Source organism: Myiozetetes cayanensis, unplaced genomic scaffold (genome assembly GCF_022539395.1).
Source record: "Myiozetetes cayanensis isolate MyiCay16 unplaced genomic scaffold, myiCay2020 scf19, whole genome shotgun sequence".
NCBI lineage: Eukaryota > Metazoa > Chordata > Aves > Passeriformes > Tyrannidae > Myiozetetes > Myiozetetes cayanensis.
Window position 1 is genome coordinate 2,612,656 of NW_026087400.1, and position 129,851 is coordinate 2,742,506.

Here is a 129,851-nt window from a genome sequence, read left to right on the forward strand (position 1 = left end):
TCCTGCAGGCACAAGCGCTGTGTTGTCTCCTCAGCCCGTTCCCAGAAGGCCCTTTAACCTGCTGCTCCCCCCGCTAAGGTATTTGGATGCGCATCCAACGCGTGGTTTTGGATTCTCTTAAGCCTCTTGCTGAGATTTCTTTTGTGTTTTCTTTGGCTCTGAAGTGGTTTCAGGCTCGGGGCTGCAGCAGCAGAGCATTATCAGTGAGGAGCTGTGCTCTGCCTGCCCTGGAAATCCCCCGCTCACCCGGCCCGGGGGCACACGGCGTTTTTAAAAATAGCAGGTTACCCATCGCAGCAAAGCTCTGCTGGGACAATGCTCCGAGACAGAGGACGTGGGGCACCTCTGAAGGGCAACAGGGAAGCTCGACGCAGCTTTCCATGGGCCGAGCCAGCACCGGGAGGGCCCCTGAGGCCCCCCGGAGCTCGGGCTGCTTTGCCCCGGAGCCACCACCCGTTGGGAAAACCCTTCACTTGTCTCACAGGGCAGTGACTGAAGGCTGGAAGAGGGAAATCAGCTGGGCTGACACAAATCCATCCCGTTCCCTCTACCTGGGAGGCAGCCTGTGCCAGGGGTTCCTCCGACACCACTCCCTGTCCCCGACAGACACAGAGAGCTCCCCCTGAAGGGGAGCACAGGGACACCCCCAGCTCCAGGCCACGGCTGCTCACAGGCACTGTCGGGCTGTGCCAGTGTGAGCCACGAGACTACGGAGGGGGGACATCAGGCCCTGGAGCCCTCCACGTCCTCCCTGGCTCCGCTTCCCCCACAGGGCTGCTTTAAAGAGCAGTAATGGAGAAAAAAAAAACCACAACCACCCCTCAGCTGTCTCTCTCGGGCTTCTGGCGTGTTGGTGACGGCAGCAGCACGCAGGGACTCAGCCCCAGGGCAGCGGGAGCGCTCACCGCTGCTGTCTGCGCTGATGGATGAGGGCATAAACCTTTCAAGGATGCATTTAATTAGCTAGAAAAGGAGCCGGGAGGCAGGGCAGCTCCTCCGCCGGGCACACGGAGCCTCCGGGGCAGCACTCGAGGGACTCGCAGAGCCCCCCGCAGAGGAACCCAGGGCTTGGGGGGCTGGACTCTGCCTGCCCCATCCGGGGACAGAGCACCAGGGCCGAATGCTGCAGAGCGCTGACCCAGTGCTGATCCTGAGGGCTGATCAAGCCCAACAGCCCCCGGATCGGATTTCTGGCGGGCGACGCCAGCACTCGCAGATGAGACACCGTCTGTCCTGCTGCGGCTGGCACCGCCTCAGCACCGGCCGGCCTGGCCAGCGACACGGTGGCACTGCCCACCCCGACCTGCACTGCCCACCCCGACCTGCACTGCCCACCCCGACCTGCACTGCCCACCCCGACCTGCACTGCGGGCTGGCTCTGTCCGGGCAGCTCTGAACTCCCCTCGCCCGGGGGACCCCGCTCAGCAGCCAGGCTCAGCCCAGCAAAGTGCAGGCATAACACAGCTTCCTTTCTTTTTTTTTTTTTTTTTTAAATAATCGGGATAGAGTCGTTCTCAGAATAGCACTGCAACACGAGAAACATTAAACACCGGGGTTGGGTAAAAACATCAGCACGGAGCAGGGCTTCACCCAGAGGCCGAGCCCAGGCCAGGCACAGCTGAGCTCAGCTGGGCGATCTGGCACAGCACCGCGCTCAGCTCCGAGCTCATCCCTGCGGGAATGCCGCGGCACCAGGAGCTGGCCCTGGACAGCCCGGAGCAGCCCCCCCACCGGTGCCCCCCGAACACGGGCAGACAGGGCAGAGCAACCGGGCGTCCTCTGCCACCTGGGCGGGGGGAACCGCCGGGGGAACGGGGGGAGCGAGAGCCCAGCGGAGGCCCCGGGCGAGGGTCGGCTCGGGAATGGGCGGCGCCCACCCAAGAGGCGCGCCGGTCCCAGCGCCCACGGCGGGCTACGGGACGGGAAGCGGAGCGGCGGGGCCCGCCCGGGGTGCGGGCTGTGCAGGGCGGGCGGAGCCCCCGCCGGGCCGGGCGGGAGCGGAGCGGGCGGACCGAGCCCCGGCCCCGCCGCCGCTTCCGCCTCCCTGTCACGTGACCAGCGCAACCCGGCGCGACGCCGACGCTCAGGGCCCGGGCGCCGCTTCCTGACGCAATGACGCACGATCACAGCGCCGCCGAGAGCCCTCCGCGGAAAAAGTAGTCCCCGGCGGGGAGCTGGGCTCTCCTCCCGCGGGAGGCGGGAGGCGCCGTTCGCCGCCGGAAGGCGACGGCGGCGGCGGCCGGGGTGAGGAGGGCGCCCCGGAGGCGGCGAGCGCCGCGGGCGGGGCGGGGGCCGGGCGGCGGTAAGTAGTCCCGGCGCGGGGGCCCGCGCGGCCGTATCGCTGCGCGGCGCGAGGGCGGGGGCCATGGCGGCCGCCGTGGTGCCGGCTCCGGCGGGGGCGCGGTGGGGCCGCGGCGAGCCGGGTGAGGGCGCGGGTCGGCGGGCGGGCGGCGGCGGCGGGGCTCCTCTCCCGGCGCGGCGGCGGCTCCCCGCCCCGGCGGCACCGGGGCCGCCCTGCCGTGTGCGCGCGGAGGCGGCGGGGGACCCTGCGGCAAAGATGGCGGGCGAGGGCCCGGCGGGGCCGCGGGGCATGACGGGACCGGGCACCGGCGGCGCCGGCACCCCCGGGATGGGCCCGCGGCCGCTCCGGGACCCCCGCGGGGGGTGCGGCCCGCCGGGAGCGAAAGGCGGGCGGCGGCGGCGGCGGCCCTGATGGCGGCGGTCCCCCCGCAGGTCGAGCGTAGCGGGCCCCGGCAGGGCGGGCATGGAGGAGAATGCGGTGGAGAGCAGCAGCGACGCGGCCCCGCAGGCGGCGCGGGAGGAGCCCACCGAGAGCGGGCTGGGCGTCGGCAGCTCGGACGCCGTGTCGGCGGACAGCAGCGACGCCGCCGCGGGGCCCGGACGCCTGTCCCGCGGCGATGACTCCGGCGTGGGGCAGAGCTCCGACAGCAGCGCGACCTCCTTGGTAAGCGCCGGGGGAGCGGCCGCGGTTCTGGTTCCTGGGGGTTTCTCGGGGCGTTTCTGACAGACTGAGCTCTGCGGCCTCGGCAGGCGCTGTTAGGCCTCTGGTGCCGTGTGTGCTTGCCGGTCTGAGCAGCAGGACTCCCCCTGGTAGCAAGGACAGCCCTGGATGTCCAGGTCCTTGTCGGTACCAAAGGATTTGCTCTCGTGCTTTTCCTGGCAGTTCTGCACTAATACACCTGGTCATTTGCATATGTTGGCTGCCCCAGGGGCTTGGTCTGGCAAAAGTGTCTCAACTGAGCTGATCTGAGCTGGACTCTTTTTCTTCTGCTAGGAAGAGGTCTCGGAGAGTAGCTCCAGCACAGAAGTCGTTCCCCGGGTTTACCTGCCAGACTCATCCTCCATCGCCCAATCCACCCTGGTCTCCAGTGTCTCCACCGTGAGCCAGTCCATCATGGTGTCACAGTCCCCACAAGTCCTCGTCCACTCCAGTGTGGTCACTGATGGAGCCACAGTCGTGTCAGACTCCACTGCATCCACTTCCTCAGACCTGGGCTCTGCCATTGACAAAATCATCGAGTCCACGATCGGACCAGACATCATCCAGAGTGAGTGTGTGCTCCCAGCTGGAGGTGGCCTGGGGGGCTGGGAGGGAGCTGCTGCTGTGCCAGAACTCGGGAGGTGGAGGGAAATATGGACATGGAATTATTAGGGTTGGAAAAAACATCTTAAGATCATCGAGTCCAGCAGCTCAGCAGGGTTTTCTCTTCTTGCCATGCTGGAGCGTAGCTGGAGGGTTTGATAAGGAGCTCATGCTGCTGGACAGCTGCTCCTTCAGCCCAGACAGGCTCCATTCAGGGAGCCAGGCCCTCCTCACACTTTCCTGCTTGTGTCTGAGCTGGGAGAGCCCCAGTGAGCCCCAGTGGCCCTGGGGCCTGGCAGTCACCTCTGTGCTCTCCCTGCCAGGCTGCATCGCCGTGACCAGCGCGGAGGATGGAGGAGCAGAGACCACACAGTACCTCATCCTGCAAGGCCCTGATGATGGTGAGGGAGTACCCTGGGCTGTCCATGTGGAGCCACCCCTGAGCTCGTGTTCAGCCCTGAGCCCCCAGTGCAGCCTTGGGTGCAGGGGAGGGTCTGCCCCTGGGCTGAGTGGGTTTTGGTGTTTCAGGTGCTCCCATGGTGTCCCAGATGGCCACGTCTGCTCTGGCCAATAGTTTGGTGATAGAAGCTGTTGCTGATGGACCTACCTCCACGTGCCTTGAGCAGCCTGGCCCTTCAGACCCTTCCAAAGAGCTGGAAGTGCTGGAGCTGCCCGTAAAGCGAGAGCAGGCTCAAGAGGCGGATGGCGGGGAGGAGCTGGACCAGCCGGACATGGAGACCCTGGAGGAGATGATGGAGGTGGTGGTGGTGCAGCAGTTCAAGTGCAAGATGTGTCAGTACAAGAGCGTCTCCAAGAAAACGCTGATTAACCACATGAAAGAGCGTCACTTCCAGCCTGGTGAGTGCCAAGGGCACCTCACTGCAGATGGGCTCTGCTCTCTGGGGAGGAAACGAGGGAGGAGTTGGAGCATAAGGGTCTGTTCTGGCACAGAGTCTGGTAAAGAGCTATCACCCTGTTCTCTGTGGCAGTGGGTTCAGCTCTGGCTTTGAAGAAAGGGCGACCACGAAAGGGGGGAGCTGCTCAGAAGGCAGAGGAGGAGGAGGCCCCAGAAGAAGAAGATGATGATATCATGGATGCTGGTGCTATTGATGACCCTGAAGGTAGGACTTGTTCTCCCCACATCTTAAGTAGCTTAGTCTCTTGTCGGTCTGACATTTTGGGGTGCTTGCCCTCAGAGGACAGCGACTACAACCCAGCTGAGGATGAGCCCCGGGGGCGACAGCCCAAGTACGGCCGCATTGTCCCCACGTCCAGCGAGGAGAGGCCGCGCCGGCGCCCGGGGAGACCCCGCAAGCTCCCTCGTCTGGAGAACGCGTCTCAGGATGTGCCAGAAGGTGAGGGAGGTGGGAGGCAACAGCAGTACTGGGGCAGGGAGGGGTGCACAAGGTCCCGGAGCCCACAGCGGGGGTGTGACAGAGCTGTGCTGTGCTCTGTGGAGCAGGAGGGGAGGTGGAGCCCCTGGTGACATCCCAGAGCACACCGAGCCGTGAGCTGCAGAACTCGGAGGCAGCCAGTTCCTCTGGCCTGGAGAATGGGACCGGCGAGAGCCTGGTGGAGCCGAGCATCAGCCAGTCCGACTCCGAGAACAAGGACCCTTCCTCCAACACGGGTGCTGAGGAGGCAGACGCCGTCCCCCGGCGGCGCGGGCGGCCCTCCCGCCGCTTCCTGGGCAAGAAATACCGCAAGTACATGGGGCACAGGTGAGGGGGGTGTGCTGGGCCCTCTGGCCTCTGCCCAGGGCCGGTCCAGCCCGTTGGCCACCGCAGCTCTGAGTCCTGCTGCCGTTCCTGCAGGTACTACTACAAGTCCCCCAAGCCCCTGATGCGGCCGTACCTGTGCCGGATCTGCGGCTCACGGTTCCTCACGCACGACGATCTGCGCTTCCACGTCAACTCGCACGAGGCCAACGACCCGCAGCTCTTCAAGTGTCTGCAGTGCAGCTACCGCTCCCGGCGCTGGTCCTCCCTCAAGGTGAGCTCTGTCTGCCCTGCCCCCGACCCACGAGGGTGCCCGGCAGCCCCAGGCCTCACGGCCCTGCTCTGCTTCTCCCAGGAGCACATGTTCAATCATGTGGGCAGCAAGCCCTACAAGTGTGAGGAGTGCAATTACACCAGCGTGTACAAGAAGGATGTCATCCGGCACTCCACGGTGCACAACCGGGACAGGTGAGGGAAGCGCAGTCCTGGGGACTGAATGGCACTGACGCTGTTCCTCCTGCCCTGAGAGGGCAGCTGTGGCTGCCCCTTCCCCTGACCTCTGACCTTTTTCAAATAGGGGAGTTTTGGTGTCTGGATACAAGACGGCTCAGACTTGGGGTGTGGCTCACACAAGGGGCTTTTCTTCTTTTTTTTTTTAGGAAGAAGAGGGCTGATCCGGTGAGTTTGAGTACTCTGTTGGCTTGTTTCTCAGCACTGTTATGTGGGAAGAGGCACATCTGGGTCTTCCACAAATTCTCGATGCCTTGTTGAGGGCATTGTTTCTGGATCTCTTGAGGAAAGGCAGCCCAGGTCCTGCAAGTGGGGGAGAGGGTAAGGAAACTGGTGAGCCTGTCCAGGTGAGCTCAATTTAATGCTCTCCATCCAGCCACCAAAGCTGAACTCCTTCCCGTGCCCTGTCTGCAACCGTGTCTACCCCATGCAGAAGAGGCTTACGCAGCACATGAAGACACACAGCACGGAGAAGCCTCACATGTGTGACAAGGTGAGGGAGACACGGCCTGGGGAGGGGCTGGCAGCGGGTAGGGCTGGGCAGGAGGTGAACACTGCTCCGCTTTGCCCCACCACAGTGCGGGAAGTCCTTTAAGAAGCGCTACACCTTCAAGATGCACCTGCTGACACACATCCAGGCCATCGCCAACCGCAGGTGGGAGCCCGGTACAGCCCACGGCGTGCCCTGGCAGAGCCCGTGTCCCACTCCCCCTCAGCCTCTGTGACAGGCAGCTTGGTCCTGGCAGGTTCAAGTGTGAGTTCTGTGACTACGTCTGCGAGGACAAGAAGGTCCTGCTGAACCACCAGCTGTCACACATGAACGACAAGCCCTACAAGTGCAGCGTCTGCAAGTATTCCACCTTCCGGGAGGACTTCCTGGTCTCACACATGGCAGTCAAGCACACAGGTGAGAGGGGCCCAATGTCCTGCACCCCCTGTTTCTCCCAGAGAAGGTCAGAGCCTGCCTGCTCTCCCTGCCATCCCTCGAGAACCCTGTGCCTGACTCCCCCTCCCTGGCCCCGCAGGAGGGAAGCCGTTTGCTTGCGAGTTCTGTCACTTCACCACCAAGCACAAGAAGAACCTGCGCCTGCACGTGCAGTGCCGCCACGCCGACTCCTTCGAGGAGTGGGCACAGCGGCACCCCGAGGAGCCGCCCTGCCGCCGCCGCCCCTTCTTCACCCTGCAGCAGATCGAGGAGCTGAAGCAGCAGCACAGCCAGGTGCAGGCGCCGGCTGAGCCGGAGGCCAGCCCAGCGGTGAGTGCCGTGCCCGGCCCCGGCTCGTCCCGGTGCTCGCTGCCTGCCTTGCTGTCAGCTCCCTCTCTCATGCAGGCACCTCTTGTCCCCATCACCTGCCACGCGGTGCAGGCTGTCGCCGGAGCAGAAACTCCTGTCCTCTCACAGAGTTCCCTGGAAGGGGCCACCATCATCTACGAACAAGGTCAGTGAGCTCCCGGGAAGGGGTTGGAATGGGGAGGAGGTGGGCGAGCACCTGCCTGACCCTCCCCATCCATCCCCCCCAGATGTGGCTGGATCAGCAGAGCTGGCCACACAGACAGCCCTGGATCTGCTGCTGAACATGAGCGCCCAGCGAGAGCTGGCCACAGGCTCGCTGCAGGTGAGCGGGGCCAAGGGGGGCCAGACCTACTGGGGGTGGCAAAGGGAGGCTTCCCAACCCTGTTCCTCTGCAGGGTTGTCTTGCAGAGCCTTGCTCCCCTCAGCTGAGCCGCTGTCTCACACAGGTGACAGTGGTGAAGCCAGATGACCCAGGAGAGACACCAGGCCCCTGTGAGCCACAGACACAGGAGGAGGAGGCAAAGGTGGAATCAAAGGAGCAGCAGCAGAAATTGGTGATGCTGCACGTGGCAGAGCCCGGGCAGGCGCTGGTGCAGGAGGCGTACAGGGAGGCAAGCCTGGGTGGCTCGGAGCTGCAGCAGATCACCATCCCCTTTGGAGGGACAGCGGAGTACAGCATCATTGCACCCATCAGCGAGGAGATCCAGGCCCCTGGAACACTGTACAGGTCAGCTGTAGGGGAGGAGCAGGGAGGTGGAGGCGCTTCTGCTCTCCAGTGAGGAGGAAGAGGCAGGGCCTCTCTGACCCTGTCCTCTCTGGCAGTGAGGAGGAGAGCCCTGTGGAGACCTCCCACGCAGTTGTGGTGAGCGGGGCTGTGATGACAGAGGAGGCTCTGAAGGACCATAACAATCATTACATCATGTCATCCAGTGTCCCAGGGAGCCAGTTCCAGACCGTGGAGGTAAGGAGCTGAGCCTGCTCCCCGTCCTGGGCAGCAGTGTGAGCAGGTGTGACTGGTGTTTCTCCCGCAGCCCCTCAGCGGGGATGCTGCAGTTCCTTCGCCTGTGGAGGGCCAGGAGGCTCAGCCCGCCGGCATCAAGTGGCCCCTGGTGCAGTGTGTCACCAGGCAGCTCCAGAAGGACTCGTCTTTATCCCCAGCCTCCGAGGGGCAGGAAGTCTCATCCCCAAAGATGAAGTGGCCTGCACTCCAAGGCATGGCCAAGAAGCTCTCGTGCAAGGTTTCCCCAGCCAAGAAGCTCTCGTGCAAGATTTCCACAGCCAAAAAGTTTTCATGCAGGATTTGCACAGCCATGTTCACAGGGAGGGCAGAGATGGAGAGTCACAAGAGAGCCCACATTGGGCCCAGCACCTTCAAGTGTCCCGACTGTACCTTCACTGCCACTCTCTGGCCGGAGGTCCGGGTAGGTTCCCTGACACAGAGCATCCCTGGCAACAAAGGGCTTGGAGAAACAGGTTTTCTGACCTGGCTCTTGTCCTCCTGTCCCAGAGCCACATGGTCCAGCACGCCAGTCTTCGGCCACACAAGTGCCCCCACTGCAGCTTTGCCTCCAAGAACAAGAAGGACCTGCGCAGGCACATGCTGACCCACACCAACGAGAAGCCCTTCGCCTGCCAGGTCTGTGGGCAGAGGTGAGTGATGCAGCAGGGCTGTTACTGCTTTGGGAGATCCCACAGAGCTCTGCAAGCTTCAAGAGGAGAGACAGGATCTTGCAGAGCTCACTGTGCCAGCCCTTCCCCAGCAGCAGCCCCTGTTAGAGGGGACTCTGCCCTTGGGAACAATTCCTGCTGCAGGTGGGCCCAGCTTCATCCCCAAGGAAGCTCTGCATGGTGAGGTTCAGTACCTGGGCACTGATGGGAACATGCTAGGAACTGGGATGGGCCATGCTGTAGGGATGTGCCTGTGGTGCCTGTGGGCTGTGTCTGAGACAGCACAGGGTCCCATGGCAAACTCCACCTTGCTCTGCTCCTCCTGTAGGTTCAACCGTAAAGGGCACCTCAAGTTCCACATGCAGCGTTTGCACAGCTCTGAGGGGAAGGGGCCGGGACCTGCTGCTGCCCAGCAGACCATCATCCTCAACAGTGACGAGGACACCCTGGCCACCCTGCACAGTAAGATGTGTCCCTGTGACCAGGGCTGACCTGCAGGTGTCCTGCAGCCAGCACCTTGTGCAGGATTCACCCAGCCCATGGGCCAGGCAGGGCTCAGTGGGGTCAGGGTCAGGAGCAGCCTCTGGGGAGCAGGGCCATGGGCAGCCCCTGCAGTGTCCCCACTGGTGTCCCCAGCAGCTCTCTCTGCATTGCAGCAGCTCTGCAGGCCGGGCAGGCCGTGCTGGCTCCTGAGAGGCTGCAGCAGGCTCTGGGGCAGGAGCACATCCTTGTCACGCAGGAGCAGAGCGTCACCAGCCAGGTGAGTCAGGCCCCTCAGCCTCAACCTCCCTCCCAGGGGACCATACCACTCCCCTGACCACACAGGGCACTTCCTTGCAGGAGGAGGCAGCCTACATCCAGGAGATCACGACTGCAGACGGACAGACAGTACAGCACTTAGTGACTGCTGACAACCAGGTGAGGGGACACGGCCCAGCGATGGTGACTCTGCCCAGCGGGACTGGGAGAGCTGGTGGCAGTGGGGACAGCAGGGGTCAGCAGGGAGAGCTGGAGGCACTGGGGTGGTGAAAACAGACATAGGAGACAGACAGATCTCTCTGTGGTGGGAGTGGGGTGGACAGTGGTGATCTTTGCTGGGTCTGAATTCTTGTGTTTGCAGGTTCAGTACATTATTGCCCAGGAAGGCGTCCCTCACTTGCTTCCCCAGGAATATGTTGTTGTCCCAGAGGGACATCACATCCAGGTGAGCTTCACAGGGTGGGTGGGGCTCACAGGGTGCCACATGTGTGGGGCTGAGCCCCCTTGGGCCCCCTCCAGCTTACTCACTTCAGGTCACAGCTTTGCTGGGGGCCTGGACACCCACAGTCCCTAACACACTGCTTGTCCCCAGGTACAGGACGGTCAGATCACCCACATCCAGTACGAGCAGGGCAGCCAGTTCCTCCCAGAGTCGCAGGTAAGGGGCCTGGGAGGGGCTGCTGTGAGGTGATCCCTGAGCCTGCCTGGAGAGGGCAATGTGAAACAGGGTGCTTATGGGCTGGAATCTCAATGCGGTGACTGTGGGAAGAGCAGCTCCAGAAGGGCCCCTTTCCTCAGGCCTCCCCTGTTCTCTCCTGTGCAGATCCAGTACATGCCTGTGTCATCTGAGCAGCAGCTCGTCACCCAGGCACAGCTGGAAGCAGCAGCACACTCAGCTGTCTCAGGTAGGAGCAGAGCCCTGGGCCGAAGGGGACAGTCCTTCCAGGGTTTGGAGTGCTGGATTTGCCAGCAGTGGTGGTTGGGGCTGGCAGGGAGCTGTGCAGCTCCCTGGGCAGGAAGGGCTGGGAAGGCGAGCCTGGATTGCTGTTGTGTTGCCAAACCGTGGTGTCTGAGGGCGGATCTTTCCTGATCCCAGCCTGTCAGTTCCGGAACAGGGTTAACCAGAGCTGGGCTCCCTGCTCCACAGAGCGTGAGCCCCACAGGAGCGAGGTGGCCATGTGTCCCTCCCCTGGGAGCAGGTGGGGAACACGGAGCGGGGACCCTGCAAGGCGGTGCTGACCCCCCTTTCCCTGCAGCAGTGGCAGATGCAGCGATGGCCCAGGCCCAGGGCGTCTTCAGCACTGAGGCAGCGGCGGAGCAGATCCATCAGCTGCAGCCGGGCATCCACTACGACGTGATCGCGCTGGCGGAGTAGCACCGGGCAGGGCTGGGCACCGCGCTGGGCAGGCCACGCCAGCAGCGGCCCCAGCCAGCAGTTGCCTTATTGAGTCAGGGCTGCGAGGGACACACCTGAGCTGGAGCGACACGGACACGCTGCCGCTCAGCCCCATGCCCGTGGGGGCCTGTGCATCCCCCAGAGACTGCTCAGCAGCTGCAGGGGCAGCCCGTGTGTGGACGGTCTCTTTGCCTGTTGCACTTGATGGTCTGAAACCCCTTCTCCTGAACTGTCTGTGTGAGCAGACACGGATCGGTGTCTGCCCAGCACATGAGGGTCCTGGGGGAACCATGGGGCCAGGCACAGCTGTGTGGTGTGATGTGAGAGGTGTGTGCAGCCACAGCCACGTGCTCCCTGCAGCCATAGGGCCTGTGGTCCTGCTGTGCCAGCATCCGGCCCTCCCATGGCATCTCCGGCCTGCAGGCAGGCAGCAGCAGGGCTCTGGACTGGAGAAACCTGAGGAGGAGGAGGCAGAGGTGGAAGATGCTCTATTTTTCTTCTGAAGAGGGGATGGACTCTGGCGTTGGTCCGTCGGTGGTTGTGGGAGAGGTTCAGCTGTGACATTCTCAAGCTTTGACTATGCTTATGAATAAAAAGGGATAGAGACCTGGGTGTGTGCCTGCCTGGGAGTCCAGGCTCCAGCCAGCAGGGACAGGACAGCCCAGCATCCCCAGCACATCCCCTGGGGCTGCAGCACAGGGGTCCCAGAGCCCAGCGCTGCGCCGGGCCCGTCACTGCTGGCAGACGCTCCGGGCTATCAGCTGCCTCCCGCCCGAGTGACCTTGACTCCAGGGAAGTGAGCCGGGCAGCTGGGACAGCGGTGAGCTTGGGGCTGGAGTCATGAAATTAATCGAGTGGTAAACAGCCTAAATCCCGTGTAACTCTGTCCCGAGCCCCACACCGCCCTCCTGAGCGGCTTGTCTGGGCGTATTTACATGTGATTATAACAGCTAATCGCGGAGTTTTAGTTCTCTGCTCCTGCATTAAACTGATTATCCACAGAGGGGGAAAAAGGCCGGGAACCACCCAGCCTTGGGGAGAGCCTCTGTGAGGCCCAAGCCCCACAGCTCTGGGACCAGGGCAGTGCAATCCCCAGGCACTGTGGTGGGCTCTCCCTGTCCTGCTCAGGAAGGGGTGGGGGCTGTGGGCCGGAACCCCTGATCACCAGGGCAATGAGGTGTGTGTGGCCCCCTGTGGTGACCAGCCCTGGCTGTGGCTCTGTCCCAGCTGTGGCTCCATCCCAACTGTGGCTCCGTCCCGCTGTCTTCACACCAGCCTTGTCCATGCCCAGTGGTGCTGGTGCGTGGCTGTGCCTGCCCAGCTGTGGCTCGGTCAGTGTCCAGCTGTGTGTGCCGGCGACTGGCTGTGGCCCTCCCTCTCCAGCTGTGCTGAGCAGGGTTCAGGGTGTGCCTCAGCAATCCACAGGCGCTTTCCTAGATTACAGCCCCATTATCTAATCAAGTGGAGCTGCAGCACTGATTAGGGCTGGAGGAGTCCCATGGGGACAAGGTTATAGGGCCACTGCAAGGCCGTGGCCAGGGCAGGTCCCAGCCAGCCACCAGTGTTCAGTTGTCCTGTGGCTTCCACACCTGGGGCTGCTCAAGGGCACAAGACCAGGCACGGTGGGATGGATGGGACCAGAGCTCCAGCTGATGCATGTTGGGAGCTCCAGGTGCTGCTGGGGCTCTGGCCATGGGGACGCTGCAGGGGCCTGGGACCCCTTGGCACTGGCCCCTCAGCCCCGGGAGCTTCTGCTGTTGCTGGGGCCTGCAGGGAGCCGGGGACGTGTCCAGGCTCATTAGCACCGGTGACCTTCGCCTTCCCGTCCTGGCCAGCGCTAAGCGGGTTTGTTACATATTTAATATCCTGAGAGCGTTATTAGTCGGTATTTAATGACGGATACAACCTGTGGGATAATCCCAGTCTTAGCGGGGAGGCGCGGCGGCAGGAGCGGGCGGCTCGGGGGGTCGTGGGCTCTGGGGGCCCCTCTCACAGCTGCCCACCACTGCCCTGCCCACCCGCTGCCCCCACTGCACCAGCCACACGAGCCCCCCCCCAGTGCCTGCAGGGACCCCCAGCTGTCCCTGGGGCTGCAAGACCCTTCCCCTTCACTGCTCTGCTGCCAGGAATCCAGTGGCAGGCGTGGCAGTGCTGGGGTTTGGGTGAGGACCTGGCCAAGCCACAGGAGGAGCAGGACAGGGCAACATGGGAGGTTGTTCTGCCAGGCATGAGTCCACCTGGCCCTTCAACCCAGCCCACCACAGCATGGGGGTCTCTGCCGACCCCCGCCCCAGGATCAGGTCAGGGCTGGGGTCATGGGCGGGGCTGATGCTCTTGGCACTGCAGTAAAGCCCCAGGTGTGTTGTGTCCCTGTGGCTGTGGAGCTCATGTGGATCCCGAGCACCAGCCCCTGGGTGCCACTGCACCCCATCCATGGGGGCCGTGTAGGCTGTGCAGAATTGGGGGGCTGGGGACAGGGTCCTGGCCAGGGGCAGGCAGGCGAGGAGGGCAGTCCCTGCCAGTCCCTGCCCAACAGTAGCAGGGGGGGTACTGGGTGCCCCAGATCCTGCTGCTGCTCTCATGGGTGCTAATACCCCCTAATCAGCTGTCAGTCACTGCAGACCCCAGCAGCTATAAAACACCCAGGAGCAGCTCCCCAGCTCCTCTCCTGCAGCATGGCAGCACCTCGGAGCAAGAGGAGCCCAGGACAAGAGCTGGGGAGCTGCGGGGGGCCTTGGGGGACCCTGCAGGGACCCCCTCAAGCCCTACTGCCCTGCCCCTACCCCTACCCTTGCCCCATGCTGGCTGGGTACAGCCTCCTGCCACCCCCTGTGAGCCTCCTGACACCCCTGGTAAGTACAGGGCTGCAGATCTGGGGGAATGGGACATGGGACCCTCCCAGGACCAGGAATGGGGCTGTGTGGGGTGGTTGGGGTGGTGGCTGGGGACCTGCTGTCCCGAGTCCCCTGCACCTCCCCAGCATTCCCCTGCCCCCCCCCCGCACCCCGGCACTTCGGGATCCTCATGGGAAAGGGCGAGGACAGGAGGGATACAGCTCTGCTCCCTCCCACAGTGATGTAGGAACCCCTACATCCCTCACCCTCTCTCCTCTGGCCCTGTTACCCCCCCACCCCATCCCACCCTGACACCCCTCTGCCCCTCCAGGTCTCCCCACCCTACGAGGTGCCGCTGGGGCTCCCCGCGGAGCCAGGCCGGGCGAAGGCGGCGGCAGCGCGGGAGAGCACCGGGGCACTGAAGGCCTGGCTGGCTCGGCACCCCAGGAACCCCTACCCCAGCAAGGGGGAGAAGGTGATGCTGGCCGTGGTCAGCCGGATGAGCCTCACCCAGGTCTCCACCTGGTTCGCCAACGCCCGCCGGCGCCTCAAGAAGGAGAACAAGGCGGGCTGGGCTGTGCGCGGCGCCTCGGACGGCGAGGACAGCGAGGGCGAGGGGGGCCCACCAGCTACCGAACCCATTCCCAGCTCCAGCCCCCTGCAGGATGGGTGTGGGGGCAGCCCCGAAGTAGGGCCAAGCCCTGGGCAGGGCAAGCAGCCCCAGAAACCCAAGATCTGGAGTGTGGAGGCGATGCTGGCATCTCCCCCCGACAAGGACGGGTGCCCGCCGGGGGTGCCAGTGGTGCTGGAGCAGGTGTAGGGCTGGGGTGGTCGTGTCCTGTCCCCAAGGACATGGCAGGATAGATGGACATGGGATCTGGCAGCTGCCCAGCCAAGAAGAGTGAGAGATGTTTGCAGGGAGGGACACACAGTGGTAATAAACGTGGCTGTCTTGGGCCTCCTGGTGTTGCCTGTCTGTTGTGGGAGCTGTTGGGGGTACTGGGAGGGATGAGGGGTGTTGGTGGGGATGCTGGTAGAGATGCAGATGTACCAGCAGGGATGTGGTGAAATTCAGTGCCAGTGGTGCTGCGAGCACTCCCTGGGGGGCAGGGCAGATCCAAGGCAGAGAACAAAAATAGACTTTTTTCTTCTCAATAAAGTAATAAAATGGTTAGCAGTGTTAAATTAATCCTTACAAAACAAAACCCAAGGAGGTTAAATAAAGCCCAGAGGCTCTGCATAAAAACCACAATGACTACAAAACAGCTGCAAAGATGTCTTTACACACCAAAGAAACTCCTCTCCTCTGCTCCTTCCCTCTCCAGGACACAGTGTCGGCAAACACGGGACTCACACATGGGAAAAAAACACGGATGCGATGGGAGCAGCCCCGCCAGGAGCGTGGGCGCCACGGACAGAACTATTTACACTATGGACACGGAGCCGTGCTGGGGCCGGTACAGCTGCAGGAGCCCCTGGGCTCTGCCCGTCCCTGGCACTCAGCCCCCAGCACTCACCCTGCCTCAGCTGGGATCAGTCTCTCGGCTGCTGCTCTGCTCTCAGCCCAGCTCCTGCTCTTTGTCTGCTGTGGAGGAGGAGGATGAGGAGCTGAGGGTCCAGCTCAGCCGCTTGTAGGCTGCAATGAGCTCCTGCAGCCACTCAGGTGTGGGTTCCCACATGGAAATTCCAGTGCTGTTCTGCACAGGAAGGCACCAGGCACTGAGCTTCTCCTCGCAGTCCAGGCAGAGCATGCTGTGGATCAGGGAACACCTGTACCCCAAGGGAAGACACTCCAAGGAACCCAAACCCTCCTCAACGCAGGCACAGGGGTTGGCCTGGCAGGGTCAGGAGTGGGGGAACCCAAAGACCTCCAGGCACAGGCACTGGCAGAGGCTGTAGACAATGCAGAGGAGGAGGGTGGAGGGCACAAGGCTGACCAGGATGATGCCCAGGCTGTGGTGCTCAATGAGCAGGAGGTAGATGCCGAAGGGCAGGGAGCTGAAGTAAAGGAGGCAGAGGACAGCCAGGATGAAGCGGGGGACGGCTCGCCACCCCCAGGAGCGGCACTTCTGCCCAGGGCTGTGGCAGGGCAGCGCACCCAGGCTGGTGGGGCGGTACAGCCGCACCACCTCCAGCCTGCCCAGGCTCTCCGGTGGGGCCACATCCTCCGGCACCTCCAGGATGGTGACAACCAGGCAGTCGGGGCTGGGGGTGGGTTCCAGCACGCCAGGGCAAAGGAGGACCTCGGGAGATCGGTGGGGACCTCGCTTCTTGGCCCGTTCGCGGCCTGTCAGCAGCGCCAAGGCCTCACCATCATCCTGCAGCTGCTGCACGTCCCCGCCGGGCACCGGGCTGTGCTGGCGGCAGAAGGGGCAGCGGAGCTGGGGGGTTGATGCATCCCCTGGAGACACCATCCTGCGCAGGCAGCGGGTGCAGAGGCGATGGCCACAGTGGAGCAGTTTGGGCCTGCGGGCGCGGGCGTCGAAGCGGCTGTAGCAGATCTGGCACTCCAGCTCGGGGGACACGGGTGCCACAGGCGAGGACCCCGGCTCGCTGCCCGGCTGGGTCATGGCTCCTGGAGGGGTGCTGGGGGCTGCCCGGGCTGCGGGAAGATGCTGTCAGCCAGGGCTGGAGGCAGGTCCTGGGCCTGATGGCTCCCACGGGTGGGTTCCCAGCCCTGCTGCACCCCACGGTCAGTGTCCCGGTGGGCCCCATGGGCTCGGTGGGGGAGCAGGGCCAGGGGAGAGGGGTCCTCCCCAGGCCAGACTCCAACCCCCAGTCAATGCCACCGGTGCTGGCACTCGCCCTCATCCCGGTCCCCGTTTCTGGGGGGTACATCACTCCCAGGGGAGGGCACCGGCATGGGGGGGTAGCTCCCGAGTGCATCCGTGGCCCTCACGGTGCATGCCAGTTCCCTGGCTCCCCGGGGCAAGGACGGCTCCGGACGCCCGATCTGCCGGTGGCGAGGACATCCCCATTCCTCATCCCCCTCCCTCTCCCGGGGAGAGCAGCTCCCGGTCCGCACTCCCCGCCCCCGCTCCCGGCCCGCACCGCATCCCCTTCCCGTACCTGCGCTCCGCGCCGCGGCTCCCGGTGGGGACACAGCGGAGGGTCGGTCCCCAGCGCCGGTCCCGGCGGGCTCGGTGGTGCCGGTGGGCTCCGCGGCGGCGGGCTCGGGCCCGGCAGCCCCATGGGGGGAGGCGCGGGGCGCTGCCCGCCGCGTTGCGGGGGCGAGCGCGGCGCAGGGGCCGCCGGCAGCGCCGCGGCGTTGGCCCGGTAACGGGGAGCGGCGAACGGGGGGGGATCGGATGGGCCGGGCCGGGGCCCCGCGGAGCCGCCTCGGGCAGAACCGGGCCCCGCCGGGCCGCGGGAAGACAATGCAGGGGTCTATGCAGTGCTCGGTGCGGGATAGGTGCAGCTCCCTGCATGCCGCGGTCCCCTCCTGATCAGCCCTGAGGATGCTCCTTCCCGGCCTGAGGACTGCGGCAGCGGCCCCTGGGGTCCGGCACTCCCTGGCAGTCCAGTCGGGGGCACTCGGGGGACGCAGCACTTGACAGGGTCGTGCTGGGCACGGCCGAGCCCCAGGCACATCCCGCTCTGCAGGTTGTGTCTCCCCAGCCCGGTCAGATCCGCCCCCAGGCTCCTGTGCTGCCCTCACAGGAGGTTTCCAGCAGCCCCGGGGACAGCAGCACTCAGGGACCCCCCACACCTCCATCCCTCCCGCCAGGCAGGACAGCAGCAGCACCAACCACCACGGGGGCAGCGTTAATGAGGGCCTTTCACTTCAAGCATCCAGGTTTGGCACAGTCCAAGAACTTTTAGGCCAGGGGTAGAGCTCCTGGTGTGCCTTGTTCCCCCAGCCCTGCCCATACCCCCCACCACTCCCAACTGCCCACCTCAGCTGCCCCTTGGACAGCTTAACACACTTACTTGCCCTTGAAACTCCCAGTGTCAACCTGACACACCCTTCTGTCTGTCTCCTGCTCTGTTTGGATTAAGGACACGTTCTAGAAGCAGCCATGCCACCGGGCTGCTGACCACTGACGCCACTTACACCTCCCCTGTGAGACCACGGCCACTGGATCCTTAACCAGGTAACAGTCCCTCATGTGAGGGAGCAGCAAAGGCCTCCATGTGGACTGACTGACCAAGGGGTGGGTTAGGGACACTCCCAGAATCAGCACGTCTCTGCTCACCTGCACCTCGGGAACATCCAGTCTTGGCTCAAAACAATGAATGAAAGGGAAAAAAAGGCTTTACAAACTGCCACTTTGCAGCCAGCGTTCCCAACTGTCTTGAGAGTCCTTTAAGTACAACAAAGCTCTCCTCACCTCTGCTGAAAGAATCTTTGGAGAGCTGCAGAGCCCCTGGGAGCAGGCAGTGTGTGGGCAACTCCTGCCCCTCCAGAGAGGCACTGGCACTGCTCCAGCACCAGCGCTGCTGTGGCACCAGCACTGCTGTGGCACCCCACAAGAGAGGTTGGCTGTGCTGCCCTGAGGGGTCCAAGGGCAGTCCAGTTGTCTGCGCTTCTTGAGGGGAGAGCACCAAAACCACACCAGAGCGGCCAAGAGCAGGATGGTCAAGCTGCTTCAGGTGTTCAAACTGGTCTTCAGGAAACAAAACTCACCAGATCACGGCTATACAGAACAGGGCAGATGCCAGATCATCCTGAGAAAAACAAAACCCAATGTTTTTCTACCTTCCACCCAGGCAGAGGCTGGACAGGGGGTGAACACAGACCCTCGGTGCCAAAGAAAAGGGATGGACACAGGCGGAGCTGTATGCTGGTTTTAATGTTCCTAAGAACTAGGAAACAGAAATCAAAAATAGACTTTGCTCTTCTTGATAAAAGTAATAAAATGGTTAGCGGTGTTAAATTAATCCTTACAAAACAAAACCCAAGGAGGTTAAATAAAGCCCAGAGGCTCCGCATAAAAACCACAATGACTACAAAACAGCTGCAAAGACGTCTTTACACACCAAAGAAACTCCTCTCCTCTGCTCCTTCCCTCTCCAGGACACAGTGTCGGCAAACACGGGACTCACACATGGGAAAAAAACACGGATGCGATGGGAGCAGCCCCGCCAGGAGCGTGGGCGCCACGGACAGAACTATTTACACTATGGACACGGAGCCGTGCTGGGGCCGGTCCGGCCGCAGGAGCCCCCGGGCTCTGCCCGTCCCTCTCCTGCCGGGGCCCCTCCGGCCGCGGCGCTCAGCGCCCAGCACTCGCGCTTGCCATCCGTCCCTCCATCTGTCCCGCCGTCCTTCCGCCCAGCTCTGGCTGCCCCTTCCCTCGGCGCTCTGGCGTCGCGGGGCTGCCGGTTCCTCCTGCCGCGCCGCACTGGGCTCCCCTGCCCCCGGCGAGGGCTGTGGCGGAGCCTCCTCTCCGACGGGCGGCCGGGCGCTCCCGGCTCCTGGGGGCCGGCGTGCAGTTCGCAGAGGGGAGCAGGCGCCGTGGAGCTGCTGCGCAGGAGTCCCGGGCCGGTGCTGCACACTCAGCAGTCTCTGCTGCCCCGGCCAGCCCCGGGGCCGCCGGCACCTCCCCTGCTGCCTCGCACCTCTCCTTAGTTGGGATTAGTCTCTCGGCTGCTGCTCTGCTCTCGGCCCAGCTCCCGCTCTTTGTCCGCTGTGGAGGAGGACGAGGAGGAGGAGGATGAGGAGGAGGAAGACGAGGAGCTGAGGGTCCGGCCCGAATGCTTGTAGGCTGCAACGAGCTCCTGCAGCCGCTCTGGCGTGGGCTCCCACTTGGCAAAGCCGGCGCTGTTCTGCAGGAAGAGGACGGCTGTGTTGTGCACAGCCTTGTAGTACATCTCCTCTCTGCAAGGGAAGAGCACAGGCATCAGCACCTCCCCTGGCCCCCAGCACTTGGCACCTGCTCCTTCTCTTCCTGCCCACCATCCTTAAGACAAGTATTTGCCCCTGTCCTTCTTTTCATTATTCTGAGAAAAAGTGGAGGCATAGTGCAGCCTGGGGCAGTTCTCACTCAGTATGGCAGAGGCTCCTGAGCTTTCAGAGGGAAGCACTCGTGCTGCAGAGACCCACTGCTCTCTGCCAGCATGTGCTGGGACCTCACTGTCCCTGCCGAAGGGACTCAGCACAGTGAGTCATCAGTCCTAACCAGGTAAGGAGAACTTCAGTTTTCATGCACTTGTTGCTTAAACAAGCTGTTGCTCAAACCTGTTGCCTCAGCAGCAAAGCAGGGGTCAGCCTGCCCCACTGGGGACTGATCCCCCACTGCCCCTTGCCTCTGCTTCCCCCAGTGACACCCAGCTGCTGTGGCTCAGCAGCTCACGGGTCCAAGGGCTGGCAGAGGAGCACAGATCAGCACCACAGGTGTGAACTGCTCCGGCTGTACTCGTGCCCAAGGCACGCATCTCTCACAAGCTCTGCTAGCAGTCATTAAGCAGACACGGAATTCACAACGCTGTCTGCTCATCCTGAACACCCAGGGTGATGATGCGCTGCGTTTGTCCTTGCCTGCTCCCTGCTTCCCACTGATCTCAGCCTGGGAGAGGATATTTCTGTCACACGGCTTCAGAGCCGCGTTCCCAGAAGGATCTGAGAACAAAGCCTACTTTTTGCAGACGTGCTGGGACCCGCTGCGATACTCGTGATCGAAGGCCGGCAGGATGAGCTGGTGCCGCTTGAACTTGCTCTGCTCCATGCGGGTCAGGGCCGGCGTGGGGGGGTCCCGCCACTCAGGGATGAAGACAATGAAGGAGAGTGGCTCACTGGAGCTCTCCAGCAGTTTCTAGTGCAACAAGGAAAGGAACAATCTCAGCACTGGTTAAGCAATGACGTGTCTAATGAGCCCTATGGAAAGGAAACGCTTCTGCTTCCCGAGTGGTGCTGCAGCCGTCACCGTCCTCTGCCCCTGCCCTCAGCGCTGCCATGGGGAGCACAGGACGGATGGCACAGCTCCATCCCACACCACCCCACCAGTGAGCAGATGTACCTCAAAGTGAGAGACCATGGCATCCATCAGCTCCTCACAGAACGGCGGATTTGCCTCGAAAGAGCCACTTATAGGGAAGAAATCCAGGCACGGGCTGGAGAAAGAGGCAAAAGATCTCTCTCAGTTTGACCTGAGTCATCCATGGGCACTCACTCACACAGACACAGAGGAAGAGAATGTGAGACTCACCCCCTGGATCCAAAATACCCGTCTGTGTCCAAGAAGGCCGAACAGTACTGTTTAAAATAGCAATTCAGGGGCGAGGCAAAGCATTCAAAACTCACTCCAAAGAGCTTGTGGAGGGCTTCGAAGATGTGCACGGGAAGTGCCCCTTGCAGACCAGTCCCTTCATACAGCCCCACACCGAACATCATCTGAGGAGAGCAAACCCCGGTGAGCTGTGCCTGGGCTCGCTGTTCCTGCTGCTCCCCTCACTGACCACGAACCCAGAGCCACACATCCATGCACCCCCTCCTCTAGGTACGCAGGGCCCCCTCGTCCTTCCTCAAATTCGTGGAGGTCCCTCCATGTACCAAGAATGCTCTTCAGAGATTTCCTCCAACTCTGGCCCCACAAACCCATCATTTTTCTTTTGTACCCCCATGAGCCTTCAGCTGCCCCTCAGAGTCAAGAGCTATTGAAGGTTTCCTTCACAAAAATCTTTACCCTCGTGTTAAGACTACAACCACTCCCCAGACCACACTGTTACCTCAGCATACTGGAAGCAGACAACAGACCCAGTTTAAACCCTGTGTTGCTCCGGGCTCCCAGAGCCATGTCCCTTCCCCAGAGCAGGACAAGTTCAGTTCCCAGTGCTGCCAAGGCTTTCTGATGTACAGCTGTGGTGAGACTTTACCTGATATCGACGGAGAAGGCACCAAACCCTGGGCAGGAACTTTTCAAAGCCCGAGTCGTCGATGCAGCTGTACCGATAGAGAAGCCACTGGAAGAGAAAGCCCAGCCACTGAACACACCAGGAACAGCCAAGGAACGGGATACACACACGTTGTGACAGGGAGAGGGATGCTGAGGAGCAGGTGGGCTCCGCAGGGAGGTGTGTCAGACATCTGCTGTCACTGTGTGAGCCACCAGCTCGTCACCAGCATGAATGAACCCCCACACCAGCACATGTCTCTCGGCAAGGGCTGCCTTGCTCTGAGTACACAACATTCTGGCTGCACAGCACGTATCCAGAGCACACACCCCACCCCTGGGAAACGCTCCCAGCAGGAGCCTGACCCCGACTAAGGTGAGAGCAGCTGCCCCCTTCCCTGCAGCAGCGTCTGACAGCTCTGTGGGGTCAGCTGGCCATCCTCTGCCCCGCCCTGCCCTTGGAGGTGAGGCTGCCCCAGGTGGTGGGTGCAGTGCCCAGCCCTTACCAGCTTGCTGAAGTAGTTGCGGCTCACTTTGACCATCTCCCCCTTGTACCGCACACACGCCACGTTGTTCTCCATGTGCATCTCCACGCTGGGGAGCGGCGGGGAGGGGATGGCCAGTCTCACGGGGTAACAGTACACCAGCCTGTCCTGGACCTCGGGAGCTTCTACCTCAGCTACGGAGAGCAAAGAGAAAGGCAGCCCGTGAGAAGCCAAGGGCATTCGGGACCAATCTGCCTTCCACCTCAAAACACACAGTGACCTCAATCAGGCTAAAGAGCAGGGTGGTCCTCCCAAAAAACACTGTGGTGGTCCCTCACTGATCTCGTAGGCAGCTACCTAGGTTCAGTGCTGATTCCCCAAATTAATTCCACCTCCCACTGCCAGAGCACAGAGAAGACCCGCTTCACAGCATTTCTGCATCTCTAACCCAGCAGAGCTGCAGACAGCACACAGCCACCCCAGCGTCCTGAGGCACGTTCCAGACACACAAACACTCTCTCTGTTGCTACTGTTTCTATTTCAGTTTGCCCCAAATTCATCCAACCCACAGCAAAAATTCTGAGGCTGCCAAATGCAGAAGGCAAAGTAATCTCCCTGCACCTTGTGGTTACCCATCGCCTCGGCTTCAGGGAGAGCTCACAGGAAAGGTCAGCTGGAAGGAATCCCTGACTCAGTGGGGTTAGAAGATAAGCAGCAAAAACAATGGCAAAAGGCAGACACTGGGACCTGAAGGGAGTCTGATGAGGGCCAAGACCCAAAAGGGAAAAGGTCTACAAACAGTGGTGATGAAAGAAGTGGGGCCCATGGAGGAAGGAAATACAGACATGAATGAGCAAGGAAGAGCCAAGAAAAGATCAAGGAACATGAACTCCCTGCAAGGAAAGGGTGCACAGTGACATGCTGGGAGGTACAGGGGAGCACACAGTGCTCAGAACACTAGAAATGTGGCAAATGAGAATACAGAGAGAACACTCAGTCTTAGGAAGGGGATGTCAGCTGTCCCCAGGAATTCATGGAGCAGAAGAGCAAAAAGTAATGGCCCAGGGAAATGAACAAATCCCCTGCTCAGTGTCACAAGCTCCTAACGAGCTACTTCATCCTGGCAAATCACACATTTATGGTATTTGATGTCACAGGCAGTCACAGCAACTGAGGGAAGACAGTCTGTCACTGCACAGGCACTGTGTGACTGACAGCTGAAGCCTATGCTGGACAGGCTGTTTCTGACTTTGAAATCCCACCCCGTGGATGCAGAGCTGCCCTCCCAGCAGGTGACGCTCTGAACGAGGACAGACCACAGCAGGAGGCCTTTAGCTGCAGTGCTGTACCCCTACAGATCTCCAGAGCTGGCCGCGTACCAGAGATATTGTTCTCTTTGAGTATGGCAAGATGCTTCTCCCGGATCCGCTTGACGTATTCCAGGGATATGTAGTAAATCTTACTGCAGATGCCTTCGACGGAGTCCTTGGCTGCAGCAGACACGTGGGGCCCGCACTGTTTGCGTAAGTGCTCCAGGCGGTCCTGCGGAACCAGAGAAGCAGAGTCCCTCACACAGCCACCACCGGCTCCCCGGGGGCACTCAGCGACTCCAGGCTGCCCTCCCACAGCACACAGCGAGGGGAAGCAATGGCAGCTGTCTCCAGAAGGACCTGCACCTGTTCCCTTGTGCCCCCCATCCCCGGCTCCCTGCTCCCAGCAGGATACTGACCATGTAGTCCTCCTTGGAGGCGGAATGGTCCCGTCGCAGCCAGCTGAAGGTGTCCTCCACGTTCCACTTCACCACCTTCCTGCTGTCTGGGGAAGCACTCCTGCAAAAACAGAGGCAAAATGTAACCCAGGGCTGCACAACAAGGGATTCCACCCCGCTACAACGTTCTCTGCCAGTGGGGAATGTGGCCACTGACACTTGATCAAGGCCCTGCCCTGTCACCCCCTTGCCCCAGTTCTCCTTTAGAAAGTGCTTCCAGATGTTTACATGACTAGAGACTGCCATGCTTTCTCCAAAAGTCAGTGTAGCTGGCTGCTGTCCTCTCTGCAACAGGAGAGGCCCACAGAACTTCCATCTGTCATGGCAATGGTCCATTTTGATATTGCCTTTAATTTTCAAATATTGCTAGGAGTTTGTGACTCTAAGAAAACTACCCTGTTAACAAGGTTTTTCTTTTGCCCCATAAAGATTCTCCCCACAATCTTCCTCAGTTCTGTCCTGTGGCAGAACTGGCCACAAAACCCCCCCCTGGTATACAAAATGTCATTCTAAGCTTGTTGCTCTGTAATAGCAGTGAGTGCTCAAGCGCTCCTGCTTTTATCTCAGGGATGACAGATAACTTCACTGACCCTCACTTGTCTCCACGCACACTCCAGCTTCCCAGCATTACATTTTACAGTAATGTCACTACCAAAATATGCCTCCAACATTACTGCTTTTCTTCTCTATGTTCCTAACATTGCTTTTCCCCAACAAGATTATGACTAGCACTGCATAAGGCAGGATGAGCAGCCCCTATAATCCTTTTCTCTTTTCTGAACGTGACAAGCACCGCAAGAGGAGCTCCCACCTGGATTCAATCAGGCGTTTCGCAGCCTCGGCATACTTGAAGAGCAGTCTCTTGGCTTCCTCACGGAACTTGATTCTGGATAACCTGAGGTAAATTAAATTCATATGCATCAGTCTCACAAAGGCATGGAGGCCAGGTCCAGTTCCCCTGCTTTCCATCACCAGCATTCCACCACTTCATCAGACAAAGGGAAGCACCACAGCACAGAACCATGGCAGGTAAATCACCAGACCAGACCAACACAGAATGATCCCAGTAAGGTGCCCTGTCTGTGAATGGTACCTGATGGGAATGTCATTCATGATCTCTCTGAACATGGAAGGAGACACTACTGGCTCGCAGTCACTCGGTAAAAGAGGATCTGTCCCTTTATCAACCACCTTCCTCTCCAACATCCAGCGATTAAAGGACTCCCTTGGGGGGTCAATCCCTGGAGACACACAGAAAAACAGTTTAATCAACACAATACAGAGATGCCCTGAAGCTCTGATAAGGATCATCCCACGGAGTTCAGCCTAATCAGTTCACAATCATCACGAAAAGAGACCACAGGGACAAGACAGGCGTAAGCCAAAAGGAAGATCACAGCACAGCAGGAGTGAGAAGGAAATCAGGGAACCCAACAGGAACTCACCTTCTCTCTGCTGGCAGAGCTCACGGTAATGCTGTCGCAGCTTGAGAATAAGCTGGGACCGAAGCAGCTCCACCTCGGGGTGCGGAGAAAGCACTTCTGACGGTGCCCTCTGCTTAATCACTGCGTTTGTCTGAATGTCCAGGTCCCAATATACTCTGTGGCAGAAGCAAATGTCATCAGGATGGCTAGATCATTGTATGACTATCAGACATTACTCCTAAAGATGCTTCCTTGGACTTTTTCACCAGCCAGGAAAACAAACTACCAAGACTCCTGGCAAAGATACAGGGGGGTGTTATATACCCCAGGTTCTTCTCCAAAGATGTCTGTAACCCTCCACTGGGAAAGAAACAGAAGACAAGTGGAGACAACTCACTCAGTTGGTCGTAGAAGAGCTGCCTGCTGTTTGTCTTCAGGTGAAACACACCATGCCTTCAAAACAGAGGTTCCTGGAATACTGGGAGAGCTGGGGACTGGCTGAGCAGCTTGGTTCCCAGGGACATCGGTCTGTGTGTGGGAAAGATGAATTATTCCACCACAGACACAGGTAAAGGGGAAGCAGACTGGTAAACCAAAACACCATGCAGGAGACCAGTGTGAACTCTCCAGTCCCCTTCGGTTTTGGGTTGCACACATTTGTTTCACAGCACCAGACGCACCTTAGGCTTTTTCACACTGTTGCCACTTGGTGGAACCTCCTCCGAGAACCTCCTCTTCCTCTGCTTGCTCTCCACAGAGGTATCTGCCACCCCACCTTCCAGTGGCATTGGAGCCGCGTTCAATCCCAGAGGATCTGACTGTGAGAGTCCAAACAACAGCAGCACACGTCAGCCCACCCGCTGCCACCACGGCGTCCCAAACAAAGGCAGCAAGCTCTGAACTTCCCATTGCACTGCTCCTGGCTCCCACGTGGATGGAAATAAGGGCACCGCTATTCACACCAGCACAAAGCTAAAAGGTTCTCCTCTAGACCTGTGTCTGCACTCTTTTTTTAAAAAGACTTGGATGAGAAAAGCACATCACAACTCCCCCACCTGAGCGTTCTCTCAGCAGTGCACGCCTGGAACAGCACCACCTGAGGGTGCACCTGAAGGAGGAACATTTTGCCAACACCATGCTTCAGAGTGAGGAGCTCTGAGCACAAAGGGCCCTCCCACCTGTAATCTGAAGTCCAGAGACCATGGCCCCTGCTCCTGCAGAACACACCAGTGCTGGCACAGCCCCCCGAGGTGAGTGTGTACTTACGATGACATCGTGCTGTCCCAGCACAGGCATTTCCCACAGAGACTGGTTCGTGAAGCGATTGAAGTAGTAGGGGCGGTTCTCCCGCTTGCTCCAGCACTTCTCCCAGCCAGCCTGCACCAGCTCATCTGAGAGGACAGTGGGAGTCAGGAGAGGAGCATCCTGCACGACAGCCCTGCCCCGCAGGTCCCCGCTCTGTCCCAGCACACACACGACACACATCGTTCCCAGCCTCCCTTGGCGGCCCCGCTCCACCCCTCTCCCTGCTCCCAGGGCCCTGCAGAATTCCTGAGGGCAGTCGGTACCTGGCAGGTCCTGTACCAGGCGCATGGGTTTGGGGGAGCTGGGCTGGTTCTGGTTGGAGGTGCCAGGTGAGTGACTCATGAGAGACGCTTCCTCCGCAGGGCTTCTGTGATTCTCATTGGCCATTTCTCAGCAACCACTCTAGAAAAAACGGACATAACACCCAGAATTATAGAAGGAATGATCCCAGATCCACTCGACTGCAGCACTACAAGTTCATTCTGACAATAAAACAGGGATTGAGCCAGTACACACAAACAGCACCTGAGCCCTGAAAAGCACCTGTTACCCTGGACACAACCAGTTATGAGGAATGCTGAGTGTTAAACGGGGCCAGCCAGGGTGTTCTTCAGGCCAGCATTCAAAATATTCACTTTTCATCTAGGTCCTCCTAAGAGTGGAGCATCAGGACTGAGAGTTTAAAAAAATAACACACACTCCTCTGTGATTATGAGCCACCTTCTGCCATGCCAATACCACCGGCCATGTCTGATCTGTTACCCTCAGAGACAGTTTAAATCAACACTCACCCACACATAACTGCACATCATTTAAACAAAAGGCTTTAATTAAAAAAAAGTTCTGCTACATAAAATAGCCCTGGAGCTTCACTAACAACTTCTGTGGTTCAGAGAACCGCAGGCTGGGCGTTGGGACCTCCCAAATTATTTTCCTCCATATGTCCCAGGCCCACAGTAACTGCTCGGCCTCAGCCAGACTGTTTTGGCCCTTGGTGCTTTTTCATCTGCATGACAACAGTTATGCAAAAGAAGGTCTGTTGGAACAATAAAGCTCCTCTTAATCATAATCTAATGTTGCCAGCTGGAGAGAAACAGCCAGGCTTTTCCTCTCTTAGTCACCACTCTTCCCCCGGGGAAGTTTCTGAAACAGCTCCGCAGATTGCTCCTCTCTGGCATCCCGAACACACTGGCAATGAACTAGGGGGGAAACAAGGCATTTTACGTAATTCCCAGCTACCTCGGATACCAAACTGTATTCAGGCCTTGGAGACACCCGACAGGACACACCAGTACAGTCAGGGTAGCAGTAAAACAGTGCTGTGCACAGCGGGCTCTTCACCGGAGCACGGCAGTAGCCGGCACCAGGAGCCGCTTATGGCATCTCTTCAGTAAAAGCTCTGGATTTTTGTGGGCTAAATCACTCGGATTTAATCACCTTTGCTGCCTTTCCTGTGCATAAAGCCCACAAGCTACTTCAGCAGAGCAGAATGGCAGCAGGCAGCAGCTATCGTAGCTCCACTGCCCACGGCACTGGCTGTGGAATCAGAGTTGAGGAACTCAACCCTTTCAGCCCCTCAGATGCTTCTTTTCCATCCTTCCAGGCAGGGGATGCAAGGAAAGGTGTGGGACACTGCAGAGCCTGGCTCTCTGCTGAGGAGCGGGCAGGTGACAGTCCCTGTGCCTTCTGCAGAGCACACGATGCAATCACCAGGCCTTTAACGGCCTCAGCAGGTGAACGTTGCACAATTTCACACTGAACTCCAACCCCGCTGTGCCCTCACAGTCACTTCACAAAGGTGCCAAGGTGAGCCAGGCCAGTGGCAGAGCAGTCAGGGTGGCAGTGCAGTCAGGGTGGCAGCCTGACTCCTGTCAAGGTAACAGGACCTACAGGGACCCCAAGCTGGAGGCACCACAAGGCAGGAGCCTCACCCAAACCCCTGAAGGATGTTTAGCCCCTCCTTCTCCTACTCAAACTAAAACCACACGTGCACAGGCACCTGCTGCTGTGTCCTGCACGTCTCACAGAGCACAAACCGCAGTGAACTGGTCTGTACTGGGGGCACCAGGGCTCCCAGAGTGATGGAGATCAATACACAGACGGCGCTGGGCACCGAGCCCTGCCCAGCCCGGATGGCACACGCCAGCTCCAGGGACCTGCCAGTGTTTTTCACCACCCATCGCTCAAAAGAGCTGTCAAATAGGGTCACTGGCTCTGCCTTCTCCCATTTATGGATAAACTGGAATGGTGGAAGTAGCCAAGAAGCTTTATCACTTGATCAGTGTTGACGAGTATTAAATCCAAGTACCCTCAAGGTCTGGGAAAAGGAAACAGCCAAACTAACAGGAATCCTGGCAGAAACAACTCTACTTTTATGTAACTACACTGGGACTTAAGACAGTGACAGGGATCCAGAGGAAGCATTTTGTGGTGATTACGGAATGTTTTTATACACCATGGCAATGCATACAGTGCTTCACAGACACGGTACAACGCTGTCCCTGCCCAGAGAGCTTACAACCTAGAGCAGCAGCACAACCAGAGACCACAGCGAGGGGGAAGGAGACACAGAGTAAAGAAGTACAGCAAACAGGACCGGTATTTGTTTCCATTTCACCGAGGTAGGATTTTGTACAAGGCAACAGCAAATGCAGACAAAGGAGAGCAGCGACAGCCCCTCGGGACACCCCCGCTTCTCCCTCATCCCAGAACCGCGGCTGCTCCAGGAGGCTGGGAGCCAGGCCACCGCCTCCCCCGCCGGTACCATCCCCTTCCCGAGAGCGGGACCGGGGCGCCGGGGACCGGGGCACCGTGTCTGCGCGGGGGAAGCTGCCGGGCAGCTCCCGCGGGCTGCCCTGCCGGCGGCGGAGACGGCACGGAGCTCCTCGGCGCGGCGGGCCGGGACCGGCGGGCGGCCACGGGCGCCCAGCGAGTGCGGAGCGGAGGCGGCGGCGGCGACAACTCTGCAGGCTGGCCGGGAGCGGTCCGGGGGCGCGGCCTAAGCGGGGCGGCGGCCGGCCGGGCGGGTACTTACGGTGGCGGGCTGCCTGGCGGGACGCGTGGCCGTCGCTCCGTGCTCGCCGCTGGCGCGCCGGGGCCGCATCCTCATAGCGGGGCGTCCCGCGCCTGGCCCGCGGGGGCGGCTGCGGAGACAGGAGCCCGTTACGGCGCCGCGGGGAGGGGCCGCGGGGCGCGCAGGCGCGGCGGGGGCGCGGCGGGGGAGAGCGGCGGGAGCCGGCGGCGGCGGCGGCGGCGGCCGCGCTCTAAGATGGCGGCCGCGGGCCTGCGCCGCCTCCCCTCCGCCGCTCGCCCGCCCGCCGCCGCCCGCCCCCGCCGCCTCCTCCTGCACGGCGGGCCGCGGCCTCGCGGTCGCGCCGCTTACCTGGGCGTGAGGCCGGGGGCTGCAGGCACCGGGCACCGCTGCGTCCGCCGCCGCCGCCGCCCCACCTCCGCCTCGCCCGCCCCGCCGCCGCCATCTTGCGCCGGGGCCGCGGGCCGCGGGCGCGGGGAGCATGCGTGGAGCGGAGCCCGCGCTCGGGGGAGCCGCGCGGCGCATGCGCTTCGGGGGAGCGCGGTCGCCCCGCCCGGCCCGCGCCATGTTGGTGGCGGCACCGCCCCGCGGGGGGCGCGGCCGGGCCCGGGCCGGGGCTGGGCTGGGCTGTCCCGGGGCCCCCCGGCCCCGACCGGCCCCTCCCGCCCGCCGCGGGTGCTTCCTGGCACCCACAGGGCGCGGCCGCGGCGGTCGCCACCAAAGGGTCTTTGAAGCGCAGCGGCGCCGGGGCGGGGCCGCGGCCGGGCCGGGGGGGCCGCATTGATGTGCGGGCGCGGCGCTTCCGCCACCCGCCGGGCACAGCGGCCGCTCCTCGGCCCGGGCCGGCCCCGCCACCGCTGCTGGGTCCTGAAGGTCCCGGCGGTCCCTCATGATCCTGGCAGTCCCTCGGGTGCGGCGCTCACGCGTCCCTCCCCACGCCGCTGCCGTGGCCGTTCCCCGTCCCGCAGATCCCGGTGCAGCGCTCGCCGGTGTCGCTGCCTCGCCCCGTGGCCGGTGGCTGATGCTGCTGCGCAGCTTGTGCTGGAGGGTGACACGGGACGGATGAGGGGGACGCGGCTGCCGGGCTGTCCCTGGAGGGCTGCGGGAGCCGAGCCCCCGGTGCACCCACCCTGCAGAGTGTCCGTGCTGCCGATGGCTGGTGCTGGCCCACGGCCCCCGTGGAGAGGGGCAGGAGCAGCTGCGGGGCCATCACCCCCAGCCACAGTCCCTCTTCTGCACTTTCCCTCGGGGGTATCCCCGCTGCCCGGCTTTCCAAGGGGTTTCCCATCTCCCCATCCTACTCGCTCTCCGCGGAGTCCTGCCCTCTGCTCCGGGAGCACCGGGGTCAGTTTAATGAGATAACGCTGGTGCAGCAGTTCTGGAGGGGATAAGTGCTGTGTAAGCACTGAGGCTCCTGCGCTGGGCTCCCTGCAGCCCGGTTCTGCTGCCCAGAGCACCGATAACTGCTCGGGGCGCTAAGGGCCGGCTCAGACCGACCCCCGGGGGCAGAGGGGACTCTGTGGAGGGACAGTGTCCTCGGAGCGAGGCGGCTCAAGTGGCCGAGGGGGTGGTGAGGGCAGGGGCAGCCCCTGGGCATGGCTTGCCCAGGCAAGATTTTTGGGAAGAAGCCCCAGGCTGAGGACAGGCTCGTCCTCCCCGTGACGGGGGTGGAGCAGGACAGTGACAAGACCAGCCAGGGGCACGTCCTGCAAAGCCAGAGCTCTGCCCGGGTGGTCGCAGGAGCCTGGGCAGTGGCTGTGGGGGCAGCACTGAGGGTCCACAGCCTCAGTGAGCAGCTTCTCTGCTCAGGCTCATGTCACACGTGTGCACAAACCAGACCCCGGCAGCACCCCCGGCCTGGGGCCACAGAACCTGTGCTGGAGCTGGGGGACCTCAGCACCGGCAGGGGTTTTATAACCACAGACCCTCCGGGTTCCCGTTTGCACGCGTGCCCCTCGCAGGGGTCACCCCCCTGGGCAGGCCTAGGGCTGTGGCTGCGTGTGCGGGAGATGCGAGGAGCGGTGGTTTTTTGGGGGGAAGGAGGCTGCGTGGCCAGCCTGGAGCCGGGTGACCGAGCGAGCCGCTGTCCTGCCGGTGCTGGCAGCGAGCCGGGCTCGGCGGGACACGGACCTGCATCCTCCCCGTCCGTCTGTCCCGCTGTCTCCTCCCAGCTGTGGGCCAGCAAGGAGTGGCAACTGGGGGATATATAAAGGCAGGAGAACCTCAGCCAGCTCAAAAGAAACTCCTGGAGCTAGTGGTGTTCTCCCCCCTCCTGCCTTCACGTGATTCAGCTTCCCCACGCCGGGAAGCCGAAGAAATCCTCGCTGTAAGTACCCAAACTGAGCCGGCATTGTGCGGGGGAACCCCCCAGCCTCGGGGCAGGACGGTGGCTCCGGGCCCCGGGGACGGGGGTTCAACATCCTCTCCCTTTACAGAACTGGGGAAAACGCTGTGGGGCAGCCCCGTCCGACCCCACAGCCCCGGGGAGAGGGGTCCCCCATCCTCTCCTTTCACAGAACTGGTGGAGAATGCAGTGGGGGAGCCCCGTCCCATCCCACAGCCTTGCAGGGAGCTGTGCCTGTTGCTGTGGGATGGACAGGCTCCAGCTCCCGTCCCAGCCCAGCCTGGAGACAGGCGGCACATCTCGGGAGGGCAGTGAGGACCGTGGGGCGGCCCCGCGGGCGAGGGGTCTCTCCTCCGTGGGGTGCTGGGGCTCCCCGCTGCAGCGGCACGCACGGGGCTGGCGCCCGGCCCAGCGGTTTGAGGAGCGGGCTGTGTTCAGGGCGGGGAGACTGCTGGAGTGGGTGTGCCCAGGGGATGTGGGACCCCCGGGCCCCGCAGGGCCACTGCTGGGGCTTGTGCGCAGCACCCTGAGAAGGGGGCTGTGTCCCTCGTGGGCTCCTAGACTGGGGGGTTCAGGCAAAGGGGACCTGGGCAGTATTGGGTTTTGGGGGAACAGCAGAGCTGTGGGGTGTTCCTTGCAGCCATCCCCTGCTCCGGGCAGGTTGGGCAGCAGCCACCTCCCTCCCAGGGTGACCGGGAGCGCCCTGTGTGGCCCGCGGGCCAGCCCGTGCTGACCCCTGCGCACCCTGCCAGGCCAGCCCGTGCTGACCCTGCTCTCTGCCTCCAGGTGCGAGATGGCTGCCGGCAGCTGCCTCCTCCTCCTCCTCCTGCCCTGGCTGGTCACAGCCTCGCACAGCCCCCCCGGCTGCAAGATCCGGATTACTTCCAAGGGGCTGGACTTGGGTAAGGGGCCGGCCGTGATCCCGGGGCCTGGGAAAGAGGGAAGTTGGACACCTGGCTCCTGGGGTCTGCACTTGTGTTAGGGCTCTGCCTGCACTGCCCACCCGTGGGGTGGCCAGGGAGGAGCAGGGGGCTGGCGGGGGCGATGCTGCCGGGAGGGCAGCGCAGCCCGGCTGTCCCAGCCCAGGCTCGCTCTGCCTTGCAGTGAAGCAGGAGGGGCTGCGCTTCGTGGAGCAGGAGCTGCAGAACATCACGATTTCAGACCTACACGGGAAAGAGGGGCAGTTCCACTACAACATCAGCCAGTGAGTGCTGCCCGTGCCCACGACTCCCTGGGTCCATCTGTCTGTCTGACTGTCCCTGTCCCCTCCCTGCAGGGTCAGGGTGACGGATCTGCATCTGGCGTCTTCAGACCTGAACTTCCAGCCCCAGCAGCACCTCGTCTTCAACATCAACAATGCTTCCATCAGCCTGCGCTTCCGCAGGCAGCTGCTCTACTGGTTCTTGTGAGCTGCCTCCCCTCCTGCTGCCCGGGCACCAGCCCACCCCACAGCTGTGCCCGCTGGGTGCCACGGGTGCCTCGCTGCCCTGCAGGTGGCAGGAGCTGTGTGCTTCTCTCATCCGCTTCCCTGGCTTCCAGCTACGACATCGGGTCCATCAACGCCTCTGCGGACGGTGTCCACATCTACACGGTGCTGCGGCTGGCCAAGGACGAGGCTGGGCGCCCCAAGATCTCCAACATCACCTGCAACGCCTCCATTGCCAGAATGCACGCCGGCTTCTCCGGCACACTCAGGTACACCCGACCCCTGTGCCCGGCTCCCTGACCTCCTTCCTGGGGTGCTTCCCCAGCCCAGCTGTGTTCTGGAATGGGGACGGAGCCGCAGGGAGGGCAGGCAGTGCAGAGCTGCTCTCGTGTCCTGCAGGAAGGTCTATGAGTTCCTGAGCACCTTCATCATCACAGGGATGCGCTACCTCCTCAGCCAGCAGGTAGGGCTGAGCGCAGACAGGTGATGGAGCCTGGGGGAGCCAGGCCTTGCCCTGCCTGTGTAGCTTCTCATCCAGTCCTGGGAGCGATTCCCCTCAGCCCAGCTCCTTGCTTTGCAGATCTGCCCGTCCCTGGAGCACGCCAGCCTGGTGCTGCTGAACTCCTTGCTGGACACGGTGCCCGGTGAGTGTTGCCCTGGGACAGGGACTGGATCCTGCTCGCCCTGGGGCAGGCAGGGTTGGGCATCGGGCTGCTGGGCAGCTCTAGGCTTGGTCACGCCAGCACATCTTCCCTGGCAGTGAGGAACTATGTGGACGAGCACATCGGGATTGACTACTCCCTCCTGCGGGATCCATCCATCTCCAGTGACAACCTTGACCTCGACTTCAAGGTGAACACTGGATCCTGCCCTGCTGATCTTTCCCATCTCTGTGGGAGTGGGCTGGGCACGATGGGCTCCACGGAGCAAGCGGGGTGTGCTTCCCCATGGTTGTGGGAACCTCTCCTGCTCTTGGCCCAGGGCATGTTCTTCCCCCGGGTGAGAGAGGACCAGGAGCTGGAGAACCACGCAGTGGAGCCGGTGATCAAGGAGACTGAACGCATGGTCTACGTTGCCTTCTCCGAGTACTTCTTCGACTCGGCCATGCTCTCGTACTTCCAGGCGGGAGTGCTGAACATCGAGCTCCAGGGGGAGAAGGTAAGGAGCGCCAGACACTTGGCCATGCACAGGCAGGAGGGAGGGCTGGGCTGTGCCACGGAGCAGAAGAGGTGCAGTTCAGGGAGCGGCTCTGCTGGGACCCACAGCAGCACCTCGCTTCCCCCATGGTGGTCTGTTCTCCCCACAGGTGCCCAAGGACCTGGAGGTTTTGCTGAGAGCCACCTTCTTCGGGACCATCTTCATGCTGGTGAGGAGCCCCCGGATGGGGTGGGAGGCACAGGAGAGCCTGGGGGCAGAGCACAGCCCTGCCCTGCTCCCTGCCTCCAGCTCACCTGCCCTCCCCAGAGCCCCTCCGTGGATGCTCCGCTGCAGCTGGTGCTGCAGGTCTCGGCTCCTCCCCGCTGCATCATCAAACCCTCGGGCACCTCCGTCTCTGTCTCTGCCTTCCTGAACATCTCACTGGTGCCCCCGGACCGCCCGCCCGTCCAGCTCTCCAGCATGGCCATGGTGAGGGGGAGGCCAGGGCTCTTTGTGAGGCCACTGTGCTGCACACAGGAGCATCTGGCCATCCTGTGTGGGAAGGCACCGGTGTCCTAGAGAGGGACACTGGGCCAGTGGGGTGAGAGGAGCTGCTGGCCTGGCCTGGCTGTCCCTCTGCCTGCTGCGAGTCAGCCCTCTTTCTCCCCAGGAAACCAAGCTGAGTGCCAAGGTGTTTCTGCAAGGGAAGGCACTGCGCGTGCAGCTGGACCTGCGACGGTACGTCTGGGGTCCCGTGGGGGCACGGGGAGAGTCCTATCTGCACCCCACTCACGGCTGCTTCCTCCCCTCCAGGTTTCGCATCTACTCCAAGCAGTCAGCGCTGGAGTCGCTGGCGGTGAGCGCATGGTGATGGCCTGGGGACCCTTCCACCCAGCCACAGAGTAGGGTGGGCTGGGGAGGTGCTGCCCACCCAGGACTCCCACTTGCAGTCCTCCCCGCCCTGGCTGGCAGCTCTGCCTCTGCACTGACCCCAGCTCTTCTCCCACAGCTGTTCTCCCTGCAGGCCCCGCTGAAGACCCTCCTGCAGCTGACCATCATGCCCATCATCAACGGTAGGCACCTCTGCTCCTGTGCAGCTTGGGTTGGGCAGGGGCTCAGCAGGGCTCAGTCTCACTCATCCTATGTCTCCCTCCCTGTAGAGAGGACAAAGAAGGGAGTGCAGATTCCCCTGCCCGAAGGCATGGACTTCACCAGGGAGGTGGTCACCAACCACGCGGTACGTGGCGGGATGAGACAGTCCAGGCCCCCACACTCTGCTGGGCAAGGCACCATCACCTCCATCTTCACACTGACCCTCTTCCCCCCGCAGGGATTCCTCACAGTGGGAGCTGATCTCCACTTCTCCAAGGGGCTGCGTGAGGTGATTGACAAATACCGCCCTGTGCCCACTGCCGCTGCCTATCCCAGCTCCCAGCCCGCAGAGCCCACAGAGCCCAGCCTGGACCCCAGCTCACTGTAGCTCTTCTCCCCGGACCAAGGGCAGATCCTGGGCTGGACCCATAGACTGTAGGTAGGAAGCAGCTTCCCTGGTTACCACTGGCACGTCCTCAGGGTGCCCATGCCCTGGAGGGGTGCAGCAAGGTGGAGAGGGACGCTCTGGGAAACCCTGCTGCACCCATTCTTGTTACACTAATAAACCACTCGCCTCCAAATGTACGGCCCTGTTGTCTGGAGGATGTGCCTATGCGGGGCGCACGGCACGGAGGTGGGAAGGAGGCAGCCAGCACTGCTGCCCAGCTCTGGTCCTTGGGAGAAAACAGAGCTGAGAGTAGTGCCAGAGGGCTCAGAGTGACTGTACTGCTGCTGCTCAGGCAGGTCACTTGTTTCCAGGCTGCAGGGACCCTGCCGAGGGGGCAACGCCCAGAGCTCCCTGGCACAGGGCATTGGCACTCACTGGTGCTCCTCAGCAGAGGAAAGCAAAGCAGGGGCTGGCACAGGGGTGCGAGGAGGAGCAGAACCACCTTGGTCAGAGAGTTTATTGCAAGTTCCTGCACTGTGTGCCCTGGCAGTGGGATTATCGTGGTGGTGGTTAAGCCTCCTTCAGTGGGAGCAGGGTGGAAGGAGCAGGGCCCCTGCTGCTGCTCCTCAGAGCCCGCCCAAGCCCCGTGTGTGCAGGGCCCAGGGGAAGTGCCAGGACTGCTCCCTGCCTGCGAGGGTAGCAGCTGCTGCTACAGACAGGGAGGAGGCAAGACAGAAAGCCACAAGCGAGGCGGCGGCTGCAGCAGGTACATGACTCCTCTCCCATCGAGGACAGAGCCCTCAGGACTCAATCCCATGCCCCCCACCCACAGCAGGCAGCCCTGTCTGGCTGGGAGGAAGGCTGCAGGTGTGACAGGTGTGTGGTGTAGCCGAGCAGCAGCGAGGACTGGGCTGTGCGAGGTGCCGGCAGTGAGGGCAGTGGGGTGGGCAGGGCAGTCCCCACAGTTCCTAGTAAGGCTGGTTCTTAATGAAGCGGCAGAACATGGTGAAGGCAGCGAGCGGCCGGTCCGTGGGCACCATGTGGCCAGCTCCCTGCAGGAAAAGGGCAGCAGTGGTCAGCATGGCCGTGGTGCTGCCACAGCCTAGCCAGCACCACCCCACCCTGACCACAGCCTTGGTGGCCGGCACACCCACCTGCAGCCCTGTCCCTGGCCCCCAGAATCCTCAGCCCTACCTTGACAGTGAGGAAGGCGATGTTGGCGAATTCCTTCACAAAGCCCCCGATCTGGTTCTCACCATTTTCAGTGTAGAGCCAGGGCCGTCGAGCCACCTGCACCTGGGAGCGATGGCAACGCCCTCAGTGCCTGGGGCCGGCCCTGCCCACGCTCCCACCGCAGCCAGCCCCAGCACACAGCCTGGAGCCAGGGCCTGGCCTGGCCTGTGCCCAGCCCAGTTACCTTCTGGCACAGGGAGTCCACAAACCACTCATCCCCGAGGAAGTTGCAGGCCATGTCCACGTCCCCGTTGTACACCAGGATCCGGTATTTCTGCAGAGCAGACAGAGGGGGTGAGCCCTCAGCCAGGACACCAACCCCAGCCGGGCAGGAGGCTGGGCTGGCAGAGCCACTCCCAGGGTCCGTAGGCTCCCCCGCACGCACCGTGGTCCCGAGCAGCTTCAGGTACTGCTCGTTCATCTGCATGTACAGGCGCTTGTAGTTGCGGTTCACGTCGAAGCTGCGGAGGAAGTGTCGGCATCATGCAGCTGCTCCTGCTCGGGGTGCTCCCTGCCCGCCCACAGCTCTCTCACCTGCACACCTCCCACTCCGGGGCCTCGGGGGAGATATGCAGAGCCTTCCGCACCTCCGGGGAGTTCAGATACATGCTGGGGGCTGTGGAGTTGGTGCAGGGCGGGTCCATACGGACCTTCTTCCGGGCGACTGGCATTCGGAACAGGTTCTGGGAGAGGCAGGAGAGTCATTGTCACAGCAGCACCACTGAGCAGGCACGGGCTGCTCTCAGCCCGGCAGCACAGGCACCTCGGCTCACCTGCCGCCAGGAGAACCTCAGTGGCATCCGGATGAAGGAGTTGCCCAGGTCGTGCGTGATGAGATAATCACCCTCGTACCTGTAGCCAGGATGAGCACGAGGACAGGCTGAAAGCCCTGGGGAAACAAGGGCTCAGGGCCCTCCTTGAGGAAGTCCTTGGCAGAAGCCAGACACCATCCACCTGTCCCAGAAGGACCCCTTGCCCAGCCCACCACGTCCTTCTGCCAGCGGGACCAAAGTGAGCCGGTGCCTGTAGGCCCATTTTCCCTGGGGCTGCTCTCACCTCATGCTCCCAGGGACGCCTCCATCACACGGGGCATAGAGGTTGTAGATATTGAGGCCAGACTCCTCTACAATCTGAATCATCTCCCCCATCTGCAAGGAGCCACAAGAAGGGCTTGGGACTCAGCAAGACCCTCTTGGGATCGTGGGCCCACCCAGAGCCAGGTGGGTGCTGCTCACAGACACTGACACTGGGCACGTGTACAGGGGCTCCGCCTCCCCTCACCTTGAGCGTGCAGTTCAGGTTGGAGTTGTCATGGAAGTTGCACTTCCCCTCGGAGCAGCAGAAGGCCTGGAGGTCCTTCCACAGCCTGTGGGGAGAGACCAGGGCTTGGACTGCACTGCCCAGGCAGCAACACCACCAGCCCGAGCCCTGACCATGCCCCACTCCTGCTCGCACAGGGATGGCACACCGAGCACTCCCCCTGCTCTTACTCGGTCCCCAGCAGCCCGTGGTAATAGGCAAAGTAAACCAGGGAGTTGTCATTGATCTCATAAGATGAGAGGCCGTTTCCCACAGCGATTCCCTGCGGGGCAAGAAGAAAACAACCCTGTTGTGTTCCAGCTCCCCTGCGGGGCGGCTGCAGCACAGCGGCCCCAGGCAGGAAGCAGATGTGGCACTGTTTACTCTGCAGAGGGAACAGGGAGGGTCGGGGGTGCCTGAGGACGCTTCCCCGGCAGCAGGGATGGACACGTCCACCGGCAGCCGCTGCCAGCACCCCAGGAGGAGATGAAAGGCTGCAGGGCCAGGCCCGCCCTATGTCCTGGAGGGGGCCCTGCACGCTGAATGCACGGCCAGTCCCCACCCTGGCACTGGCTCAAGGGCCCCAGCGAGGCTGGGCCGAGCCCTCTGCTCCCCAGCAGAGCCCAGCACCCACCTTCAAGTTGAGACTGGGGTCCTGCATCACCCACTCTGCCAGTGTGGGGATGTAGACCCCCCCATAGCTCTCCCCTGTGAGGAAGAGATCATTCTTGGAGTACTCAGGGAACAGGCGGAGGAAATCCTTCAGCGCCAGGTAGTTGTTGTGAGCAACCTGCGGGGAGGAGGTGGCAGGGTCAGGTGGTGAGGCTGGACCCCAGCCAGGGGGCAGATGGGGTCAGGGCCTTCCCAGCACGCTGGTCACTCGCCTCTGTGTCGTTTGTGCCGTACTTCTTGTCATCGGAGTACGAGAAGCCGACGCCAGCGGGAGACTCCAGGTAGAGGATGTTGGCAATCTGCGAGGACAGCAGAGGAGCCGGCGATCAGGGGACACCCTCCTCTGGCTCAGCGAGGCCGAGGGCTGCTGGCCTCGCCCACGGCAGCACCCACGGGTGCCCGGCCCGCCCCAGGGCTGTGCTGGGGTGGCCACATTCCTGTGCTGCTCAGCAGACTGGAGAAGAGGGTGTGTTGGGCGGGGGGGAGCGGCAGGAGGTTTGGCTCCGTGGAGAGGGCAGGAGGAACTGGCTCAGGGCCACCCCATCCGGCAGCCACAGAGGGCGGCAGTGCCTGCGCCCGTACCTTGTTCCAGGCGTACTCGTTGTACTTCAGCGTGACCCCATCGGGCTGGATCTGGGGAAGCAGAAGGCGGTGACCGACGGGCTGAGCCGGGCTGGGGACAGCACGATGGCTCATGCCACACAGCTGGTCATTCCCTGCACCCCCCAGCCACAGGATGGCAGTGACTACTAACCAGGAAGGGGCCATGCTCCTTGAGGAAGCCTTCCATGGAACTGCAGCCGGGACCCCCATTCAGCCACAGCACCAGGGGGCTGCCCTGGGGGTTGCTCTGGGCCTCCACGAACCTGCGGACGCACAGCACGTCAGTGCCCGGTGCCAGCCGATGCCCTCCCAGCGCCAGGCGCAGCCCCACGTACCAGTAGTGCAGGTGCTTGCCCGGCCCGGCGCACAGGTAGCCCGAGAAGTGGCGGAAGGAGGGCTGCTTGTGCAGCCCGGGCAGGTACGTCACCTCGTGTCCCGGCGGGGCGGCCCGGCCCAGCCCCAGCAGCAGCAGCATCAGCGACGACGACAGCAGCAGCGGCCCCATCTGCGCCGGGCGGGAGGCACGGTCAGGGCGCTGCCGGCCGCGAACGGCCGCGCCCCGCGAGCGCCCCGGCACGGCTGCCCCGGCCCTGACCCCCGTGCGGGGCTGCCCCCCGTGCCCGGCCCGCTCCCCCGGCGCCGGGGCCGTGTCCCCGCTCCCCCCGTGCCCGCTCCGCCGTGCCCGCTGACCGCGGCCGCTCCCGGCGCAGGTTCCGCTCCCGCCGGGCACATGACACGCGCCCATATGACCTGCGCTGCTCACGTGCGCGGGGCGGGGCCCGCCCGCGGCCAATCAGCGCCCCGGGGGGCGGGCGGCCCGGCCCCGCCCCCGCCCGCGCACGTGGGACCGGGACCGGGACCGGGACCGGGGGACAGCGGGGTAATTGGGGTGGGACTCCCGCACTACACAGCCGGGCACCACCGGTTGCAGCCGGGTGTCACCCAGTACTGCTGGGTACCGGGCATTGCTGGGTACGGCCGGTACCGCTGGGTACCACCGGACACAGCTGGGCGCCACCGGGCATCACCAGGCACCGCCAGGCATCTCCGTGTACAGGCAGCACCACCGAGCACTGCTGGGTATAACTGGTACCGCTGGGCACCACCAGACACTACTGGGTACAGCTGGGCACCACCAGGCACTGCCAGGCATCACTGGGTACAGCCATGTACAGCCAGCACCACCAGTCCCTGCCGGGCATCACAGGCACAGCCAGTCATCTCCATGTACAGGCAGCACCAGGCAGGCACTGTGTGAAGTCTCTGTGTGTCCGGATTGGGCCCAGTTGTGCCCCAGCAGCAGCAGGGTCCCCCCACTGCCTCCCCTGTGGCATTAGGATCCCTCTGAGCCCTCTGGTTGTCCCTTCCAGACAGGCTGTCACCACCTCACAGCAGCTGTGACAGGGACAGCTAAAAATAGCATCGGCAGCGATGGCTGCCCGGTGCCGGCTCGCCGCACGCTTCCACCACGTCCACGGCACCAACGTCCGCCTGGACGCCTCGCGCACGCTGGCCACGCGGGTGGAGAGCTTCGCCAATGGGCTCTGCTTCAGCCAGGAGCCGCTGGCGCCAGGGCAGATCTTCCTGGTGGAGATCGAGGAGAAGGAGCTGGGCTGGTGCGGGCACCTGCGCGTGGGGCTGACAGCCCTCGACCCCCAGAGCCTGGAGGTGGTGCCTGAGTACTCTCTGCCGGACCTGGTCAATATGGGGGACACCTGGGTGTTCGCCATCACCCGGAGCCACAACCGCGTGCTGGTGGACGGGGAGGAGGTGCGGGCGCGGAGCCCGCCCTGGGAGCCCTTCCTGCTGATCGAGCGGGTGCGGATCCCCCGCGACACGCTGGTGGGGCGCAGCCGGCCCGGCCGCTACAGCCACATCCTGGACGACCTGTACAGGACGAACGTGCTGCCCGCGACCGCCCGGCGCAGCCGCATCGGGGTGCTGTACGCGCCGCAGCCCGACGGCACCGCCGACATGCACATCGTCATCAACGGCGAGGACATGGGCCCGAGCGCCAGGGGCCTGCCCACCGCCCGCCCGCTCTACGCCGTCGTTGATGTCTTCGCCTCCACCAAGAGCGTCCGGGTGATCCCAGTGGATTATGGCTGTAGGTACCTGCCCCCGTCCCTGCAGCACGTGCAGCATGGGCCAGGAGCAGGGGGACTCTGGCAGGGTCACCCTGTGGTCCCCAACAGTGGGAATATCAGAGCGTGACTCTGGGCAGAGGGACATGGGATACAGGGCACAGGAGAGCCCGTGGCTCCTGTAGACCCACAGTGCCGCTGATGGGCAGTGTCTGCTGAAATCTCTGCTGTGGGGGCTGTGCTGGGCCCAGGGGGAGAGCCCCCCCTGCAGCAGACCCGCTGGGCAGCCTTCCTGAGCCGGGCGACGAGGGTGGGTGTTTGGGGCTGCCCCAGGGCTGTGAGGATTCGCCGTGCCCAGCCTCACCCACACCATGCGGCAGCCGGAGCCACCCGACGTCCTGCCCATCACCAAAACACCCACCTACGCCCACCGCCCACCCTGGTACAGCACGCTGCACCCCCGCGCCTGCCACGTGCCCAGGACACGGCGTTCCCTGGGCAGACATCCCATGATGCCAGCAGAGCCTGGGCATTATCCTGTGTCCCTTGGCTGGATGGGAGGGGCCAGGCTAACGAGGGCTAATTAGCGCTGGAAAAATCAGCAGATGCTGAGGATGAGGTGAGACTGAGCAAGAAGGAGAGCGAGCATCAGGGTACCAGCTCCCACCACAGGGAGCCACTGCTTCACTCACTGGTGCCAAGGGCAGCTGCTTCTGTCCCAAGGCTGGGATTCTCCATGGTTTAACACCTGAGGAAAGCGTTGGCCACAGCACCTGTGCTGCGGAGCCACCTGAGGCTCTGGGAGGAGGAATCCCACAGGGTGTTGTGTCACAGGAGCAGAGCCAGGCAGAGCCTGGGCAGGCACCCAGGGGAATGGCTGATGGTGGTCTGTCCCAAAAGCACAGTGGGCACTGTCTGTGCAGGCAGCGCAGCCCTGGCCGGTGGGTATCCACCCGCCAGCCTGGTGCTGGTGCCAGTGGAAGCAGATCAAGGGAGTGGGATGTAAGGGAAGCACACTGTGGGCACATGAGACCCTGGGGAGCTGCTCAAGAGGCGCCAGAGAAAGAAATGCAAACAAGCCCCGGTCATGCATAGCTTGGGCGCATAACTGTTTCTCAGCCTTCCTCCTATTAATGGATAGAGCTTTGCTGCCTGGGGCCCTTAAGCTCCCAGCCCTGGGGCAGCAGCCTGGCACCAGGTCCTGCACAGCCAGCTCGAGCCTGGGGCAGGATGATGCTGCAAAACAAAGTCACCCTATCACTGCCCTTAAACCCAGTGCCTCTGAGGAGCCCCAGGCAAGCTCCTACACCCCTCTGTGCTCAGCCTCACCACTGGCTCGCCCAGCTCAGTTGCTCTCTCCGTTCTCTTCCAGTTCCCTCCCTGCAGACGCTGTGCCGGGTGGTCATCCAGAAGCACATCGTGCACCGCCTGGCCATTGAGGGCCTGGACCTGCCCCCACTGCTCAAGAACTTCTGCCAACGTGAGTGAGGTGTTGAGGGCACTGCTGGGCTGCCCCCACTGCCAACAGCACCCCGGTGTTGGCTGCCTGGTAGGATCCATGCCCCTTGTGGCCCCCTCGCCCCGGTACGTGCTGCCAAAGGGCCAACCTGAGAACAGGCAGCGTGGTGTTGGGATTTTCCACACAGGGACAGTGCTGCAGGGCCAGAGTGTGAACAGGGAGCTGATGTGGTTCAGAGAGAGCAATAAAACACTTCCAGACAAGAGTCTGTCAAAGGAGGTTGGGGGGCTGAGACCTCCCATGGTTCAGCAGCCACTCGTGGGAGCAGTTCCCCGGCAGCAAGGAAAGAAGCACGGGCCACACACAGCCCTGTGGGGCTCAGGAATGATGCTGGGATTGCCTGGGTGGATCAGAGCGAGTGCTGGGGTGGGTGGAGCGTGGGAGGGCATTCACGTGGAGGTAAATTACAGCCAGACGCTCGTCCTGGCCGGGCAGTTTCACTCTTGGGAAATATGTTTACACGGAGAGCGATGAGTTATTTCCTGTGTGCTCAGCTGGGAGGGGGACGGGGGCGGACGTCGGAGCACCCAGAGAGCAGCGCTGGCAGCAGCCCTTGCTTGGGCACGTGCCTGTGGCCACAGAGCCAGACACGGTGACCCTGTGCAGGGCCCAGCCATCCTGCCTGGGGAGGGGAGCCCAGCACTCCTCTGTGCCCTCAGCCAAACCCTTCATCCCCTGGCCGGTGGGGATGGCAACCAGGATCCAGCAGCACCCGTGCTGGGCTGGAGAGGGGAGGCAGGGCAGGTAAGAGTTGTGCAGAGCAACAGGGTGGGGAAGAGCCTTCCAAAAACCAGAGGGGTACCCACAGGTGCCAGAGAGACGGTGAGGGGGCTGGTGGAGCCTTCCAGGCCTCTTCCACAACACGGCCAAGGGGGGCAACAAGCAGCTCCCAGCTTACAAGAAAGGTGTTTTAGGAAACACGATGCTATATTTAGTTAGAGACTCGATAGTATCAGATCATGTTACAAAACTCTGGCTCAAAGGAAATCCCCAGCCTGCAGTGACTGCCGACTCCATCAACACCAAAGTGTTAATGAAGGGAGTGCTGATAGGGGAAAAATGGATTGTGGCCAAACCATAGCAATGGGAGTGAGGTCTCTGACATTCCCTGCCATGTCCCACCAGCAGGCTGGGAGCTGCTGGAGCTGCCCTGGCTGTAAGGGGGCCGGGGAGCTCACCCACCCCAGAGCAGCACCCGTGGGCCAGGCGTTTTCTCTCCGGGCTGTTTTCCCTCCCCCTCCCGTGTGTGAAGCCTTTGCTCCCCCACCTCCCCCCGGCGTAATCTGCCCGATAGTGACCCCTGCACACGAGGGTGGGTTCCTCTTTCTTGAGGAATTGAGAGCAGCTGCTGAAAACAGATAAACCACTCCCCTTCTGTGAAGTGGGGCTGCAGCGCAGTGGGGCTGTCACCCTCAGGAGCTGCCACCTCCCACCACCTGGGGCACTCTGGTGGCACAGGACCACCAAGCAGCACTGCCCAAAACCCTGCCCGACCCCCAGCACTCCATCCTCTGGGCAGGGAGGGGCATCTGCAGCTGGTGCAGGGACAGAGGCAGCTCCCAAGCAGCACAAGGCTGATTTATTGGCTCTGTTGCACAACACCCCGCAGCTGGATGGTGCAAGGACCTGTGGGCGCTGGCCACAGATGAAATAATTTTGTCACATGTTGTTATGGGGCCAGATGGGATTCATCTGAGAATCCTCAAAGAACTAGCTGATGTCATTGCAAAGCCTCTCTCGATGGTTTCTGAGCAGTCCTGGAAATCTGGAGAGGTCTCAGCTGACTGGAAGCTGGCGAACGTTATCCCGATTTTTAAGAAGGGCAAAAAGGAGGACCCCAGAAGCTACAGGCCTGTCAGGCTCACTTCAGTACCTGGTAAAATCATAGAAAAGATTATTTTGGGAGGTCCTAAAAAACACCTGGTGTTTTTGACATTGTTGTTGACATTGGCTACAGCCAGCATGGCTTCGGAGGGGGAAGTCCTGCTTGTTGAACCTGATTCCCTTCAACAACAGGGTAACTCACCTAGTTCACCTAGGAAAGCCAGTAGATATAGTCTTTTTGGACTTCAGCAAAGCTTTTGATACTGTCTCTCACAGGATACTTCTGGACAAAATGTCCAGCCCACAGCTGGATAACCGTATTATGGGATGGGTGAGCAACTTGTTCACAGGTCAGGCACAAACGGTTGTAGTGATTGACATCAGATTGCTATCTGGTCACTAGTTCTGCAGGGTTCCATCCTTGGCCCAGTTCTCTTCAACATCTCCATTAATGCCTTGGACATGGGACTGGAAGGAATACTAAGTAAATTTGCCGATGACACCAAATTGGGAGGAGCTGTTTACTCCTTCCAGGGCAGGGAGGCCCTGCAGAGAGACCTCGACAAATCAGAGATGGGCAATCACCAGCTAAATGAAGTTTAACAAGGGCAAGCGCCAGATTCTGCACCTGAGATGGGGCAACCCTGGCTGTGTGTATAGAGTGGGAAACAAGAGGCTGGAGAACAGCGCTCTGGGAAGGGACCTGGGGGTCCTGCTCGATGGCAAGTTGAATATGAGTCAACAGTGCCCTGGCAGACAGGAGGGCCAATTCTGTCCTGGGGTGCATAAGGCAAAGCACTGGCAGCCACTCAAAGGAGGTGACTGTCCTGCTCTGCTTGTCCTGCTCTAATCTGCACTGGTGCAGCCTCACCTTGAGTCCTGTGTGCAGTTTTGGGCACCACAATATAAAAAAGAGACTAAGCTACTAGAGAGCATCCAAAGGAGGGCCATGAGGATGGCAAAGGGTCTGGAGGGGGAAGCCTTATGAGGAGTGGCTGAGGGAACTTGGTTTGTTCAACCTGGAGAAATGGAGGTTAAGGGGAGACCTCACTGTGGTCCTCAATATCCTCACGAGGGGAAGCAGAGAGGCAAGTACCGATCTCTTCACTCTCGTGACCAGTGACAGGGCTCAAGGAAAACAACATGGAGCTGAGTCAGGGGAGGTTGAGGTTGGATATCGGCAAAAGGCTTTTCACCCAGAGGGTTGTTGAGCACTGGAACAGGCTCCCTAGGGAAGTGGTCACAGTACCAAGCCTGAGTTCAGGAAGCATTTGGACAACGCTCTCAGACACACGGTGTGACTCTTGGGGTGTTCTGCGCAGGACCAGGAGTTGGACTCAACGATCCTGATGAGTCCCTTCCAACTCAGCATATTCTATGGTTCTATTATACCAGTACCTCCCACGCCACACCACCCACAGCTGGCTCCTGGCCACAGCTGTTAGCCAGGTCAGCAGCTGTCACCCTTCCCACGGGATCAGGAGCTCCCAATCCAGTCCCTCTACTGCCCTGTGAAAGAGGTGATGCCCACTCAGCAGATCAAGGACCCAAACTGCCCCTTCCATGCCAAGGAAGTGGCAGCCTGAGGGGAATGAAGGTGAAAGCCAGGACATGAGGGGAGCACCCAGCTCAGCTCCCGCTCGGTGCTAGAGCTTCACCTCTGATCTCCACCATAAGGAGGGACACCACCTGGGATTTATCCAAAGATTTGTTCCAGGAGCTCTTCAGGACCTCCAGGAGGTCATCAGCACTGTCTCACCCGACCTGATGGGCATCACATCCCCTCTCCCACAGTCTACTGAGCATCTCTTGCTGCGAGGGCTTCCTGTTTGAATGCAGCACAGCCAAGATGTGCTGGCAGGGCAGCTGGAAGGCCTGGCTGAAGTGGCAAGTGCAGCTGCTCAGGCCTTTCAGGTCCACCCTGTGGGCATCCTCCAGGATCTGTATGCTGAGCAATGGCGCGTCCTTCCTGGTGCCAATGAGCTGCGTGGACTTCTGAACCGTGGCCAGCTCACTCAGGCACAGCCTGGCAGAAGGATCTGTGCAAATGTCACTCAGAGACTGTTTGATGCCTTCTTCAGTCCTTCAGTTAACCTCCTCCCTGCTGTCATCCTCTGGGGTCTCTGTGGCCCCCAGTTTTACTGTAGGAGACGAGGGATATAACAGGGAGTGAGGGGTCATGGGTTCACCCTGGAGGAGAGACTGGGAGGTTTCAGGCTGACACTGAAGAGCCTCAAGGAGCTGGGGAAGTGCTAGTAGACTCTGGAGAACAATCACAGGACTCCTGGCAGCTGCAAAAGAGGCTGACAAGAGCTGCTGCTGAGCTGCTGTCACAGTAGAGGAAGCCTGGCTGGAGCTCTGGGATGTGTTACCCTGGCACACCAGAGAGTGCAAGGGGCAAGCTTTGGGGAGTTCCTGAACAGCACAGTGATCAAGTGGGCCAAGGTGGTGATGCATCTCTCCAGAGGGAACCCACCACTGAAAACCTGGCTTAACCCCTGCATGACAACCTCCATCTCCATGAAGTAGCCGCTGCTCTCCCCTCAGGTGCCCTCCCTGCGCGCAGCCCAGATCCCGTCATCGAGCAGCCGGTGGAGGTGGAGCTGAGGCAGCAAGTCCGGCGTGATGAGGTCCCTTGGGAAGGAGAATAGCTCCAGGCGGTCGCTGTGGTGCTCCAGGTCCAGCTGCTGCAGCCACTTGCAGAGGTGGAACAGGGATGCGCCATCACCAGTCCCTGTCCCGGTCCGTGTCCCGCTCCGCCAGGAGCATCATCGCCGCCGTAGGGCTCGACCCCGCCCGCCGCGGCGGGACCGGAGCGCTCGGGCGCCGCCCGGAGCGGCCGCCGCGCATCGCACCGGGAGCGCACCGCGCATCGCACCGGGAGCGCACCGCTCCTCGGTGTGTCCGGCCCTCCGGCACCGGCTCCTGCCGGGCTGCCTCCCCCGGTGACCGAGCCCAGGTGGCCGCCAGCGCGGAGCTGCGCTCCTTCAGCTGCTCCCCGTCGCTCTCGGGCCCGCTGCCCGCCGAGCCCCCAGCACGGCCCGGGAAGCTGCCCCCAGGGTGATGAGGGGTGCCGGTATCGCCGCTGCCAGCACGGCTCCCTCCGCACGCCCCCCGTGCTCCGGCAGCACGGCCAGGATGTGCCGGTAGGGCAGCTGGGAGCGGCGGGGGCAGTAGCAGGTGCAGCTCCGGCAGTCCTGGCTCACCCAGCGCACATCCTCCGGCTTGCGGGCCCGGCAGCGCTCCCCGAAGTCCTGGAAGCTGCGGGACCGGGCGCTCGGTTCCCCGGCGCGACCCCCGGGACCGCCGTTAACACCGGAGCTCCGCCCACACCCTGATCCTGGCCAATCAGCGCCGTTTTCTCCGGATTGACAGGAGACAATCCAACCAGCACAGAGAACCGTGCAACCGTCCAGGTGACTGACAGCTCTGCTACCCAATCATCTGGCGGTGCGCGCCCCGTGGGCGGGCGGTGCGGCCCGCTCAGCGCGGCGGGCGGAAGTGTCGGCCGTCAGGGCCGCCGGTCGCGGGGGCGATGGAGGCTCCGGGCGGCACCGGCGGGGCCGGCGCGGGGCCGGGGCGGCCGCCGCCGCCTCCCGGGGATCTGCGCAGCGTGCTGATCACCAGCGTGCTGAACCTGGAGCGCCTGGAGCTCGACCTCTTCAGGTGCGCTGCGCGGGGGGCGCCGGGCCGGCGGGACCGGGGCGGCCTGCCCGCACCTGCCGCTCACCGCCGCTCACCGCCGCCGCCTTCTCCCCGCAGGGGCCGGCACCACTGGGTGCCCGCCACGCAGCGCCTCTTCGGCGGGCAGATCGTGGGGCAGGCGCTGGTGGCGGCCGCCCGCGCCGTGAGCCGCGACGAGCAGGTGCACTCGCTGCACTGCTACTTCGTGCGGGCAGGTGCGGAACCGCGGCCCGGGGGGGCTCGGGGAGCCCGCAGGGTGAGCAGGCGCCCCATCCCGACCCCATCCCGGCAGGGAGGGTGCGGGTGGCACCGCCGGGCTCGGCCCCTGCAGGGCAGGTGCCCTCCGTTGCCCGGCGGCAGAACGTCCCTGTGCTGTCCCAGGGGACCCCAAGGTGCCGGTGCTGTACGAGGTGGAGAGGACTCGTACAGGGAAGAGCTTCTCCGTTCGCTCCGTGAAGGCCATCCAGCACGGAAAGCCGATCTTCACCTGCCAGGCGTCCTTCCAGGTCTCCCAGGGGAGCCCAGTGCAGCACCAGTTCACCATGCCCACCGTGCCGCCCCCCGAGGAGCTGCTGACACAGGAGGAGCTCATCCAGAAGTTCCTGCGGTGAGTTGGGCAGAAGGGGCATGTTGGAGATGCCCCTCTTTGCAGCTGGGACAGAGGGAGGTGTGGGGAGGATTGTGGCGACTGCCTGAAGATGCAAACATGCCTGGGAGGGGAGCAGAGGGGCAGGACAGGAGCCATGCCCCTCCTGTCTCTGTGTGCCTCTGGGTCCCTGGGCTGGAGCCAGCAGGACCTGCCCCTGCCTGCCTGGCATTAACCTCATTTCTCCATGCTGGACTGCAGGAATCCTAACCTGGCTGAGAGGTACAGGAAGCATCTCACCAAGATCCAAGCCGAAGATGTGCCGATTGATATTAAACCCGTGAACCCACCGGATATATTCAGCTCAGAGCCACAGGAACCAAAGCAGCTCTTCTGGGTGCGAGCACGAGGCTACATAGGTGGGTCCTGCTGGGAGGGTGGTCCAGGTGCCTCCTGAGCTGAGGGCTCGGGCTCTACCTCACACTGTGGAGCGCTGTCACAACAGAATGGGCTGTAATTTGAGGGCTGCCTGCGCCCCAGCCTGTGGGGAAGCCTGGGCATTTTGAGGCTGAAATGCAGGTGTGGGTGAGGAGCATGAGGTGATGCCCTGAGCTGTGCTGGAGGGCAGGGGGAGCTGGTCTGGAAGAATCTCAGCTGTGCTTGGCCAGCAGCTGTCCCCGGGGGACTGGGGCTCTGTGCCCCAGACGTGTCCCACGGGCACCCACGGGACAGGCAGTGCTGGTTGCTCCGCAGGGGAGACGGACATGAAGGTGCACTGCTGTGTGGCCGCCTACATCTCCGACTACGCCTTCCTGGGCACGGCCCTGCTCCCGCACCGGCAGTACCACATCAAGTTCATGGTGTCCCTCGACCATTCCATGTGGTTCCACGCACCCTTCCGAGCTGACCACTGGATGCTCTACGAGTGCGAGAGCCCCTGGGCTGGTGAGTCCTTCCTGTGCCAAGGGCAGCCCATCCCTGCAGCAGGCTGGGACACGGCAGGGGAAGGTGCTACTCTGGCACACGTTGCTTCTCCTTCTCACTTCTCCTGCCCTATCCATCCCGGGGGTGGTGGATGGACTCTGACAGCTCCTCTCTGCAGGCGGGTGCCGGGGCCTGGTGCAGGGACGGCTGTGGCGCAGGGACGGGGTCCTGGCTGTCACCTGTGCGCAAGAAGGAGTCATCAGGGTGGAACAGAGACAAAACCAGAGCAAGCTGTAGCTGAGGAGCCTCCACAAGCTGGGGCTCAAGCATGCCAAGAGAAGGACCCTGGCATCAAGACAGGACCTGGACAGCGGCAGGAAGGAGACCAGGCTGGATCCAGCCCAGTGGGGAGTCCGAGTGCCAGAGGTGTCTGCGATGGATGGTGACCCACAGAGCATCAGTGTGACCAACCGGCTGCTGCACAGCGTGTAACCACACGCTGCCATCAGCCACCCTTCACCCACCTTAAAATAAAGCCATTGGGTGAAGAGCTGGACTCTGTCCCTGGAGTTTGTCCCCTTGGATCTGTGACTGTGCTCGCCCAAGGGCGGGCAGCACTTGGGTTAATGGGGGGGCCAGCTCTGCCCCTGGCGCAGGCTGGGTCACAGGAGGGGAACCTGTGCCTCGTGTGCTGCTGTGGCACACGTTGCTTCCCTTTCTCACTTCTCCTGCCCTGCTCGTGCTCCGGTGCCTCAGTTGCTGCTTCTGCTTGCCCTTGGGCTCCTCCCCAGGGCTGGCCTCAGGCTTGGGCTCAGCTGGGAGCCAGGAAAATGGGATGAGGCAGCTCCCACATCCATGTGGAGGCTTGGGGCCTCCCACTGATGGTGCCCTGGGGGCATGGGGTGGAATAGACAGAGCAGGCACTTTGCTCTTCTTCCTGCCAAGACTTTATTTAATAAAGTCCTTTTTATTATATAAGTTTTATGGGAAGTTCCCGGCAAGAGCCCCAAACCCTGCCAGAAGCCTTCCCGTTCCCTTGTGCGCTGCCAGTACGTCCCAGCTAAAGTCCCAGCCACTCCAGGATCCCCCACAGAGGGGGAGTGGCTCCAGCAATGTCACTGTGGGTGGTGGACCTCCGTGAACCCCTGTGAGCACCCGGTCCCACCAGACAGACTAACCACAGAGAAAGTGCATTGAAGAGGCAGCTCCAGGCATGGGCCGTGCTGCCATGGGAATGTGGTGCTGCCCCCCTGCCACATCCCCACTCGTGGCATTGCCCTGCTCCCGGTCACCATGGGTGCGAGCCCCCGCAGCCCCTGCCCTCCTGCCCATGCAGGCACGGGCTGCTTCACTCCAGAGGCTCCTTGATCAGGCACTCCTTCAGGGAGGGCTGCTGCTGCAGGGGCAGCCCAGCCTCCCGCAGGTCCTGCAGCCGGGCCTCCGAGCGCCGCTTGTCCTTGCCCACCTTCCAGGCCAGGTGGACGTGGGCCTGCAGGAAGGGCCCCAGCAGCGGGTGGCTGCCCTGGGCCTCCAGCAGCTGCAGCGCCTGCTCACAGCAGCTGTGGGCCTCGCCGAGCTGGTCCAGCTCCTGGTGGCACACGGCCAGCCCAGCCAGCGTCAGGAGGAAGCGGCCGGAGCTGCAGACCCCCAGCCGGTCCTGCAGCCGGTAGGCGTTGGCCCAGGTGGCCAGGGCCTCGCGGTACATGCCGGTGCAGGTGAGGCGCTGCGCGGCCCGCAGGTCCGGCAGGAAGAAGAACTCGAGGAACTCAGGGGAGCGGCGGATCTCGTCGATGGAGTGCAGGTGGGACAGGAACTGCTCGAAGGCTCGGCTCCGCTTGGCGATGGTCTCGGCGGTGAAGTTCCGGCGCAGTCTCTTCCTGGGGAAGGCGATGCCGGCCATGTCGCAGCCGAAGCGGCAGCGCAGGCGGCGGTTCAGCTGCTCGAAGTCCGAGTAGCGCCGGGCGATGGTGGCGGGGGCCTTGTCAAACTGGCCGGTGCGGATCAGGTAGATGGTGTAGAGCTGCAGGGGAGCCGGGTGTCAGCCCTTGCCTCGGGCATGCTGCTCCTGGGGCCGGCAGAGCCGGGTGTGTGGCCACAGAAGGGCCGGGGGGGTTTGCCCGGGCAGGAGGGAGTGGGCTGGGCTGCCACAGCACCCACCAGTGATAGTTACCTGAGGCTCATCTGAGCCGCCAGCACCATCCAAGCAGCACGGGGAAAGAGAGAGAAATAAGCGCCAGCCCCTTGGGACCCCTGCCCCGGGGGAAATCCAAACCCACACCCACCCTGTGCCCGCCCAGCCATGCCGGGCTCACTCACCACGTACTTGGAGGAGCGCTCGCTGACCACGCTGGCGCTGGTGACCTCGAAGAGCAGCCGCTGCGGTGCCAGGCTGCCCCGCGACCTCCGCCACAGCTCCTGCAGCTGCCGGGTCAGCAGGCTGCCGCCGGGGCGCTCCGCCGCGGGGCCCCACTCTGTGCCGGGAGAGGGGTGTCACTGCCCAGCGTGGGGACAGGGCTCTGCCAGCCCCCCGACACCTCCGGGCTGCCCGGAGTGCAGCCCCGGGGTGCTGCTGCCCTGGGGAAGCGGGGTCACCCCAGTCCCCCCAGCTCACCGCCCCAGCACTCGCCTCCGTCCTCTGCGCCTGCTGCCGCCCCCTGCGCCTGCGGCGGCTCCTCCAGCTCGTCGCTAGCTCCGTCCTCCTCCTCCTCCTCCTCCTCGTCCTCGTGGCTGGTGAAGCTCAGGGTGCCGCTGAGGCGCGTCGACAGCCCCTCGGTGTCGTCCTCCAGCTCCGAGCTCTCCGGGCAGTCCTCGGCCTCGCCGCCGCCTCCCGCCGGCTCCTCCCGGCCGCCCTCGCCGGCCAGCGCGTGCCGCAGCCGGTGCAGGATGCGGGCGGCCATCGCTGCCCGGGGGTCCGGGCCGACTCCCCGACACGGCGGGGCGGGGGGCTGCCCACCGCGGCACGGCCCCGCGCGGGGACAGCCCGGCCCCGGGGCACCCCGCGCTGCTGCCCCCGCCCCGCTCCCTTCGCGCTGCCCCGGACCGGGCCGGGCCGAGCCAGGCGGTGCCGAGCGATGGCTGCTCCGCCACGGCTCGTCCCGGGATCCTCCCTGCGCGGCTCCGCCTCCGCCGGGAACCCGGATCGGGGTGGCGGAGCCGGCACCGCCCGGCACGGCCGGGATCGGGATCGGCCCCTGCGGCACCGCCCGGCACGGTCGGGATAGGCCACTCTGGCATCTCTTGGCACGATCGGGTCAGAGACAGGGCTCAGCCCGGCGCTGCCCGCAGCCCCTGCCCGCTGCCGCAGCCGGTGCTGCCGGGTGTCCGCGATGTCCCGGTCGGACCGAGCCCCTGGTACCCGCCCTGGGGCCACAGGAGCCCGCACTGAGGTGCCCATCACTGTGGGATCCCAGGGTCTTGATACCCCATATCCTGGTACCCCAGTAGCCTGGCACCCCAGTATCCTGACATCCTGGTACCCCAACGCCCGTGTACCCTGGTACTCCAGACGCAGGCTCCCGATTCCCCTGGGCTGCTGCCCAGTCGGACATCCCCCCGGCCACCCTGGCACCCGCCACCCTGGCCCCAGGCAGCCTCGCCACGCGCCCTGTGGTCAGGCTTCACCCTCGGTGCTCGTCCGGCCTTTTTTAGTGCCCGCCCGCTCACTCCTCACCACTTCCTTGGGAATGTCTATTAATATCGAGGAAGCAGCCCAGCTGCTGCCATCACTCTGCCCTGCTTGCCCGCTGTGCCCTGCTCCAGCACCCCGGGACCCCTGCGCTCCCCTGGGCAAGGTGGAATGCGCGGGGGGCTCGGCTTGTGCAGTACCCAGGTCTCACCCAAGGAATGGGGTTCCCAGCAAAACCACAAGCCACAGAACCCCTGTGTGTCCCTGTCACTGGGAGCTTATGGGACAGGAATCTGTCAGCCTGACCCCACTGCAGCCCTGAGGCTCGGAGCACCGCAGGGCACGGGCCACTTGGCTAGTGTGTCCCCAGGGCCACCAGCCCCAGCCGGCCCTGGCAGCGGTGGCTGGCACGGGATGCACGTGTGGGGGCAGAGCCTTCGAGGAGGCACTGGGCATAATTCCCACTCCCCTGAAGCACGGAAAGACAGAGCCTTTTCCGGACCCAGGTGCCAATGCGCTGGAGACCCCAAACCACAGGGCTTATTTTCCAAAATCCTCCAGGGACTTTGTGCCCCAGGTCCCACTGGGGATCCTTTCCTCACCTGGGGCAGGGGGTTACAGCATGGCTCTGCCTTGGGTCCCCAGAGCAGTAAATGGGGGTGCAGGAGAGGGATGCTGTTCCAAGGAAGCCCAGGTTCAGGCTGGGAGCCTGTCCCAGGCAGGGTTGCAGGTCTGGGGGGGCACTGGGTGATGGTTTGTGCCCCCCCGGGTGCAGGGGGGACCCTGACCCCCTTGCCTGGGGGATGCTGACAGCTCCAGGGCTATTTTTAACCCCCTCATTGCTGAGTTGCCCCGGGCAGGAGGTGCTATGGGGGTGGGCAGAGCCGCTCTCCTGCCACAGCTCCAGTGTCCCTCCTGGAGGGCTTGAATTTCCATCCCAGCCTCAGCACCACGTTAATCCCAGCCCTTGGCCAATAAAGCTTTGGCTAAATTAGGTAAAGGCGCCAGTAGCCAGTGAGCAGAGCCGGGTGCTGCCAGGTGCTGATAGGCTGGGAGGGCCGAGGGGCAGCAGCTGGGGGCACAGCCCACAGAGGGGACGCTACAAATTGGGGTGCCAGGGATACCTCGGTGCTTCTGGGAGTTCCTGCTGCAGGAGCCGGCGATTCTCTGGGGGTGGGAAGCACAGTAAATTCCCACGATGGTAAGAGCCCCTGTGTGTTGTGTGCTTTGTGCTGTGTGCCAGGATGAGACCTGATCGGGCAGGAGGCATCAGGCACCGCCTGCTTCAGGGGATCTGGGCTGTGGAGGTGCCTCTGTGAAGGGCAGCGGGGAGAGAGTCCCCAGGGCTGGGCTGACCGTGGCGGTGAGGGCAGGAAGGCGTTGGGGAGGTGCAGGGTCCCCCCAGGACATGCCTGGGGGACACCGTGTGGCTGCCCAGGGTGTGCGGGTTCCCGGGGACTCAGTCCTGTCCGGAGCTCAGGGCTGTGCAGGGGTGGCAGTGGGTGGCTGAAAGCCGAGCGCTGGGTCATACGACACGGTGTCACCGACACGGTGTCACCGCCGGCTCCACGGCCAGCCTGCGCCTCCAGGAGAAACTCGATCAGGGCCGACAGGTGCCGCGGCTCCAGCTCCGATGAGCCCTACAAGGGGAGCTGAGGAGATCCCAAAAATAGCGCTGCGTGCCTAGGATGCCGAGGCTGCACAACAGCGACCATGGCCCCTACACCATGGAGCCCCCCACATGGTGGGGGACCTGGGCAGGCGGCTCCCTGCAGCCCGCCATGCTCATGGATACCCAGGAGGCACTGTAACCGTGGGGATTGCTGAGGGCTGTGGCTCGGCCAGCACAGCATCATCCTGCAGCAGGGCAAGGGCTCTCCCCACAGCCCCACGCTGTCAGGCCACGCTGTGCAAGGGGGCTCTGGCCTGATGACCCGATGGGGTGGCCACAATGTCCCCTTCTCCTTTGTCTCACAGACGGACCAGCAGGCAGAAGCCCGCGCCTTCCTCAGCGAGGAGATGATTGCGGGTGAGCGCAGGGGCAGTGGGGAGAGGGCCCAGACACGGCCATGGTGTGCGGCCTGGCTCTGCCCCACTGCCTGGCCCTGACCTCCCTCTCCACAGAGTTCAAAGCCGCCTTTGACATGTTTGATGCTGATGGCGGTGGAGACATCAGCACCAAGGAGTTGGGGACAGTGATGAGGATGCTGGGCCAGAACCCCACCAAAGAAGAGTTGGATGCCATCATTGAAGAGGTGGACGAGGATGGTGAGCAGCCCTTGGTGGTGGGTGGCAGGGGTGAGCACTGAGCACTGGCTGGGCAGCCTGACCTGTGCTTGGCTCCCTCCCTGCAGGCAGCGGTACCATCGACTTCGAGGAGTTCTTGGTGATGATGGTGCGCCAGATGAAAGAGGATGCCAAGGGCAAGTCTGAGGAGGAGTTGGCCAACTGCTTCCGCATCTTCGACCGGTGAGTGGGGGGGTGAAGTGGCCGGTCCTGCCTGCAGAAGTGAGCAAGGTCACATCTCACCCTCTCCCTCCTTCAGGAATGCAGATGGGTTCATTGACATTGAGGAGCTGGGTGAGATCCTGAGGGCCACCGGGGAGCCCGTCACCGATGAGGACATAGAGGACATGATGAAGGACTCAGACAAGAACAACGACGGCCGCATCGACTTTGATGGTGAGCAGCAGCCCTGGCCGGGCGCCTGTGCTGTGCACTGGGGCAGGGCTGTGGGCTGAGGCTGCCCCTCTCTTGCAGAGTTCCTGAAGATGATGGAGGGTGTGCAGTAAGGGACCAGACATTCCTCAGGCCAGCTGCTGCACCCAGCCCCGCTCCCCCCCTGCCCAGGGAGCAGCAGCTCCACAGCACCTGGCCCCCGGCACCGGCTGGGACCCTGCTCCGTGCCAGGGCCTCGGTCTCATCCCACCGCCGGCGGCTGAGCTTTTCCTCCCATCTGTCACCTGTGGCTTTGGTTCAAGCCTCAATAAAAGAGGAAAGGCTTGAGTTGCTGGTGCAGAACTTCACTAGGGGTGCATGGGGACAGGGCTGTGGCACTGCATCCCTGCCCTGCTCCCCAGGGAGGGGAACATGCCTGGCTGGTGCCCTATGCCCTGTGGGCAAGCTCATACCAAAGGCTGTGCCAGAGGGGCAGCAGAGGGCTGTGGTTCCCACGGGCTCTTGGGCAGGTGCCAGCACTGAGCTCAGAGTTTCCGTTCAGAGCAGCTGGTTCACACGCCAGCGGGTGAGGGAGCACAGCCCCAGCCCCAAGGGACCTTCTCTGGGGACGGACTGTGGGACCACAGGGGTTCTAGGGAGCCACTACCACCTGCCCCACTGGGACCCGCATCTCCCACCCTAAGGACTGGCTTACAAGGTGGAGGGGCAGTACCAGCCCCCTCTCTGCAGGGTCAAGGGGACAGTGGAGTTCTCTGCATCTGGACAGGCTGTGCCAGCCTGCTGGACAGCACAGCTCCCTGGGGACACACCGGGGCGGAGCACAGCAGGGAGGGGATGAGGGGAACACAGTCCCCAGCTAGCGTGGGTGGGACCGTGGGACCATCAGCAGTGCAGCTGGCAGGACACAGCTCAGAGCCAGCGCAGCGCTGTGGCACAGGGAAACTAAAACCCTAGGAGGGCCAGAGACCACCCTGGGCATCCTGACCCTGCCCTGTTCTCACGGGGAGCGATGGCACCAGGCAGAAGGGACGGGTGTCGCGGGTGGGGGGCGGTCGGGACATGTGCAGCAGCACAGGCTGCACTCTGCAAGGCCACAGCCGGACACCGGCAGCTGGTGCTGCAGCTTGGGGGCAGCGCTGACAGCCCTCGGCTGCGCGAGGAGCGGCGCAGGAGGAGCACAGAGGCTCGTGAGCTCAGCACTGGTAAGGAGGGGGCTGCTACACGGGGCAGCAGGCACAGAGCCCCCCTGGATGCCCCCCTAGGGCCACAGAGGGGCTCTAGTGCTGCCGTGGCTTAGTGTCCCCTGTCGGGCAGGGCTGCGGCGGGTGCTGCTGGCAGGGGTGAGGCAGGCACCAGCGAGCCCCCGGGAGCGGCGGGAGCTGGAGCGGCTGTGGGTGCTCTTCCTCTCAGCTCTGGAGCTCTTCCTGCAGGACCTACGCAGAGCCCACCACCTCTGTCAGCTGTTCTCCATGCAAGAGGGTGGCGTGGCCCCGCTGCGCACTGGGATGGGGGGCTGGGGGCTGCCTGGGCGGCGAGGGGGGGGTCCCACGCTGCCCCCAGCTGCCCAGGGCTTAGAGGAAGAGATCGAGCAGGTGAGGGCCATGCTGGCAGAGATGGAGAGCGGAGCCAACATTCCACCATGGACGGTGGAAGCCACGGAGACCACGCAGCCAGCAGGGATAGGTGGCACTGCAGCCAGGGGGGCTTGGGCAGGGCCCTGCACTGGGCACTGCTGTGGGGTGCTCTGAAGGGGAGGCCAGGAAGCAGCAAAGCTGGCACCCACTGTCACAGAGCTGGGTACAGGGTTAGGGTTAGTCCCCAGCCCCCTGTCGGTGCATTGCTGGGGGCTGCCCCTACCCTGCAGAGGGAATGGGACCACTCCGGGCTCCCCAAATGTTGATAGAGCCCATTACTTGATGGGGGGTCACATCCCTGCTCACACTTGCAGAACCCCCTGCAGAAGTCATAAATGTGCATTTATTTATACATTAACCGTGGCTCGGACTGCAACATTAATTTAAAAACAGCCTATGATACAGAACGCGGGGGGCGCTGGGCAGGGGTGGGGGGGATGGTGGGAGGGTGGTGGTGATGGTCAGGTCTCCTGGCCCTTGGCCTGCTTGTTGTACGTCTCCCTCACGTACTTCTTGTAGGCTGAGAAGAGAGGGGGCACATGGTGATGAGGGTCCCGGGGCAGCTGCCAGGGCTGGACAGGCAGTGGGACACAGCAGGGCTGGGGGCTGTGCTTGCTGCCCATCCCAGTGGGGAAGGGGTAGGGAGGTTCTGTCCCAGGCACTCACCGACTTGGTTCTTCCAGAGCTCGGCTGCGTGTGTGTTCAGGGGGCTCTCGATGTTCGGCTCTGAAAACAGGGGCTGGGTCAGCCGGTGGGGTGACTCGGACACCTCAGAGCCCTGCTGTGGGCAGGGGATCCCCACCCCCACCATCACCCCAGGGCAGTGCAGTTGTGGGACCCACCTGCCAGCAGGCTCTGGACAGAGAGCAGGATGGTGCGGACGTCGTAGAGGGCCGACCACTTTTCCTTGAGGATGTCGAGGCAGATGTTGCCCTGGGTGTCGACGTTGGGGTGGTAGCAGGGGGTCAGGAACCGCACGGTGGGCGCCGTGTAGGGGTACCCGCTGGGGAACTCCAGCGACAGCTTGTACCGCAGCTCCTCGTAAGGCTGCGGATGGGAGTGACAGGGGCAGGAATCAGGGGGGTGGGGGGGGAAGACTCGGGGGAAAAAGTTGCACAGGGGGAGCAGAGGACTGGGACCATCCTCATCTAAAAGGAGGAGGGTGGAATGGGGTCAGCCTTCCCCCCCAGCCCGGGATCCCGCCTCTCACCGTGCCGGCGGCGCCGTCAATGGTTCCAATCCACTTGAACAAGTTGTCGGACTCGGGGAAGGCGGAAATGCCTTTGTCACCGGACATCTGCGGGGCAGCACGTCAGGGCGGCCCGGGACAGCTCGAGACCCTCCCGCCCCGGCATCCCCAAACCCCGACTCGGCTCCAGGACCCTCTGCGACCCCACTCACCATCAGCGCCATCAGCTCCTGCTGCAGCCTGCGGAGGAGGGAAGAGCACGTTACCGGCCGGCCCGGCGGGGCAGCCCCCGCCCGCAGCCCCGGTTCCCATCCCCGCTCACCTCTTCCCCACCGCGCCGCGGGCCGGCGTGGCTCCCGTTTCGGCCGCTTTGCGAGCGGCTGCGCTGGACACGGCGGCGGGGTCGGCGTTCTGCGAGGCCATGGCGGCTCCGGGGGCACCGACGGGCGCACCCGCCTCCTCCGCCGCTGGGTTACGAGCTGGACGCGGCTCCCCCTCCCGGGCGGCGCCGCACCGGGGTCTGCCCGCTCCCTCCTTCCTGCGCTCGGGGCAGGACTCGGGCCCCGCTGCGGCTCTCCCGGTGCCGAGCGGTGGCGCGGGTTCTTCCAGTGGAACTCACCGGTGCGGCGGCGCTCGGGGCGGTGCAGAACGCTCTGCGGACACCCCGGTGCAGCAGCAGCGGCTCGGCCCCAGTCCCGGTCCGGTCCGATCCGATCTGATCCGTCCCCGGCCCGATCGTCCCGCACGGCCCCGCCCGCTCCGCGCCCCGTTTGAATGTGTCCGCGTGCGGCCGCCCCGCCAATCAGCGCGCAGCCCCGTTCGAGCCGCCCAATCACCGCCCGCCGGCGATGCGGCTCCCACGGTAACGGCCGGCGGCTGCTGATTGGCCGCCGGGTCCGACGCACCGCGCCGTGATTGGCCACTGCCCGCCGAGGGATGGGCCGCGCGTCCCGTAGACCCTTAAAGGGCCAGACGCCCCTCCCCGGTGCGCAGGAGGCGGTGAGGTGGGTGCGAAGCGGATTTATTGGGAAGGTGGGGAAAAAGATGTGCTCGAGGGGTGCGAGGCCTCAGGGCTCGGGGGGGTCCTCGGGGGGCGGCGCGTCCCCCCCGCGGCGAAGCGTCTCCATGTGTTTCTGCATCTTCTCCGTCATCCAGGCCGGCGGGATGAAGGGCTTCAGCTCCTCCAGCCGCAGGTCCACCGAGTCCCTTGGGAGGGAAGGGGGTGAGGCAGAGGGAACCTAAACCCACCATGGACCCCAACCAGTACCAAGCCCAAACCCACCATGGACCCTGGCATCCACTATGGACCAACCACAACCAGTACTGTGCCCAAACCTACCACAGATCCCCAAACAGCACCAAGCCCACCAACCCTTGACATCAAGCCACCCAGCTGGCATGGAACACGGTTCATCCAGCACATGGCTCCCATGCAGTAGGGGAGGGATGGTGGGGGCCCCCAGGGAAGGAGCCCCAGGCACAGCAGCATCTCTGCTTTGGTCCTCACCTGTAATCCTCACTGGCAGCCAAATCCCGAATGTCCTCTTCGATGAGGAGATAAGCCTGTGGCACAAGGTGGGGGACACCTCAGGGCACCCGCGAGGGGTGGCTGAGGCAGCACCTCCCCCTTCCCACCTGGCCAGCGCTGTCTGATCCAGCTGTGCCCCCCAGGGGCAGGGGATGGACCCCGGGGGCAGCTGTGCCCCCGTGCCCTGCCTGACCTCGTGCCGCAGCCGCCTGTGCCGCGGCTCCTCTGCCCGTGCTGGCCCTGCGGCGGGCCCTGCGCCCGGCCGTACTCACCATCTTGCCCCCAGTGGCCCTCATGTGCTGCTGCTCTGCCAGCCAGTGCTTATCCTGCGGGTCGGCCGCGTACTGCAATAAAGCAGCGAGGGCCGAGCTGAGCACGGGCTGCAGACCCTGGGCTCAGGCCCCCCGTCCTGCGGGACGCTGTGCCCCCCACGCGCTGCCCGCCGGGGGAGCGCTCGGCTCCGCTCCGCCTGCCCCGCTCCAGCCTCAGCCCCGGCTCCGGCAAAACCCGCCGCGTCGGCTCCCGTTCCGCGTGCTAGCCAAGACCTTGGGAATGTGATCCGAGATAACAAAAAACGAGGGGCGAGGGGGAGGGAGTGAACGAGTGAGCCAGAGCGCGCGCGCCCCCCGTTCCCATGGGAAACTGTCCAGCCACGGCGTCTGACCTTAAAGAGGTGGGGATGCTTGATGTAGAGCCGCCCTCTTGTTCCTCCCATCCCGAGAGCTCTGCAAGAGGAAGACGAGGGGTGTCAGGGCTGCTGGGAGGGCGGCTGCAGTGGCATGGGGACACCCCTCTCCTCCCCAAGCCCTTCCTACTGCTTTGGAGGCAGAGAAGCGAAGTGACGGGAGGAGTGCCACGGGCTCCTGCCTGGGGACACCACCCTCCATCGACAGGGCCGTTCCTTACTTGTTTGCTCGAGATCCCAGCACAAAGGTTGTGGTTTCAGTCAGTCGGGATGGATCCCACTACAGAGCAATTGGAAAAGGGGCAGCATTAGAAATGAAGCTGGTGCCGGCCACGCTCCATGAGCCTCAGCTCTCGGACAGGGAACCTCAGAGCTGCTCCTGGCCTGGGAGGTAGGGAGCTGGCCACAGACCTCCAGCCTTCCGCAGGGCAGAGACGTTACATTCCATTCTGGGCTGATCTAAGCAGTTTCCCTTGTGGGAAACACTTGTGGGATTCTCCTGGCTACTCCTGCTCTCCCCAGGTCTCCCTCAGCAGCACCACACTGCACAGCTACAGGCTACGGTGCCTGGGGAGACCAGCAAAGGCCTCCGGGCACTTCGCTCCTCGTCTTGCCCCCTCCCACCACCCCAGGGCCCTGTCGGGGCAGAGCACAGCCTGCATTGTCCTGTGCTCCTGCAGCTGCAGGCAGGAGCAAAGGGGAGGAGAGGGGGAGCCCAGCAGCGTTGGCCAGCCAATACCTTTGGTCCATCCCTTCTCACAGGCTCAGAGACTTTGAGCTTCCACCTGAGGGGAAGAAAAATGGGGTAAGAACGAGGCCCTGCAGAACCAGCACAGTCACCACCAGCAGCAGGGAGTGAGCCCCAGCCCCTCCAGATCCACCCGTGTTCACACCTTCCATCCCCCCAGTGCCCAGCTCTGGACCCTCAGCTCTGATGCACGTTCTCCTCTCCTGTCTGCCCAGATCCCACCCCTCCTGTGCCTCACTGCTCGCTCTGAATGGTCCATCTGGATCTTTTCACCCTTTTGGACCTCTTTAAAACCTTCTTGAAGGTCTTTGCCTTCTGGAGGGCCGCACCTCAATCTAAGGCCCCTCCCTGCCTCCAGAACTCCCATCGCCTCTCCGCAGGAGGGAAGGAGATTATGGGGTTTCTGTGCCTCCCCCATTTGGGCAGCCTCATTCCCCCTGCCCTCCCCGAACAGGGGCTCTAGCTCAGGACTGGTACTCACGCTGCCATGCCCGAGACCCCGCGGTCGTTCGACAGGCTCTGTCCTGGAGGCCGCCCCTTTCTCTGCATGGAAGAAACCCTTCTGTGACTCGGCTGTGCTGGCTCAGGGAACCCTCTCAGTGACCCTCCCCATCCCAGAGAAGCTGCTCCTTTTGTCACAGGCACAGAGCAAGCACTTCCCAGGCCTCGCAAACGCTGCCTGTGCATCTGCACGCAGTCATACGGTGGGAATGGCCAGGAAGGAGGACCAGACTTGCCGAAACATAAAATCCCTCGTGCAGAAAACCCTCACACCTTTTTGGGAACGGGACTCCCTCGACGGCTCAGCTCCTCATCCATCTGTCGGGCACGCTGGAAGAGGAAGGGCAGTGGGATGAGAAGGGCCCTTCTCCCCTCCTGGTCGTGTGGGGCCTCCTGCATCCCAAAGGCCAGGTAAATGCTGACCCCCTCTCCTCTGCAGGTAAACACTGATCCCAGCCCATGATGGTGAGCAGCACCACACCATAAGCAGCACCTGCACCTGAGCTTCTCCTTGCCCTGCACTCCCTCACAGCCCAACATCCCCTGCTCTGCCTCTGAATTGCTGTGCTGGAGAACAAGAAGAGGCAGAGAAAAAAAGGGATTCCAACCCTTCTCTTCCTCCCAGCTCTTACAAGTCATTTAAGCCTCCGGGTACAATCACAAAGTTTACCTTCGTCCCTGCCTGCTCATGGGGCAACCTGGGAACCACTTTTTTGCCGTCGGAGAACAGCAGTTTGGCCTGCAAGAAGAGAAAGAAGGTTCCAGGGATTCTGGGCTCGGAGAGGGCCCCACCAGCAACCCCCATCTCCATGTATCTGCCTGAAAGCCCTGCACCAGCTCTGCTTTTGGAGCGCTATTAGGCCGTGTTCCACAGATGGCCAGATGCAAAAGCACAATCTGAGCATCATAACTCTGGTCAACTGGCAAAAGAGCAAGTTGTGAAAGGAAAAAAATCCTCCCTCGCACCACCAGGACCCTCTGATGGGTGCTGGGGGCTGGTCTCTGCGGGATGTCTAGCTGTGTGCCATGTTCTGACAGCAGCAGTGAAAAGTGGCAGCATGAGCTGCCCAGCCCAGACCACTCCCCTCTTCCCAGTGAGAATGAATCCCAGCACAGCAGCCACACAAGGGCTGTGGATGTCCCCTCACAGTGATAGCAAAGCTGTTGAGAAGGACACATCCTGGTCAGGCTGCTCTGCCCAAGGAACCCCTTGCCAGCACCCACCTGCTCCAGGCAGCTCCGACAGGTCTCCTGGATGAGCTGCTCTGGGTCCACCTCCTCCCCAACATTATCACGCACGTTGATTGCTGCTGTCTGGAAAAACTGGAGAGGAGAAGGCAGGAGAGGGTGAGAGCCTGTGCAGCCAGGCAGTGTTGGGGCAGGCACAGGGCCCAGCTCCGCACAGACTGGTGCGACAGCCTCGGTGACAGCCCAGGTGTCCCCGCACACCTTCATGTCCCCACCACCGTGCCCTGCACTCACCTTCATGTACTTGTTGAAGACGCCCCGGATCTCCTCGTTGATGCTGGGCTGCAGCACGGCGCGCAGCAGGTCCATGGACACGCTCGGGTCCGTGAAGCTGCGGGTGGAGGGGTCAGGCGGGGGGCGCAGGAACCCCCTGCCCCATCCCGCTCTAACCCAGATCCTCCCCCCGGCCCGGTGCCCGGCCCAGTCCCGCTGTCCCACCCTTCCCCTCGCCCCGCCGCCTGCCCTGCCCGCCCACCCCGCCCTACCTGGTGGTCATCTGGGAGCGCCGCCCGCGCCGCTGAACCTGCCGGTGCTTGATCATGATGTTCCAGGGGCTCTGCGGGACACACGCGTCAGCCGCGGCACCGCCGCCCCCCGGCCCGGCCCGGCCCGGCCCGGCCCGGCCCCCGCCTCACCGTGCTGACCACCTGCTCCTCCGCATCGCCAGGGCCCTCCTCGCCCGGCGGCCCCGGCTGCTGCTCCGCGTCGCGGGCGGCGCCCATGGCCCCGCTCCCGGCTGCGGCTGCGAGCGCCGGATGCGCGGGGATCCCGCGCTACATCATCGGGCCCCGACGGATGTGACGGCGCTGCCCCGGCAACGGGGCCGCTCCCAGCTCCCAATCCTCGTTTCCCGAAGCCCTAAACTCACCCTGTCCCACCCTGAACAGGACCTGTGGAGCTGGTGGAGCTGGTCGCGCGTGGCCCCTGCCCCTGAGAGCCGAGTACTTGAAGCTGCAGGAGAGTGAATGCTGCTCCTTCCATGATCTTTGTGCTCCTTGTGTAATTTTCCACCTCTCTCTCATCTTTCTGGAATCTCATTGTTTCTCTGAGCAAACACCCCAAACCAGCATTTCCTCATCTTGTTTAACCTGTGCAGAATAGTCAAAACAACTTGTCTGTCGTTTTCTAGATCATCTTACCTCCTGTCATGGTCAGTCAGAAGCTTTTCTGTTGGGTCAGCTGGATATCAGTTTGCATTAAAAGGCATTTGCTGTTTTGCTGGTCATGTTTTTCCTTGTTCCAAGATGATCTGGTGAGATAAATGAAGCAAAGGGAATTTCCCAGAGTGCAGGATGCCAAGGCTGCTCATGGTCTTGCTGTGCAGAGCAGAGGTGTGTTCCAGCAGCCGTCTCCGGGTGCTGTCCCTGTCCTTGGAAAGGGTGTCTTATGGAAAAGATGATTGGGCATTGAAATGGGCTGCCCAGGGAGGTGGTGGAGTCACCATCCCTGGAGGTGTTTAAGAAAAGACTGGATGTGGCACTGGATGTTGTTCCCAAGAGGAAGGAGGAGCTGCCGGGTGAGCACGGGGACAGCGGCAGTCCCGGGGTTGGTAGGAGCCCTGTGATCCCTCAGGTTGTTCCAGATGGTTTTCCAGGTGCGTGGAAGGGAGTCAGCAGGGTGTCCTGCTCGGCAGGGATTACCGGCCACAGCAGCGCGTGATAAGCACCGGGCCGGCGGGTTCCGCTGGGGAGCCATGAGGTGTGGAGCACTGGACCTCCGGTGGACATGGGTTCTTCCTCACAGAGGAACTGCATCCACCTTGAGTCATGGCAGGAGAAGGATGAGCCTGTAGTTAAAGCATTTTTTTGCCAGCACTTGCTTGGAGTCATAGAAATAACGTCGAGCTCAAACCAATTAATTTCACTCACCCCGCAGTTGCAGATTTAAAGTCTGTCTTTTGAGCCAGCAAGTCTGACCCATTCATGCTTGGTGCTGATGTGTCCTGGGCAGACCAGTCCTTAAGTTCTCCTATCTTATTCATTACACTTTGGTTTGTGTGTAATTCAGGAAGAGATAATTAAATAGGGAAGGAAAAAATTGAAAAATCAGATTCCAACTAGCACTCTTGGGGGACTGGAGAATAACTTAGTGTAAATGGTTAGTGTTGACAGAATTGAATCTTAATTAAGCTTAATCTGCTCTCAAACATACCAAAAACTCTGGGCCACAGGGGGCTGCCCCGTGATAACGGGGCACTTGGGGAGGCCACAAAGCAGAAGGACAGTGGGGCCAGGGGACAGTGTTAACTTGCTGAGATTTTCAGCTCGCTCATTTGGGTGCCCAGACCTAGCAACTGACAGCAGGGACACTGAAAGAGCTGGAGCTCCGGGTGCTGCTGCCAGGTGGGTGCTTTTGCCCTGTGCTTGTTCTGTCTGGGATGGCAGGGCCAGGTGGACTCCTGCCTGAAGCAGAGCCCAGCACTGGGGCAGAGCCTGGCATTGGGGCCACTGCTATTGACAAAGGTCGTGGTGGGGATTCCTCCTGAGAGGAGCAGTGAAGAATCTGCCTCTGTGCAGTCCTGGTTTCTCCTTCCCTCCTCCAGTCCCTGCGCTGTCCTACTCGGCGGGCAGCCAGCTCTGGATCCACAGCCTTGGCTGTGGGTGGAGAGAGGCAGCTGGAGTTGCTCTCCAGTAAACAGAATTACAGCCAAAAGTGGGAGGTTCCTGAAGTCACCTGTGAGCTGCCTCCTCCCATTCCTGGACCCGGGCTGCCTGCAAGGCACTTTAAATTGCCACCTGGCACAGCCCTGGACATAGACTTCGGCAGCAGGATGGCACGAGGCACCCTCCTGCTGGGGCTCCTCGCCCTGTGGGCAGAGCTGCAGGCAGCACCCATCGCAGGCAAGTACGGGCGGGTGGGAACCCCGGGCCTCTCGAGGGCTTAAGAATATTTTTCCTTTTCTCATAGAATCACAGAACAGTTTGGGTTGGAAGGCACCAAAGCACTGGAGGTGCTCTGCAGGTGCTTTGCAGGTGCCAGGTTGCCACCTGTGAGGGCCAGGGAAGCTTTGTGGGAGCGGGATGGGATGAGCCTGGGCATGTGGGGCTCGCTGCAGTGCCAGGGTGGGCTGTGGCACAGCGTCATCTCTCCCTGCCTCCCAGATGCAGCCACAGGCACAGGTGGGTGCTGGCCCTGGGACAGAGGTGCCCAGGAGAGCCCCTCAGGCACTGGTCCCACCACAACTCTGCCATGTGCATGGTCCTTGGGCTGAACCACTCTGGCTGTGAGGGTGGCAACTGTCGGGCAGAGCCCTGAAAACCCACCAGGAGAAGGTACAGAGGAGAAGGCAGCCACAAACCAGGCTGCTGGGTGGGAGGGCAGCACAGCAGGGCTGACACTGCTGCTTTCTCCTTCCTCCAGAGTTCCATGGAGCAGCTCCAGCTGGGTGGCCACCACCAGGGGAGCCCAGAAGCGCTCTGCTGGGTGAGAGCCATGTGCCTGGGGAAGAGGCCAGTGAGGCGCCTGATCCACAGCCTGGCAAGGTCGTCTCATGTGGGAAGCAGGAGTTGTGTGCGGAGCAGGTGGGTAAGGACCAGCTCCTGCATGGGTCTGTGCCGACAGCTGCTGCAAATCCTGCGCTGGGGAAGCTGGACACAGGGAAGAAACCCAGTTCAGGGGATAAACCAGCATGTGGGGGAAAGACTGAAGCTAGGGAAAAACCAGAGGTTGTAGCGAAGCCAGAGACTGGAGAAAAACCAGTGGCTGGTGGGCAGCCGGAATCTGGAGAGAAAACTGTGCTGGGGGAGAAGCCAGAGAGTGAGGGAGAGCCTGGGGCAGGAGAGAAGCCTGGATCCAAGCAGGATGACAGCAAGGAGGATGATGTCAATGATCACGATGACGGTGATGACAAGGGTGATGATGGCGACATTGACAGTGACAATGATGGTGACAATGACAGTGGTGACAGTGGTAATGATGGTGATAAAAATGAGCTTCATGATGGCAATGACAATGATGATAGTGACAACGACAGCGATGATGACGGTGATGATGGCGATGACGATGACGATTCCAACAGCAATGAAAATGGTGATGATGGCAACAGTGACCGTTACAATGACAGTGATGATGATGGTGATGATGGTGATGATGGTGACAACTCCAGAAACAACGAAAATGGTGACTCCAACAGCAATGAAACCGATAATTCCAACAGCAATGAAAATAGTGATGATGGCAACAACGACCGTTACAATGACAGTGATGATGATGGTGATGATGGTGACAATTCCAGTAGCAGTGAAAATGGTGACTCCAACAGCAGTGAAACCGATAACTTCAATAGCTATGAAAATGGTGCTGATAACGGGTATGAGTATTTTAGATTGTAAGGGTATCATTGCCCAGGGATTTCCAGGGATTTCTAGGTCCCTCTTTCGTGGACACACAGCTGGGGCTACCAGATTTTGTGATTGACCTGTGCCAATAAATGTATCTGAGGGAGATGACAGCTTAGTGTCAAAAGTTTTTTTACCAGTTTGGCAACACAGATGGGACACTCGGTCACTTGCCCATTTCACTCCTTTTAAACTCCAAACATTCAATTCCCAGCAGTGGGTGATTACACCCAGGAGTTCTGGAGTAAGAAAGGACTGAGTGGTGAGTGTTAAATCTCTACAGCAGGTTCAAGTCCTGCCTTCTAGGAGTTTGAGTTTTGTGGTTTTGTGAAAGATGAGAAATGTACCTGGCATAAAGAAGGGGACGCCCTCAGCCAACATACCACAGAACTGGGAGAAGATAGTTGGCACTACTAAATGATCTCAAAAGTGCACAGTAATATTATGTTAGGAGGAATGGCCACATATTACTCCACGTGGGTATGGTCCTTCAGCTCAAATGCCAGCCCTAACCCTGACAGAAATCAGGAGGCTACAGTGTGTGTGCTCTGTGCAGCACCTGCACTCACTGAGTCAACCATCACTAATGTACCACAACACCCAACTTGTGCTGCAGCACAAAATGGGATTTTCACAGCCACACGCCCATGGGTGTGTTCTTTATGACCCCATTATAAGAGGAGGATAAAAAGAAATTTGCATTTCCTTGGGAAGGAGCAATGTTCCATTAGCAAACTATCACAGGGGTATAAACACTCACTAAATGTTTATAGTAATGCCCCTGGAAAGAAAACCCAAGTCAGGGAAAAAAACAGCACGTGAGGGAAGATTGAGACTAGGGAAAAGCAAAGCTGGAGCTCTGGCATCTGCTCCTGCCCAGCGTGGGCTTGGCAGGGCCCCCTGCACAGACACATGCCTCTGTCCCCCATGGGAGACCCTCCAGGACAGCCCCAGCCAGGCACCTGCCAGGGACCTGCTGAGCATCGCTGGCAAGGGAAACATCCTCGTGATGCCACCTCCCTGAGGCTCACTGGGGAGAGCTGCTCCATGCCCAAGGCCCCCAGCATCCTCCAAAAGCAGCTGCCATGGCAGAGCTTGACCATGAGCCACAAGGACTGGGACCCCATCCCTCCCATGGGGACTGAAGATCCCACAGAGGCTGGCAGGGCTTGCCAGGAGACAGAAACAGCAGGAGCCAGACAGTGTTCATCGCAGACTGGGTTTACTGGGAGGCTGGGGGCACGGAGACCCCCATGGTCAGCACAGAGCTGAGGGCGAGGGGGTGAAGGTGGGATCAGGGTGCTGGGTGGTTACCCAGCAGCTGATGGAGCCCTCCATGGATCGCTGTCCGGCTGTCCAGCTGTTGTCTGTCTGCCTGGTGCACACTCTGGGTCCTCAGTCCAGGTCCAGGTAGGGGCTAGGTGAATTCTGGGGAAAGACAGGAATCTGTGTCCAAGCCCTCACTTTGTGGCATGTCAGGGCACAGCTGCCAGCCCCACAGTGGGACCCTGGGGGTGAGGGCTCCAGAGACCCCAGACACTCCTCCCAGGGAGCTGTGGGGGGTTTGCCTGTCACTTCTGCAGCATGCAAGGATGTGGGGGGGACAGCAATGCTGTGCAGGATGCTGCACCCCAGCCACAGCCACTCTGGTCCCTGTGCCCATGGCCACACACCCTCCTGCCATGCTGTCCCACTGCTCCCACATCTGCCTGTGCCCACCCATGCCCACCCGTGCTCACCTGCAGACACCAGCCGGGCCCAGAGGCAGCAGAGCCCCAAGAGCAGGAGCAGCGACAGCAGCCGCATGGCATGGACGGGTAGCGTGGGGGCTGCCTCTCTGGGCACAGGCAGGGTTTTAAATCCTCCTGGGGCAGAAGGTTGGTCCCCATGACCTGGCCAGTGCCCCAGCACCTGACGTGCTCCATCCGAGCGTGAACACCCCCCAGTCCCCTCCCTCCTGCTGCTGGACGAGCCTCAGGGGAGGCACGAAGGGTGCTGGGCCCTGTGCAGCCCTGAGAGAACCGTGCCGTGCCACACGACAGGAGCAGCCAACAAAACTCCCTGCTGCGGGGCACAGGTAGGGGACAGGTGGCAGCAAGGGCCAGGGGACCCTACCCGGGGCTGGCCTGGCCGAGGCAGCAGAGGTGGCTCCCTGGCCGGGCGCTGTGGAGCAGCCCGTGGTGCCCTGGCAGCTCTCCGGGCATTGTTCTGCCTCTGGGAACAATCGCTGGTTCCTGAGGGACGTCCTGTGACCGGACACGGTCCACAGCCCCGCACTGCCACCAGCCCCTCAGCCCTGCATCTCCCGGCCAGCCTGGAGGCCAGGCCAGGCCAGGGGGGCAGGGGGTCCTGGTGCTGGGAACAGGGAGGGGGAGGCTCTGCGTGGGCACCAGGACTGCAGGGCTGGAGCACCGGGTCCCATGGCCTTGCCAGAGGCAGAGTGGGTGCCCAGATGCCTGTCATGCAGTGCTGGAGCTGCCTCTTTCCTCCCGCTCCCTCCCACGGGGCTGATGGGATCGGCCACCCCGGCCACTGCGAAGTGTCGAAGTGTCGCAAGGACGGCGGCACCGGAGCTGCCGGGGCTTTCCCTGACGGCCCTTTCCGGGAGCGCCTGTCCCTGGGAGAGGCAGGAGGGCTCCACACCCCCGCCCGGGCAGCCGCCTGCACGTGTGTGTACATGTGTGTGCACACGTGCCGCGTGTTCCAGCTCCGTCCCTCGGCTCCCCTGGTGCCTCTCCTGCCGTGCATCCCGGCCCGGGCAGGAACATCGTCCCGGTGGCACAGCGCCGCCCCTGTCCCCGTCCCACCTGGGCATCCGTCCTGGGAGATGCCACATTCCTGGTTGCTTCCCGAGAGCCCCGGTCAGTCTTTTCCCCCTGGAGAAGATCTGGTTGGTGGCTCTGCAACCCTGCAGATCCCTGGTGACAGGGAAGGGCAGAGGGAACCTCTGGGGGGGTTTCTATCAGGTGCAACCCCAACGTCTACCTGGGGACAGCACCCCCTCACACCCGCCGTGCCCCAAACCCCAGCAACCCCCGGGACCGGCTCCGCATCCAGGGCGGTGCCCCCAGCCTGGCCACGGCGATACTGCCGGTGCGAGGACAGCCGGAGCTGCTCTGGAAGTTTGTCAGTCGTTCCAAGGATCATCCGGCTGTGATTCCCTGCGGAGATAGCGGGAAAAATGCAGCCCCGGTGGATTCTGGCGCTGTGGCCCTGCCCTCCTGTGGGTGCGGGGCTGGGAGTTTCTGTGCCGCCGGGAATGTGCCGGATGGCTCAAGGCAGTGGGAGACGTACCGAGGGTGGCCGCTGAGCCGCGGGCCCGGGACCACCACGGTCCCTGCGCGGGGGTCCCTTTCCCACTGCCCATCCTGACCCTGCGCTCCCTCCGGCTTTGCTCCCGCCCAGCTCAGGACTGGACACGTCATCGTGTCTCATGCCTGGGTTTCTGCCAGGATCTCGTTTTGGGGCTTTAGAGGAGAGGCAGGAAAGGCTGCGGTGGGGCGTGGGCAGGGGGCGCGGGGCGGCACCACCCCCCAAACCCCACCCGGAGTCCGATTTTCCTCGCCCCTCCCCACGGAGCTGTCCTCTCCCTCCGCTTCCCCCTTGGGACAGTAATTACGGCAGTAATTAGGAAGACAATTATTCCTGCTGAATGGAAACAGCTTAATCTGTTTCTCCCTCCTTTTGGCAGGTTTCACCCCACGCCCGCCCACGAGTGCCGGTGGGTGCCGCCCAGCCCAGAGCTCTGAGCCTTGCACGCTGTGGATCCGGACCCCTGGCTGGAAGCCTGGAGGGCTGTGAGCCATATCCTATCCCCAGGGAATGCTCCCTGCACCAGCACGATGAAGCTGCTGGACCCTGACCTGCTGCCAGGAGCGGGGGACTGCTGGGGGGGCACAGGGCACGGCTCAGGGTGGGCAATCCCTGGCAGTGGGGTGGGTGAAGGGAACATCACTGTGCTGTGGGACCTTCAAGAGCCGCAGTGGCAGGCAGCGAGGTGGTACCCACAGGCTCAGCCCCTCGTGTAGGTCCAGCCCACCTGCGATGCTCTTTGTCACCTGTGAGGGAGCACAGGAGAAAGGGGTGAAAGGGCACAGCGCTCTGCTCTGACACAGCCTCTCCCTGGGCCCTGCACTGCAGGGAGTGCAGGGGAGTGGTGCTGCAGCGTGTCGTGCCCCAGCCCTGCCCTGGCTGATGGCTGCGTCAGAGTCGACAGCTTTCCATGCCCTGGCATGGCACTGCCGTCCTTGCTGGCAGCACAGAGGCCAGTGCTGACCTCCCCATGCTCATCCCCACCACAGGTTTGTCCCCAGAAGACTGCAGCTGCTGCCGGTGGTGCCCCCAGCCCAGCCTGGGCACGCCACTGCCACCCACCTGGGCTCCCCGAGGGCCACTCTGGGACAGCTGTCCTGTCCTACCGGTCCCCCTGGCTCCAGGGATGTGGCCAGGATGCCACTGGGGAGGCTGGGCCCTGCCTAGGTGCGGCTCGTTACCTGCATGGCAGGAATTACCTGGGCTCAGGCGACAGCCCTGCTCCCTCTGCCCCGCCCGCGCACCTTAAATCCCAGCCCACCACACCCAGGGCCAGACCCGGCCATCCAGGGCATCATGGAACTGCTACCTGGCTGCCTTCTCCTCCTCCTCCTCCTCACTGCCCTGCTCCCCCTCACCACGCGCTCCGGCCCGGCCCCACACGGACATGGACGACTGGAGCTGGGGATGGGTGAGTGTGGCCGGGGCATGGCCTGGGGACAGGGACACCCGAGTGCCGCTCTTGGCCAGCGCTCCCCACTGCCCGCTGTGCTGCCTGCAGGGGTTTGGGACTGTGGGTGCCCGGGGTCCAGCCCTGGGGCACTGAGGGGCTGCTGAGGCCCCCACTCTGTGGCTCTCCCCACCATTCTGGCCACTGTGTCCCGCAGCAAAGCCCGGGTACTGCTACCACATCTCGGAGGTGGAGGACCCGCCGGATGAGGCCTGTGGCGCCTGCCGCGTGGACGCCTCCTGTGCCCGCTGCACCAGCGATGCCGACTGCCACGGTGCCACCAAGTGCTGTCCCAGCAAGTGCGGCTACACGTGCCAGGAGCCGGTGCTAGGTGAGGCGTTGGTGCTGTGGTAGTGGGGCTCTGGAGTGGGAGGGCTGTTAGGTCACATTGGGAAGCAAACTGGGAAGGGAGGTCCCTGGGGTGCTCCCGGGGTCTTGCCAGGTCCTTGCAGACCACGAGGGGCACCACGCTGTGCGGTGGGGGAAAGCCCCAGCTGCTGGTGCGTGGGGCCGTGGGCTGCTGGCACAAAGGGTTTGGCAGTAGGAAGGGACTGGAACTGTGCAGACCTTTCCAGGGGCCTGGCAGCACTGAGAGTGGCGGCATCCCCGTCCTGCCCCTGGCTCAGCCTGTCCTCTTTGGACCATGCAGACTTCTGCTACCTGCCCTCAGTCTGTGGGAACTGCAAGGCGCTCTTCCGCCGCTTCTTCTTCAACGCCTCCAGCCAGCAGTGCGAGGAGTTCATCTACGGTGGCTGCGGCGGCAACAGGAACAACTTTGAGACCAAGTTCGAGTGCTCCCAGGCCTGTTCCCACCTCGGTAACTAGCAACGTGCCGTGGGCTGTGTGCCACAGATGGAGGCTGCTCCTGGTCCCGCTCCTGACACCCCATGTCTCGGTTCCAGGTGACTGACAGTGCTGGCCCGGGGGGTGTAGTGGCCTCTGCACGGCCCCAGCCCAGGGCAAGGTGCTGCTGGTGGGTCACATCCCCGACCCTGGAGGGAACTATTCCCTGTGGGGCTGGTGGCAATGAGTGCTATTGGCTGGGGTGGCCATGCTGGGGGGCTGTGGCTTGACTGGGGATGCTCGCTGGCCTGAGGACAGGGACATGTGCCCCATGATGACAGCATGGCTGCCCCTTCCTGTGCCATGATGCCTGACCAGAGAAGCCCATCCCTCCCCTCAAGCTGTGACACTTCAATACAAGGGTGGGTCCTTGGATGAGCACGTCTGGGTCTTGTCCTTCCTGCTGGAGCAGGCAGTGCCCATCCCTCTTGGCTCCCCTCCCTCATGGGGGTGATGGGTGCCTCCAGCAGCACAGCATGGTGGCCCTGGGGCTCACCCAGCCACCACCCTGCAGCTCCCACTGCCTCAGATGGGCTCCCAGCCCAGCCTTGCCCTTGAGCTGCCGACATGACCTGGCTGGGAGCTGAAGCCACTGAATGGAGAAGGAATGGCCACCAACTCAGTGGGTGCCTGTCCCCAGCCTGCCCTGACCCAGGTCTGTGTCTGCACTGCTTCACTGGTCCCATGGCACCAACCCCAGCAGAGGCTGAGCCCCCTGGCCCCGGGGACGCTCCTTCCCTGGGAGCCACAGTTGGTTCCAGGCTGCTCCAGGAGCATGTGGGGCAGCTGGAGGTGGCCAAGCACACACTTTATTGCTGGAGGTGGAGTGGAGGGGACAGGCCAGCTGAGGCCCATGACTGTCCCACATCCCCTAACGAAGGAGTCTTCCTGCTGCAGAAGAGCTGCTCTCCCATCACGCAGCATCTGAAAAGGAGGACATGCTTTTAGGGAGCCACAAGGCTGGAGAAGTGAGGGACCAGTGGCCATGTCTGCAGCCATGCTGGCCAGCTCTGTGAGAGCTTCCTCCTGCTCCGTGTCACTTGAGATCCCCTGGCCCTGAAAGTGCAGCAATGGGTTGGCAGTGGGAACCGGCCTCACGATGATGCCGAGCTGGGAGCATGCTGAGGGCTGTGCCCTTCACACAGAGGTCTGGTTTGACACCCTGTGTGACCTGGTGCCAGCCCTGGTGCTGGCCCCATCCTTACCACTGGGCACCCGTATGCAGATGTGGCCGCAGCCGTTGCTGCAGCACTTGTGGCCCCAGGGACAGTCCTCGTCGAGGCTGCACAGGTCCAGGCACGACCCGCGGCCCCTGGGCACAGGGCACGCTCCATCTCTGCCTGCAAGGCAGAGCACCCTGCCATGGGGCACCCGGCTGGGACACCCCACGTCTCCCAGGGCAACACCTGGCTCCTCCATCTCACCTCCGGGGCTGTCCTTGCAGACGCGGCCACAGCTGGTGCGGGTGCACCTCTGGCCCCAGGGACACTGTGAGTCGGCCTCGCACTGCTCCGTGCAGGGCTCGGCACCGCTCGGCACAGCCACGGCATCACGCTCTGCAGGCAGGGCAGGACGGTCACCTGGTGACTCTGAGCTGAGGCTGTGTGTGCTCATCACTTGCACAGAAAGAAGGGGAGGCTCGGGAAGAAGGACAGTGGCTGATCATATCCCTGGAGGTTGTGGGACCCCGCGGGCACAGCCATCTCAGCAGACCCCACACGGGTTCACGGCACGGGATCCTCATTGGGATCGGAGGGCCAGGATACCCCAGGGGGTGGGTGCTGGGGGATGCTGGGCTCCATCCCCACTGGGCAGAGGGTACAAGAGGCTGACCTTGCAGAGAGGCTGGTGTGCAGACGTGGCCACAGCCGTTGCTGCAGCACTTGTGGCCCCAGGGACACTCCTCGTCGAAGCTGCACAGGTCCAGGCATGTCCCCCCTTCCCTGGGGATGGGGCACACTCCCACTCTGCCTGCAAGGCGAGCACCCAGCTAGGGGGCACCTGGCTAGGGCACCTCAGAGAGGCCCTGCATGGTTCCCAAAGGGCCTGGCTGGCTCTCACCTCCAGGGATGTCCATGCAGACGTGGCCGCAGCCGATGCTGGTGCACCGCTGTCCCCGGGGGCACTGTGAGTCGACCTGGCACTCCTCCACGCACTTGCCATCGGGGCTGTCCTGGCTCTCTGCAGGGGCACAGAGACCCACTGTCACCTGGCTGCCCTTGGGGGGCTGGAGCCAGCTCCCCCCGAAACAGGCTGTGCCTGCTACCTCTGGGCACGGCCACGCACTCCCAGCCGCAGCCCGTGTCGCAGCACTTCTCCTCTCGCCGGCAGACGCTGTCATCCAGGCACTGGCTCCTGCGCCGGCGCCAGGGGTCCCAGCATGGCTGTGCCCGGGGACACTCCCCAGGGTGCTCTACCGGAGGAGGGGACCTGGGTGAGGGTGGGGGGCCCAGCCCTGCTCTCACTTTACTGTGCTGTGCTGGTGGCCGGGCTGCCACGCTCACCTCGGGCAGGGCGGGTGCAGCGCATGGCGCAGCCGGAGAAGCAGCACTTCTCCTGCCGGGGACAGTCCCTGTCGTGGGCACAGGAGTCCTCCTCCTTGCACGGCTCTGAAGTCTGCTGTGGCCTCACCTTTGGGCACTCACCAGGTTTGTCTGAGAAGGGCAGGAAGGGGCAGCAGGGGCAGAGGGACCACACCGTGCTGTGGGCACCCCCTTTTCTGCAGCCTCGGGGCACCCTGAAGGCTGCACCCTGGGGGTCTGAGCACCTGCCCTATGGCAGCACCATCCCGAATCCTGCCCCCAGGAGCAGGAAACCTTGTCCTGGTAAGCTTTTCCTCACCTGGTTCGGGGGCCAAGCACACATGGCCACATCTACTGCTCCTGCAGCACTTCTCAGCACCCGGGCACTGCCAGTCCTGGATGCAAGTGGTGCCACAAGGGGACGTGGCCAGCAGAGCCTCCTCAGCCAGCGGGCAGATGCCTGGCTTTTCTAGGGGCAGGAGGAAGCGGAGCTGGGTGTGCAAACAGCAACAGTGGGTCTTTCCCACCCAGTCCCACAGTCCCTGGAGCTGGAGGACACTTCTGCCTGTATCTAGTACCTTGGGACGGGGGCAGGCAGACAGAGTTGCAGCCACTCAGGCAGCACTTCTCCTTGCCAGGGCACTCGCCATCGTGCCAGCACCAGGCTCTGCAGTCATAACTGGGGAACAGCCCAGCACGGGCTGGGCAGAATCCGTCCTTCCCTGTGGACATGGCATGGGCTGGCTGCAGTGCCACTGCTTAGAGGCACAGCCATGGGGACCAGGGTGCGTGGGGTTGTCGAGCCTCTGGGGCAGCTCCTGGCTCCCTCACCTTGGCCATTTGCTGGGCACTGCTGGCTGCACAGCTGGTGACAGCACACATAGGATGGGGGACAGTCCTGGTCCTGGAGGCACCCCCACTGGTGTGGCAGTGGCTGTTGGGTGGCTGGGGCAGGGCTGGTGTCCTCTGCACCGTGGACCAGGCGAGAGCGGGATGGTGACCTCGCCAGAGGGTGGCCTCACTGTCCCCTCTCCCCTCCAGCACCCACCTGGGAGCTGCACAGTGAGTCCCCACCCCAGACCTGGCAGAGCCCACCCCGCTGAGCATGAGGAGAGGAGCCCCTTCTGTGCCACAGCTCTGTGGCCCCACAGCATCATCGCTGATCTCTGAGCCACGTCCCCGCCCGCACTGCCCCTCCTGTCCCATCCTGCCTCACCGGCTGACGCTCCCGGCAGGCACTGGTGGCCACAGCTGCTGTTGCAGCATTTCTGCACATCGGGGCAGTCGCCATCGCCTCGGCACCGCTCCTGGAACGGTCTTGGCTGCACCACGGGGCCCTCCGTGGGCTTGGGCTGGGCTGGCAGGGCAGAGTGGGTGCAAGGATTCAGCCACGCTGCCCACCCCGGGGGTCCCCAGCCCTTGCCTAGTGCCTGAGGCCAAGTCCTGGCACTGGGTTTCCAGGGAGCTGCTGGTGAGGGGAAGCTGTGTATGCTGCCCCAGAGGTCAGGGCAGCAGGAGGTGGTAGATGTCTGTGGCACAGAGAGTTGCCGTGGTGAGCCAGGGCTCCCAGCCGTCCCTACCAAGTCCATACCTGGTGCTGGCTCCAGGCAGGCAGAGCCACAGCCCAGTGGGCAGCACTTCTGCATTCCCAGGCAGTCCTTGTCCTCCAGGCAGGGGAAGGAGCAGGGGGCAATGAGCCTCTCGGGGGCTGCTGCCCTGCAGGCACCAGGCTTCTCTGCAGTGCCGAGGGGCCAAAAGGTGAGGCTGCACCGCAGTGTCCGAGGGCAGCACTGGGAAACCTGGCCCTGCCAGACCCTTGTGCCAGACCCTGCTTGTCCCTGGCTGGACCCCACCATGTGCCCCATCCCAGACCCCTCCACGCCTTAGGAGCTGTGGTCAGGGGGCTGCCAGCAGTGCAGAGAGAGCTACTCTGTAGCAACGGGAATGGCAGAGGGATGTGGACAGGGATGGGGGAGAAGGATGCCAGCTGTCCTGGGACAGAGGTGGTGCTCTACCTTCTGCCGGGGGGATGCAGCGGAGCCGGCACTCCCAGGGGCAGCACTTGAGCCCAGCGGGGCAGCTGGAGTCGTTGGCACAGAGCGGGGGCTCCTGGCGCAGGCAGCGCATGAAGTCCCGTGGGCACCTCCCCGGTTTCTGGGGGTCCCCTGAAGAGGGATGGCAGTGTCAGGGCAGCACCAGCACCAGAGCCCCTCATCCTCCATCCTCGGGGAGTGAGGCATGGGTTTCCATGCAGGGGACAGGGAACTGGGGTGGGGATCACAGCCCAGGGGGCTGGAGACTCGGCTGCAACGTGGCCCGGGGCTGCTGGACCCCCACATCAAGACCTGCATGGCACAGCACGGCACAGCACATGGCTGTGTGTGTGCCCTCGCGAGGCAGCAAGTGCCATGAGGATTGTCACTGGCCCTGCAAGGGCACACCAGCTGGAGGTCACAATCCACCCCTGATCATCCTGCTGCCCCGGGAAGCTTCACTGCAAGCAGCACACCCCACGCCACTGCTGCCTCCTCCTCTTCCTCGTCCTCCTCTTGGCACCCTGTGCTGGGAAAATCAGGACAGCCCTGCCTCTGCTACAGGTGAGCTCCAGCTGGGGCCTGTGCCCAGCTCCTGCTGCCAGCCGGGGATGCGTTGGGAGCAGCCGCCCTGTCAACAGCCCGGCCGGCTGCGGCAGGGCCGCATGTTTGGGCTGCAAACAGACGCTGACGGAGTTTCACTGCAAACAGCAGCTGTTTGGCTCAAACAAAGAGGCACTGCCGTTGTCTCCAGGTGGGCAGAGCCGTGCTGCAGCTGGGCACCACCGCCCCTGGCATCATCCTGCTGCAGGGGGCTGGCATGGGGCGGGGGGGGGTAGGAGGGTCTGCACCCAGAACGTAGAAGACACCCTGCCCCATGTGGCACCCCTGAGAGCTGATGGTTGCTGTGCATGTGGGGTGCAGGGGGTGCACAGGGGGTGCAGGGGGTGTACAGGGGGGTGCAGGGGGTGCACACATGCTCCCAGGGTCCCTCAGGCAGCAGAGCAGGTGCTGCAGCCGGCTGGGACATGGTCCCTGCCAGCAGGTACCAGGCAGGGACAGAGGGGATACGACAGTGGCAAGGGGAACTGGGGGGGGAAGGAGCTGCCCCCAGGATGCCCATGCCTGGCAGCTGCCAGGTTTGTTACCCGGTACTCACCGCCCTTCTCCTCTGGTGTCACGCTTGGCTCTGCCCTGAGGATGAGGAGCCCCAGGAGGAGGAAAACTCCCAGGCCCATGGTGCTGCCAGGGATGTTGTGTCTGGAGCTGAGCCGGGGCTTGGTTTGCAGTCAGTGGCAGGGGTACCGAGGTGCCAGGGCAGCCGAAGCTGGGCTGCTGGCTGTGGCATCTGGCTGTGCCACGGGCAGGAGGGGCAGGAGGAGCAGGAGGAGGGGCAGTTCCCAGAACCCACCGGCGCCCTGCCAGCCATCCTGCTTATCTCTGGCCGAGCCCCGCTTTGGGGTCAGAATGACCCACGGGGCTGGGGAGGGCAGCTGGGGTCAGGCACTGCTGTCCCCCTTGGTGCACAGCCCTGTCCCTGCCACAGCTGGCTGCCACCCCCTCCCTGGGCTTCTGCCCAGCCCTGCTTGCCCCTCGCCTCCCTGGAGTGGGGACTGTGGATAGACCCCATGGGTTGGCCCTGGCAAGGCAGTAGGAGCAGCCTGAGGAGCTCTGCCAGCTCTGCTGCCATGGTGCTGCCCCTCAGCCAGGTGTAGCCTCCATGCATGGGACTGCTTGGGATCCAGCACCATGAGCAAGCAGGTCCTGATGTGTCCCCTTGGAGGTCGGTGCTGCTCCCTGCCCCCTTCCCTGTCCCGGTGCTCCACCTGTCCTGACCCATGACTGCTCTTCCCACCAGGTTTTTACACTTCAGGATGCAAATGAGCCCTTCCTTGGAGCAAGGAATCCGAGGGAACTGGTTCTCCAGTCCATGACTGCTGAGGGTACATCAAGCAGCCCCCAGGCCCTGCAGGTTGGTCACCATGGGGTGATGATGGCTGGAGGTCACCCACGTGGAACTGGGACCCTCTCCCTGCCCCGGGGCAGTGCCTGCCTGCAGGGACAGCTGCCTGGCGCCTTCCTGCACCTCCCTGCCTGCACACAGCCCAGGCTGCCAGTGCCTCTGGGAACCAGAGCAGGGAACAGGAATGGTGACCCAGAGCAGAGGTGGCCATGGGGTGGTTTATTCTCGATGCTGTGGAGCAGCTGAGGTCAAAGGGTGCTCAGCCTTGTGCCAGGCTGCCAGGAGCCTTGGCCATGGGGTGGTATGGGTGTTTGTGCAGCCCTTGATGGCACGGCTGGGAGCAGCTGGGGGTGCCAGTTACCCCAAACAGAGCCATCACTCAGTGCTGGTGCCATCCTGCCAGCGGTGCAGAGGGTACAGCACAGGGGGCAGCAGCACCTCTGCTCTCCCCATTGGTGCAGTGGCAGAGGGGTGTGAGGTGACCCCAAAAAGGCAGCTCCTGGTGCAGTTCTTCCTGGCCAGGGCTAGGCTGTGCCTGGAGGAGACAATTGAGGTGATCAGTGAGGATGGGTGCTCCCTCTCTGATGGTCCTGGGGTGCTCCCACCCTGGGCCCCCCTTGGTCCCCTCCAGGCTGGACCTGAGAGGCAGCAGGCTGGGGGTGAACATACCCCACAGCGGGGGGACGCAGACCCGGCTGCAGCCCTGCTGGCAGCACTTCTGGCCGGTGGGACAATCCTTGTCCTGCAGGCACAGGAGGAGGCACTTGTCTGCCCGGTTGCCATCTGCTGCGGGGGGACAGAGCCCTGGCCACACTGGCACATGTGGAGAGAGGGAAGGGTGAGGGGTTCAGGGCACCCCTCCAGCGTGGGGGAGCTGCCCTGCCTGCAGGCATGAGCTCCTCCCCCAGCTCCTCCCCCATCAGCCAGCACCCTCCCGTTGCCCCCAGGAAGGTCACAGTAACAGGGTGTGGGGAGGGCACAGGGGTCTTGGCCCATGGCTTACCCTCGGTGGGTGGTTTGCAGACGTGTCCACAGCCGGTGGTGCAGCACTTGTCGTCCCCAAGGCAGTCCCTGTCGGTGTCACACAGCTCCAGGCAGGGACCCAGGGAGCCCCGCAGCACCATGGGGCACGAGCCGGGCTTCACCGAGGCCTGGTGGCTCCCTGGTGACAGCAGGGATCGTGGATGTGCTGGGATTCTGTGTCCCTCAGCCCCGCTCCTGGCACAGCCGTGGTCTCCATCCTGTCCCTGTCTGCCCCTCCATCCTCCTCCGCAGTGCTGCTCTCAGTTGCCAGCCTCACACCCACACCAGTCTGACCCAGTGAGACCAGTCACAGCCCAATATGGGATGCCAGCTGATAACTGGAGTGGTGAGGGACAACCCTGGCTGTGGTTCCACCAGCAGGCAGTCCGAGGAGGGTGCAGGAGGAGGGTGCAGGAGCAGGTTCAGCCCTGTGCATGTTTGGGACCATCACCTGCCCATCGTGGAGGAGCTGGGTGCAGGGATCCTGAGGGCCAGCTCTTGCCCAGGGGCTCACGAGGGCCTGGGCTGGGACCAGGGCGGGTGTGTGGCACCGGGAGCCACAGCTGGTGTGGCACACGCTCCCTGGGGCCTGGAGGGCTGCCACTGGCTGCACACTCGGCTGGGCATGGCCGCTGCAGCTCGTCCGGCAGCATGGCCTGGCACACGCCGGGCTCCGCAGGGGAGGGAGAGCCGTGCTACCCCCAGTGCAGTGGAGGGCTGGACACAGGGATCAGGGAGGGCTGGCAGGGCTGTACCTGTGTGTGGAGAGGCACAAGCCAGCCCACAGCCGGAGAAGCAGCACTTGCGGTCCCCAGGGCAGTCCCGGTCATCGTTGCAGCGGTTGGGGCAGGCGGCACCGCTCCTCTGGGCGCGCTTCCGTGGGCACAACCCGGCTTTGGCTGGAGGGAGGGCTGAGGTTCAGTGTGCGGCAACCACAGTGCCCAGAGCTGCCCTACAGTGTGATGGGGGCTGCAGACCCCTGGGGCTGTCCCGGGGTATCCTCAGCCTGGCACGGGGACCCCCAGGCCAGCTCACCTGGCTCGGCGTGCACGCAGCGGGTGCAGCAGCCGCGGGTGCAGCACTTCTCCCCGGTGTGGCACGCGGTGTCGTTGTGGCAGCTCACCCCGCAGCTCGGCCCGATGGCGCTGCCAGCATGGGGGCAGTAGCCCGGGCTCTCTGCAGAGGGAGATGCTCCATGTGGCCACGAGCCAGGGACCGGTGCTCGTGCTAGGGGCACCCACACAGGCACCAGCTCCCCCCCCCCCCACATCCCACCTGCCGCCCAGCCTCTGTGCTGGCATCCCTCAGAGGGAGCAGGGGTACCTGTGGTGGGCAGGAGGCAGGTCCAGACCTGCCCGCTCTGGCAGCACTTCTCAGCACCAGGACAGCTGTGGTCGGAGAGGCAGTACAGCCCGGGGGGCCAAGGGGCTCCAGTCGCCCCCGCCGGGCACTCACCCACTTTGGGGGGAGCAGGCGGGGCAGTGGGGGTCCAATGTCCCTGTGGGGCCGCGGTGAAGGCAGGAGCAGTGCCCTGGTCCCCGCGGCTGTGCTGCTGGGCCAGGGCGAGCAGCGCCAGGAGCACCAGGAGGAGGCTGCGCTGGCCCAGCATCACGCTGCGATCGACGCTGTGCTTCTGGGCGATGGGCTGGGATTTAAACTCTGCTGGGGCGGGGGCTGGCCCAGCCAAACTGCTCCTTCTCATGGCAGCAGGGTTTCAGGACCGTGGGAGTGGCAGGCATGAACAATTCAGCTCGGGGGAGACTCCTGGGGCAGCACTGGGCCCATGGCCCGTGGCTGACACATCCTCCGCAGAGCCCTTTCCAGGTCACTGATGACCCGTGAGCATCTGGGCGAGGGGCCGAGCAGCGCTCCCAGAGCCCCACCATTGTGAGCAGGGGTGGGACACAGGGGCAGTGTCCTGTCCCCAGTCTTCAGTGCCCACCAGGGCCCTCCTGGCACACATGGAGCAGGGAGAGTTGCTGTGGAGCTGTGGTGCTGTGCTGGGGTGCACCAGCCTGCACCTGCATCATGGTGAGAGGGGGAACTGGCACTGGGCATTGGGCAGTGCTGGGCAGAGTGTGGGGCTTGTTCAGCCCCGGGGGGAGTTGGACTGCTCTGTCCTCTGTCAAGGGTGGGTGCTCTGGGGGTGCTGGCCCTTCCCAGGCAGGAGGGACACTTGCTCTGGTCCCAGGGGCTGGGAGTGGGAGCAGGGCAGGAGCAGAAGGGACAGGGCCCCTGGAGCCCTGTGAGGAGCAGGAGATGCCAGGAAGAGCAGGATAGGAGCAGCAACCCAGCTCTGAGCAGGTGGGGAGGGGGCAGGCATGTGGCAGTGGTGTGTGGGTTGCACTGCCCAAAGCTCCTTCAGGTTTCTGCCGTGGGCAACTGCATGGGGCAAGGAGGGGTTTGGGTGATGCTCATGTGAGGGCACACACTGCAGCCTGTTTGTCTCCTGGCCACTGTAGAGCCAGTTGATGCTGGTGTTTGTGTGGAGCCCTTCCTTGCTGGAGGCATCTCCAACAAGGGACAAAGAGGCAACCAAGGATGGGGAGGTGGCCATGGAGCAGCAGGGAAAGTTGTCCACGGCGCAGGATGGAGAGGCAGCCATGGCGTGGCAGGGAGAAGCTGCTTTATTGGAGAGAGTGCAGGGGGCTGTGGCGTGCCCCGAGCAGGGGACCCTGGGGAGGAAGCTGAGGCTGAGGGTTCTGAGCCAGGGGGATGATGCGGGGCCACGGCCAGGGTGAGCGGGATGGGTGTTGGGCAGCAGCTTCCCTATGGCTGGGCTGGCAGGAGGTGGCTGCACCTGCAAAGGAGCAGAGGCCGTGAGCAGGACGGGTGCACGGGTGTGGCGGGATCCCTGGGGCTGGCATGCACCCAGCTGACCTCAGTGGAGGGGCGTCACGCAGGAGACCTTGCCGCAGCCATTCCTGCAACACTTCTGGTTCCCGGAGCAGTTGGCATCGGTCTTGCACTGGTTGGTGCAGATGCCCAGCATGGGGATGCCCGGGCTGACGGGTGGGCAGGTGCCAGGCTTCTCTGAAAGGCAAATGGACATGGCTGAGACCTACTGGTCCTGGCATGGGGGGGCAGGGTCCCCCCTGCAGCTCCTGGAGCTGCAGGCATGGCCCTGGCCCCTGTCTGCCATAGAGGAGGGACCATGGCTGCCAGCATTTCCCCCATCCCATGGCTTTGGCAGCTGATGCTCCGGCCAGCTGGACTTGGTGGGAACATGTCAGGGAGACCGCGTGGCATGGTGGTCCCCAATGGTCCCTGTGCTCAGTGGTCTCGCTCAGGGACACATGGCTAGCACAGGATATGCAGGTGTAGAATGCCAAATTGATGGTGGCTTTGGCCCTGCTGTCCCCCACAGCTGCCAGGGATGGCCCTGGCCCTGGCCATTTGTTCATGGCATGAGGGTTCAGCCCAGGCCTTGACCGGGACCATGTGCCCCCAGACAACCTGTGCCTGGCAGTGTGGGGCCCCTGCCCCGCTGTCCCACTGCCTGCCACTGGGCTCCAGCTCTGCACCCTGCTGCCTCCACTGCAGCCAGGCCAGTGCTGCCCTGCAGGAGGCTGTGGAGGTACTGGAGCCCCCAGGTCACATCCACATGTCTGCAGCTGTGGATCCCAACTCCTGAGCCCATCTCTAAATGCTGCTTGCCAGCAGGACTGGCATGGTGAGTGTGCTCAGCTGGACGTCTGCAGGGCTGTGGCCAGTGCAAGGATGGGAACGATGCCACTGGGAGGGCAAAGTTGGAGCCAGGACAGTGCCCACATCCTGGGCTGGCAGCCGCCCACGAGGCCGAGCAGTCAACGGGTGCTGCAACGAGAAGCGGCGCAGACTCCCACCCTCCACCCCAGCCCCAGCATCATTCAGGATCACCCACTCAGCCCCTGCATCGCTGAGAGGAGGAAGGGGTGAGCACGACCCAGCAGGAGCACACCCCAAGCCTGCTGGGCTCCTACACAGACCCTGGTCCCCACGCTGCAGCCGGACACGCATTGGGCTCCCAGGCCCTTGGCCACCACCGCACCCTGGAGCACCGATGCTGCCAGCCGGGATGGGCTGGGATGGGCTGTCGTGCTCCGAGCAGCACGACCAGGAGCAGGAGGGAGCGTTACCGTCGGGCTTCTGGCAGGCCATGCCGCAGGCCGCCGGGCAGCACTTGAGGGTGCTCTCACAATCACCATCGGACTGGCACCCCACCGTGCAGTTCACCGCCTCCGTCGCCGGGTCCGGGCACACGCCGGCTTTTGCTGCAAGGCAAAGGTGGGGCCATGGGCGCGCTGGGGCAGCCGGCCCCGGGCAGGGCGAGGGCTGCCTGCCATGGCAGGAGATGCTGCCACCGGCCCCAGGGCTGGGTCCAGGGATGCTGCTGAGCCCAACTGCACCAGGCATGGGCTTCTGCTCAACCCAGCCCCCACTGCAGCTGCCCTGGGGCTGGCAGAGAGGGATGCTGCCTGCTCGCCGAGCGTGCTGTGACGGGCCGTGCCGGGCCGTGCGCTCATACTCACTGGTGACATTCTGGGCGGATGCTGCCGGCAGCTCTGCCCAGAGAGCCAGGAGCCCCGCCAAGATGAGGACGCTGCGGGCCGTGGGCATGGTGCAGGAACCGGCTGCGCTGCGGCCGCCCGGCCGGCCTTTAAGCTCCTCTCCAGGTGGGGCTGGCGGGCTCGGCCTTCCGGGTGGTTCCCAAGGGCCGGGCAGGGCCAGGCTCCCCCTTCGCGCTTGCACAACCCGAGTATCAGGTATCTGCCGCTCCTGGCTGCCGACCAGGGAGGGGGAGCCTCGAGGAGACCGGGCGGCCATGCTGAGAACTCGCCCGGCAGGAATGGCAGCCAACCACCACCGGCTGCAGCCCCTGCACGCTGGACCCCAGACAGCTCCAGGCTGATCCCACTGGAGTGCTGGGCTGCCACGGCCCCACGCAGGGATCAGCCATGGGGATGCAGTGGTACTGCTCGCGGGCAGCGCAGCAGGCATGGGTGCACCAGGGACAGGGCACGACCTGTCACCACTTCGACTCACCCTGTGTCGCCCTGGCCACAGTCACGAGCTTGAATGGAGCCCCTGGCCTGGGTCACCGATCCCCAGAGGCCGGGAGGAACTGGTGGTGCAGACAGGGCTGCAGCTCGGCTCTGCTGCCACTCACCCAGTTCCTGCTCCTGTTCCAGACACTGTTCTCCTCCAGCTCTGGGTCCTCAACTGAAGGGCCCTCCAGGCTGCCTGTGCCTTGGGCAGGTGCCCAACCCAGGGCTCCCCTGCACTTCCCCAGAGCAGCCACGGGAGCTCTGCCCAGCTGCCATCTCATCCCATGGCCTCCATCATCCTTGCAGTCTCCCACAGCCCTGGGGATGTGGACAGACCGTCTGGCAGCACCAGATGGGCAAGTGGCTGGCAGAGAATGAGCGATTGGCATGCGCACCCAGTGCTCCAGAGCTTGATGCTGCTGGAGCTGCACCACCCCAGACTCCCTCGGCATGTCCAGGATACCCTGCCCAGAGCATGTCTGGTGGACCAGGACACTTCATGGTGCCTGCCACTGTCAAGCCAGGGCTATCCCAGTTCCGGGTAGGAGCATCCTGCAAACCTGCATGGGCCAGGGGTGCATGGGGCTGGGACATGATCCCTGCCTGAGTCACGAGCTGGTGTCTGCTCTGCCGGGGTCTGTCTCCAGGTAATTTAACCCCACAGTCAACAATGTGGCACGGTGGCGTGGCAGTAAATCAGTAACTGTTTGCCTTTGCCTGTGGTCCCCTCCCTGCCTGGGTGTTTATGCAGGAACAGGAGCCGGCACTGACGGCTCAGCCGCCTGCCCCACCGCTGTGCCGCGTGTCACTGCAGCAGGAGCAACACGGGGCAGCGAGGAGATCAACGGGACAGTCTCTGTCCCTGTGCCCTCCAGCATGGGGACCTGCCAGGCCACTGCCAGGACCTGGCCATGCTCAGCTGGCCAGGATGCTCCCACTCTGGGCCCCTCTGGTAACTCTGCTCAGAGAGCTGGGTTGGGCTGATTTTGGGATGCCAGGAATGAAGGCGACTGTGCTGCAGCCCAGTGGCCCCAGCACCAGGGTTGGGACATGGTTCTGGGGTAGTGGGGTGGGATAGGGGTAGTAATGTCTGGGAGGTGGGAGTGATGCCCACTGGAACAGAAACTCTGTCCCTGCGTGATGATGTGCAGGAACAGAGCCCACCGGGACCCAGCAGCAGCTTCCCTGGAGCAGCAGCCCTGCTGCCATTCCCACACTGCACACCCAGGGTCACTGTCCCCAGTGTCAGGGAGGGGCTGCCCCAGTGTCCTGCCATGGCTGGGCTGCGGTTCCCATGCCAGGGTTGTCCTTGAGGGTCATTGTCCTGGTCTGACCCTGTGACAGCTTTGCCCCAGTGCGGGGTGACCTCAGCGTGGGGTGACCTTGGTGCTGGCGGTGAGCAGCTGGCACTGGGAGGGTGTGAGGGTGGATGTCTACAGTGGAGCTGCACAAGACCAGCTGGACAGGAGCAGACAGGAGCCCAGAAATGGTCCCATGGCAGGAGATGAGGGGGAAAGCACAGAGGAAGATGAGAGCTGTGGGGAGCAGTGTGGAGCCAGTGGGTTTGCCCACGGTTGCACCTCGGTCCCAGGGTGCCTGGGTGGCTGCTGAGGGGACGATCCAGCTGGAGCTGCCCCCAGCCAGCCAGAGCAGCTGCAGTGAGCATGCTGGTGACAGGGCCAGTGGCTCCAGCCCACGCAGTAAGCATCACCTTCCGGGAGACAGGAATGCTTTGGCTCCTGTCCCCAGTGCGTGGCATTCAGGATATTGCTGTCCCCGCCCTGGCTCTGCCAGGTGCTTCCTCAGAACAGGCTGAGGACAGCTTTGGGAACGCAAGGGTCTGCCAGCATGGCTGCAGGCGACTGTCCCCATGGCTAGAGGGGGATCCTGGCTGAGCACATGGGCTCAGCAGACCTGAGCATGACCCCAGAGGCTCTTCCCTGCCACATCCCTGGTGAGCTGTGCCCACCACCGCTAAGCCTGGTCATGCTGGCTGCGCCCAAGCCTTGCAGGTGACTGTGACTCCTCCATGGCAGCAGGGAAGGTGCCAGAGTCACGTCTCCTGACTGCTGAGGGAATGCAGTCAATGATTAAAAGGGGCACCTGAGCAGGGACCCAGCCTCCCACTGCTGGCACAGAGCAGGGACAGCAAGTACAGGGATAGAGAGGGACATCCCATCCTCTGGAGATGCTGGGCCCCTCAGCTAGGAGTGCAGGGTCCTCACACCACAGACATGGGCTGGGGTGTGGGATATCTGTCCCCTCGGGTCCAGCTGTGCACCTACCAGCAGCCAAGGGCTCCCACAACACTGGCACATCCTGCCAACACCGAGCCCCTCCTGCCCACACAGCGCAGACCTCGGCAGTCCTGCTCCGAGGCATGGCCACAGCCTTGATGGCGCGTGGGTGCTCTGGAGCTGGGTAAGTGCCTGACTCCAGGCCAGTGGGATTGCCCCTACCTGCTCATTTCACCAGCACCCTGGCCTCAGTCAGCCCCGCAGTGCTCCTGGAGCCACCCCGAGACCCCCAGCACTCACCTTCGCCCCCGGCAGGAGCTGCCTGCAGCTGGGCACACAGGGCCAGGATGCCCACGAGCAGAACGACGACGGTCTTCATGGCAGTGCCACAGGTATGGATGGGCAGCACAGGTTGGTGGGGTTTATATCTGCGTGGGGCCGGGGAGGGGCCACGCACAACCTGCGTGTGCCGAAACTCTCTCTGCTGCTGCGTGCCACAGCTGTGCCCGAGGCGGTGACGGCCACGCAACGTTCCTGCCTGAGAAATGATTTACCTGGCCCTGTCCAGCCCTGGCAACCAGGCTGAAGGGTGGGGGAGGACAGCACCCTCAGGACCCTCATGGGGAGAGGGAGATATGGCCATGGGCTGGGGTCACCCTATAGCCACAGGGAACCCAGAACCGCCCAGGTGTGACGAGTGATTAGATGAGTTTGTGGGATGGGAACTCACAGGGGACTGGTCAGGAGGATGTTCTCTGAGGGCTGCTGTTCTGGCAGTGTGCCAGGGGGGGTGTTCTGGCACAGAGTAGCTGGGGGTCTGTCCCTGGCTGTGCCCATCCCAGGGACCTGGCGCTGCCTGCCCCAATCACGGCCTGGTGCCCACATTCTGCCGTGTCTGCCTGTGGAGCCGCAGGGGACAGCTGGCTGGGCGAGCATGGCCTCAGGGGGAGCAGAGCGTGGGAAGCCTCCACAATGTGCCGGGCTGGGCACACCCACTGCCCTGCACCGAGCACCATTCCTCCGTGGGGACAGGCCGGTGGCTGGGTGCCGGCACGTCACTGCCAGCAGATGTGTCCCAGCAGATGGGTGCCATGGAGGGGTCAGCACCAGGGCTGTCTCACCTCACTTTGCCCCAGGACTGGTGGGAGGTGACCCTGGGATGCCCAAGGTCGATGGTGCAGGGAGGTCACAGGGAGCCCAGCACAGCTGAGAGTGTGAAGGGTGAGGTGCACTCCCTGCTCTCAGAGACCCCATGGTGCTGGCACTGCCATGCCCTGAGACCCTGCCAAGCAGGACCTTTCCTTCCTGCACCCCATCCCATGCAGGCAGGGGCACAGTCCAGGGGCTGCAGCTCTGCCAGGGGGCTGCTCCATGCTCCTCTCACTGTTGAACCGTGGCCATGCTGGCAGAGCTCTCTGTGCCTTGCCAAAGGGCACCTGCAGGTGCTGCTGGCAGGTTGGGCAGAGGCAGCCTGGCTTAGGGGGCACAGCAGGAGACTGGTGGGGCTGCAGCAAGGCACAGTGGGCAGCTGGGGCTGAAGGGGATGGAGAGGGGAAGGACCAGGGTTTTTGAGGGCTGGTGAAGAGACTTGTCCTGTGCTGGAGCTGGAACTGGAGAACTGCCTTGGCCGAGGTCCTGCTATGCTGAGGGGCACCAGGGACACTCCCTGCCTGAGGGGTTGTGACAAGGCCAGCCTGGCTGGACACGGGCATCTGTGCTGAGGCCAACGTGACCTCTGTGACCTCATGCAGGGTTTTACAGCTCAACGACCGTATTTCCCCGCTTGGAAATTCCTGTGTGCGTCATCCCCACTCCGAGCAGCCAAATGCGCTTGTTGCTGCCAGAACTCTGGCTCTGAAGCAGAGGGAACCATGAGCAGGAACCAGGGGCTTTGAGAGCAGCCTGGTCACATGCTGTCACCTTTGGGTGCCACCTTTGCCCCAGCGTGACGTGTGCTGCAGTGCTGTGGTGACGATGTGAGGGGTCACCAGCTTCTCCCGAGCAGCCCTGGCTGCTGGCAGCTCTGGTATCTGTGGGGTTTTGGCCTCGTGCTCTTCCTCCCCCTGGCTGCTCTGTGACTGACGCGTGTCACTGGTGTGCAGCCGCATCAAGGATGGCGTGTGCCAGTCCCGCGGCACATGGCGATGTGAGCCTGGCGTGCCCTTCTGCCACGGGGGTGTGAGGAATGGACCCCCTGGCCTCAGCAGCCCCCTCCCCACTTGTAGCCCCTCTCTCCCGCAGCCCGTCCCCGCCGATGCCGGTGCCGGTGCCGGTGCCAGTGCCGCTGGCGGTCCGTCCCGTCCCCTCCCGCCGTGTCTCCGCTCCGGGGGCCGGTCCCGTCCCAGCCCCGGCTCCGATCGCGGCCGGCGGCCGGCAGAGGAGGCTGTTGCTCCGCCGGAGCGGACCGGGAGCGGGGCCGGGCTCCGGCAGCACGGCCCCGTTCCCATCCCTGGATAAGGCACCAGCCGAGCCGGGATCCCAGCGGGTGCCCAGCATAAGAAGGATGTGGAGCTGCTGGAGCGGGTCCAGAGGCCACGGAGATGCTCCAAGGGCTCGAGCACCTCTGCTAAGGAGGCAGGCTGGGAGAGCTGGAGAAGAGGAGGCTCCGGGGAGACCTTAGAGCCCCTTCCAGTGCCTAAAGGGGCTCCAAGGGAAGGGAACTGGAGAGGGACTTTGGACAAGGGCCTGGAGGGACAGAATGAGGGGGGAATGGCTTCGAACTGAGAGAGGGCTGGGTTAGATTAGAGATTAGAAAGGAATTCTGCCCTTCGAGGGCAGTGAGGAACTGGAACAGGCTGTCCAGAGAAGCTGTGGCTGCCCCATCCCTGGAAGCGTCCAAGGCCAGGTTGGATGGGTCTTGGAGCAACCTGATCTAGTGGAACGTGCCCCTGCCCACGCAGTCCACGATGCACCTCCGTGTGGGGCAGGCTGGAGGGTGGCACCCCTTCGCTGACACCCCCTCCCTGGAGCTGGTGGGGTTGTGACCAGCACGGTGAGGCCCAGACGAAGTGGGGGGGCCCCGGGCTGGGATGGCACTGGCAGCTCCCAGCTCTGCGTCACGGCTGGTGCCCGGCTGGTGGCACGGCCACGCACGGCGCCCGGCTGGCGGTGCGGCGAGGCGGCCTCCCAAAATGGGGTTTTTATTACAGCCATACATCACGGCGGAGGCCTGATGCGGGCGGACGGCGGTGATTTTTCTTCATGGTTTACAGACAAATGAGGGGAAGGAAAATTGATGTGAACTTTGCTATAGCGAGAGGTCGGGCGCGGGCAGGGAGCTGGTTATGGATGAGCCAGGGACTGCTGGGGCCCCCTGCTCTGGGCCAGAGGGATGGGAGCGCTGGCAGCAGCAGGGCTGGGAGTGTTGTATCCAGCATGGAGACTGTGCACCAGGGGGTTGGAAGAGCAGGGCTTCCCATCCCTGTCTGAGGAATGCCTGGAGGGATGCTTTGCTGTTTGGAGAGGAGGGAACCCATGTGGGCAGGGTTGTGTATTCCAGCACGGTTTGGCCTTGCAGTGACTGGAGGGCTTCTGTCGCCGGCTGCTGGCGAGACCTTGGCTGCTCTCACCACAATTAAAGTTGCCTCCAAATGCCGCGGTCCTGCCCAGTGCAAGATAACAGCTAATATCCTCCAATAGCAGCTATCAAGCTTCTCCATGCGGCCCATAAATATTAATATAATTCTAATCAGTTCCTTTAAATACATTGCCTAAATTAAGCGTTTCCAGGGCAATAAATCAGCAGTGGGTTGGCTGCTCACCCTGCTCACGCCCATCCCACGCATCACCAGCGACTGATAAACCCCATAGCCCTCCTCTTAGATCCAAGGAGGAGAGGCAGCCAGGTACAGTTCGTGAGCAGGGAACGCCCTCTGACCCTCATCAGCAGTAATTCTTTAATGTATTTTCCCAGGTGTGCCTGGTTTGCATTCCCAGTGATTTGTTCAATTCTAGGGCTGCCCGTAGCTCACCGTGGCAGCCAGTGCCTCTGGATTGATGTCCTTGTGCTGGTGAGCTCCTCTGGAGGCTCTACTCCAGCTTCAGCAGTGCCACGTGTCTTCCTGGCACTGGGCAACCTGTGACCCACAAGGCAGGGGGATCAGGCCTGGGGGTGCTGGGTGAAGCCAGGACCTGGCATGTGCATGAGCCCAGGTGAGCCCACTGCTGCCTCCCTGCAGCCTCTGGCCTTCATCCCCACCTCTGATTCTTCCTTCTCCTTCTCCAGGGAGGTGGCAGCACTAAGGATCCTGCTCAGAGCTCTTTCCTGAGCTGGAGGAGATGGGATCCCTTCAAAGGTGCTGGGTGTGAGGGATGAGTGTGTGCACAGGGGGTGTGCAGGGGGATGGAGCATGGGCTGTGGTAGCACATCTGCAGGGGCACAGTGTCCATCCTTCTGGCTTTGGTGGTACCAGAAAAGAACAAACACCAAACTCATTTGCTTGAGGGGGAATTCATACAGTGTGGAGCATGTAGTGGGTGATTTAAGAAGTGAATTTAAAATCTCAACACAAATAGATTTTTTTTTATAAGGTCAGAGGAAAGATTAAATGCTACAGACAAGCACAGCACTTGCCATTTCCAGCATGGCTTTCACCATAAATATTTTGGACTAGTGCCACGTCCCTGAGCTGCCCACGTGGGTCTGAGCCTGCTCGCTGTGGCAGTGCTGGGTGAGCTCCCTGTGGAGAGCAGGATGCCTCACCATCCCCTTCCTCACCAGATTGCTGCTGGCACATGGGAGCAGCCAGTGATGCTCCATAGTAAGAGGGAGGAGAGGTGGTGTGTGGGGTTATGCTGCTGGTGGCAGCAGAGACACCACCTGTAACTGCCCCAGCTCGGGCAGGATCCGTCCCCAGACCCCTCCGGTGCTCCTGCCAGCCTGTGATGGGGCTGGTGGTGTGGGGGGAGCCCAAGCTGTGGTGCCCACCTGGCACAGCATGCACCCACTGCCAGCTCCCAGCCCCTCCTCGTGGTGCCTTGGCAGGGACCGGGATTGATGGCAAGAGATTTGAAAGGCTCCAAATGCGGAGGTTATAGCGCTGAGCCACCCCCATCCATCACCGGCCGTTCATTACCAAGTAACACCCTGCACACTGGGCTGATTTCACACCTTATCTGAACCCAGCAGCTGTGCCCTAAATCCTGAGTGCCGAGACTGTCTGGAGGAATTCGGCTGCCTGTGCTTAAAATTAGTGTTAGCATCTATCATTTCCCTACACCAAATGGCTTTTGTGTCGGCACTTGGCAGCGCTCATCCGTCACCGGGGCTCCGGGCTGCCCAGCGCCGTGCCCTCTCCGTCACTGTCACAGGACCCCTCGTTGGCAAAATGTCACCCAAAGGACAAGTGCAGCAGCTTGGCCTCTTCCTGCAGCCAGTCTGCTTGGCACTGCCAGCAGTGTGGGCATCCTCTGTCCCCTCAGCATGGCTGGCACCACCTCTGCTCTCTCTGTCCTTTCAGCCTCACTGCAGCCAGGTACTGGCACAACCTGACACCCCTCCCCAGGGGTCTCCACCTCCTTGCTGCCTCTGGCAGCACAAGGTGCCAGCACAGCCGCGGGGCCGGACCCCTCTGGCTGCGGTGCCCACAGCCATTCCTGGTGAGATGAGACTCTCCTGCCAGGCTGGTGCCGCCGGAGCTGTCGGCGTGATGAAAAGCCTCCCGCAGCAATGCAGATAACATACAAGCACAGGTCAGGCGAGGCCCCTGTAGCCCATCCATCAGGCGCAGCAGCTACAGGCGCTCCTGGTGCCACCATCTGATGCGCGTTATCCGGCACAAATGTGTTTCTTCCCCCAAGGTTAAACGGATGAGTGAGGTTCAGGCGCTGACAGCTCCGCCTGCCCCGCGCCGGCGATAAACGAGCTGCAAGAACCACAGAGGGGGAAAAAAAAAGGTTTGTTTTCTGTCAAATGCTCCTTTTGATGGTGCTGGCACAAGGAAGGCGGCAGTGCCAAGATGAGTGCGAGGATGGGGATCCGCTCCTGGCGTGACTGCAGGGCAGGTGGTGATGGGCTTCATCCAGCTGTGCTGGGTGCCACTGCATCACCAGTGGTGACAGGCAGGAGCAAGGGCTTGGTGAATGTTGGAGCACCAAGAGGTGCTGGCAGCAGGCAGTTGGTGTGGCTGTCAAGCCATGCTGGGACTGGTGGGAATCGGGTGGCATGGCAGAGAGCCTGACCCTTCCCAGGATGCCCACCTGCCCTGGGCACTGCCTGCAGTGCCCTAAGGGTGCTTTCAGGCACGAGTCCCCCTCCCTGTGTCCACGGGTCCCCGCCAGGCTGCTGCTGCCCCGCTCAATGTCACACTGGGGGCCTGTCAGCACCAAGAAAGGCTTGCAGGCGATAAGCGATGGGGCTGCGGCCGCGCCGCCCGCGCATGATTTACTGCGGTGGCGCTAACGGAGCGCAGATTTTTCTTAATCTAAATTGAAAACTACTCAAGTAGAAAAATAATTTCATTGCTTCATCGGGAAGGGGCGGGGGGAGAGGGAGGGGAAGAGCTGTGCCAGGGCAGGCAGGGCTAGGGCTGCTTGCATCCCCGTGCCACCAGTCCCCAAGGCCTCGGGCAGTTCTTACGCTGCAACAACTGCTCTGGGTCAGGCAGAAAACCCGGCTGTGTGGGGAGGGGGCACCTGCCAGGGCTCGGCTCTGGGGCAGCAGGGCACAGCCTGGCTCTGGCTGTGACGCAGGACCCCAGTGCCGGTTGATACCGGCACAGGTGGGGATGTGCAGGCTGGCAGAGAGGTTGGTAATTTGGAGCGCAAGCGAATTCTGGAAGCATTTGCTGAGCTGGATAATAACGTGCCCAGTGAGCTGCATCCCATGCATGCCGCCAAATTAAAGAAATTTTTTTCCCCTTTAATTTAAAAGTCACCGTTGGGAAATCTCCGCTGGCCGCAGCCGTGATTTCCCCCAGGCTGCCTGTCTGGAGAAATCTTTAATTTTGATTGTCACACTTTGTGGAGTTTAACTCAGCAAAGCAGAGCCATAAATAAGGTGCTCCTCCAGCACCTTAATGGCTTCAGCTGAACTGGGACAGTGAGTGGCACTGGCACGGGTGGGGAGCAGAGAGAGCCTGATCATGGCCACTCTCTCCCCCTGCATCCATCCCACCCCCGTCCACCCTCTGCTCAGTGCCCAGCCTCTTACAGCTTGATTTCACAGGTCAGCAACCTTTAATTACCCGTGTCAGTCCTCACCCCACCCACCGAATGATCCGCAGGTTCATGAAAATCTCATTAACCAGTAATGCCACCGCTGGTTTCTCCTGCCAGCATTGGCCCCCTCTGGCCCCTGCCATGCTGCAGGCTCAGCCAGTGGTCTGCCTTATCAGCTGGGAACAAGCATGCAGGGACCCTGGGCAGGAGCTGTGCCAGGCTTTCAGGGTGGGAACCAGCATGTGACCCCAGCAAGGGGCCTGTCCTCCCCCTCCTGGGGCCTGACAGGGGTACCTCCCAGCAGCTTTATGAGCAATTAGGAAGAGAGAAGGGACGCAGGCAGCTCCCTTTGGCACAGAGCTGGCACAGCAGTGCTGGGTGAGCTCAGGAAAGGTTACACCATTTGCATTTTACCCTTCAGTAATTCCACACTTATGGGTGCAATTAAGCAGCAGCCTGGCATTATGAAGCTATCAGGGTGGAGAGACCTGAATCCCAACGAACTCCGTGTGCGTGCCCATCCCAGACTGTTCCATCTGCCTGCAGTGACACCGTGGTGATGCTGGTGGGCTGCAGGGATGGGCCTGGACTCCATCAGATGCCTGTTTTTCCCCTGCCTGTGGCTCAGCCCTGTCCTGGCACCCGGGTGCTGGGTTTGGTGCTTGTGGTGGGTGTGCAGAGATGCTGTGGAAGGGACTCACATGTTGGCAGGGCAGGATGGCAGCCACAGCAGGAGCAGGGCCAGGCTGGTGCTGTACCTGTCAGCACAACAAAGCATCTGATCTGATGCTGCCCTGCAAAGAACAGCCTCTGGCCTTCTTTGTTTTACAAGTGAACCACTGGTGCTGCAGTGCTGGTCAGACCGAGATGCCTGTCCCAGCACCAGCATCCCTCCAGGATCCCATCCTGCAGGACAACAGGGGCTCTGTGGCTGCTCTCCCTTCCCTCTTTGGTGGAACACCGGGCTGGGAGAACCACTGCCTTCCCCTTTAAGCTTCAGCCCAGTTTAATTCAACATTTTTGAGTCCCAGCTCATGATTTCTGCAGCAATTTGGGTTGAGATTTCTCTCTTTCCCTCCATTATCCACTCTGATTAACTCAGCTGGCCCTGTCAGCTCCCATTCCGGCGCGGGGAGCCCTGTGAGAGCCTGTTAAAATGCATGAGCCTGTGGCAGTCGCTCGGCTGCCCAGCAAGGCTGAGCCGAGGGAAGGGGCTGCAGGCAGAGGGGCCACAGTGGGGGAGTTGGGGGCTGCAGGGATCTGAGGCCGGGGGGAAGGTGCCTTGGAGGTGCTGGTGTCCCCCTCTCTGTGCTGGCAGCACGGGGGTGTCCCAGAGGGGAGCTGAGCCAGGTAGGGACCCCGTGGGGTGCAGGGCCCAGGTGTCCCCATGTGCCAGGCTGCTGCATCTTCCCCCTGTGAAGGCTCGTTTCCCATTCCAGCTCTGCCTTGTTCCCTTTTTTCTCATTTTAATAAAGACGAAAGCATCCGGAAACGCGGCTGCACCCGCCAAGGAGCGAGATCTGACATAATTAAAAAGTGGCTTCAATCAGGCTGTTTTCCTAATGGTTTGTCATATCAGCCCGCACGGCCCTGCACCCCCTGTGCTCCCAACCCCCTGAGGCATCATTTACATTTCTTAATAACCCCTCATTAATATTCATGACGTGGGGAGGGTAATAACGGCTGAGTGCACACCACTAATTCAATTTCAGCGAGCCTCAGTGTGTTTAGTTAATCACCGGGGGACCTGGGTTACTCAGTACAATTATTTATTCGGAATTAGATCTCGAGGCATCTGGGTTGAAACCTGAACTCGGAATAAAATTAAGCCAGGATTCTCCTCCTCATCTCTTCCTCCCCCCCTTCCCAGCCGTGGTTCTGAGCATCCCCTGCAGCCCCGCCGTGCCGGCGTGAGAGATCAGTGTTTCCATACTGGGACTGTGGCACTGCCTGGGGCTTATCCCCATCCTCAGGGAGAAGGGTCAGGAAAGGTCCAGGAACATGGGCAGCGCTGGGGATGAACCCACAGCCCCTGTGGAAGGTGGGTCCCCCGGGGACACGGAGCCAGGATTTCCGGGGTCCTCACTCTCCTGACCGAGGCAAGTGCCAGGGTTTGCTCCAGCTCCTGGCCCAACTTTGCTGCTTGCTCCAGCTGGGAAAGGCTGGTGCCATGCAGCACCCACCATGCAGGGTGGCCACTCATCCCCACCCTTCATTTATTTCCTTGAGAGCTTTTTTAATACTCTGATTTTGCTCCCGGTTTCACTTCTCAGTTCAGTAGATTGTCCCTGTGCTCCAGCTGCCCTTATTGGATAAAAGCCCCATTATCGAATCCTGCCCTGCAGGACAGGGTGAGAATTGGGTTTCCTGGGTAGCAACGTGGCCTCTCAGTTCCTAAAATTCCTGATTTTGGTTTTTTTTTAATGTCCCCTTCTGGCCTTGAGTCCTCCCAGGGAGGTGAATCGAATGTTTTCTGCCCCTTGGTCTAACAAGAAGCTTGAGGTGGGAGGTGCTGGCCTTGCTGGCCACACTCAACTTGGAGGTTTTCTCCTAGCTGAAGATCATCATGGTTGTCTCTAGGAGGGGAGGGTGTCAGACTTCCCAGTAGCTGAATCCTGTTCCCAGTATATACCAGTACCCCTGGAGGGTCTGCCAATTTGGTGGTTTCACAGCTGGGGAATTATCTGAACACTCAACACCCCAAAGCCAGATGAGCCCATAATTATCTTCTATTTATCTCATCTTTAACATGCAGATTTGTTGAGTTAATTTTGCCATGACTGATCTCCTATATTTTCTTGAAACAACGGGGGGATGCGAGGACTCCTTCGAAAACATTATATATATTTTTAATTTCCTGAGTGTTCTCAAACCAGACTCCTGCTGAGATAACTGCGTAAATGCTGCGATCGTTATGAAAAACTCCTTTAGCTCGAAACCGTTTTTTTTTTTTTAAGCGCAGCTGAAATAAATTCAGGGGGATTTTTGGCCGAGTTGACGCTCTCTCCTAATTATTCATATTTGTTAAATTGAGAAATGCCTCTGTCTGCCCGGGGTTCTGTGTCTTTTGTGGAGTTACAGGACGGTTTGTCACGACCTCAGCGAACAGAGGGGCCGTCACGTCCCTCCTGCCGCACTCAGAGCTCGGTTATTGGCCTGTTTTCAAGGTGACAGCGGTTAATGACGCTGGGTATAAATAGAAATGTGTTGTCAATAAACGCTGGCAAACGGCCTCCTGCATTCCCGAGCCTGGCTCAGCCCCGGGGAAGCATTTTTTAGAAGGTTATGGAAAAACGCGTCACGAGAAAGCTCCGATTTTGGGTGTCCCCCTGGGGCAGCTCCAGGGGGGCTTTGTTGGGTATTTCAGGGACAGCAGCTCCAGTCCCAACAGTGCCTGGCTCTGGATGTTGTCCACAAAAATCGGGTTCTTTACCCAGTGTGCAACAAGCCAATAATTAAACACTCGAGGGAGACACTGATTGTTTATCCCAGAGCTGCACAAGCCTGGCTGCCCCGTGGAATTCCACGAACCAAGCACACACCGACTATCTAAAGTTCTTTTATTATATACACATTTTAGCAAACAAAGGAATTGGTGTTCATTGGCTGCGAGTTACATAGCTCTCTTGTTAATTAGTGTTCTGTTTGGTGGTTAATGATTCTCCTGCTAATCAGTCCCCATGCCCAGCCTTGCTGTTCTTTTGGGGTCAGGGGGTTTCTTGGGTCACAGCCTGTGAGTGGGTGGTCACAACATCCCCCTGCCAGAATCACCTTTCACCCAGCTGGGGCTGATTTCATCACACTTGCTGAGTTTGGGTCTATTGGTTTCTTCCTCGGGAGCTCTGCCAAGATGTCCCATAAATTCCGCATTCTTTGTGACCGCTCTCCTTCTTTCCCGAGCTTTGCTAACCTCCCCCTAGCTCTGACGCTGCTGGAGCACGTCCAGCCCTAAACCTCAACAAGGCAACTCTAACAACAAGTAATTTGGCTTTGTTTTTTAACAGCTGGACATCACTCGGAGCCCGCTGGCCGCTCTTTCAGGGATTAAACCTCCCTTCTTGTCGATCAGGCTGGGAAGCTGCAAAAGACCGAGCATCAAAGAACAGCCTTTATTAAGAAAAACTCTTCCACGTGCCACACTTTGCAGCAAGGGGGGTGGCACCGCCGGGGTCGGGACACGACCCTCGATCCCCCTTGTGCCCGTGGGGCAGGGAGGGTCTCCCAGGGGTCGGGGTCACCGAGGGGAGTGGGGGTCCCACCCTCCTCCTGAGTCCCCAAGCGGCACCAGGGGCCTGGCGGGATGTCCTGGGGCGGCTCCGGGGCCGGGCCGTGCCCTGAGCCCCCGAGGGTCCCCAGGGTGGTCCCGGCCCGGGGGTCTCCCGTCCCCTCTGCTCCCTCCCTTTTGCGACATCCCCGCGCTGCTTTACGGCGGTGTGGCACCCTCCCCGCTTAGCGCTTTGCAGCAAGGCTGGCCAGAGTCGCTTTACGGCAGTGTGGCAGCTCCCCCCCCGCCCCGCCGGCGCTGCTTTACGGCAGAGTGTCGCGCGGCCCCGGTGCTGGGCGGGCGGTTCCCGGTGCGGGCCCGGCGGGAGCGATGGACGTGGGGGAGCTGCTCAGCTACCAGGTGAGCGCGGGGGAAAGGGGCGGGGCGGCCCGGACGAGGGTTGTTAGGGGTCTCCGTGGCCGCGCTGCGGTGGCAGCTCCCGGCCCGGTGCCGCTCCAGCCCCGCCGCCGTGCGGGGCCTGCTCGGTGCGTTCGCACAGGATCCCGTTGCGGCCTCGCCAGGTTTTTGGGAGGCTCTCCGCGCCCTTGGGACCCGCTTACCGGGGGCTCCCCCGAGGCCCCGGCTCTTCCTGCGCCGCTTCTGCCGCGGGCGGGCCGGAGGGTTCCCCGGAGCGAGGCCTGAGCTCGCTCCGCGTCCTTTCCCTCCCCGTTTCACGACGAGCCCCACTTAATTTCATTTTTACCGAAGTCTCTTTTGAAAAGTTTCCCTCACAGAAGTTCCCCTCTACTCGCAGCGTTTTGCTCCTCTCGCGGCGTGGCCTTTGGGTGTTCTCTGTGTGCGGGGTCTGTCCGTGTCCGCTGCGGGGATTTATTGCCCCGGGTGGGGGAGATTTGGGGGTTCCCCGTGGGTCAATAAGGAGTTTGCCAGTTTGCGGTGGCGTTTTGGTGGTTTTGCTGTGGTGGTGTTGGTTGCGGTTCGGTTCTCAGCCCAGCTGGAGCCGTGGGGTTTCCTGGGTGAGGGAAAACACCCCTGGAACTGAAAACACCCTGGTGACCTCCCTCCCCCTGGGGGTGGGAGTTCCGTGGGCAGTTCTGCCCTTGAGCTGGGAGCACGGGATTCCTTATGGAGCTCCCTGCTCCCAGCCCGTCCCGGTGTGCCTGCGGGACACAGGGGTGGAAGGAGCAGTCCCTGTTCTGGGGGTGTGATGTTTTGAGATGCTCAGGGGAAAGAGGGAAAGCTGCAGTTGGGTTTGAGAAGTTCCTCATCGTTTTTCCCAGTGGTGTCGAAGTGCTCTGGAGCTCCTCTGGATTCCTCCTTGATAATCTCCAGGACATTTCCCACGTGTTACTCGAGCATCCTTTCACATCCTTCCCCTGCTGCTCTGAGATCTGCTCCACTTCTGTGTTTCTCTTATCATTTTTTTTTTTTTTGTGATTTCTCCGTATCAAATTAGAATTGTCATTCCTCATGTTCCTTTAATCCTTTAGCCTTCTCCAAAGGGTAGCAATGTCTGGGATGCAGGTTGAGGCACAGGGAGGCAAACTTGGACTTTGAAATTCTTTTAACCAGGTTCTGGTTTGGGGATTTGTTTGTTGGCTTTTTCTCTCGCTCTGAGAAGGTGACAAATGTGTGTGTGCAAATGCAAATCAGACACCTCTGTTTTTTAAAGACTTCTCTGAGTTGTTTCTCAATTTATTTATGATGGGTTATTTTTTTTACATATGCAAGAGAATGTGACATAAATGTTGGAAATCATACCACTGAAGAAAACACCTGAGGAAATCTCCATTGTTACAAGGAGATACCATGGAACACGTGGTTTAGCTAAGCAAATGTGCACTTTTAATGTAGGTGGTCTTCATCTGGAAAATACCTGATAATACAATATACAGCTCCCACTCTGGAGGGGGGGGAGTGTCCCTCCTCTTGCCTTTGCTCACTTGGATGTGGCACAGCTTCCCCTTGGATGAGCTCTGAACATGGCAAGGGCTGATTGCCTGTGAGAGCAGGGTCTGTGTTCTGTGGAGGTGAAGAAATGCTGCTTGGCTGCCGGGGATCTGAGTTTTAATTTCCTTCCTTGCTGCTGAAATCGTTCTTAGCCATGAGGAAAAACATTCTGCGGCTTTCCACCAGCTGCTGAAATGGGTCCTGGAGGGTTAGCCGTTGGATTGGGGTGTTGTTGAATTCTGACCTCCAGGACCAGGTGAAATGGTGATTGAAGGAGCGGGAGGCAGGTGAATTAGCTCTGGTTCTGAGAAAATGAGATCCCCTCCTATGATGACATTTCTGGCTGGGAGATAGGGAAAGAAATAGTTGGAAACAGCAGATTTTCCCATCCTGTGGGTAGGGTGTCTGTCTTCGGGGAGGGTGGCATGAGGAAGATGGCCAGGGGATGGTGGCCAGAGGAGGGTGGCTTGGCAGCTCTCCCAGCAGCTCCTGGCCCACTCCAGCCCTGGATCTGGGAGCTTCCCTGCTCTGGGCTGGCTCAAGGTGTCCTTGTTTGTCCTCACTGCAGGAGTGGCACTGGCTGTTGGTGGGGGGGTGGTGTGGGCTCCTCAGCTCTCCTGATTTTAATCTCTTGCTGCAAATGAATTGGGCTTCTCAGCCTCCCTCAGCACAACCCAAAATAATTGCTTTTCCCTTACGCTGTTTTGAATTTTCTCCTCTAAATGTGTAATCTGTGCCCTTGCTTCAGCAAGAAGATGTTCTCCCTCGGTGCCGAATTTGGCGTGGAAGACTGCAGGCACTGTGCCACCGATTCAGCACCAAGTGCCTGCCAGGACGGGAAAAGGAACCTCTTGCAACAAAAAAATACAATTAAACAGCACCTGGCAGTTTATACAAAGCTCAGGAACGCATAAACTTTACGTGTTGCAGCAAAACAGTTGCAGATGGTCTAAAGTGATGATTAAATATTGCTGCTGTTTGCCCAGATCCTCCGTGTTAGGTCTCAGATTCTGGAGGGTAATTAAGGGGACAGAGCCAAATCCGGGGCTATTCAGAGTCCTCTTTCGGTTGTCTTGGGAGGGAATAAGGGAGATTATTTGAGTTCTCATTAAAGGCAGACTTCATCATTGTGAGTGATCGTTGCAAATTGCTAATTTTTTTTTTTAAAATGGGATATTAGTCAAATCAAATAGCAGGAGAAGCAGTAACTAATGGGGTGAGGTCAGACTGCGCCGGGCTGGGTGATCTCCCCGCTGTCTGAGTGGGTTGAGTGCAGCGCGTGGATCTCTGTATCCATGGAGGCACATCATCATTTCTGCTGCTGGTACAGATAATTTACTGTCAGTTTGCAGGGTAATGGATGCGTTTGATGGCAGGGGCAGCGCAGCTGAGCAGGTCATTGACTACTTACAGCATTATGACTCCAGTAACTCCTCTCCTGCTGGCAGGTTGAAACAAGGAGCTGACACCAACTCTGCTCCTGGGAGTACAGCCCCACGCTGCCAGACTTGTCTTGGTGCTCTCACAGGGTTACAAGTGAATCTTTAGTTTACTTCCCAGTGTGTTGTCTTTGGCCACCAAAGCAGAGCGTTGTAAGCATCTGTCAGGGAAGATCCTGGTCCTGTGCCTTCCTGAGGGGCTCCTCAGGCAGTTTGGAACCTCATGATCGAGGCTGGAGGACACAGGGGTTCTGTGAAATTGATAGTCTATGTCCATGTGGGTACAGTGTGCACCTGTCATTGCATTTGCCTCAGTTTGTGTGATTTTGGAGCTGTTGAATCTCACAGAGATTTCTGGATTTTCCTGGTTCCGGTTCCTCCAGGTTTTAGCGCTCAGATCCTGCACCACTGAGAACTGTTGTGCTTCAGGAAGGAAAAACAAGGGAAAGTGAGATTGATGGTAGCCTGGTTTATCACAAACATTGGAAACAAAATTAGGAAGTTATTGAAGATGCCTCTGGAGATTTGGGCTTGTTTTTAGGATTCCAGACTGACAGCTGGTGCGTCACTTTCGGAGCGGGCTGGGACGTGGGCAGAGAAGAAACTGCATCATTTATGAAGATTTATTTCAGATTTCATTAACAAATAATTTCTGAGCTTCACAGTAACGAGGTTACTTGCAAAACAGATACCTTAGTAATATGAAACTCCTGAGTATCTCCTGAGTAATATGAAACTACCAAGACTTCTCTAAACCATTCCTGATGTTTTGGTGAAGGCTGAGGCAATCAGGGGCCTGAGCAATGTGTGTTCAGGTTCTGTGGGGTACTTAACTTGATATTAATGTGCAGTCACTGCTTGGAGGGAGCCCAGGGGCCCTGGCAGGTCATTGTGCTTTGATTTAGGACGTTTTTTTCGTGTCTCTCGTGGCACATGAGGCTCTGCCTTACCTGGCTGTGCACAGACCAGGACCAGTGTCAGGAGTGTTTTTGGAGAAAGTCTGTGCCCAAAGGCTCAGCCCCAGGCAGTGACAACTCAGGGTATATCAAGTAACAGGCAGAGCCACTACAGCTCTGGGACTAGAAGAGAAAGGGAAAGATAATTCTCCCTTTCCCGATCACCAGCTTTTGTTTATTTTATCATATTTTATAAACAGCAGCTTTTTTTTAAACCCTTTTGTATTCATTGGTTTTTGTGTGGGGATATCAGTGTTAGATTTAAATGAAAATGGCTTCTGAATAAATCACTGTGAATGCCCTGCATTCAACAGGAACAGAATTAAGCTTAGCTAACAAAACAATTTTAAAATGCTTTTCTTGTGCATTTTTTAATGAATTCCATCTTCTTGCCAGGTTCACCTCAGCACAACTGAGTACAAAACCCCACATTTTCTTTATCAGATGATTAACTTTCTCTTTTCTACCAGGAAGGCAAAAAAAACCCCTTCTTGTAGATATGTGTGAAGCTGTGGAATTGGTTAAACAAACGTGTTTGGACACAATATATGTGTTTGCTGAGCGAAATGCACCAGGCAGGGGCTTAATTCTTGCTGGCTGGTAACAGCCCTTCGGAAAACACAAATGCAAAGCCAAGATGACAGTCGATGAACAGGAACTAATGCCTGCCTTAAATCAGTTGTTCCTGACTGTGGGATGAGCAGGACCCAGGTGTTCTGCTTCGGCCCTGGTTTTTGCGGCTTTAATGGCGCTGGTTGGGAAAAGGGGAATATTCTAAGGGAGGTTTTGCATAACATCAATAAGGAGAGAGGCAAAGCCTTAATGCTGCTTAATAGCGTTTGCCCGGAATTCAATTACTGCCTATTGCCGGGCTGCTGGCAGCGCTAATGAGCGCACACGGTGATTGATCATAATGACTCTGTTGTGTTCCAGAGCCTCCCCCAACGAGGCATAAATACAAAAAAAAGGGGTGCAGTAACTGAGGTGGAAGCAGGGTGTGAATCCTGATACCGAGAGTTATGGAGGAAATGGGAGTGGGTTTCGTGGTGGAGCTTTGATTGGGGATTTCGTCCCTTCCTGTGGCACGACTTTGTGTGTCACAGACTCCCCAGCTCCTTCGGCCTCTCGTGACACCTCAGGCTTACCGCGGCTTTGGTCCTTTTTGGCGTTCAGGAATCAGAGTGAGGAATGAGATTCCGACTCCCCAGACTGGGAACGTCCAAGGCAAATCTTGTTGGGATTTTGTGGTGAATTTCAGCACTTTATGTCACTAATTGGTGAATCTGTGTGTGTGGCATTAATCTGTCAGAGGTGGTTTACGATGAGTTGGGTGTTATTGAGGAGTGAGTGGAAGGGCATAAGAAGGGCAGGGATCTGTGTGCCATCGAGGGCACTGAGGAAGGAATATGGATTTCTGAAGCTTTTTCCTTAGATTGTATCATTTAGAAGAGCACCTTTCTCGTTGTTCTTTTCTTTATTGGGTCGCTGGTTGCTCAGGAGCGTTTGAATTATTGGTTGTTGTCAATGGCACATTTGTTTCCAAATGGATCCACGTGAAATTATTTTTTAATGTACCTAGAAGATAAGTAATAGGAATATGCTTTAATAAAAAAAAAAAAACCAAACCCAATCCACAAAACCCTCCTAGCAAATAAATTTTTCATTTCACAGAATCTCCGGGTATGCTTCCACATCATGGCTATTGAATTACGAGCTGAGTAACTGCTTTAAAAGTGCATGGAGGCACTTTAGAAGAGTTTTAAGTCAGGAATGTACCATCTGTAATGGAAATGGCAGAGAAGATGTAGGGGGAAAGGAGACAGATAACAGGGCTTGAACAGATCTGCCTGGGAGAAAGCAGCTAGAGCTTTGATTTGTGCTAATGTGTTGTCTGGGAAACTTGATTCTGCATCTTCCTTAAGGTGATGACAACGTGGTAACCCTGAAAACAAGGTGATCTTGGCCAGGCTGCTGTCCATTTGCTTCTTAATTATAATTAACTCCTCAAGGGCTTTTAGGGGAGTATTTGTATTTTTTTTTTAACATCCAAAGCAGTGTTTTCTTGGACAAGAGCTTTCCTTTGCCAGCTTGTCCTTTGTATTGCAGTAAATCCCTGGATGAATGTTCCCTGGGCTGTGCTGCTGGAATTGCAGCAGGATTCCTTTATGAACCTGGAAGGTTTATTGCCCTCAGCAGCACAAAGGTTCCCAACCTGCCAGGGAGCTGGAAATTCCCATCATGATGCCCACAGTCGTGCTGGGCCTGGCAGGACAATGGCACTGTCACCTATTCCCTGTGCATCTTTCTTTGGACCAAACTTAATGTAGTTTTTGAAGGGAGAATTTTTTCTTCTACTGCAAATGCTTTCGTTTCTTTCTGCCTAAATTAGAACATGGGATTGGAGTTAATGGACTTTTTCTTGTCCCTGGCGAATTACCTTTAATTTTGTCAATCACATAAAATAGTGGAATAAAATAATAGGTGGTTCCAAGCAAACCAAGGCAGTTTGGGCAGCGTTTAATCCCCTGCCAAGCCCCTGCAGAGCTGCAGCCAGCAGCAATGCTCCTGACCTGCCCACGCCGAGTTGGGCTGATTCTGCTTTCACTGTCAGCAAACTTGAGACAGAAGGATGGGGGTGAAATGGGACACACACAGGAATTCAATAAAACCCCATATACGTCACGGGTGAAAAATTATCTCTCCCTGCTGTCTGCTGAGCGTGTTGGTCTGCTGGCTGTGACATGTGGGGTTGTCTCAGCTGAGTCAGCAGATTTGGGGATCCTGATGACCCCACTGAGCGGGGCCGTTCGACCACTCCTTGTCTGTGCACTCCTTGTCCTTGCTGCCTATGAAGATATTTTCCCATGAATCACGTCCATTGATCAAACAAGGTAGGATGTTGACACAGCCCTTGGCAGAGGCATTCATCTACTCATGTGATGTTCCACTTCACTAAATTAATTTCCTTTCCAGTTTTCAGAGTTGTTAAGCGTCGTGTAAGCAAATGTTTTAAACAACTTGTAAGAATTTCCTCTGTATGGTTTGTGATATTGGTGTCCTGGTTTGCAAGGGGCCACCAAAGTCTCGTGTTCATTCATTTCTCTGACTTCAGCCCAACAGAGGGACAAAAAGACCCCGTGATGAAGAGGAAGAGGAAATCAAAGCGCGTCGGAAACAAGCCAGTGCTCGAGAGCACAGTCGGCACCGGGAAGAGGAGTCTGCTGCACTGGAAGAAACTGATGATGAGAAGAAGAAACTCCTTCAGATAATTGAGAGGGATGGAGAAGAGGAAGATGAAGAAGTAAGTCCTGTGGGAAAGGAGAGGCAGTGAGAATAACCAAACTCTTAAGCCATGAGAGAAAAACTAAACACTGAACCACTTCTCCGTGATTTCCATTTCTTACCGTGTAGATGATGAGACTAATTTGATTTTCCTGTACCTCACGCAGCTTAAGGCTGTGGTTTTGCTTTCCTGCCCTGAAGCATATTAATTAATTTCAAATTTCTCAAACATATCAGCTGAAGGTTTGAAGTGAGAGCAAAAGAGAGGGGGCTTTCAAGCCTCATCTCTGTTTTGGTCTGGGAATACCCAAATCACCTTCTAAAATACATTTTTAAGCGATATTTCTGTGTTCTAGCCAGTTTCCTGACTATTGTTCTCATCAGTACCCCCAGCCATGCAGCTTCTCCCCCTCTTTGTAGCTGTGCAGCAGCAGCAAATGAACAAACATTCTTCTCTACAAGAAAGGTCTTGGGTCAGAGGAGGGGGGTAGCAGCTGTCAAGGGTAAATGATTTCAAGCCTCAGAGACAGAAATCCAATGCTGCATTGGCCTTTCTGCCAAGGGCCAGGGAAAAGATCACTTTATAAATGTGACACATGGATTGGTATAAATCTGGGAGATATTTGCTTCCTGCTGCCCGTGTCCTGTTTGATAAAAAAACAAGTGATATTCACCACTGCAGAATCATGTAGCTTTGTAAAATATCATTGTCCTCTGTATACAGCACTGCCAGCATCCATCTCTGAGAATCCCCCTCGCTTTTTTGATGTTGAGCTATTGCCATGGCAGTTGTTGCTGATAGCAGGGAAAGATAATGCAGGATTTCTGTAGCGTTTGAGCTCCAGGGAGGATGGATGGACAGAACCAAGAGTCCTCCTGACTGGCTGGAGCCTTGTGGATTCCTGCAGCGTGCCAGTCCCTCGTCTTTGTCAAGTGGGGTCCTCCCAGCCAGACATTTTAAAGACTGGAAGTCAAAGGTTTCTTTAGAACTCAAATCTCTCGTTTATTACCTTGGACTGCAGTTAATATAAGTGCCATTAAAATGTGCTTTGTCCCAGTAAATTTGATGGGAAGAAGCTAATCTGTAGGACGCTCTGAGACTGAATGCAAATGAAATACAAGATACAAAGCTGATCCTAATGGAGATATTGTAGTGATACATGTTAGAGGAAGCAAAAAATCAAAGGGAATAGAGGAAAGCAGTGTCAGCATGTGTGGGTTGAAATCCCATTGCAGGAAGAATGTGCTTTGGGCACTGTAGTATTGATTCCCTGAATGGGGTGGTGACATGAGTGGGATGGCAATGAGACAGGTTGGGCAAAGGAATGAAGGAAATCCAATAACAGCAGAAGGCCTGGACTGGAGTTGTTATTGTAATGGGGTTTGGGGAAGAAATGGAGTTTTTTCTCTCTCGTAGCAGATTGCTGCTTAGAGTCACTGACCAAAGAATCTTCAAAGCCAGGAGCAACTCTTGATTTAATCCTGAGCAGGAGGTGGACACAAAAACTGGCTTAAGATGTGAGGGGGTCTGGTCTGGCTTTTGTTTTGAGAGCCTCTCTTAAACAGTGGTTGTAATGCAGTCAAACAGAAGAGAGGGAAGAGGTTACACAGGAAAAATCTATATCATCAATTTTTTAATAAAAGAAGTGCATTAAAATCATAAAACAAGGAAAATAGAGGAATGATGCTTGTAGTTGTCAGAGAGGCAGCTGAGGTTACATTAATGCTGTACAGTAAATATCCAATGCCAACTGACAAACACCTTAGGAACATTTACAAAATAAAGAGAAACTACTAGAGTAAAATATTGATTGATTTCTTTTTTCTTTAGAAAAAGGCTTTAAAATAGCAGTGAAAGCTTATCCAAGTGAGGAAAATGAGAAAGAACATAAACTCAGGGCAGTTAAATGTAGACTTACAAAAAGCAATAGCACAAGGGACTCCTGCAGAGAAACTCTCCGTGGGCACAGGCTGCCAGCTCAGGTTTGTTCTTTTTTTTGTTCAGAAACAAAAAACCTCCATGTGTTCTGGTGGTGCCAGGTAATAAGTGGTGTAGAAGAGCAGCTTTAGGTCAGAGCTGGGCTAAGTCAGTGGGTAGTGATGGTGTTTGACGTGTTTGGCAGCTCCCTGCCGTGAGACTCCCAGGGGTGGCCGCTTGTTCCGAGGGCTCTGGGCCCGGCTGCAGTCCCACCACATCCCTGTAAATTGCTCCAATTCGCTCACTTTTCTGCTTTTTCCAATTTGGTCAGGAGGAACCTTTGGATGAAAGTTCAGTGAAGAAGATGATTCTCACCTTTGAGAAGAGATCTTACAAAAACCAGGAGCTGCGGATCAAGTTTCCTGACAATCCAGAGAAGTAAGATAGTGCTCAGCTTTTTTCCTTTGATTCTAGGTTTCAGCCCTAAGTCAACTTCTGGAATATACAGACATTTGCAGTTACATAAGGCTTATGTAATAGCAGGTATTGCCACGTAGTTCTCCTAAATTGATGTTGTTAATTAAAGATGGCATTATTGAGACTCTGGTGTGACCAGAATATGGCCACCAGCACGAAGAGGATGGTTGGCAATAATTAAAGGTTTCATCCCATCATTTGATGTGAAGATGTTGTGCTTGCATATGAGCCAGAGATCTGTGTGGGGAGGAAATAATTTCATGTCACAGAATTACGTGTGCTGTGAGGAGCAGAATGGGCACAGAGAGCCAGATGTGTGTGTGTGTTCTAGTGAGCCTCTTCCTCCCTTCAGGGTGTTATTCAGGTTAAAGGGATTTCTTCCTACACTTGAGTGCCATTTTATTTTGTCCAGTTTGCTGTTCTTTCCCCTTACCCAAATTATTTTTAAGGACTTCAGTCTCATGCTTCAACCCACATACTAATGTGTGGTAACTAGGGAAGGTGCCGTGCTCTGCAGAATTTATTTTATATGCAAGGATTTACCATGTGTAGCTACAGCATCTCGATTTTGATTTTTTTTAATTGAAATTCTGCAACTGATTTGCAGAATTGGAACAAATCTGCTTATTTACTCTGTGTAAATTATGTAGCAGAAAGGCTTATCCTGCTGTGGGATTAAACTTCAAGGGGCTGGTGTAGGACAGGGAGGATCAGAAATGCCAGGGCCATGTGCCCCTGGGGTGGCAAGTCCTGCCTGGTGTCTCCTGGAAGGTAGTGGTCTCTTCTTGCACTTTTTACTGACCATTTTTGTCTTGCCTCAGGTTCATGGAGTCGGAACTGGATTTGAATGACATCATCCAGGAAATGCACGTGATCGCGACGATGCCCGGCCTGTATCACCTGCTGGTGGAGCTGAACGCTGTGCAGTCTCTGCTGGGGCTGCTGGGACACGACAACACAGATATCCTTCAGCTCTCAGGGCAACTCTCATGGGAGAGGCTTTCTACAGACTTTTCTGTAATCTCTCATATCCACTTTCCCAGGCTCCTGTAGGTGTTTTTCTCTTCTTCCCACCACACTGAATTTAGGTGTTGGTTGTCTTTTTTCCCAGTGAAAGTCTTCTTTGTTCAAGTAATATTGATTTGGAATTTTTTTCAGTGCTGTTATTCTCCTTTCTTGTTTTATGATCCTTTCATCTAGTTTTGAGTGGTGGTGTGAGAGTGTGAACAGATGAGCAGCAGAGGAGAAGTTGAAGGCCTGGGCTTAGCAGTGATAACCTCAGACTGTACAAACCATGCCTGGAATAGCCCCAGTGAAAATTAAACTCATTTACCCCTTTTTGATGAGAGCAGAGCTATCAGGCTGGCAGCTCACCACATGCTACACCTCAGTTTGTAAATGTGACAGACTCTTCACGGGCCCATACCTTTAGTTTGGTGTGCACAGAGCTCGAGGCTGCAGGTGGCCCCTCTGATTAAGTTCATATCCAGAGACACCTCCATGATCAGTGAGTTCTGGTGTCACTGAATCTGATCCCTATGTGCACCTGGTTCTCATATCTCTGAAGATCTGAGGACACCTCAGAGACAGCTTCCTGTCTCTACTGTTGAAGATATTGGTAGTTTTAATCAAAAACAACGTCATATTTTTGAGTATCCTGGTGTCTTGATCCTCAGCTGTCAGCTGATAACTGGAACTATGCCTGGCTCACCACTGTGGAGTCTGTTAAAGCAGAGCTCAGCCCACATTGCTTGTAAAATATTCTGCAGATTAAGCTGAAAAATTGTGGCATGACTTGGGAGATCCCATGTCTGTGACCTGACAAACATTAGTGAGTGGACGGAGCACTGAAGCCCCATGGAAAGGGCACTAGATGTCGACTTGGGTCTCCAGCAGGCTTTTCTTTTTCCCTTTTTATTGATCCATGGCCTTAGGAAAGTCATTTATTCCTTACTTCTTTATGTGCAAAGCAGAAGATAACACTTACCAGCTTTCCTGAGGTGTTGTGGAATATACAATGTGAAAAGGCCTGTTAGTGCTGAACGTTGTGGTCTGATGCACAGATCTTGGTTTTCTTTTTTAGCACTTTTCCTCACAGCACTGTCTGTTGAGAATTCATAATTCATTCTTTCTAAGTGGGTGCAGTGATCAGAAGCTAAAACCAAAACATAAATATTTCATTGCTTGCCGGTTTATATTAGAGAGCACTGCTTATGTGTTTGGGTATTTTAACATGCCATCTGTTGGAACCTTGATGTGGTGAGTGTTGGTCCCTGTAAAGCAGCAAACCCCACAGCTTCCCTTATCCAAGATCTGTAAGGAAATGGCTCTCCAGTAACCGTTAACAGTGGATGTTGTGCTGGGGGAAGCTCCTCCCATGCAAAACCAATTTCGTGGCTGCTGTAGTTTTGTTACTTACTTTTTACCAGACACCTCAGAGTTTTTATGTACTATGCACTGCTATACTGAATTTCCCAGTCACATGGAAAAAATGAACTGTGGGAATATTGACTGGGATAGCAGAGCTGTTTTCCAGCTGAAGTGCACAGCTTGCTTTGTCCTGTCAGCCATGAAAAGCTGTGTCCTGGGGTCACTGCTGCTGTCAAAGACTTGTCAGGGTTTCCACTGTGAACTTGTTTTTTTATTTGGTTTGCAACTTTCCTGTCAGTGAGTTTAGGGGTAGGAATTTGGCCTGAGAATTGCAATTTTGGGAAAAGTATATTTCTTGTTGTAAAATTACTGAAGTGTTTGGAGATCCATTGGAAGCAGGTCAGAGATGTAGTTGTGCTTCTGCTGCTTATATACAGAGTAGAAGCACTATTAAAGTGAAGCATCTAGACATAAAACCAAATTGATGCAGCTCAAGTTTTCTAATGATGTTTTGTGTTAAAACAGATGGGAAAATATTTTTAAAAGGAGTTCTTCAAGGAGAGAGCTAAACAAATGGCTCTTCAGATGCCATTTAAATGTGGTGTCTTGAGGGACTAATGCAAGGAGACAAAAGCAATGTCCAGGGGGAGCAAATAATCTGCTGAATGATTCATGCAGTTTTGAACAAAACATGTGAATGAAAGATGATCACCAACAAGATTTTATTAATGGAAGACGGGAAAGCTTCAAGCGAGGCTTTGCTTTTCTATCTCCTTAAATTTTATAGGGCAGCTGATACTCTCACTGCAAGCCTCAACAGAAGCTCCCCAGACAGGAATACCCTGTGAGATGAACCCTGCTGCTGAAATTCTTTGCTGTGCATTGTCAGAAGAACCTGGTTCTGCTGTCTTTGTAGCACCCAGGAGGCAGCAGAAATCTTCAGCTGCTTCCTCCCTGAGTCTTCTCTTCCATGAGTCGATCAAACCCCGTTCCCTCAATCAATCCTCATCCATCGTGTCCTGGGCCCCTCTGACCACCTCAGTGGTCCTCCTCTCTCCCAAGCCCAGCGTATCAAGGTCTCTTATTTATTGGGAAAGCCCATACCTAAACAAAATACTCTGCAGGTTGCCCTTTGAGTGCCAAGGAGCAGGTAAGAATTCCTTCTGTTGACTTGCTGGTTTGGCTCCTGCTGCTGCAGTGCAGTCTGTGATTAGCCTCCGTCACTGCAGTGTCACATGGCTGAGGTGACACTGGTGACAGGGTGGTGACTCGCCTGCAGCTTGTGCAGCAGAAGGTCCAGGCTCTCTCCTGCAGAGCTCACCTCTCCACCAGCCCCACTGAACCTCACTAGCAAGAGACAGATGAAAATACTTTTCCTGTCGCTGCTTGTGTGTCTGAGCAAATGCACAAATAGGAGACTTGGGAGCTGGTTTGTCAGCCTGGGCACTTGAGAGAGATCCATCACAGAGTGGTTATTTAGGACATGCAGGAAACCACATCTCCTGTTCTGCCCCTGGGACGTGGGCAGGATTGATCAGCGCGTCTGAGAGAATAAGGAAGTGGGTCTAATGAGCTGGAATACGTCTCGTCGTACACGGGGGCCGTGCAGCAGGCAGGGGAGCTGTGTGTTGTGCAGCCTGGAGTTAATGAGTGAAAATTGGGCTGGCAGAAGCTCTGCTGCTCCTGCGAGGGCTGCGGTTGGAGGAGCGCGCTGCCCTAATTGGGCCGGGCAGAGGGGGGTGATGGCTCCTGCTGCCGGCGGTGCCCTCGTTAGGGGTGTGTGCGTGTGTCAGGTTAGCAGGGCTATCACTGAGAGCAGAATACCCAAATCACGTTATTATAACTCGTTCCTCTTTGCCCGTGTTCAATCTTGACGAGGCAAGATGGTTGCCTCGTTATAGCAGCTCCAGCGTGTTTGATTGGAGAAAGAAAAAAAATAACTACTGCGAAGAAACAGTGAAATTGCCTGATACAGTAAGCACAGAGTCACATTTGTTTTTATGATTCCTAATTGTTAGGATTCCATAATTTTGGTGCTTAGGGGAGGGTCTGCTGCAGTAGTCTCTGTGCTTTTATCCCTTGACATCCTGTGCCCTGCTGCTGTAGGACTGTAAATAAGTTGCTAATGTATTGCCAGTTGTTTGGGTCGTGTCATGAACACACTGGCCTAAGAGCCATCTGCTTTTGATATTAAATGTGTCTGCCTCCCTGTTGGTTGTCCTTAACACCCAGCACATGTTTCCATAGCTGTGGTGGACTTGCTGCAAGAGCTGACTGATATAGATACTCTCCATGAGAGTGAAGAAGGAGCTGAAGTCCTCATAGACGCTCTCGTAAGTAGGAAACTGCAGATTGTTTCAGTGCCTCAGAGTCTGCCTGTCACAGCCCAGCAGTGAGCACTGAGCCACCCTGCATTCTGCAGCTGTGGGTGTCTGTGCTACCAGCATCACCATGGAGGCAGCCAGGAGGAGTGCTGTTCTTCTGTACCTGAGACCTGTGCTGAGGATCACCATGGGTGTTTTTGATGGAATGCCAGAGTCTGGGGAGTAGGCGGCTTTTGCATGTTGCTACACCACTTCTTTGTTGGAAGGAACACTCCCATTACAAAATTTGGGTAGGCTGGGATATTTTCTCATGCAGGGAGGGAGAAGGAAGTGATAATATTTGTGACTTGGGCAGCGTCCTGTTGAAATCAGGAGCTTTGTTTGCATTTTCCTTCCCTCTTGCAGAAAAGGGTGACCTGTGTTCACCCATGGAAAACTGAAGTTTGTGGCAGTGACTGTTACCTGAAGGACAGTGATGCCACTGTGATCTTTCAGTCTTACTTCTTGCACAGGAGACTGATTGGTTTCTACCCAGTAACTCTTGATTCAAACCCAAAACTCTGTGCTTGAACTGGGACATCTGTTGTTGCAGCACGGATGGGATTTTTCTTAACAAGAAGTAAAAGCTGAAAATTTTTCATGTAGCAGAGCTAATGCACTTTAGGGGGAAGGAGGTTTTAGACATAAAGATGCTTTTTGGTGTGGAGATTGAACCACACCAGAAAATTACCTACGTGCAGTAGGAGATGCATTGGTTGATATTGAGTCCTCCCTGCACTGTTAACTCTCCGAGTGCCTCTTGGCCTCTGTAGGGGTGGATTTCTCCTCTTTCTGGTGTTTGTGCTGGTTGTGTCCTGCTCCCCAGCTGTGGGAGGTGGATGCAGAACCAGGCAGAAGCCCTCCAGACAAGTGATGCCCAGCCAAACCTGAGATTTGCAGGTTTGTCCTACCTTGGGGCAGCTTCTGCTGACGAATCGCTGCGTTTGTGGGTCGCTGTGGCTGTGTCTGGGTCTGTAACTATTGTGTTGAAATTGGAAGACAGGGAATTACAGTTTTTCTTTTGTTTGCTTTGTTTGGCTACTCTGTTTTCTCCTACAATCCTTCTTGTCCAGTCACTATAATGTTACCTTCCAAGGTTAATGACAGTGCCTGGAGCCTGTTTCCTCCAGCTGGCCTCTGGGCTGTTGTTAATTACTGTGCCTTGGTGGGGAGATTGCTGGGTGAATGAAATGGGAGAGAGGAGCTGCTAGAGAAGACATTTTCAATAAAATGTGCAGAGAGGTACTAAATCAAGTGAAGTTCTTTCTCTGTTTTCCTTGTCACCAGCCCACTGATAAAAGCCAAGTTTTAGAGTTTTCATTGTCCTCTTTGAAAGAAACAGGTCAGGCCTATCTTGGGAGAAATGTTTAGATATCTGCTTTTTAGATTAATTTTTTTTTTCAAAGCAAGTAGGTGTAAGGTTGTAGGGTATCACTGAAGATTGTGGCATTGTATTCCACAGCAACCCATACTTGTTTTTTGCCTCATGTTCACTGGGTCCCAAAGCTGGTTAACAGTGTTGGAATTGGAAATGTTATTTTAACTTCCAAGCTCATATCCACAACAGAAAGTTCGTGATTCAAGCTGGACTCTGTCCAGTTGAAGCTTTAAAGGTGTATTTGTGGCTCTGTGATCTGGGGACTCCCCCTTGCCCTGGGGCTGTCTGGCTTTCCTTAGCTCATGTAAGTCCACTTGGTGCATTCATCTCGAGGGGATTTAAATGCAGGACTTCAGCTGGTGATTGTTCAGCTTTTGGGTTCGGAGCTGAGGGTGTGAGTGTTGCTCTGTCAGCTTTTTGTACCTGTTAGGGTGGAAGGTACAAGAGCAAGGTAGGCAGACAGCAGTGACCAGCTGAGAGTGGAGCTGCTCACAGAGCTGACAGTTCTCCTGTCCACGGTGGTTTGTGCACCTCATGCTTGAGAATTCTGAGGGATTATGAATCAGTCAGGCTGGTTCAGGAAATAAGACTGTAACAAGGTGCAAGTTTACATCCTGATGGTTTTCTGTTTAATCTGAAACACAAAAGTTGTTTAATTAATTAGGACAAACATAGCCACAGATTTACTGGATGATTCCTTCGCTTCCTCTGAGATTTTCCAGCAGAGTTGTTCACGTCTTCTGATCGTGCCTCTGGCAGGGTGTTTCAGTAGGGCTTTTTGATTTTTATTATTTATTAACCCCTCCTGCCATTCTTGCTAATTTATCTTCCTTTTTTCAGCCTTGTTTCTGATCTTTTTGTGTTTCCTGTGACCCTGGGGATTTAGGTGGAGGGCCAGGTCGTGGCCTTGTTGGTCCAGAATTTAGAGCGCCTCGATGAAAGTGTGAAAGAGGAAGCTGATGGTGTCCACAACACCCTGGGTAAGTGGCTGCTGTACAGCCCCTCACTTCTTTCTGTGGTTTGTGATAAACTCCGCTCCCTGGAGCCAGAGTTTGTCCCTTGGCTGCATGAAATGTGGTTCTTCCCAAACTAGTTTTGTTGGGAAGTGCACATACATGGATGAAACAGCACTGCACCAGGAATCACAGAACTGTTTAGGCTGGAAAAACCCTCTAAGATCAGAGTCCAGCTATTACCCCAGCACTGCCAAGGCCACCACAAAACCATGTCCCCAAGTGCCACATCACACAGCTTTTAAATCCCTCCAGGAAGGCACTCTGCTGCCATGTGTTTACTGTGTACATATCTGGGAGCTGTGCTTTGTTTCTGTTTTAGCAATATATTTAACTTTTAGGTAGTAAAACATTTGCATTTCAAGGAAATTGCCTCCCTGATCTTTGCACAGCACAGAACCTTTGTTTGCAGGGTGTTGTTGGCAGTCAGACCATTATCCACTCCTTGCACTCATTCAGGATTCTAATCTCCCCAGACTGGAAGAATGAGAGAGACCACAAACACAGGGTTTGGAATTTTTGGTGGGGAAAAAAATGTCTTTTTTCTGTGTTATTCTTCTCAGGAATTGTGGAGAACATGGCAGAGTTCCGGCCAGAGATGTGCACCGAGGCTGCACAGCAGGGCCTCATGCAGTGGCTGCTCAAGAGGCTGAAGGTGAGCTGGTTTCCCACCTTCCTTCTGCAGACCAGTTAGCACAAACTGAAATCATCACTTAAAATAAACCAGTTTTGCTTGCATGTGCCTTGTAAAAAAACAAGTTAAGGACAAAAAGTTATAATTCAGGGTTTATGTCCTCAGATTTTTTAGTTTAAACAGACACGCTTCTGTCTTGTCTTTATGAACACCTCGCAGTACAAGTTGTCTCTCTTTTCTTTTCACATGGAGATTCTTGTAGGGTGGATTTCCAGTCCATGGCTGAGACGTGTAGGAATATAAAAGCTGACCAGTGAGCAGGGACACTGATATTAACCATTTAATGGCCTTTGCTTCCCATGTTTCTCACTCTTTTTGAGTTTTAAGTGCTGCCTGTGTTTAATTGCTGCTGGGGGCAGCTTTTGCTTTCAACTCATCTAATTGCCTTTTGAATTAAAACCTACTTTTCGTGCTCTGCATCCTGTGGCAATGAGTTACACAGTTTAACTCTGTCTTGTGTGAAAAGATGCCTAAACATTCCATGGAAAATGCTGTAGGAAAGGAATGGGTAGTTCAGCTATCTCACAGAGCTAGCAAGGGAAATTTAGCAAACAGATTCTGGCTGTTCCCTAACCCTGTCAGTAAGGCATTAGTACTTCCATGCTTAAACGTCTGCATGATTAGAAAGCCTCTGAATCCCAGAAATGCTCCATCAGCTGTGTAAGTGCAGGTGCCCTTCTGTGCACCTCACATCCTTGTTAGCAGAAGTAACCTGTAATTTCTCACTACAGGCAGTAACGTAATTACATTCTTTTCCTAAAAAAAAAAAAAAAAAAAGTGTAGTTAATTTTAGTCCAGGCAGATAGGAACTACTGCCTGCCTTGGAATTATTCTGGCAGATGAAAGACTGAGGAACTTGGACAAGCAAAATAATCCCAGCTAGGATTCCCCTGCTTGGTGCCACAGAACATGAATGCTCAAGAGGATTCCAAGCTCATGCAGGGCATGTCTGTCCTTTGCCCTGGCTGTGTTATCCCTGGGTTTGGGATGGGGGATCAGGCAGGGCTTTCTCTTGCCTGCATGCTGTTGTGGGGAGCTAATGAACCCCTCTCCAGGCACTTTGCTCTTGGCAGTGCTTGGTCTCAGATCTCTTGCCCTGACAGATGTGATTGGGATTAACCCAGGATCTTGGCAGCTGGGTAGAGCATTGTGGGATGTCTGTGGGATGAGTTTTAAGATCGGGGTTCTGTCTGGATGGCAGTGAGGACATCTGGCACACAGCACAGAGCATGAATTGCTGTTTTCTGACAACATTTCAGGTCACATAATTGTATTATGACAGTCAGAGGTGCCTCGGAAAGCTCGGGTGGAGAGCTCCTAGCTGGCTTCTCCAAACACAGGCAGGGTTTGGTGATGTTGGATGCAGACTTGGGAGATCAGAATGTTGTTTCCCAGCACTTGCAGGGCAGCAGTTGGTCACCCCATGACAGAAGCTGGCAGAGCTCTACAGCACTGAGCACCTTCCCCTCTCCTCCAAGGGCTGCTTACAGGTGTCATCTGGTTGCTGTAAATACTGTCCTCTGCAGAGCAGTTTGGGGTAACTTATAATGAAAAGTTTTATTAAAAGTCAATAACTTTTGGGATTTGGGGTCTTCCTGCTTTCCATGTTTCTGTGTCTTGTGCACTGTGCCCTGCTCTGTGGCAGCAGGGTGGGATGATTGTCCCCGGAGTCCTGCACAGGCAGGATTGTCCACTGTGCTGTGGAGAGCTGTGTGTTTGGGGAAAAAAATTTGTTGCTTTTTTAAAGCAACAAATTAGTTGCTTTAAGCCTAGTTCTTCTGCTCTTTCCCCTCCTGACCAGTGGAATAGAAATAGCTGTTAACTGATGATTTTTAAACTCGCTTTATTTTATGAATCCCCTCAGTGAACAGGTTTGCATTATTATCTGATTGGTTAACGTTCAGTCTGTTTCTGTAGATGCAGCAGCTTTGGCAGCGTGCAAAAACATTGGATCCAGTTCAGGACCCACTTCAGGGATTTTTTTGTTCAAGTTCAATGTTTTGATTTCATTACGATTTTTTTTTTTTTAGCGTATTTGAGTATGGAGGGAATGTCTGAAATGGAAGTTATGTGACTGTGCAGGCGAAACCCATCTCGTGTTCTGACTGTGACACTGACCCTCCTACGAAACTCTGGCAGTCTCTGTTTAGTGTTACTGTGATGTATGTTCTGAAATTCTGGTTTTGCTGACGGGTGCAGACTTTCAGAACAGGGATCAGCCCCATGCACCCATGTAACATTGTGGAAAATCTGTCACAGGAAGGAGATTCCATGTTGCAAACAACTGCAGGCTGTTCTCAGGGGTTTTGAGCCAAGTTGGCCAAACCTACTGCAGTAGGGAAGCAGGAAGGATCACAGTGGAGATTCTACACATGTGCATGAGCTCACAGCTGACCCCCATCACCCCTGAATCAGAGAGAATTATTACTCCTGTGTCACTGAGGCAAAATGCAGACTTAGTGCTGTTGTGTTTTGCCTTAAGTGTTGCTCATACCTTTGGTGATTTGATTAATGTGTTCTTCAAATCAGTGAGACATGGAGAGCTGTGCCCTGATGGGTCTCTTGTTCCTTCCCCCACAGGCTAAGATGCCTTTTGACGCCAACAAGCTGTACTGCAGCGAGGTGCTGGCAATTCTGCTCCAGAATAATGATGGTGAGCCATGCCCGTGGTGTTGCTGTCTGTGGGGGCAAGATCCAGGCTTCTCCCAGATCACAGCAGCCCTTTTCTGCTTCCAGCTCTCCTTTGCTGACTCTTTCTGCCCTGTGTGCTCCCTTGCCTCTACCCTCTTTCTCTGCAGCTTTTGTGCTCTGTCAAGCTGTATTGATTTTGTTTGCTGATGTATCAGTGTTAGATGGCTGTAAAATCTGACAGTTAGCTTCATTTTTCTCTCTCTTTTCCCCCTTTCCCCCCCCCCCCTCCGTCTAGACAACAGAGAATTGCTTGGGGAGCTGGATGGGATCGATGTGCTGCTTCAGCAGTTATCTGTGAGTAATTCCCACACGCCCCCTCTGCCACAGGGAGACTGGTGGGCTGGGTGGGAGGGGTGGAAGGGATCCAGGGTGGCAGCGCTGTCCTAGCAGTGCTTCATGTGTGGTGTGGCACAGTCCCTGAGCGCCTTCCTTGCAGTGTATCATCCACGGTCAGGGAGGTTAATCCCTGTTTGAAAGGTGTTAACATTGAGGTACACAGAAGTTAAGTTTCTGTGTTATGGTTTCATGGTAAGTTGGAGATGGGCAGAGTTGGAATTTGGCTGTCTCCAGCATTCTTCACTCCGAGCATGGGGCTGCACTGTGCCCATGTTTGAGGGAGCTGAAGATAAATGTTTGTAGCTCACCTGTGCTTCTTAGGTCATGCTGCCTGCAGATGCCCTCTGGTATGGGTTGTGCCCAGGAGTTCTCTGGTGATGAACTTATCCACATACTTGTGTGTGAGTTTGCCCTTCCTCTTGGAGGCCCCATGGATAGTCCTTTAAATCCTCCACCAGACTACTGCACATTTGTGAGTGCACAATCAGGGCAGCAGTTACAGAGGGGATGCAGCAGTGACCTGGGTGATTGCTGGCTGACACCTGCCAGGCTTGCTGTGCAAACTGTTGGTTGTGTGTGCTCTGCAGCAGCAGGACCCAGCATTTGGGGGTAGCTGTGCTTTCTTTGTCATGCAGGTGTTTAAACGACACAACCCGAGCACAGCAGAGGAACAGGAAATGATGGAGAACCTGTTTGACTCCCTTTGCTCCTGCCTAATGCTCAGCTCCAACCGTGATCGCTTCCTGAAGGGGGAAGGTCTGCAGCTGATGAACCTGATGCTCAGGTGCCCCATTAATGTTGTGATTTTCTTCCTGCTTTTGATGTACCAACACATGTTCTGGTTAGATAATTGTGGTTTTCCATTTGTTAAATTTCTGCATTAGGATATTTGACTCTCTTCTCTTTATTTTTTTTTTTCTCCCCAGCAAGTAAACTGGACCTTCTCAGACATGGAATCTCCACCTTTTGTCTTTAGCTTTGTTTCCTGAGAACTTGGGGGTACCAGTAGCTGCTGGAAAGTAGCAGTGCAGATCTTTCATCTGGATGTTTGCCACAGAGAATGCTGTACATCAGGCCACTAATCCTCTAAGGATTTAAAAGACCCCTAAGAGGGCAGGAGAGAACCTTTGGATGTCTCTAGGGAAAGCATTTTTCCCTTTGTTCCCCAGTTGAGGCTCTGTTGTGTTGTGTAGGCTCTGAGCAGCTGAATTTTTGGGGCTGCTGATACAGGAATTGCTTTAGTGAGTGGGGCATAAGTTCACATTTCTTGTGCCATGGTTTGTCACACCCTGAACCTCTGGGGCTTCTCTGCTCCCTCTTCACTTTTACTTGCTGGCCTGGCAGCGAGCTGTGTCTGCTGGGCTGTCTGGCTCCCCAGACCTGCAGGAGGGCACAGTGGGCTCTGTCTGGCTGTCCCTGGAGTGCCAGGCTGTGTGCTGGCAGGTTGGCAAACACCAGCCAGGAATGCTGAGTTCCCACAGGGCTGGGGAATATGCGGCAGCAGGGAACTGAATAAATAACCCAACATGGATTATTCAAATAGGAACACTGGGTTTTCTGGAGGCTAATTAAGGAAAAGCTCCAAAACCAAGAATGGGAGGGAGGCCTCCCTCTGCCTGGAGTCCTAAGCTGCTAAGCCAGCCTTGCAGAACTAATTACTTGGAGTTCTTATGCCATGTGGGTGGGACTCCAGTGTTTGGATTTTTAATAGCTTTTTCCCCGTTTTTGGACTCTACTGTTTACCACTCTCTGTACTGAGATCCCAGCTGGAAAATTATGACAACAGGAAAATTTCTCCCTGGCTGCATTTTGCCCCCTGCAGTAGTTGCAAAGGGCTTGAGAGGGGCAGAGCGTGACTGATCTGCAGCAGCAGCTCTATCTGATAGGCAGAGTTTCCAAGACCTCAAGCTGTGGATGCTTAGGACCCAAACCCACTGTACAGTTTAAATGGGGTTGGTAAAGTGACAGTGGGGGAAAAAAATAACATTTCCCAGAATGTGTTCCAGAAACTTCTGTCACTATTGTCCACAGGCATGGGCTATACTGACAGTGGATTATTTTCCTTTTTTTAAACTCTTCTGATATAATTCTGGTGCTCAGAAGCTCTCACAAGTGCTCAGTTTTTGTTGGACAGGGTGTCTTAGGTGACCACAGTCTGATGTTGTAAATAGGGAGCGAGCCTGGATAGTTGTGATCTGGAGCTGCACCGCGTGTATCGAACATCTGTATCTTCTTGATACCTTCAAGATAAACAGCAGAGAACAGGTGTGCCATTCAGCTGTGATTGACCACCTCGCCCACAAACAAGGCAGAGTATTTTTCTCTCCTGTCAGTGTCCTCTGAAGGCCAGGGGCAGAGATCTGTTATGTTTTGGTTTTACTTCGGAGGTGGTTAATCATTGTACCACCGTCTGTGCAGATGAAAGGACAAATAGGCAAAGTTGAAAGTGTATTGACATGATGTGAGATAGATAAGCTGTGTGAGAATAGAGATATCAGGCTTGAATCTCCATTACTGTCGTAGGGAACACAGCCTTCTGTGTCTGGTGCTGCCCAGTCCATCCAGCCGAGCCGTTCCGTTATTGATGGTCGTGCACACAGACCTGCAGAGAGGTGCATCAGCTTCTGGATGAGTATTTAGTGTGCTCCTGATATTCCTAGAGATAGTCATGAGAACAGGATGGTTTCTGCTGTGCTGAGCCTTAAAATGCGTGGCCAACAACGAAAGACAATGTTGTGTCATGTGAACTTCTCCTTGTTTATGGGGAGAAAGTGGTAGTGCCTGAAAATGAGCCTGGTGGGGCTGATGTGCCTCATGTACATGCCCATGGCCAGCTGGGTCCTGGTCTCATGCTGTGGTCTGGGACTTGCAGTTGGCCCTGAGGAATGGGGCTTCACTGAGCAGGTACATGGGAGGGGAGCAGAGGGTTTGGGAGAAGAGCAGGTTGAGAGGGGCTGAGTCGACGGCAGCAGAACTGCAAGTGGGAAGTTTGGAAGTAGGATGAGAGCATGGGTAGATAAAGTTATTTGATTTACACCTCTGCACCAAGGGAGGCTCATCTATTTTATGTAGCATCTTTATCAGAAACAAGATGGTTTACCAAGGTGGTAGCCGCCAGTGGAAAGTTTAGAAATGTCCCGTAGAGTTAAATTAAATTTTCTTTTTAGGTCAGGAAGCACTTCTTAGTGCTCAGTCCCTCGGCCTTGCCTTGCTAACCCAACTGCAGTGTTACCTTCCAAGGCCAAAAGAGAGGAAAACATGCTTGTCCTGTCAGCTGCTGGCCCACACTGACGGGCAGCTTATTGCTTTGGCTGTGGAACTGTGCCGGGTTTGAGGAGACGCAGCCGCGCCACTCCCGGGGGACCTGTCAGGGAGATCCTCCGTGAAAACAACGTGTGGCTTTCCCAGCTATTAACTGAGGAACATGTGTATGCACAGGGACAAAGGCAACCCAGGGAGCTCCCAGGGACCTGTGTCACTTGGGCAGCACGCTGTTGTGTCCTGCAGCTGCTCCAGGGCTTTTCTTGACCCTCAGTAAAGCTTTTGCTCCTGTTCAGAAAAACAAGGTGAAAACAGTCAAGTCCACACAGCTCCCTGAGGCTTGGCTGTGGCTATTTCAGGGTATCTTTTTTTTTATGATTATTAAAATCTTTTTATGTTTTCTTGTCCTGCTGTTCCTAATGACCCCGTGAAAACTTAGGCTGTCTCTTTACTAAATCTTCTGGTTAATTAAACGGAACCATTTTATGCAGCACTTTTCCCAGGAAATCAAGTGTTCTGGTTTAGCCAGGATTTTGGAAAGTGAGAGGCTGTGTTTTGCCAATGTGAAAAGTCCAAATAATGTCAGCACCTCTTCTTTTTGAAATAATAGATTTACCAAAGGAGTTCTCTCAGATATAAAGGTGTTAAAAGGAGGAAAACAATGGTTAGTGAATAAAGCTGTAAGTCAGAGTTCCCATGAAGGCTGAGGTCCCTCCCCATTTGGTGATCCTCACATATGCTTGTCTGTAAATTAGTGTTCAGCTAAAAGTTCCCTCGATAAGCACAGATGAGACTAAGATAAACTGCTTGCCCTCCAGCAGAATAAATATTTCAAATAAAATCAACTCCAGACAGTCCAGTCAAGCAGCTATTGATCTCTAAAAGCCTGAACTTAAACCCAATGAATATTCCAGAGCTCAGCCCTGCACAGCCTTCCTAAATGCTGATCAATATGCAATTACTTCCCCTGAAAACATTTCTGGTGTCATCTGGCCTAAGGAGTACTTTATTTTTAGCTCTCAGTAGCAGGCAGGTGGGGGTGTTGATCCACCCTCCTGCACAGCCTTTCATTTTTGGGGAGGACTCAGACCCCGGCTCCTCCAGCACCGCATTGTGCCCCTGTGGCTGCACTGGGCAAGGCCACTTTCTTTTAGGCTGGGGTGTTCATATATGGATTTTTTCAGTTTGCATGTTGTTAGGGGTTCATTAAGTTCAGTCTCTGCAGGGAAGTTGTTTTCCACAGTGCCCTGGGGGCCTCGAGGAGCCCCTGCTGGTGGGCACGGGGTCTGTGTGGCTCAGTCTGCAGATGGGCAGAATTGGAAGCGATTGGCTTGTGCTTGGAGTGGAAAATGGTGGGGCTTGGTCCTGTCCTGGAGGGAATGTCCTCCTGACAGCCCTTTTTCTCCAGCTGATGTTGGCTCCTGCTGACATTCCCTGGCCTGGTGGTTTTATGGGCTGTGTTAGCGACCGGTTTTACAGTTCCCGTTTCACAAGATATTTTAAATTTTCCCCTGGATGAATTATAAATCCCTGCATTTTGGTTTGAGAGGTACAGGGCAGCTGGAGATAATTTTCAGACCATCTCTGTGTTATTGGTGTGAATTACCACCATCAACATTTTGAGCAAGCACTAAAACAGAACAGCCCAGAGTCTGTCTGTGTCCTTCCACACGTGATTTCTGGTTTTTCATTATAGCCGACCCAGCTGTGCTTACCAAACTTACTCCTTTATTAAATCAAACTATTGCTAGATCTAAATCCTGATTTTTTTGGTGTGACAGTATTTGCCTTGTGTATCCAACCCAGCCTTCCCTGCTGTTTTGTGCCAGTGTTTCTAAGAGATTGAAGAAATAGCTGCTTCAGTAGCCAAGAAATAAGAAAATAGAATCGTAACAGTAAAATACATAAAATGGAATTAAAAATAAAGTAGAAAATAAAAATAAATAAAATACGTTAAAAAGGAAATAACCAAGACAGTATTCTCAGCTGAAGTTTTGAAAAGAGTATTTGTCGATATAATATTTTGGCTTCTAGAAGAAAAACCTTCCTTAGAGCTGGTGCTCAGACTCTTCATCCTTTCCTTGTTGTGCTTCTTTCCCTTGTCTCTTTAAAGTAGCATGTCCCAAACTCCTCATGTCCCTGTACAGTTTGACTTGCCCCTTTCTTTTCACAGAGAGAAGAAGATTTCCCGCAGCAGTGCCCTGAAGGTGCTGGACCACGCCATGATCGGACCAGAGGGCACAGACAACTGCCACAAGTTTGTGGACATCCTTGGGCTGAGAACCATCTTCCCTCTCTTCATGAAATCACCCAAAAAGATAAAGAAAGTTGGAACAACTGAAAAAGAACATGAAGGTAGGTGTGTTTCCAGATCCTTCTTATTGCCATGGAGAGGGGGGGATGGATGGCCAGTGTCTGAAAAGTGCCTGCAGTGAGGAGGGAGAGGTGCAGCACCTCCTGCAGCTTTGGGTCTGGGTGTTCATCCTGCTGCTCCCTGTCACAGCTGGCTGTTGAGGGCACACTTGTCCTGCTTGCTTTGGTGTCAGCAGCTCCCGGTGATTCCATTTCGCATGCTGGTAATAAGTTATTTTACTCCTGTAGGGTCTGTTGTTTGAAGCTCTCACTCTGATGCAAAACTCTTTTGAAAAGAGTAATGAGGCAACTACAAATGTCACCTCAAAAGCAGTGTTTTCATGGCTCTGAGCGCTGAAGTGTGACTGGATGAACATCAGGCACTGCAGAAATAAACTGCATTGCTTTTGAAGTTGCTTGGTTTTTTTTTTTTATATGTTTTTTTTCCTCTCTCCCCTGGAAAACTCTGCTTTAACAGAGATCTGCTGTGGAGTATTACTGCAGTTACTGTGGGACAGCTCACCCTGAGCTGAGTCTGGGGTCAGTCCTTGCTGTTCCTGCATTGCTTGTCTTGGGTAGATAATGGTGAGGAGGAAATGGTGTCGTGTGGTCTGGGGTTTATGTAATGGAATTGCAGGGATAGGTTTGGTTTCTGTAGGTTATGTAATAAAATTGCAGGTTTATGTAATAAAATACGCAGTTGCACTTAGTTGGATTTAGGGGATGTTTTGAAATTTTCATTTGCAGTATGAAAGTGAGGTTGTTTAATTCTTCTTACTGAGACAACGCTCCAGCTACAATAGGAGGTTCTGAGTAGAGGTCTGGGTGTGTGGCTCATGGCACTGACTTAATTTTTCAATTTGGGAAAGTGAGCTAATCTCTGTCTCATCTGCTTCTTCTGGAGACTGCAGATCATACCTGTGTGCAGTCCTGGCTACTGTGAGGATTAGTCTGGAAAGCTCTGACAGGGTCCATTCCTCACTATTTCTGTGGTAGGGTGAAAAGCCAATCTGCCCTCAGGAAAATGGATCCATGCAAACAGGCTTTGTATCACACCTCCGCCTCATTAACATGCAGAAGAAATGGAGAACATTAAGATGAGTCCAGAAATCAGCTCTATTAAAATAAACTCTCCCTAAAAGGCTGTGGTAGTAAGTCCAATTTTCTTTGTTTTGCATCACTGGGCAGGTGAGTTACTGAATTTCTAACAACGGGAGTTAATGGAGATGTTTAACAGCGTTCCCTGGAGCCTGTCACGCCGCTGTCCTGACGTGGGTGTCAGCAGCACAGTGTGTGCTTTTACTTTGCTGAGTGTTTGCCCTAACCCTGCAGTAATTGCACCTGGGCAGGAGCACAGCACGGTCTTCTGGGTGCCTCTGGCTTCAAGGGAAACGGTGCAGGTCTGGCGTGGTGGAGTTGGTGCCCTCTGTGCTCTGCTGGTCCCAGGAACACTCTGCTTTTTGCTTCTCTCTTTGTTTATTGATCGGAAAGAACGCTCGTGTTCAGTGTGCTCTTGTCATCTTTTCTCATAAAAACTTTATCCTGTGTACAATCTGTTTTAAAAAAATTAATCAGAACAATCTTCTGTTAGGAGACCACTCGTGTGTATGCCAAATGGAGGAAGAGATTCCTTGGGAGGAATCACTGGAATGGCTTTGCAGCAGGGCCATCAGTATTTGATAAAAGCAGCTCTGAGGAGCTGTGCTGTCCCTGCCCTTGCTGTGTTGCTGCTGGGACGGAGTCAGGACAGACACCCTGGGCTGTGCTGCAAAACACAGAATCCTCAGTGGACTCTGTACCCTGGGGCCTAATTACAGCTGCTTAAAGGGGAGCCCTGCCAAAATACTCCAGCATTGGTGAGGTACCAAACAGCTCTGCCAAAGGGTTTGTCCACCCAGTCCCTGCAGGGGCCAAAGTGCTGCCAGGCTGGGGGTCCTGGCACCCACTGTGGCTCCAAGTGCTTCACCTCCCACAGGGCATCCAACGCTCCATCTCTAGAGCACCAAATCCTCTGCACGTATCTGATGGTTGTAGGAAAATATCCCCTTGTCTTTATTTTATAGCAGTGTTGCTATTTACATAAGAGATAGTCTATAAAACCGTGTTTGTTTTATTGTCTCTAAGGCGATGTTCTGAATGTGACAAAATAATAAATACCCTGGTGAAAAAAAAAAATCTCAATGTGACTTGCTGAGCTTTTATTTATTACAGAAATTTATAATCCAAATTAAATTTGATAAAAGTAACTTCTCTGTAATGTGTTTCTCCCTTTTTAAACACTAGCATAAAGGTGTCAGTGCTGGTTAGCTACATTTTAAACACTGTCAGTGTTTAAAAATTATTTTACTCTAGGGAGCCTGTGAACAATTTAAATCCAAGCTGCACGTATTTATGCTTTATGTACACTATGTAATTAGGAGAAGAGAAAGGGAAAATTTCTTAACCATCTTTATGGATGATCTGAGCCTGAAGATTGGGCCTGTGGTGTCTAACTGAGTACACATTATCTACACTTGAATTTTGCCTGCATTTGTACAGATCATTATATTAGGATATTAGGTTTGGGAGAAAAATCTCATTCAAAGCAATTTCCCTTTTTCTGAGGCAGTGAAGCAACTCCAAACAGAAATATTTTGCCGTTGAGGACAGAAATGGCTTAGAGTTCTTCTGTGTCTGTGGGGTCACAGTGCTCGTGTGAGTGCCCAGCCGGGTTGTCCAGCCACAAAGAGACCCAGACAGGTGGTGTGGGAGGTGCTGTGTCGTGGATTTGTGCTGTGAGGTGGTTGAACAGCATTAGCTCTTCCCCAAAACCCTCCTGTTGCAGAGCTGAGGGTCAGTGTGTCGTCCCTGTCCGTGAGGGTGCAGCAGCTCTTGGCACAGTCAAGTTGCAGTGTTGAATGCTGACTTGAAATTCTTGAACAGTCTCAGTGAGCTAAAAATGGAGAAAACACAAATTCCTCCTGA

The 129,851-nt window shown here is 58.8% G+C and overlaps 17 protein-coding genes across 23 annotated transcripts in view; 8 read left to right on the top strand and 9 right to left on the bottom strand.

Annotated features, from left to right (window-relative positions):
• Window positions 1-2,732: 2,732 nt before the first annotated feature.
• Window positions 2,733-11,555, top strand: ZNF335 (zinc finger protein 335). 4 transcript variants are annotated; one of them, XM_050313890.1, is made up of 27 exons: window positions 2,733-2,965; window positions 3,296-3,569; window positions 3,928-4,005; window positions 4,133-4,462; window positions 4,594-4,725; window positions 4,801-4,959; window positions 5,067-5,325; window positions 5,419-5,596; window positions 5,678-5,790; window positions 5,982-6,000; window positions 6,209-6,325; window positions 6,411-6,487; window positions 6,579-6,739; window positions 6,858-7,087; window positions 7,163-7,271; window positions 7,354-7,448; window positions 7,573-7,853; window positions 7,949-8,087; window positions 8,158-8,547; window positions 8,634-8,776; window positions 9,123-9,256; window positions 9,454-9,554; window positions 9,635-9,712; window positions 9,915-9,998; window positions 10,146-10,211; window positions 10,377-10,458; window positions 10,810-11,555. In XM_050313890.1, exons 1-27 carry the CDS (start codon window positions 2,765-2,767, stop codon window positions 10,926-10,928), a joined length of 4,149 nt encoding a protein of 1,382 aa, XP_050169847.1. In that variant the 5' UTR covers window positions 2,733-2,764; the 3' UTR covers window positions 10,929-11,555. The 4 variants fall into 4 exon arrangements, with proteins under 4 accessions (XP_050169847.1, XP_050169846.1, XP_050169849.1 ...); XM_050313889.1 differs by having other exon boundaries at window positions 2,734-2,965; window positions 9,451-9,554; XM_050313892.1 differs by having other exon boundaries at window positions 2,734-2,965; window positions 5,067-5,310; window positions 9,451-9,554.
• Window positions 11,556-13,747: 2,192 nt separating this feature from the next.
• On the top strand, window positions 13,748-14,603 carry LOC126639323 (iroquois-class homeodomain protein IRX-1-like). Its single transcript, XM_050314025.1, has 2 exons — window positions 13,748-13,801; window positions 14,115-14,603. Exons 1-2 carry the CDS (start codon window positions 13,748-13,750, stop codon window positions 14,601-14,603), a joined length of 543 nt encoding a protein of 180 aa, XP_050169982.1.
• On the bottom strand, window positions 14,592-16,968 carry LOC126639243 (E3 ubiquitin-protein ligase RNF182-like). The gene is made up of 2 exons (XM_050313894.1): window positions 16,853-16,968; window positions 14,592-16,385 (listed from the first exon to the last, which is right to left on the bottom strand). Exon 2 carries the CDS (start codon window positions 16,351-16,353, stop codon window positions 15,628-15,630), a length of 726 nt encoding a protein of 241 aa, XP_050169851.1. The 5' UTR covers window positions 16,354-16,385; window positions 16,853-16,968; the 3' UTR covers window positions 14,592-15,627.
• A 1,589-nt stretch (window positions 16,969-18,557) lies between these two features.
• On the bottom strand, window positions 18,558-30,088 carry PCIF1 (phosphorylated CTD interacting factor 1). 2 transcript variants are annotated; one of them, XM_050313897.1, is made up of 17 exons: window positions 29,980-30,088; window positions 29,632-29,740; window positions 26,861-26,999; window positions 26,559-26,683; window positions 25,973-26,110; window positions 25,690-25,820; window positions 25,314-25,468; window positions 24,962-25,109; window positions 24,680-24,763; window positions 23,830-23,929; window positions 23,480-23,642; window positions 22,122-22,294; window positions 21,599-21,685; window positions 20,932-21,116; window positions 20,743-20,836; window positions 20,363-20,538; window positions 18,558-19,604 (listed from the first exon to the last, which is right to left on the bottom strand). In XM_050313897.1, the coding sequence occupies exons 3-17, from the start codon at window positions 26,982-26,984 to the stop codon at window positions 19,352-19,354; spliced, it is 2,136 nt and encodes a 711-aa protein (XP_050169854.1). In that variant the 5' UTR covers window positions 26,985-26,999; window positions 29,632-29,740; window positions 29,980-30,088; the 3' UTR covers window positions 18,558-19,351. The 2 variants fall into 2 exon arrangements, with proteins under 2 accessions (XP_050169854.1, XP_050169855.1); XM_050313898.1 differs by lacking the exon at window positions 29,632-29,740 and having other exon boundaries at window positions 29,980-29,998.
• Window positions 30,089-31,815: 1,727 nt separating this feature from the next.
• On the top strand, window positions 31,816-36,212 carry PLTP (phospholipid transfer protein). Its single transcript, XM_050313895.1, has 16 exons — window positions 31,816-31,954; window positions 32,759-32,874; window positions 33,077-33,176; window positions 33,249-33,377; window positions 33,512-33,667; window positions 33,798-33,861; window positions 33,979-34,042; window positions 34,159-34,250; window positions 34,380-34,556; window positions 34,705-34,764; window positions 34,863-35,024; window positions 35,206-35,273; window positions 35,349-35,391; window positions 35,545-35,608; window positions 35,696-35,772; window positions 35,866-36,212. The coding sequence occupies exons 2-16, from the start codon at window positions 32,766-32,768 to the stop codon at window positions 36,013-36,015; spliced, it is 1,515 nt and encodes a 504-aa protein (XP_050169852.1). The 5' UTR covers window positions 31,816-31,954; window positions 32,759-32,765; the 3' UTR covers window positions 36,016-36,212.
• Window positions 36,213-36,514: 302 nt separating this feature from the next.
• CTSA (cathepsin A) lies at window positions 36,515-40,567 on the bottom strand. Its single transcript, XM_050313896.1, has 15 exons — window positions 40,513-40,567; window positions 40,158-40,327; window positions 39,974-40,085; window positions 39,802-39,852; window positions 39,432-39,518; window positions 39,182-39,337; window positions 38,739-38,830; window positions 38,530-38,614; window positions 38,305-38,396; window positions 38,022-38,100; window positions 37,783-37,931; window positions 37,634-37,709; window positions 37,433-37,522; window positions 37,210-37,311; window positions 36,515-37,067 (listed from the first exon to the last, which is right to left on the bottom strand). The coding sequence occupies exons 1-15, from the start codon at window positions 40,552-40,554 to the stop codon at window positions 36,984-36,986; spliced, it is 1,467 nt and encodes a 488-aa protein (XP_050169853.1). The 5' UTR covers window positions 40,555-40,567; the 3' UTR covers window positions 36,515-36,983.
• A 686-nt stretch (window positions 40,568-41,253) lies between these two features.
• On the top strand, window positions 41,254-43,394 carry NEURL2 (neuralized E3 ubiquitin protein ligase 2). Its single transcript, XM_050313882.1, has 2 exons — window positions 41,254-41,929; window positions 43,279-43,394. The coding sequence occupies exons 1-2, from the start codon at window positions 41,254-41,256 to the stop codon at window positions 43,392-43,394; spliced, it is 792 nt and encodes a 263-aa protein (XP_050169839.1).
• Window positions 43,395-44,675: 1,281 nt separating this feature from the next.
• LOC126639317 (zinc finger SWIM domain-containing protein 1-like) lies at window positions 44,676-48,087 on the bottom strand. Its single transcript, XM_050314018.1, is given in 1 exon segment — window positions 44,676-48,087. A coding segment is annotated over 1 exon segment (828 nt). The 5' UTR covers window positions 47,707-48,087; the 3' UTR covers window positions 44,676-46,878.
• A 671-nt stretch (window positions 48,088-48,758) lies between these two features.
• Window positions 48,759-51,013, top strand: ACOT8 (acyl-CoA thioesterase 8). The gene is made up of 6 exons (XM_050313988.1): window positions 48,759-48,915; window positions 49,012-49,148; window positions 49,315-49,540; window positions 49,781-49,938; window positions 50,273-50,464; window positions 50,622-51,013. The coding sequence occupies exons 1-6, from the start codon at window positions 48,785-48,787 to the stop codon at window positions 50,738-50,740; spliced, it is 963 nt and encodes a 320-aa protein (XP_050169945.1). The 5' UTR covers window positions 48,759-48,784; the 3' UTR covers window positions 50,741-51,013.
• A 354-nt stretch (window positions 51,014-51,367) lies between these two features.
• On the bottom strand, window positions 51,368-53,535 carry SNX21 (sorting nexin family member 21). Of its 2 annotated transcripts, none has more exons than XM_050313987.1 (3): window positions 53,070-53,535; window positions 52,760-52,914; window positions 51,368-52,463 (listed from the first exon to the last, which is right to left on the bottom strand). In XM_050313987.1, exons 1-3 carry the CDS (start codon window positions 53,338-53,340, stop codon window positions 51,792-51,794), a joined length of 1,098 nt encoding a protein of 365 aa, XP_050169944.1. In that variant the 5' UTR covers window positions 53,341-53,535; the 3' UTR covers window positions 51,368-51,791. The 2 variants fall into 2 exon arrangements, with proteins under 2 accessions (XP_050169944.1, XP_050169943.1); XM_050313986.1 differs by having other exon boundaries at window positions 53,055-53,535.
• Window positions 53,536-53,769: 234 nt separating this feature from the next.
• TNNC2 (troponin C2, fast skeletal type) lies at window positions 53,770-56,860 on the top strand. The gene is made up of 7 exons (XM_050314026.1): window positions 53,770-53,794; window positions 53,949-54,052; window positions 56,046-56,097; window positions 56,193-56,336; window positions 56,423-56,537; window positions 56,614-56,750; window positions 56,829-56,860. Exons 1-7 carry the CDS (start codon window positions 53,770-53,772, stop codon window positions 56,858-56,860), a joined length of 609 nt encoding a protein of 202 aa, XP_050169983.1.
• Window positions 56,861-57,669: 809 nt separating this feature from the next.
• On the top strand, window positions 57,670-58,573 carry LOC126639260 (regulator of G-protein signaling 9-binding protein-like). The gene is made up of 2 exons (XM_050313920.1): window positions 57,670-57,949; window positions 58,062-58,573. Exons 1-2 carry the CDS (start codon window positions 57,757-57,759, stop codon window positions 58,493-58,495), a joined length of 627 nt encoding a protein of 208 aa, XP_050169877.1. The 5' UTR covers window positions 57,670-57,756; the 3' UTR covers window positions 58,496-58,573.
• A 177-nt stretch (window positions 58,574-58,750) lies between these two features.
• On the bottom strand, window positions 58,751-60,278 carry UBE2C (ubiquitin conjugating enzyme E2 C). The gene is made up of 6 exons (XM_050313797.1): window positions 59,893-60,278; window positions 59,783-59,810; window positions 59,592-59,678; window positions 59,224-59,428; window positions 59,048-59,107; window positions 58,751-58,901 (listed from the first exon to the last, which is right to left on the bottom strand). Exons 1-6 carry the CDS (start codon window positions 59,991-59,993, stop codon window positions 58,843-58,845), a joined length of 540 nt encoding a protein of 179 aa, XP_050169754.1. The 5' UTR covers window positions 59,994-60,278; the 3' UTR covers window positions 58,751-58,842.
• Window positions 60,279-60,575: 297 nt separating this feature from the next.
• On the bottom strand, window positions 60,576-65,049 carry DNTTIP1 (deoxynucleotidyltransferase terminal interacting protein 1). Of its 2 annotated transcripts, XM_050313627.1 has the most exons (13): window positions 64,916-65,049; window positions 64,766-64,836; window positions 64,515-64,611; window positions 64,257-64,355; window positions 63,703-63,771; window positions 63,306-63,362; window positions 63,013-63,074; window positions 62,523-62,568; window positions 62,005-62,063; window positions 61,763-61,823; window positions 61,371-61,442; window positions 61,078-61,133; window positions 60,576-60,776 (listed from the first exon to the last, which is right to left on the bottom strand). In XM_050313627.1, the coding sequence occupies exons 1-13, from the start codon at window positions 65,000-65,002 to the stop codon at window positions 60,638-60,640; spliced, it is 975 nt and encodes a 324-aa protein (XP_050169584.1). In that variant the 5' UTR covers window positions 65,003-65,049; the 3' UTR covers window positions 60,576-60,637. The 2 variants fall into 2 exon arrangements, with proteins under 2 accessions (XP_050169584.1, XP_050169585.1); XM_050313628.1 differs by lacking the exon at window positions 61,371-61,442.
• A 10,086-nt stretch (window positions 65,050-75,135) lies between these two features.
• Window positions 75,136-80,015, bottom strand: LOC126639325 (balbiani ring protein 3-like). Its single transcript, XM_050314027.1, has 14 exons — window positions 79,937-80,015; window positions 78,760-78,909; window positions 78,336-78,479; window positions 77,961-78,101; window positions 77,576-77,710; window positions 77,323-77,466; window positions 77,064-77,213; window positions 76,727-76,876; window positions 76,489-76,635; window positions 76,284-76,403; window positions 76,056-76,193; window positions 75,647-75,778; window positions 75,428-75,562; window positions 75,136-75,146 (listed from the first exon to the last, which is right to left on the bottom strand). The coding sequence occupies exons 1-14, from the start codon at window positions 80,013-80,015 to the stop codon at window positions 75,136-75,138; spliced, it is 1,776 nt and encodes a 591-aa protein (XP_050169984.1).
• A 4,379-nt stretch (window positions 80,016-84,394) lies between these two features.
• Window positions 84,395-86,569, bottom strand: LOC126639247 (WAP four-disulfide core domain protein 2-like). The gene is made up of 4 exons (XM_050313899.1): window positions 86,275-86,569; window positions 85,882-86,016; window positions 84,644-84,796; window positions 84,395-84,563 (listed from the first exon to the last, which is right to left on the bottom strand). Exons 1-3 carry the CDS (start codon window positions 86,567-86,569, stop codon window positions 84,645-84,647), a joined length of 582 nt encoding a protein of 193 aa, XP_050169856.1. The 3' UTR covers window positions 84,395-84,563; window position 84,644.
• Window positions 86,570-100,694: 14,125 nt separating this feature from the next.
• The window catches only part of CTNNBL1 (catenin beta like 1), a 46,980-nt gene continuing 17,823 nt past the window's right edge, over window positions 100,695-129,851 (top strand). The window contains exons 1-11 of the mRNA XM_050313617.1: window positions 100,695-100,809; window positions 107,865-108,053; window positions 110,284-110,390; window positions 111,251-111,390; window positions 115,035-115,132; window positions 117,427-117,520; window positions 118,117-118,208; window positions 120,828-120,900; window positions 121,174-121,232; window positions 121,910-122,058; window positions 126,709-126,890. Coding sequence (XP_050169574.1) covers window positions 100,780-100,809; window positions 107,865-108,053; window positions 110,284-110,390; window positions 111,251-111,390; window positions 115,035-115,132; window positions 117,427-117,520; window positions 118,117-118,208; window positions 120,828-120,900; window positions 121,174-121,232; window positions 121,910-122,058; window positions 126,709-126,890 — 1,213 coding nt within the window. The 5' untranslated portion in view covers window positions 100,695-100,779. The remainder of the gene's footprint in view (window positions 100,810-107,864; window positions 108,054-110,283; window positions 110,391-111,250; window positions 111,391-115,034; window positions 115,133-117,426; window positions 117,521-118,116; window positions 118,209-120,827; window positions 120,901-121,173; window positions 121,233-121,909; window positions 122,059-126,708; window positions 126,891-129,851) is intronic.

Excerpts from the sequence above, each read along its gene's own strand:
- LOC126639247 (XM_050313899.1), bottom strand. The coding sequence starts at position 86,569 with ATGGCCGCCCGGTCTCCTCGAGGCTCCCCCTCCCTGGTCGGCAGCCAG. Across the intron at positions 86,017-86,274 it reads ATCCGCCCAGAATGTCACCA|CAAAAGCCGGCGTGTGCCCG; the intron begins GTGAGTATGAGC and ends TTTGCCTTGCAG. Across the intron at positions 84,797-85,881 it reads GGCCTGCCAGAAGCCCGACG|AGAAGCCTGGCACCTGCCCA; the intron begins GTAACGCTCCCT and ends TTTGCCTTTCAG.
- ACOT8 (XM_050313988.1), top strand. The coding sequence starts at position 48,785 with ATGGAGGCTCCGGGCGGCACCGGCGGGGCCGGCGCGGGGCCGGGGCGG. Across the intron at positions 49,541-49,780 it reads CTCATCCAGAAGTTCCTGCG|GAATCCTAACCTGGCTGAGA; the intron begins GTGAGTTGGGCA and ends GCTGGACTGCAG. Across the intron at positions 50,465-50,621 it reads GTGCGAGAGCCCCTGGGCTG|GCGGGTGCCGGGGCCTGGTG; the intron begins GTGAGTCCTTCC and ends TCCTCTCTGCAG.
- CTSA (XM_050313896.1), bottom strand. The coding sequence starts at position 40,554 with ATGTGCCCGGCGGGAGCGGAACCTGCGCCGGGAGCGGCCGCG. Across the intron at positions 38,831-39,181 it reads ACCCCAGTCTCAACTTGAAG|GGAATCGCTGTGGGAAACGG; the intron begins GTGGGTGCTGGG and ends CTTGCCCCGCAG. Across the intron at positions 37,312-37,432 it reads TGGACTCCCTGTGCCAGAAG|GTGCAGGTGGCTCGACGGCC; the intron begins GTAACTGGGCTG and ends CATCGCTCCCAG.
- UBE2C (XM_050313797.1), bottom strand. The coding sequence starts at position 59,993 with ATGGCCTCGCAGAACGCCGACCCCGCCGCCGTGTCCAGCGCAGCCGCT. Across the intron at positions 59,811-59,892 it reads CGCGGCGCGGTGGGGAAGAG|GCTGCAGCAGGAGCTGATGG; the intron begins GTGAGCGGGGAT and ends CCTCCTCCGCAG. Across the intron at positions 59,429-59,591 it reads TTGACGGCGCCGCCGGCACG|CCTTACGAGGAGCTGCGGTA; the intron begins GTGAGAGGCGGG and ends TCCCATCCGCAG.
- SNX21 (XM_050313986.1), bottom strand. The coding sequence starts at position 53,340 with ATGGCCGCCCGCATCCTGCACCGGCTGCGGCACGCGCTGGCCGGCGAG. Across the intron at positions 52,915-53,054 it reads CGGAGGCGAGTGCTGGGGCG|AGTGGGGCCCCGCGGCGGAG; the intron begins GTGAGCTGGGGG and ends CTCCCGGCACAG. Across the intron at positions 52,464-52,759 it reads AGCGCTCCTCCAAGTACGTG|CTCTACACCATCTACCTGAT; the intron begins GTGAGTGAGCCC and ends GCTCCCCTGCAG.
- NEURL2 (XM_050313882.1), top strand. The coding sequence starts at position 41,254 with ATGGCTGCCCGGTGCCGGCTCGCCGCACGCTTCCACCACGTCCACGGC. Across the intron at positions 41,930-43,278 it reads GATCCCAGTGGATTATGGCT|TTCCCTCCCTGCAGACGCTG; the intron begins GTAGGTACCTGC and ends GTTCTCTTCCAG.
- ZNF335 (XM_050313889.1), top strand. The coding sequence starts at position 2,765 with ATGGAGGAGAATGCGGTGGAGAGCAGCAGCGACGCGGCCCCGCAGGCG. Across the intron at positions 9,555-9,634 it reads AGCAGAGCGTCACCAGCCAG|GAGGAGGCAGCCTACATCCA; the intron begins GTGAGTCAGGCC and ends ACTTCCTTGCAG. Across the intron at positions 9,999-10,145 it reads CAGAGGGACATCACATCCAG|GTACAGGACGGTCAGATCAC; the intron begins GTGAGCTTCACA and ends GCTTGTCCCCAG.
- DNTTIP1 (XM_050313627.1), bottom strand. The coding sequence starts at position 65,002 with ATGGGCGCCGCCCGCGACGCGGAGCAGCAGCCGGGGCCGCCGGGCGAG. Across the intron at positions 64,837-64,915 it reads AGGAGCAGGTGGTCAGCACG|AGCCCCTGGAACATCATGAT; the intron begins GTGAGGCGGGGG and ends TGTGTCCCGCAG. Across the intron at positions 63,363-63,702 it reads ATGAGCAGGCAGGGACGAAG|CGTGCCCGACAGATGGATGA; the intron begins GTAAACTTTGTG and ends TTCCTCTTCCAG.
- LOC126639243 (XM_050313894.1), bottom strand. The coding sequence starts at position 16,353 with ATGACCCAGCCGGGCAGCGAGCCGGGGTCCTCGCCTGTGGCACCCGTG.
- LOC126639325 (XM_050314027.1), bottom strand. The coding sequence starts at position 80,015 with ATGGGCCTGGGAGTTTTCCTCCTCCTGGGGCTCCTCATCCTCAGGGCA. Across the intron at positions 78,480-78,759 it reads CTGCATCCCCCCGGCAGAAG|AGAAGCCTGGTGCCTGCAGG; the intron begins GTAGAGCACCAC and ends TCGGCACTGCAG. Across the intron at positions 75,563-75,646 it reads CTGCAAGGACAGCCCCGGAG|GCAGAGATGGAGCGTGCCCT; the intron begins GTGAGATGGAGG and ends TCTGCCTTGCAG.
- LOC126639323 (XM_050314025.1), top strand. The coding sequence starts at position 13,748 with ATGCTGGCTGGGTACAGCCTCCTGCCACCCCCTGTGAGCCTCCTGACA. Across the intron at positions 13,802-14,114 it reads TGAGCCTCCTGACACCCCTG|GTCTCCCCACCCTACGAGGT; the intron begins GTAAGTACAGGG and ends CTGCCCCTCCAG.
- LOC126639260 (XM_050313920.1), top strand. The coding sequence starts at position 57,757 with ATGGCACCAGGCAGAAGGGACGGGTGTCGCGGGTGGGGGGCGGTCGGG. Across the intron at positions 57,950-58,061 it reads GGCTCGTGAGCTCAGCACTG|GGCTGCGGCGGGTGCTGCTG; the intron begins GTAAGGAGGGGG and ends CCTGTCGGGCAG.
- TNNC2 (XM_050314026.1), top strand. The coding sequence starts at position 53,770 with ATGTCCCGGTCGGACCGAGCCCCTG. Across the intron at positions 56,098-56,192 it reads CAGCGAGGAGATGATTGCGG|AGTTCAAAGCCGCCTTTGAC; the intron begins GTGAGCGCAGGG and ends CCCTCTCCACAG. Across the intron at positions 56,538-56,613 it reads TGCTTCCGCATCTTCGACCG|GAATGCAGATGGGTTCATTG; the intron begins GTGAGTGGGGGG and ends TCCCTCCTTCAG.
- PCIF1 (XM_050313897.1), bottom strand. The coding sequence starts at position 26,984 with ATGGCCAATGAGAATCACAGAAGCCCTGCGGAGGAAGCGTCTCTCATG. Across the intron at positions 25,110-25,313 it reads GCTCTGCCAGCAGAGAGAAG|GGATTGACCCCCCAAGGGAG; the intron begins GTGAGTTCCTGT and ends GTGTGTCTCCAG. Across the intron at positions 20,539-20,742 it reads CCATGGTCTCTCACTTTGAG|AAACTGCTGGAGAGCTCCAG; the intron begins GTACATCTGCTC and ends TTGTTGCACTAG.
- PLTP (XM_050313895.1), top strand. The coding sequence starts at position 32,766 with ATGGCTGCCGGCAGCTGCCTCCTCCTCCTCCTCCTGCCCTGGCTGGTC. Across the intron at positions 33,177-33,248 it reads TTCCACTACAACATCAGCCA|GGTCAGGGTGACGGATCTGC; the intron begins GTGAGTGCTGCC and ends CCCTCCCTGCAG. Across the intron at positions 34,043-34,158 it reads CTTGCTGGACACGGTGCCCG|TGAGGAACTATGTGGACGAG; the intron begins GTGAGTGTTGCC and ends CTTCCCTGGCAG.